Source organism: Mastacembelus armatus, chromosome 21 (assembly GCF_900324485.2).
Source record: "Mastacembelus armatus chromosome 21, fMasArm1.2, whole genome shotgun sequence".
NCBI lineage: Eukaryota > Metazoa > Chordata > Actinopteri > Synbranchiformes > Mastacembelidae > Mastacembelus > Mastacembelus armatus.
The window spans coordinates 16,160,860-16,282,755 of NC_046653.1; the positions used below are offsets into that span (position 1 = coordinate 16,160,860).

Below are 121,896 nucleotides of genomic sequence, written 5' to 3' on the forward strand. Positions count from 1 at the left end.
GAGAATTCCTGCCGGACCTGAGACTCGGACTTGCAATTTTCACTTCGGCTGAAAGGCTGTTGACCTACAGTAAACATTAGAAAAATACAGAAGTAATTAGTGTTAAGACCAGCTATGGCAACACACCATAACAAACAGCTGAGGCTGCTGAGAAAAGGATCCAAAAGAGGCAACTTCATACTGAGTGGGAATGCTGTCGGATCCACTGCAGGACAACACAGGTGTGAGGAGGCGGACAGGAAGTGCAGGAATGCGCGGACCATCCATCCATCCATCCATCCATCTTCTTCCGCTTATCCGGGGCCGGGCCGCGGGGGCAGTAGCCTAAGCAGGGATGCCCACACTTTCTTTTCCCTGGACATTTCCTCCAGCTCATCCTGGTACCGAGGCGTTTCTGGGTCAGCCGAGTGACATATTCCCTGGCGTGTCCTGGGTCTTCCCCGGGTTTCCTCCCGGTGGGACATGCCCGGAACACCTCCCCATAGAGGCGCCCAGGAGGCATCCGGTACAGATGCCCGAGCTACCTCAGCTGGCTCCTCTTGATGTGGAAGAGCAGTGGCTCTACTCCAAGCTCCTCACCCTATCTCTAAGGGAGAAAGAAGCTCATTTCAGCCGCCTGTATCTGAGATCTTGTCCTTTCGGCCATGACCCAAAGCTCATGACCATAGGTGAGAGTAGGAGCGTAGATCGACCAGTAAATAGAGAGCTCCGCCTTTTGTTTCAGCTCCTTCTTTACCACAGCGGACACAGCTTCCTGACGCTAGATGGCGCTGAGCTCACATTGGAAATGAACTGTCCCTTTTTTGTGTCAATTTCTCAGGCAGACAAACATGCTGACAAAGGATCCAGTCACACTAATTAGTTCAGCTTTTAGAAACAAGAGTTCAGAGGCCTTTAGCTTCACTCTCCTATATGTCCTGACTTATCTGTCTTATGCTCATGTCTCTTGTTATGTTTCCTGTTCATCAAACTGTGAGCACTTAACCTCTACCCAGAAACAGAGGGAGACAATGGTGCCTGCAGTGTCTGATAAACACAAGTTATGTATCATCAGCACCTCTCAGCCCTAAATGGTTGATTTAATTTGAGTGACTGGGTGTTGATTGAGTAGAATATTACAACAATAAAGGCTCTCAGTGGTGCAAAACCTGGAAATAGTTGATATTGAATTGTTTTTTTTAAATAGCACAACAGGGAACCGGGTTTTGTTCCTGCAAACAATTGCCTGAAAAATATTCCTGTAAATCTGCTATTTTTATAATGCTCCTCTACTCTGAAACAGAATACAGACAATTCAGTGATCTTTTCTCTTTTTATTATTGTTTTTGGTAATAGACACTTTGTTGGGTAATGCAGGGCAGTTTTGTAATTGGGGCATTGTGTTTAGTACAACATTGTTAAGTAATGTTGGACACAGTTTATTAAGTGGTGCAAAAGGCATAAGATTTCCAAATCTTATAAAGCATTTCCCAATTCAAGTTATCCAGAGTGCTCTCTGCTTATTGCCTTTGAGATTTCACAGATTTATTCTTGTCTGTCTCCCCATCTGTGTCTGTCATTCTGCTGTGCCCTCACTTAGCATAAAAAGCTCCATAGAGGAAAGACATTTGGTTACATGAGGAAACTGTGTTTTAACAAAATAGGTGTTATTGATTAAAGCAGGGTTGCCATTGTCTGTAGTTTTGACTTCGTGGTATTTGCTGTTCTAATATGTTTGTGGTGTCTTTAGATTGAGAATTATTCTTCTTTTTCTAATTGGTTTGCCATCACCCTCACCTTGGATACAGTCCACTAAAATGGTATGAATGTTCTTCACAGGAGTTATAGTTGTGAATTATAATGAGCAGGAGGCTGGGGTTTTAAAAAAGCTTCTCTGCAGCTCTCTGCTGAGTCTCAGCCCACAGAAAACCTCACTCAAATACCAAAATTGGCTAAACCCAATCTGAAATTTATGAGTTTTGCCCACATCTTGCTTTACTGCAGAAATTATGGAGTCACTGGTGGCATGGTTTACTGTGGTAGTCAGGCTGATATGATATATGCAGTTTTTAAGTAGGGTTGAGGCAGAAATGGGGCCTCAAGAGTCTCTGGGGAAGGTAGTTTTGAAAAAGAAAAAAAAAAAGACTTCTGGCTTAGACAGTCATTTTGTGGACCTCTGGCATAGCTGCAGGAGGCTTAATTTTTTAGGTCTGTCCATACAAATGTCTGTCATTGTATAGAAAATTTCTCATGGGAAAGAAGATCAAGAAGGGGTCACTGCAGCCCATTAGGTGACAGTTCTGATTTTAATTAAGATACTGTACTTAGAACAACATTCTGGGCAAAATGGAAATGTAAAAGTGGTGAAATTATTGATGCATTTGTGTTACGTCTAGGGGTCATTCTTTTTCCTACAGCTGATACCATGACACATGTTTTACCCTTACTGTAAACAGCTTTAACACCATGCCCATCATTTCACTTCACTCTAGGCTTCTGTTTACTGCAGGACCCTTTATTTTTGGTTTAGCAGAGGACCAGCACAGGAATGTGTCTTGCAATCATTTTCAGGATACTGTCAAGCTGTTCTCTATTGATCATTGAGGACATGTCCTTGGTTTAAATACACTCCAGAATCACTAGTACTGTACTAGCACTGTACTGTTGTACTCACATAGTTTCCTGATGACATTAAAATGTACAGTAAGAGAATAAGAAAGTTTCAAAGAAGACAGTGACTATGAATTATAAGCAAAACAAATATTCTCAAAATGCTTGTAATACTAATATTGTAATGTACTATCAAGTTTTTATAAATACATTATAGTATATATAAAAGAATGTAAGGTCTAATGCTGATTTGCAAGCCTTTAACTGTTAATTGAATTTGATATTTTGCCAATTTTATAACACCATCTAATCCTTTTTAATTTATATTGAGGCTAGTGTGGGTCCCTCCACTGACCCTAACCCTAATCCCTGCACCTCAAATTTAGAATTGCATTTTTAAAAAGAAGCAGGACAGTGGAGCTCGAGGACTGGAGTTAGAGACCCCTGTTCTATTAGATCACTGTATACCATTGTCTTGTTTCCTGTTGCCAACACTTTCCTCATCACTGTCAAAGAATTTCTTCTTACTTTTCTTCCCCGGTCTGTCCTCGCTGCATTCAGAACTCTTATGTCCTTTGTTCTTTAGAGTGGTCTTGGTTTTTTTCCCCATTTCACCATCATGCTGCACTCCTGTCCTCTTTTTCTGCCTCCTCTTCAATGCTCGCTCATAATCTGGGTCCAACTTTGGTTGTTTAGAGCTTTGTGTCATCTTTGTTTTGGCCACGCTTGTCTTCCTTGCTGTTCTGAAGAATGGCAAATGCTTTATGTTTTCAAGTCTCAAATGCTCATTGAAATTTAACTCTGCCTCAAAACATTTCTCTGCAGTTGAAGTTGAGTGGCATCAGTCTCTGCACATTAGATCGTTTGTCTTGCCCGAAGGATCTTCCAATCTACAATAAATCAAAAATGGTTTATGCATAGATTTGTACTACTTTTAAAAACTTTAATTATTTGGAGAAGCAAAATATCTTACAGAATTACACTGCTGTAAATCAGTGAAAAGGTTAGCAAGCCAAACTCCCTCCAGCAATACTGAAATGGATTCAGTACTGGCCCCTATTGCTGTTTGAAAATTGTAGTGTTGAGCCATTACAAGGGATCTGTGGTTGTGGTTGTACATGAAGCTGTACTCAGACTTTGACAGTGGAATTAGAGCATCACCAAATGATTCCTTGGTTTTATGCTCCCTGAAATACTTAATACTTTAGTCAATACACAGAAAAAATAAAAATGTACTTTTTAAATTTCAATTGGACCAGAGAAAGCTGAATTGAATTGAGAACATCAGCATTTTCACCTTCCAGAACTGTCCTCCTCAGCAGTGGCCACCTCCTCTATCGTCGTGTTCAGGATGATGCCCTTCTGATGCCCAGTTGTACATATTAGAAATCCAGAAAGGAAACCACAGAACCATTCAAGGTTCTCCTTCAATGGATCTTTCTTAAGGGTCACTGTACAATAAAAGGAAATTACTGCACAGTGATCTGCTGCCACTAATGGATTGTGTACGTCATCAGTATGTGCTTACAGAGAGCTCCTGGAATCTCCTCATTGTGCTGCAGGAATTTTGCAATGAAAGCAGATTTCACAAGCATGTCTGTAAGACAGTAGAAGAAAACTGTCAGCGCAAAATTACACATTGTATTAGGTACATCATGAATGTTCACCAAATCAACAGTCCCATTAACAAATTCAGTCTATTATGTAGAGAAGTCTGAGAACAACTGTCATAGTGGGTACATTGTAATTCCTGCACCACCTGTGTTCTTGTTGCTTTGAGGCTAACAAACACCAAGACCATGGGTTAAACACAAATCAAAAAAGTACAATAAAAGAACAATTAAACATGATCCATCAATAAACAATGCCTAGTGGATTTTTTTTTTAAATGCAGATGGTTTGTAAATCCTTCCTGCTGTTCTTTCCTAAGGTCCAAAGTGTAAATAAAGCTCCTTGCAGATGTTGACGTGGAACTTTAACCTCTGGCAGCTGTGCTTCAAGAAGAAACTTCAAAAAAAAGCTCACACATTTTCAATGCGAATCTGCTTCAGACTTGCTACCCATCTAGCAGGGAAATCACACCCACACATCACTATTGAGTTTGTACATGTCAATACAATTTAAGAAATATTTACGAAAAAAAAAAAAGACTTAGTCAAGAAGCTTGTCTCTTTTCTGCAAAAAGACAAACATCACAGGCACTTGGTTCTCCGTCATTGGCGCACGACTGACACACTTTTGGCATTTTCTGCCTTGTTCTTGCCAGGCCCAGTAATGTGCTGAAACCATGTGTTTAACACCTTCTCTGTAACAAAATTTATGTTTGTAAAGTAGGATGCTTTTAATAACTAATTCTGACCAAATAAATGTGAGTAAGAGCACCAATCTAGTTTATATAATAAATACAACCTTGTCACAGAATACATACCAAAGTGGGAGTGTATTTCTTTGGTCCAATTCTGACCTCATACTTTTCCTGTGTTGAAGCGATGGAGTTAGGTCAAAAGCTTTCAGTCTTTTCTTGAAGGCACAGACTTTAGGCATCAGGGTCTGACATTGCTGACACTTGTGCAGGACTTGTAGCTGACTTGGCCCAGGGACAGAGGAAGCACTTGATCTCGAGCTGTCTTCTGCTGTCTTCTCCTCCTCCTCGCAGTCCTCATCACTGCTACTGGTCAGTTGCTCCAGGTCTAATTTGCCTATCATTGCAGGCTTGGGACTGGAATATCTCAGCTGCTTCAGCGTTTCTAATTTTGCATTTTAATTTCTGCATAATGTTTTTGTAGTCATCTTTCCGGAATCACATCATGTCAAGACAATACACCAGTAAATGTATTTGTCATTCATTTCCTCAGTGAATGTTACCAGAGAAAGGTACTAACCTTGACTTGGACATGAACATTTTCCAGGTGTTTAAATACAGTCTTACGAACTTTAACTGGGGGCTGGGGTCCAACATTAAAATCATAACAACTTTTGGATTATCAAGTGCACATTTATGATCCATATTTTGTTACATTCCATGACAAAGACGGTCCAGAGGAATAATGAAGTAGTATATATAATAAAAACACCTAGACAGGCAGCGACGACATGCGGCTAAATATGTCATTGTTAGAACAACATAAGCTGAAACTGCCGAAAACAGGCAGGTGATGAGCCGTGGGCTTCTTCTTAGCAGGATGTTTCCGGAAGTAACAAGTTAAGTCTGGAAATAGCAAGAAGTTCTGGATAAAAAAGACGGTACTTGACTAGTACAGGAACATGTAAGGGGTTATGAGTTGTTGTTGTTCAGAGAATCGAGTTACTTTTTAGGTGTGTTAGACTAGAGCTAATCTCTGAACGAGCTGTACAGAAACACGTAGCACAACACGCTAGGAACCGGAAGTGAACTCGCTTACCCAATAAACAGAGTCAGCACCTGAGAAAAACCAAAACTTACCCTCCTGCCAGTGATGACTTATTCCTCCATCTCTTTTTGAAAGGGTGTGTTGAGGGACTGTCAAAATCAACCCTGGCCAGCCAGACCCACTCCCTTTCTTATCGAAATAATGTGGATCTGGACCCCTCTGGATTTAACAATCTTTTGAAGTGCATCATTTAGTCACTATGAATTAATAACCTGGTCAATCAATAACCACTTCCAATAAAGAACCCATTGAACCACAATGTGGTGAAAAGCAACCTCATACTACATTTGCTAATCTACAGGGGAAATGGTGTGTTGACTCCATATAGAAAAGATTTCCTCTGTGTGGGCTTCAAGTGCTTTTCAAGTCGTGTACATTTGCATTCAGCAGCATGTGAGCCGTAACCCTGGCCTGGGTGGGCATATGTGACTTTTAACCTCTGCAGTAGAAGGCAGGAAAAGCAATGGAAACAACTCTGCTTTTTGTGCAGTGTTTAATTATTAAGAACTTGGTACAATTCCAAACTTTTTTTTTTAATGTATTATCTTGATTGAAACCATCCTCCTGCTTCCCACCAGCAATTGACTCTAACCTCCTGAACAAACAGATAGCGTTAAACCAGCTTCTTGTGATGTCAGAAGGAGAGCGCAGAACATCTGTCCTTGTAGCCTCTCCCTTCCTGGCCTTTATGGTATCATGGTCGGGGTCCGCAAGTGTAAATGATTGCGCAGGAAACATATTTGTGTATCTTCAGTAGGGACGCTTTGAGAGGCAACTTCAATTGGGTGATTATTTGATGGTGAAATATGTGTGAAGATGGAGGAGTAGGATTAGAAGCACAGCACAGCAGGATTGTGTCTACATCCTGTAAATTTTATAAGCTGATGAAGAAGTGAGCCAGTCATGCAGGTATGTAAAGGAGGTGTAGAATTAAGTTAGAAATAAGTGGAACTAGGTCTCCTTCAATAAATCTCACAAACCTAAAATATAATTTTAGTTTTCAAATCTTATTTTGAAACTTTGTTCATTATAAGTTTTAGTGTTGACTGTAGAAAAGCTTTTTTATTATAATGATGCACACATTGTAACCCCTGGACCTGTAATCAACCACATGAATCTTTGGAATCAGGAAATCTGGATCTGTGGTCCTTGTTTGTGCTGCTTGACCTGTTTTGTTAGAAGCTGCAGGATATGAGAGATTTTTTTTTTAGTGTATGTTTTATATTATGTGTCACATAATTACCATCAATAAAATCAGAAAAGAGTGAAGTCTTTTATTTAACATGTTTATGTGGTTAGATGTTTTCTTTTCCCCCACATTAAATTAGTTTACATTATTCTGCGTATTCTTTGACTTGACCTCCACTTATATGTGTGTACGCTGACCACAGCACACTTCAGAGCAGTAGTGGTCAGTGTTTAATAGTAATTGCCCGTGAAACCCCCCTTTAGGGAGAAATAGATCCCATTCCCCAGTAATAAATTATTGTTTTATGGAGGACAAAGTGTTACTTCAAAGGGCCAGAAACAGGACCACATGGCTGGCATTTCAAAATGGCAGTATGGGATTATGAATGAATAAAAACAGATATTTTTCAGTGATTTAATACAGCAGCCTGCTCAGTAGGTTTCTTTGAGCAAACCATATCCCCTGACTTCATAAAAAAAATGTATCTACCTGATTTAATCTTTAATATTTGAAGATTGTGGATGCAATGAGACTGCTGGAAAAAAAAAACATAGCAGGGTTTAGTTTTTCTCACATGCACTTTTAAAATACAGAGCTTTGGTTTATTAAAATGGGAAATACAGTTCGGATTAAACTGTTTTCTCAGATCAAACAGAGAGATTTTACAATATATTATAAGTCATATTTGTTTATTCATTTTAAAAAATAAAAAACAAGTGTAATCCTCTGTCTGGTATGTTTTGCTTTGAGCTATGTTTTTTCATTGCTGTCTAAAATTCATGTACAACCTTAAGTAGTTTTTCATTTAAATACACATAAATATGACACACACACAGTATTATGTAATATCGTACAAAGCTAAAGCATCAAATCTGAAAGCAAGTAAGTATTTGTCTTGGCTAGATTAATATGCAGGTTGAACAGTAAACCTCTGTAATAGTAAGAATACAACATGAGCATCAACAGCTGAGCATTACTCAGCTTCCTTAATAAAACAGATTTGTATGAAACACTTTGGCACTGAAGGTCCACCTCCCTTGGAGAAAATAAATTTGTTGGGAAATTTGTTGTGAATAAAAGTGAGAGCTATTATGATCATGAACAGTGGGATCCAGACCCCATCTGGTGTTTTCAACAGCTGTTAGGCCCACTGTGGAGAGCGCTAAAGAGTCAAGGAGTATCAACATATTCTCCACAATCCTTGTTCTCAGTCAGTCAAGAGTCATTGCAGCACAGTGTGAGGCATGGAACTGGGATGCACACAGATGCAGTTTCATACATATAAGCTGAAACATATGAACTTGCTCACAAGTATGAACACATACATACACACACACACACACACACACACACACACAAAGGCTCCCTGACTTTCTCCCTTCCTGTCTTTGAGGTTGAGATATCTCCTGAGAGGATTTGACCAGGATAAGTCTCCAGGGCCAGTCAGCAAAGCACTTTGACAAACTGCAAACTGTTGCAGTTATTCAATGAATCTAAATACCAGTTTAATAGGCAAAGAATTAAAAAGTATAATAAACTATGAGAACAAAATCTGCCGAAGCTTCTGAGGAGTTAGTAACAAAATCACAGTTGTACAATACTGAGGGATTACCAGGGCCAAAGTGCCTAAAACTGATAAATATTAACTGTAAAAAAGAAAGGCAAAAGTGCAAGTTGTGAAGTTCTATCTATCTAATCTAGAAAATGAATTTTAAAAATGAACTGAACAACATATTTATGACAGCTGTCACTGTGAGATAGAATTACAGTTTCCGTTGCACCTTTTGGGTCTTCAACTCTTGGCAGTGAAACATAAAAAAACCCGTTATCAGGGGAAATTGGTTGCTCCACTAAATCAAGGCTTATGTGAGTTCCAAAGACTTGCATCCTGAGCAAAGTGGTATCCCACTGTCCAATTAACCTCACACAGAGAATGAGCGGAAATGTGAGCAAGAGTGTGGCAGGTTACAGTCCCCTGGAGACGCACAGTCCTTTAAGAGTACTTCACCAGCGTTCTTACTATCCAAGTGTTTTCATTTAGATTTTAGCTATCCTCTGAGGGGTTTCCTTTCTTTTATTCTGCTTTTCCTGCTGCAGATGGGCAGCATAAAATGCTAATATCGACTTTTGATGTGTTTTTGTTTGGCATGGGAATGCTTCAGACTTTGGCTGGTGCTGGCCTCTTTGAGTGGCTTACCAGAGGGGCCTGGCGTATAGCCCCAATGTATAGTGCCTAATAATGGGCTGTGCTACCCTGCTCTGCTCATCAGCTGAAAGGAGTAGGAGTGGAAAGAATGAGCTATATTGGAACAAGCAACTGCAATTTGGGTTAGCATATATAGGCAGCACTGCATTCAAATTATTTTGGAGTTATGGTGTTATCCAAAGTGTAATCCATGACAAAGAAAGTAAAAGAGTTTAATGGATTTCAGTGACTAATAAGGCATTTAACCTGGCCTCTGTTAGTTTCCTGAAGCCTGAATGAAGAGCACTGGAGAACAGCTCCATAGAGGAAGGGACTTGTCTTTTATCTTTTTTGTCAGGAAGCATCCCATGACAATGAGAGAGAAGAACAGAGTGGAAAAAATGTGGATCACAATTGAGGAGCAAGGATCAGTGGGATCTCTGCCAGTAGATCCTACATCAACAGCCTTGACAGCACGATACAGAGTTCCATAAATCCACAAAAGCTTTGACACATCTTTTTCCTTCTAATGCACAAACTGTCTGTGAGACAAATGGAAACCCTGGCAGTTTTAGAGGAGATCCACCCAGAAATGTTCAGCAATATAACAAATCAATGTTGTTTTTCAGGCTGTGACAGGGTGTTCCCTCATTGGGTTATGTAAGAATGAAAGCTGTTATTGGTACATCAGGGTGGATTGCCTTGAGTAAAACAACCAGTCCTGTGGGCAACTCATTTTATTACATGAAAAACATGAGTTACTTTAAGCTTCTATTTCCTTTTTGCATACTTCTAGTACAGTTGTTTTTGTAAGCAATGTTTAAATTGTGAGCTGCACAGAACCTCAAATAGATATGGATATAGAACTTCAAATTTGATGCTGTCATGTTATCCTTGTTTGAACTGAAATTAGAAATCTTAAGGGAGGACTTTTCATATCTAAAGAAATACTCATTTGTTTTTGGAAAAGTGCTTGTTTGCTGTCTTTGATGGATTAGATGGAATTAGATGAGAAGATTGATATCATTTTTATTGTATTTTGATGTTTCTATGTACGTCAACAAAATACAAGACCACACACATTCTGAGATTATTCCTTAAAAACTTGATTAGCTATTCTAAACCAACCACATACTTACAAATTGAGTCTTTATATAACAGCATGATAAAGATGAAAACAAACACAATGTGCTGATATATCTGCAGCTTTTCACTAACAAATAAGAACAAACAGTAACAACCACACTGTTGCTTGGGATGATCTGGGTTTATTTTGCTGCATATCTGTAGATGTCATGGCAGTCATGTAAATTTCACTGGTGCATTCCTGTGGTATTAAGACACTCATGGATCCCTGGCAGGAATTTCCCCTGGTCCGCTCTATGTTTTTTCTACTGTGTCCCTGCCCTACCTCTGGAGGTGAGGGAAAGTTCAACCTCACCAAATCTGGAATCTGGCATCTTTATTGTCCACGGTGTTGCACTGGACTTGCTCTGGGTAAAGATTTGGCAACACTTTGAGATTCAAAGCATCTCAATCTAAACTATTTTTCCATATTTTGGACAGGTTCCTGAATGCATGTTTGTCAGTGAGGGTTTGTTTCTCAGTGTGTGCTCACATCTGAATCCTTTGTGTAATACAAAGACAGAATATAATGTTGAGCAAAAACCATAAATACATCAAGGATTATGATAACTGTGGGTGATTATGATGGTGACCAGCGGGAGTATCTCTTTTCTTGCAGACAATGCACAAGTGAAACCTGTGAATAACTTCTTCAAATGATACAAAAACAAGGACTGATTCATGTCATTGCCCTGGCAATGTCTCCTTGTTCTGTGCTGGATTATTTTATTTTTTTTGTTCTAAGGAAAGAACAGATCACTGCCACCAGGGGCCAATTTTCATCATTCTGTCTCTAACTTCCGCATGTGATTTATGGCTAAATGTGGACTATAATCAATATCACATAACGTTGTGTGATTCTTATGTAAGGGCTTGACATGTTCGGTGATGGCAAAGCTCAGGAGAATGGAGGCATAGTTTGCAGGGGTGGACCTCTTGGTTTTCATTCTGTGTCATTCCTGTGAACTGGTGGTAGAGACCATGTCCAGATGTTTTTGCAGGTTATAGCTGATGCTGGGAGAGTTTCCCTAATGGCCTGCAGCTTTCCTGATCTCTTTGCTGGACAGGATTACACTACTTGGAAAAGACAAATGGGATCATTTGATAACGAAATGAAATGATTCTTCACTCTTTAAATCTGTAATAATTCTTTTAAAAATAACAAAGGTTCAAACTACTATGTGTAATGTGAGATTACTGCTGTTGTTTTACTACTAATAGTGTATTGTTTGGCTCTAAAAGGAGAGTGGGATTTGGACCTATTTTATCTGACTGAAGTCAGTGTTAATTCACTTGCTTTATACAGTATCTGCTAGATGTGTGTGTGCATATGTTTGCTAACAAGGTAAGAGATAATAATACAGAGCTTGAAGGTAAGTGAATATTGAACATGCTTTTATAATCTGATTAGAAACATGACTCTGAATGAATGCTAACTAAATAAGCGACTGGTTGCCAACATAAACACTAAAAAGACACACACCTAAATAAATATCAATGTTGTTTTTTAAGCTTGTTTCCACTTTAACCAACTTGCCAAATATTTCCTATTGTAGACTTACAGATCTCAAGCCAGCCAGGTTCTGCCAGACGTCACAAATCAACAGTTCCCATAAAAAAGAATCTGTGCAGCAGTGTTATAAATCCCTTTGGACTGATGTATTCTTACTTTGAAAGTTTTGACTTTATCTTGAGCCAGCGGCTGATGTGGATTATTTTCACAACTGCGCCTCTTTCTTTTTTTTTATAAGTCAGTATCGTGTCCCAGCGGAGCGACACCCTATCACCCCTCTGTGACACCACTTTCATCTCCACAGCGTTCGAGTTAAGACATTTAAAACATGGCTTGGTTCTGAGTCGTGCTAGAGGACAAGACAGACGCTAAATCACAAAACATAGTGTAACTGAAGAAAAGTTTACAGACCGCAAAGTGTGAGGTTTATGTGATTAGTCATTATTTGTAGAATCACAATACTCTGAATTCCTGATGAACTCTCTGCTCAGAGGAGGAGCTTTTCTTAAAGCAGAACAACATGGCAGTGATGTCAGGATCCTGCTGGCTTCCTGTAAGCAGTGAGGTAATGCTGAAGACCAATGTTACCACAGCAGTGCCTTATTTCCTGAACCCAAACTGTCAACCTCTTCATCTCACCTTCATCATGCTAACATTTCAACAGACATGCATTCAGATAAAAGAGCATACCCCCCGTCGATCATTTTACACCAAATGTGAGAGCATTGTACAAGCCCTGGAGGTGAGACAGAACAAGGTTGTAAAAAGCAATAATAATATGTGTAATAAGTTCAACTATTTCTCACACAATTGGTACATCTCCATGCTCCAGTTAACCAGACGCAGGTCATGAAATAGGATCAGGAAACAGGGACTTAACTGTACACCAAAGTACACCAAAGGTCCTATGACTGATGCTAATGGAAGAGCAGAGCTGATAATGTTACTCAGGACCTTGGTCTATGTCATGAACAGCTTCAACTTTGTTGGCTGGTACTGTTGAATGAAAGCTTAACTTTTGATTGATCTATTTGTTTAAACATTTCCAAGCCTACGTTAAGCTTCAACCTGCCTTTGTCAGAGAGTGTAAACTATGCAACCAAATGTTCTCAGGTGGCCTGACATGTGCACACATCTCAAGACTAGCTCACAGCGGTGTATACTGCACACTTAAAGCCACACACATGCAGAAAACAGAGCACACATGTGCTCAGACACATCTGCAAAGCACAAGTCCTGATTAATGTGTGTAGAATTTGAAAGAAAGGGACTGGGCCTTTGATATCTGGATATCCGTGTTGCTGTTGCAAGGCCACCTACTCAGCACTATTTATACGCCATCCTGCAAACATAATCCGCATAGCAGGAGAAGCAGGAGGTGGGGAACAATCTGGTGAGAACATGTTGAAAGTAGTGGAAAAATATATGAGGATTTAATTAAAAATGTGGATTAAAGAGTGAAAATAATTACAGTGTGTAGCTGTGGGATATTTTTAAAGCTTGGAGCAATGAAAAAGGGCACCTGTGTGTGTCTGTAGGTGTTTGTGCCTGTTCACCCCTAGAGATAGGTCTGTGCATGTCCAGCTTGTGGTCTAGTGTGGATCAGGTTCACTGCCTGTGTGTTCTAGCCATGGACCCCCTCTGGTGGGCTGAGGTGATGGATGATGCCTAGAAGCTCTGGTGCTGGAGTGTGTTTGTGAGACTGCTGTCAAGCAGCTAGAAATCAGTTATGGATGATGGATGCGTTTGAGTTTGTGTGTATATGTGGATAAGTTTAAATAAGTGTGAATGAGTGACAGCTTACTGATGGCTGCTGTATTTCAGGTGTTATTCTAGCATTATTGATTACATGGTGGCAGGAATGTGAATGAAAGCTATTTAATACTGTAGCAGAAAGCAGTGAAACACACACCTACACACACCTCCTCCCTCAAACTTGTGTTTGTTCAACTCCCCCCACTACTCATATAGAATTACAAACCATATACCAAGTGGAAGGGCAGAATGGAAACCCCAGTGTGGGCCGCAGCTTTTACTTCTGACATACTGACCTCAATGAAAATGTTCAGCCATCAATCCAAACCACAGCCAGTCATGAGTTTACAGAGCAGTCTTAAAACTCAGAAACTCTTCATCTGTTGAAATGCACGGAAAGTCAAAAGTGATCACTGGTAAAACCAGTATCTGTTCAGATTATTTCTGCATGAAGTAAAACAGCACGTTTATTGTTTTACACATCACATGCTATAGCATAGGCTACATCTTGTCTTCGTCATTGTTTTACTAAGATTCCTTTTCTACTGTGTAGTCCGCTTCATCTGAGCTTCTGTTTCTCCTGAAAACTATTGGATAACTCTTTACATTGCAAGTTGTTTTTTACTATTACGTTTTGGTTATGAGTTAAAGTATTAGACAAACTTTTTGGTGCCAATCAGTAAATTTATTCCAGTTTATCCTAACATTAACAAGAACATGTGTAGCAAATTTCACAAAAATTCATCCTAGAAGTTGTCACAAACATCAATCTCATTTTAGTGCTATTAGCAACTAGATCACCAAAATGCTTTCATTATTTTGGGAAACTATGAAGAAAATTTATTCCACCCAGTATTTCAGTCAAAACCAAAGTGGTCTACTGACCAACAGAACTTGTAATCACAGTAGCATGGCTAAGTAAATAGGTAAGGTGAAGTGTCTAACTTTGCAGCTTTATTTAAGTTTTAATGTGAGGTTCAGTTTGAAATCAAATCTTTATTCACATGTTTACATATCACACAAAGTCCACTGTGTCATGTGTCATGTCTGTGCAAAGCAAATCCAAAGACCTCAAAATGAAAGCCCACCAAAATACATTATGTTCCTCAATAATTTTCCTTCCTTTCATCTTTTTTCTTTTCTTCATTTTTTTTTTCAAAAGGGTTTTCATTTCCATTAAGGGAGTTTCCAGTCAAATTATAAAATCAAACACAAAAGCTGTACATTCCGTCTATTTCTCATTCCCTCCATCTTTCCTGTCACCATTCTGGCATTTTGTGCCTCGAAGCCCCAAATTTTGGTCCTTTGATGTTTCGTGTTACTATGGTAACTTAATTAGACAGTGCTACAAATGATCAAGGCCATACATTTTGATTCAATGAGATGAAATGTCACAAAAGAAACTCTGCCAGCAGCGTTGTTTCTTCATGTTGAATACATCTTTATCCAGTGTGGCATGTGTAATGTCAGAGATTTTCTCTTCTCCTTCAGCTAGAAAGAAAAAAAAAAAACTTAAATTTGTTGAACATTAGTTCAGGAACAAAGTGAAAATGAACACACACACTCCAATGAAAGTACCTTTCAAGGATTCAGCCTGGGATATAACGTCTCTGCCACATTTTAAATAAATAGCCATCTATAGCGTTACTAGGTGATGCTAATTGGCAACATTAGCTATGGTTCTATTACAGCTCTCTGTTTCAAAATCTTTGTTTTGGAACAATGAAATAGCTGCAGCTGTGACAACAATGAAGCAAATAAACCCAGTAATTGATACATGGGGGTGACTCAAAACCAGCACAAGGGTGACAAGGGGACAGAAAAAGGCAAAACCTGAGTTGAGCTGCTGAAAAATTTCTATTCATAACTCAAACCTAAAGGGGGAACATAATCCGTTACTTGTTTCCATGTGGTCAATTGTGAATGCTGAGATTTGGTGTCACACGCACAGACATTAGGCGTGTCAGCGCTCAGCTTCCCCACCCTAAACCACCCACAACCCCACCCGGAAACTATGACTTCCTCTCCCATTCATCTCGCTGTGATTTTGTTTTATTTCTCAGGAGCTGTTTTACAAACTCATTTGTCAAGCCACACAAAAGTTTACTGGGCCCTGTGAAAGCAAGCTTAGGAAAACAGTGACGAGGAAACGCTCTCTTTTTTTTATCCACATAGAAGGATTACAGAAACAGCAATCAACTTTAGAGGTTATTGTAACAAAGCCAACTGCAGCAAACCTCAGCCACAGTGAGACACGGAAGTTTCTGTTTCAGAATCAGAGTTGGGCTTTCTTGAAAAGAGTCAAATGTAGTTCATCCCGCTCATTTCGCAGCAGGGTGCATGGCATGCATCGCAGGTTGCTTGAGCTAGAATCAACCTGCACCCAAAACAACATAATGGATGGAGAATTGACTGAGTTCCAAAGACACAGTTGAAGTTTCACTCCTGTGGAGGGAGTAGCAACAAGCACAACGAGTACCTCTTTCTTCAGCCAAGACACTTCAAGGTGTTTGCTGAATGACATACCGACATTCATTCTCACCTCAGGGTGTGAATTGTGTGTGGGTGTGTGCGAGTGTGTGTCATTAACGGTGAGAGAAACTCCCTGTAAATGGATACCATGCTGAGTCTCTCTGTCCTGCTATCCAGAAAAAAGAAAGAGCAAAGAGAGGGAAAAACACAGAGATGTTTTTCTTTTACTTGCATGACAGACAGACATAAACACTGACACATCATCAGTGACAAGAATTGTTGAACTAACCCTCTGTATATACAATGGAGCATCTGTGATGAACAATGTGAATTGCTGATGGATAAAGATGAAGTAATGCAATATAACCACAAGTGCAGCATAAAATAGTTTATTAGTTTTCCGTGAAATGTGCTCATGAGATGTGATATCCACTCTTAGCAACTAAAGCATGATTCAGATTTTTATGGTTTCTGCATGTTTATGCAGCTTTTAATTAAGGTTAGGGGAAAATGAGAGAGACCAGGCTTTATATCTGATGTTTGCTCTCCCAGTGCTGAATATATGAAGAATGTACATTCTCACCACCATGAATCAGCAGGTAGACAGTAGATAATAAGCCAACACAGTCAAATTGCAATTATAAATTTATACCATCTCTTATTCTTTATTTGGATGACTTGGGAATATTGTTTTACAAAGAATATGTTGAAGAAATGATGTGTTATGATGACATTTAAAACTGAAATATGTTGAATTACATCTTTGGCAGCACACAGTTGTTTTGTGCTCTGTGGTACATGAGTGGGCAATGGCATGTGTTCAAATAGTGTTTCATTTTGGCTTAGAAATGTTAGAATGCAGAAAAACAGAATTGCTATTGTATGCACCACATTCATTTATGAAGGCAAAAACCTGGTATTTCTAGTTCTGGGGATTTCCAGGTTTTTATCTTTGTTGTAGAATTACAGTCTCCAGTGTTGCAGAAAAAAATGACATAGACCTTAGTGTTGTATACTCAAAGTCAGTATAACCTAATTAATATTAGTAAGACTCTGCTTTGTTCATGAAAAGAATAACATTTTGTAGAGATTTATGTTAAAAACAGCCATAAGTCTCACAAAGCCTATATTTTCAGGAAGAATTTAACGAACTAGGCATGGCTTCCAAATTAGAAAGTAAGTGGAGGCAAGTGCAAGTTTATGAAGCTTATTAAACTGGGTTCTGGCACAGTGATGTCATGTTGACTTAACTGAGACGCCCTGCTTTGTCTGAATAAACAGCCTTGTTTTTCCAGTGGAATGCCAGAATCTGACCCCAGACAGGAACCTAAGAAGGACATTTGTCTGTTCAAACATGATCACAGACAAAACAGTGCACGCAACCAAAAATTTGTATTTTTTATGTCACAGTAAATCCTGCTTTTTATTTTAGCTGTCAGTTAAAATAAGCTATAATCACCTGCAATGAGTCTTGCTGTGTTGAGGGTAGGCCATTCATTATCCATCAAGGAGAAGGGCGTAATTTAATGGAGTCAACTCTATGATAAACACAACACATAACCAGACTGTGCACACAAGCAAGATTTTTGAGCTTAGCATATTATAGATCCTTGAATGTAGGTTCTTTGTATTATTATGTCATGTCTTATAGTCAGTTTTCATTAGCTACACACTGGAAACATAAAACACTTAGAGAAGATATATTAGTTAAGTAAACAACGTGACACTTTCACACTTTCATGAACTTCCTTCTGACTCTGACACATTACTCTGTGCTCAAACATGCATAAAATAACTTAGGCAAATGGGGTGTATGGATTTGTGTGTATCCATAAGCTGTAAAGCAGCTGCTTTTTCCTCTCTGAGATGAGCCTGAAGTTTCATCATCGGCCGTGACACGAGCCTGCTGCTGAGCTGATGGAGTGGAGGGTGAACTTAAAGCTCCACATCAGGCAAAGCTCTTGAAACCAGTGGTTCGTTGGATGAATGAGGTGATGCCTGAACACTGACTGTGTAGCTTGAGCACAGAGTGCAGCATAAATCAACCCATCCCCCAAATATCAAGGCTTCACGGTCATATATGTATGCTGCCTATACAGTTACATTTGTGGACCTGGAAGAGATTTGCGCTTTCACATTAACAATAAGCCATGGGTTTAAGAGGGGGGTGAACACTGTCCGGCATGAGCTGGTAGGCAAAAGGAGATGATATCACAAGCCATTATTCAGGGTGTATATGAAGCTTATGTCTGTGTCTAAGCTATGTTTGAGCCATAAATAAGAGTAAGAGGTCCAGTCCAGGGCAATCAACTCAGACTCATATTTTAGCCAAGCAATCTGTCTATCTGGGCCTTTAGGAACCAGAGAGCTGTTCATTTTTGGTTTTTAGCTGATTCCTTTATGGAATCGCTGTTTAAAAGACATACTGCTCTTATCTGCAGCAATCAATATTCTATTGTATAAAAAATGTGTAATGTGTCAGGGGTCACACCGAGTTAGAGAATTATCATTCAACTCAAGCCAGGTCTATGGCTCCAGTGTTGAGTATTATTCAGCTGTTTTGGTTTTACAGCCTTCACCTTCACTGTTTTGATTCTCTCACACTAACATTAAGGCAAATTAAATTATAGCAGAGTAAATATTTCCCTTTCATTTATCAGGTGGGCCAGAGACATGTCTCCAAAGTACAGACTTCTCAAAATCTGGACAAATAAAAATCTAAGTGGGACAATATGGACTTTTAGAAATTTGGTTGAACCAACCCTTTAAAATAATACTGGATCCCTTTCGGAGCTCTCAGCTGCAGGAGTCCTCTGACTTACTTAATGTTCACACCAAAAACTCCCTTTCAGCACAAGAAACTGCTACTTTCTGCTTTGACCACATTAATATTCCAGCATCCTTTATTTCCTGTCCCTATTTGGAATTCCTGCCAGACAGAAAGAAGCAAACACAGACTTGATTTGAAATTGAACTGATTCTAAATGCTCAGCCAGAAATATTTTAAGCGAGACTTACAACAACAAAGGCATGTAGTTTCTGTGTGAATATCTCCTACTATGCAATATAAGCGTGCTCAGTATATTTGCAAAATGTTCTCCCCCAGAGAACATCTTAAAATATCTATTTGATCTAAGTTATTCTCCGAGTCTGCTCCTCCTCTCTGGTACATCATTCATTAATGTTATCTCTCCTCACCATAAGGTATAGACTTTATCGTGCTCTAAAGCAATGCTCCCTTAGCAGACCGCAGCTCTTGCCCATTACCTACTGTATTAAATCAAACCGTAACAGAATAGCCTTTAAGAATGTACTGTAACTCATGTATAAACCAGCCATTAAGACTTCAGGGGATTTCATTATCCTGTTATTGAACAGACTTTTTGGGATTGCACAAATTTAGATGTAAATCTCTCTTTTAAAGTAGGCTCTTTTTTTTTTTGCTCCGGTTAGTGTGTGTGTCTACTTGCGTGACTGTACATACTGTGGACCAGTTTGAGTAGTAGACCCAGGTAGTGAGGACATTTTGGGAAAGAGAGTACACTCGTTCTCACTTACTCATACACCTTCAAAGGCCCACTTGAGGGTTAAGACGTGGTTTTAGGGTTCAGGTTAGATTTAGATAGGGTTAGGGTAATGTTTGGAGTTAGGCATTTTTCTTGTCAAGGTCAAGATTATGTTAATGAGCTAATGAATGTATTATATCAATGAGTGAAAGACATATCAAAGACAGCTGTATAAATGTGAATTTTTGTGTGTGTATGTGACATTTCAGTAAAGACTTACTTGACAGCAAACCCAGAGGCAACTACGTAGATCAATATTGCTTTTTTAACACACAAAAATGCCTGGAGCACGAAGAGAAAAATTAAAGTAATGTTGTATATATGTTAAGGCTGAACTATAAATTGGGAAAAGCAAGCAGTGGCCTCGAGCACCTTAGACTCTTGGGGGCCACAAAGGTCCCAAGTTCACTAGGTGATGATTTGTTTTTGGCCATTTGATTCATTGGTTAATAGTTTAGTGGGTTAGTCAACACTTATTTACTGACCTGGGGAAAGCCATCACTAGGCCACAACATCACAAAGGTACTGACAGGATTCAGGTCAGATGAGTAGGTCTTATGGTCAAATCATTCATGCAAGAAAGGAGAGCACAAGATTAATGCAGGGTCACAGGGAGGAAGGAGGCTGGGAGGAGATCTTTAGCATTCACTTGGTTTGACCTTGAGATATCTCTGCACAGCTTCCACATCTGAGTAACCTACTTCACCCTGGCCTGCTTGCGTTGGTGGTTGAGGTGACCCTTGCTTTCATCTTGTAAGATTGTATTGTACTATCTCAAGGGCAAAACTGATAGGCATAAGAAAAGCTACAAACAGAGGAACAATGCATGTGTATAGCCAAAATTATTTTCCAATGTTAGATAAAAGTGGCATATAAATAAGAAAAAAATGAAGAATGTATTGGAGCCAGTCTGAGTTATTGTTGACAGTGATTCTACAGTAAAATATCTTTGTTCAGTTTCCTCAGGATAGGAGGGAAAACTGAAAGAGCTACATCAAAACTCCTCCAGCAAGAAAGATATTTGACCTTAGCAGGCAGCTCTCTCTTGGCAGCCCTGTCTCTTAAAAATTAGTTTATATACTACTGATTGGATTGGTCCTTGGCAAAAACAGCCATCCTGTTGGTAAACACTGTGGAAGATACTGAAGCACTCTCAAGTGGCAGCTGGTTGCAAGAAGGCAGGCTGGAGGTTTGTTCCGGACCCTGAGGATAACGTTGGCAGGGCATTGTCCCTCTCACATGATATTAGGTCAAGTACCGGGGTAAAAGGTTTAAAGACAGTGATGTATTATCCTCCCCATGTTGAAATTCTGCTAGAGCACGGTGGGGGAAGCAATGCCACACATATGTTCCCATGCACCTGCATATCCATCTCAGTAGTTGAGAGTAATTAATGCTGTTGATTACATTTCTAATCTAGTTGCATTTTTTTTTGCATCAAATCTCCTCTTACCTAACCCTGATGGTTAAAAAAAAAACATGAGACCATTTCTTTAAAGTAACACCTTCTTCTTTTGCTGTCTAATTAAAAAAGTCTAAAAAATTCAAATGTATTGCCATTTTAAATTTTCTTTAAATGTAACTGAGAGAAGTGCACAAATCAAACAGAAGTAATGCTGTTTATAGCAAATTCTTGATGGGTTTGTTTGCTGTGTATGAATTCAATGCCTCAGAACGCAGCAATAAAAGCTTTTCTAAAACTCATTCTATCCAAGCTTCGTACTCCATTAAGTATTTCAGGAATGCTAAGGCATGGAGAACATTAAGTTGTGTGATTATTTTGACAGGAACCAAAGAAATCACTGAGCCAAATGTTTTCTTGCATTTTAATCTATAACAAAACACATGTTACACATTACAACACCAAAGGAATGCCTCTGTTCTTGCTGACATATGTCTGTGTCACTAGTCTTCTGTAATCGCAACAAGAAATCTTTTCAGTGTAAAAGCACCCATGTGTAACCAATCACATGACACAATGTGCCGTATGTCATTTCTAAAGAATATGTTGTTTCCTACAACATACCGTACAGTGAGTAAACTGTATAGGTCAATGTTTATGACACACGTCATCTGTTGGTGTTGAGCTGTGGCACATGGATAAGCAAACACTATAGTAATGCAGTGTTGTTTTTGGTACTTGATCCCTAATAAACACTTTGTTTATTAGCACAGCTGCTGTTTACATTAGAGGAGTAAAGCTATTCATTCCTCTGATTTGGTCATAAAAGTTTTTGCCATCTGTGGCCTGTGTGCTAGAGCAGCAGGATGGAAAACAGACAACACTGTATATTAGATAATACTGAACATTTCAGAAGATATGGGAACTAGATGAATTTGCTCAGTGGTCGAGTTGGAAGAACCAACACAAAACTGCGAAGTTAATCATCTGCAGCGTGGGTGATGTAAATCATTTTGTTAAAAGAACAGTTTGACATTTTGGGAAATATACCTACTACTCTTAAATGAGAAGGTCAGTGGCACTGTCATCATTTCAACCTTAACACTCTTACAACTCAATTATCAGCAACAAAAAAGGACATCTTGCAGTCTCACTAACTTCTTGAGAACACAAGAGTACACCACTCCACCCAGCCAAGAATGACTTCCATAAAACCACAACTGTTTATATTTGCCTTTTTTGTACTAAGAAGAAGCACAAGATAAAAGACGTGAATCTGATGTGTTGGTAGATGGACTTTTTTCCATCCAAATCTTCATGCTAAGCTAAGATAACATGCTGCTGGCTGTAGCTTCATAATATTTTTATATAACAACGTGTACTTCCAAAAACTCTTAACAAAATGTGTTTTCTTTCAACACATTTACCGGCCTTAGTTTCATGAATCTGAATCAGCTGATGTGACATGAGGTTTTGATTAATGATGAAGCAGCAGGACAACAACACTGAGCTGGTCAGTGGCTCGACTAAAATGATGAGGCAGCATTGTATGAAGTGGAGCACTAAGCAGACATCAGTGCTTGAAGACTTTACAATCTGAAAGAGGCAGAAATGTAAAAAAAATAAAAAAAATAAAAAGTATATAAATACAACTTAATAAAAAAGGGCTTAACAATATTGCTCTGCTAATACTATAGATATTCAATGCCCGACAGATTATACACACCACACACAAACTCACACACATAATACAATCCTACATACACATTAAAGACGATGATTTACACATTTATGGTCACTATTTTGGTTTTAAAGATCAGTGACAATATTTACTGGATTTTAGTATCAGCTGTTAATAAAACTAAGTGCTTTTAATCAGTTCAGCAAAGTTGATTTTACTCTGTCTCCAGACTTTCCTACATCATTCCGCAAAGAAAGATGTTGGATTGACTTTTTCTTTCACTATCATCCATTGTCAAACATAATGCTAACAGTGAACAGCTATTTTAGCATAAGGTTTAAATGCATTATAGTCATTTGAATATAGAAACAGTGTTGAAGAAATGCTCATTGGGTTTTGTGGGTGTCAGATCTGTGGTGGATTGTCTATAGCTACAGCAGAGTACTCAGTCTCAGTCATGTTGGAAGTGTCAATGAGGCGCGCCAAGCCCGTCCTCGTGGAGTATTTAAAGATGAAGGCCTTCATGAGATCATAGCGGTAGTTTCTGTTGATGAAGTTGTAAAGGATGGGGTTGAAACAGCAGTGAAGCAAAGACAGACACTGCGTGAGGTGTAAGGCCACGTAGATTATGTTCTCCAGGCCACAGGTCAGAGGCACCAGACCCAGCTGTGACAAGGCATCAGCCAGGAGGACGCCATGGTAGGGCCCCCAGCAGCCCAAAAACACCACAATATAAGCCAGGATCACCCTGCGGCTCACACGACCCTCCTGCTCTACTGTGGAAGACAGTGAAGAAGAGGAGGAGCGGGTGAATGCTCTGGCTAGCAGGGCATAAAAAACTGCAATGACAGGGAAGGGGAGAACAAAACCCAGCAGGATGAAGCTTAGCTGCACTCCAACCATCCACTCCCTGGGGTTCTCCTCTGGGTACACAGGCCTGCACAGCATGGAGTCCCCATGTGTTGACTTCACAGCACGCAGGAAGTAGGTGTCCGGCAAGGAGGCCACCAGAGCCAGAAGCCACACTCCTACACATGCAGCACGGCGGATCAGCTTCCTGCGCCTGCCTCCCTCACTGTCCCCATGCAGTTTCACACTCAGGTAGCGGTCCACGCTCATGCAGGCCAGGAAGAAGATGCTGCTGAAGAGGTTGACGGAGAACAACAGGTGTGTAAGTTTACATGCCACCTCCCCAAAGGGCCAGTGGCCATGTTGGGCCAGCGAGCTCACCCACACGGGCAGAGTGGCACACACACACAGATCTGCAACTGCCAGATGGGCAATGTACATGTGCGTCTCATGGCGAGGGGTGGAGTCTCTTTGTGCACGGATGTTGACCCAGAGAACCAGAGCATTAGCAGCCAGACCGATGACAAAGATAAAAGTGTAGAGGACACACATGGAGTAGAGCAGAGCGTTGCGGTTAAATGCCGTGGCACAGACCACTGCATCCACACTCGATATGTTACTAAATGTTTCAGAGAAGTTAAATTCCCCGAAAGACTCCCACAGGTCCTCCAGCTCACTGGTGCTCAGACTCATTTTTCAGCGCCGTGAAAGATCCACAGACCACTGGGAGGTAACACACACCACCTCTGACTGCGACAAATCCTGTAAAAACAAGACATTCACTCATCATTTCTCTGAACGCACATTTAAGCGGATAAAGCTCCAGCACCTGAATGCTGCCACTGTTTTCAGTTAACCTTTCGGTGCCATATTTAAAAAGCAATTTTGTGTTGCATAAAGCATAGTTTATTTTAAAAATGTGGACTCCAACTACATGAGCTAATAAAAAGGCAGTTGTGGCATGCCACCAGATCCTGAAGAATTTTAATGTGGTTAACTTGTCAAAATACTGCTTTCATGAGATAGTGGCTGTCTGTGGTCCTATCACAAACTTAGGAGTTTTCTATGATTGATGTGTGGTCAGGGGGCAGTACAATAAATGTTTACATTAGCTCCACTAGTGCCGAGTGCAGATTAGACATAAGGAAGTGGGATCAAGAAATACAAACAGGGTGTATTTCCGGAGCGTTCCGGGCATTCCAAGATAAAGCTTTGGTCAGGGTGGGAAACCTGATGCCACTTTAAAGAATGTTTTTCCTTAACATGGTTGTTATAATAATAATAAAAAAATCCTATGCTTCTTTTATTCTCTTGAGACAAGCAAGGAGAGGGTGAGAGAGGAGCTGTCACCACCTAAATGATCAAAGAAGACTCTGCTCATAACTTCAGTTACGTCATTTTACAACATCTGAATCCAATAACACGTTTACACATGCGCAGAGTTTCAGATACAGGGCACATATACACTAAGACTGAGGTGGCTGGATCGATACACACAGATCACAGAGGCAGAGGTAGAGATGTTTGGCATGCCAGTTACCTTTTGTGTTTGGGGCTACTTAAATGTCCGGCCCTGCTTAGCCGGATGCAACTTGTCTTCACACTTTTTTGCTGTGATGTCTTTCTCAGCTCCTCTAACTACCAGCCTGCCACAGTGTGAGAGATCAGAGGTGAAAGGTGATAGATCAAAACCAGAACACGAGTGGCTTAACCCTGCTGCTGCCCCCGACTGACTTGTACGCCCACGGAGTGAAATGTGTGCAAAGATCAGCGGGAGGTTTGACACCTAAAAAATGCTCCAGCTATGATTAAAACAAGGGTCACCGACCACTGGGTGACACAACACGTCAGAAAGCAGTGAAATGTGACCGCAACAGACATCTGTCTGGGTGGGAGACTTGGGCTGTACACAAGATAATTGGCACAAAGCCACATTGGTTAAAGAAAGAAAAAAGCAAAGTGAGAATAAGTATAAGAACAGACAATTGGACCATATTAATATGTGCAGCTGTAAATTAGACAACTGCATTATGGTTACTACTTTGTAGATTTTAGTCATATGTATACAAAAAAAATATGATCAGCCAATGAAATATATAAAATTCTTAGAGTAAAACATTTGGATACAAATGAGTTAAAGTAAGCTCCACCTGACCAGGTGTTTACATGCATTAATCTAAAAAATAAGATTATATATACAGGCAGTTTTGCAACTCATTGAGCAAAGCAGCTTTATTGCGATCTGCTTATTTTTATGTGCTTTTTGCATCAGATTTGTCGTTACAGCCCATGCCTAACACGGACCAGTGAGGAATTTTACTTTACGTCCTAACACTGGGTTCTTACAAATACTGGATTAATTTTATATCTCTGGAATTACCACTTCCACCGCTGATAGATCCCAGATACCTCACATTCAATTTAACTATCAATAATTTTGTCACACCAGGGAATGCTATTCATTTTAATGGAAGGATTTTCTATGCTGAGATAATCCCTCACAATGGTCAACTGTCTTAATTCCTTTATATTATATGGAAAGTAACCGGTAGGTGCCAGGTAGCCCCACAGACTTCAGGCTAATTAACCTTTCAACACCTACACCATCAGATAACACAGACAGAACACGTAGCCCATCTCTCCCTCTGTATTTCTGTTCCGCATCTTTTCATCCGCAGTTGCAATTTAGCTGAAAACGTCTTTTCTTATAAGTATAAAATCGATTGAAGGAGAGTTTTATGTGCAAATGACAGGTATGAAAATAGTGCATATCTGTCATTAGTTTCGCCCGTCAATCGCTATGTACAGGCTTTGGTATGGAAAGCTGAGAATTTTAGAACAGCACATCATGTTTCCGCGTAATTACGCACAAGTACCGAATCCAGCTAAAGACCCCGGAGTGAACATACAATGTCATTGTTGTCTGTCGATTTAAATCAGGGTGGAAACAAATGTCTCTTATCAGATGTTGGTTTGATATACAGTAGCCTGATTGTGTTTGAATGGCGAGGTAAATAAACAGTGCACAGACACGCTGGGAAGATAGAGAGATACAGAAAAAAAGACCGCTACTGAAAAATTCTTGTTTGGTAAAATATCAGTGACTTTGTATTAGTAATGACAGGACCTATGTGTTAAAAATATGGGAGTAGGTAACCCGAGCAGTAGGCTCCGTCATGAAAACTGCAGGTACCAAGCATCTCTAGGTTGCTCAGTGTCGTTAGAAATGCGAAAAACTACACTTTTCATGCTCATTTAATTGGCTCACCTTTTTTAAGTCTTCCTCTCTCTCCGGAGTCCCTTTTTCTCTGTTGAAAAAAAAGAGATTTGTTTTTGTTTAGTTTTAAAAATGGATAACTTCGACTCCACTGCAGAAAACTTGTGCCTTGAATTCCCTACTCCGCCTCCTTATCTAAGCGTGTTCCTAGTTCTGCACTTGCTGATACTAAGAGCTACGCCCCCGAGGCTGGCCCTAACTGAGGTGCGTACTGCTTTGGCATTCTTTCAAGCATTGCCTAAACGGCAAGTACCCAAACGAGTTTCGACCAAGCAGGAAGCAAACAAAAATATAAACAAATGAAGCACCCAACCTACAACATCCTATTTCAAGAAAGATTTTTATGGCATGTAGGTCTATACCTGTCTATAGTGCACTGAAAGATATACTCTCTATTTTCATTTTAGGCTTATACAAAGTTTTAGAAAACGTGAGAAAAAGGCAATAACACTGTATAGGGAATGCAAATTTAAGCTGAAGGTGCACATTTTGAAACTACCTGCTTAAATTCAATCCTGCACAAAAGTAATTTTTTATGATTCACTAATTACTGTTTTTGACTGATAATACATAATACAACACTGTGCAACATTTAACTTTAAACTATATGTCACCATGCCCAGGTTTTTATATGGGCTGCAGGTGTATGTCAGTAATATATCATAACATAGTGCATCTATAGCATAATATGACTAATTATTACTATTGTATATAAATGTATATTATTATATGCAATTGTATATTTTACATGAAATAGTTTTTAACGTGGTGGTGCTATGATTGCTAAAAAATAATGTCAACCTGGATGTCACAACTCATGTTGACATCCATCATATTCATTCTGCAAGGGCACCTCCTTGTGCTCCCTTTGGGGCCCCACCCCAGTTATCTAAATATGAAACCAGAGCTACAGACATTCAGCAAACCACATATACTGTCTTCTGCTTCCACCCAAAACCAACATACTGGTTAAACCCAATGTCACGTTCCACAAAGGTAACTCTAAACACCCTCTGAATAACGAACACCACTGAAAACTTTGCCCTTGATTCAATCCAGCCCTTTTCTGTTATTTAGAATGTGTTTGACCACGCCAACAGAAACATAGCGGTTATTATTATTTTCTATTTTATTAATTCAGTTTTTGCCCTGGAACTACAAATAACGTCAGCTCCAGGAGCCTTGTAGTTCCATTGTTGTTTGAGAGTTATTCAGTCTCATTTCAGGCACATCGTTTGGAAGCAGCACAAAGCCATGTGGAAGGCTCATGTGTTTGCTAAAAGCTCACCTGCAACTCGGGTGGCCTCACAGCTGGGCCTACCAGGGCAATTAACCTCAAGTTCAATACAAAGACAGGATCACACAAAGAAATAGAACACAGGGGAATTTATCTGAGGAATGCACTTGATAAATAGTATTTGAGGTGTCAAATCATGCCAGTATAGAGGCTTCGCTAAATGTAATTCCCTGAATGTCGTGTTTAGTGATTGAAATGCTGTAGCCAGTGAGTGTGTCCAGCATGTTTGTTCAGATAAACAAGATCACTGACTGATACGGTTCACCTTTCTGAAGTTTATTATGACTGCACGCCCTGTATTCAGTGATGAAATACAACCAGCAGGCCACTCTGACCTCATTAAAAAGCAAAGTAGTGAAGTTTGGTTTCAATGAGGCTTTAAAGTTAGCTCCCAATGCACGCATACCCATTGTCTTCCATATCAGGAGCATCAGGGGGGATTTTATAAGCCTTTCTGATAAGCATCCGTAGCTCTGTAGACCGCTGCCAATCTCTGTTCTGCAGTCCGCATTCACAGAGACGCTGGGCTGGGAACAGCAGAGGTCTGCGTGAGTGTGTGTGCTTGTGTGGCCACCCAGCACCCATTTGTCTTTAGTTGAAAAAAAAAAAAAAAAAAAACCTCAAATAAAAGTATGTGAGAAAAGCATTTAATGCACTGGGCAAAATAAAACAAATTGAGAGTTGCAAAGCTGCTTGATATTTTTATTGGCGTCTACTCCAAACACGTTTATGCTTTGATGGGCATATGACTATGGTAGTGAAAGGCACAAAACATTCCGAGCTTTTCAGCATTGTTGTGCTCATTGTTTTGGTTTTCTGGCAGGCAGATTACTATTTTGATTTACTCTCACTTGCAAGCAGCTGTTTTCACTGAAAAAGCTCTGCTAAATCCACTGTACATATCATGGCCAAACATCAGACAAAGACAAAGCCAGCAACTGAACACGGTGGAACATTTAGCCACTAGAATTTCAGACAAATCCCTGTCTGGAGATGGAACACAAGCAAAAAACAGAGACTGAATGTTGCAATTACATTTGTCAAGGGTAAGAAACATTTATGGATGCTAAAGTTCCTCTATATATCGGATACAAAAATGCAACAGCCTCACCTGATAAATTTAAAAAATATACATCAACCCTGTGTTGACAGCTTGTTTATGCTAAGTGACCAAAACAAGTAGTTATTTCTACTAATGCTTTTTTAGCTCCAAACTTCTACTGCATGGTCTTGGAAGAGGAGTCCACCCTCTATTGTGTTTTCCTCTAAAATGAGGATTTAATGACTAAAATGTGTTCAAACACAATTTTGGAAAAGCACTGGGCTAAGCTCAGTTGTTCTTACAGTGTTTTAGACACACACAATCGCACAAACAGGATAAACAGAAAGATCAGCAGATAAGGAGATGAAAATGGCTAGGTGACTGCAAGAGGGGAAACAGGGTAGGGGGTGATGTAAAAAGAATGAGAAGGGAGAGAAAAGCTGAGGAGAACAGAGGAAGAACAACTGAGAGTTGTTTCTAATGTCTGCTGTTTCTGTTACAGTCTAGCCCTGTGTCATAGTGGGCGGTCTAACACATGCAGTCTATTTTCGTGCAAATCTCCATTCAGAGGGTCCCTCTCAAACGCCTTTCCAACCACATCTTTACCACCAACTGTCAGCCCCCATCCTCTCTGAGGCTCCCTCTTGCATTTCTCTACTCCCTCGCATTGCTCCTCTAACCTCACTCATCTTTCACCCAATTATTTTCAATTACAGTATAGGCACAGAAGGGCCTGTGTGAGTGAAACTGAAAGCAGGGTGCATATGGAGTGGACAGGTCTTGTGAAGGAGTGTGTGAACATTTATGAGTGAGAGCAGTGGGATATTAAAAAAATCAGCAACAACAAAAGAGTGGCAGCTATTTGCTAAAACTAGATTTGTCTTGGATTTTTCAGCCAGCTTTGTGTCACTGCTGATGTGCTTAATGCTCGTGATGAGGTGATCTGTCTCTCAGAAATCTGTTGATGCAGGTGTGTTTTTGGCAGAACGAATGCGTCCCTGTTGGGAAATGTAGCAATCAAGACATTCCTCATGTTGACAGAGCATCCCTTACATCAACCAATGAATGTGAGTGAAACCTGAGAACTGCTCAGCTGTCAAATATGCAGAAAACTGAGAATAGGCCTTATTAAGAGGCACTGAGCTACGTAACTGTGAAAAACATTATTCCTTAAAATTGCATTTTGGCCACTTGGGGACACCGGAAACAGGCTGTACTGACATATTACCATATTTAAAAATACAAACTTCCATGTGGTAAATGCAAATGTCAAATTTACTCTCCATTATGGTCTGGATTGTTTGCACTACAGCAATTGACAAATGACCCAGTGCTCTGTCTGTAATTTAGTGCTGAACAGGTAGCATATAATGGGCTTTTTAGAATTTTTTTGCATCCTGCTGCAGCTGGAAACAATGCTGACAGAGGTGAGAGTGACCCTAAATAGTAAAGTTATGTGCCATGCACTAAAACAGTAGCTGGAATCCACTAACAAACACAATAGAGCTGAGTGAAGCTGCACAGTTTGGCAATAATTGTGTGATCTGCATAGCAACTCCATTCATATACAGTCATTTGATAGATCTACAGCCATTCTAGTCTTTGTGAGGCTGTACTTGAGCTAAATGCTTACATCATTATGCTAACCTGTCAATCAAAATGCTAGCATGTTGATGTTAAGCAGGTATTAGTTTCCATGTATTTTAGTGTGTTAACCTGCTTGCTAACAATTGTTAATTAGCACTAAACACATTAGCTGAGGCTGATGGAAATGTCAGGAATTTTGCGAATTATAAAGTAATGTATTGGACAAAATAAAACCTTGATGATTTTAATGATTTACAGGATTCCCTATTTATAATTCATCTCTTAAGGACTATGAATGTGTATACCAAATTTTACTACTATATTCACTATCTCAGAATTTGTCTAGATATTTCAATAAACTTAAAGGTGCAATGTGTAAAATGTGAACAATTTAGCAGAATCTAGTGGTGAGATTGCAGAATACAACCTTCCAAGCACCCCTGACATCTCACCCCACACTTTTCCAGGGTGGGTAAAACAAGACATCCAGTTTAGAGCCAGTGTTTGGTTTGCCCATTCTGTGCTACTGTAGAAACAGGGAGGTACAACATGGCTGCCTCTGTGAAAGGAAACCCGCTTCCTACGTAGATGTTAAAGGCTCATTCTAAGATTCTAAGAAAATGCAATGGATGGTATTTTCTGGTGTTTACACACCAAGAATATATTTATGAATACTGTATTCGATTTATGCTAAAAGGTCACTCTAAATACTACACATTGTTCCTTTAAAAGTCAAAGGTCATGGTAGCACTGAAGGTATGAGCTATGCTACTAACAGGCATAAGATTATAACAGCTAAAAACATGACTTTTACATTGCTTTTCTCTTGCAGAGCTCTCTCTGCTTTTTTCATTCTCTGCATTTCTCTGACTTCATTAAATCTGTCATTACCTTCATGCTTTGCTGCTGACTATGAGGCGCTATAGCTCATACAGCCCATTGACTTTGTCCATCATCTCTGTGCGCAGTAGTAACTCAAACAAAGTGCAAATACTTCTTTCTTTCTGCAAGTCTTACAGTTCTCTGTTCAGTCCCATCCTTTCTGGAGTTTTGCACACAAACATGTAGCCTACACTTACCCCATATTGACTACTATGATAAGGGCCACTGGAATCATGCATAGAGCTGGGAATGAGTCTTGCTCCAGGGGACAGCGAGTGTCCAGTATACTCAGCTTACTGAATGACAGAATCTGTCCACAGGTTGCAGAAAAGGTGTTGTGATCCCTTGAGGCTGAAGCTCAAATCTAGTAATCCTATCCTGACAATCCCGATTTGTCTCTCCATACTCTAGGTTTCACAGAAAAGGTGGCTAATGTTTGCCCCTATTGTGCTGTCACGCTAAATGAAAAATGGACCGTCAGTGCGGTTGGAATGCACTGTGTTTTGCAGAAGCCTGCAGTAATAGTTTCACTAGCTACCGGCACTACCTGTAGGTGATGACTTGCCAGCCTATGACTGAAAGTCCTGATGCTGACGCACAATCACTCACTGGGATCAAGTTCATGGTTTAACTTGAGGTTAAAACTTTTAACTTGGATCAATAGTAAACAGGCTGATTTAACATAGACAAAGTGACGTTTCAATCGCAAACAAAAATAGCCAGGTTTGAATATGAACACAGAGAAAACCAAAATACTGCCGGCTTTATTGGATATAAACACTTCACGGCACTCAAACAAGATGATAGAATAAGTAATGTAGATAAACATCCCAGATGAATGAAGCCTGGCTCATTTTAATGGAAAAGATCTAAATGGCGATACAGTGTAAATATCATGTCCTTCAAAAAAGACCCTGTGGCATTAAATGTCTGATCAAAATCACCAGAGAAACATATGATGGAAAATTACCTCAAGCTGTTTTTCTCTGTCACAGGTGGTTCACATTCATGGTCTCCCGACCGATTGCATACACTCAAGTGAATGTGGCACTGCAGGGGGATTATGACCAGGATGTGGCAATGCAAGCAGCATCTGGAGTTGAGTGCTTTGCGCCTGGAGCTCCTAGGTCAGTAGTTCTAGCAATCCCATTCATCTAGTCCTTCTCCATAGTCTCATCTATTATCCTGAGCCTCTGGTTACATCTATTGGTCATACAAAAACGTGGATATTTTAGTGTTTCATTGTTTATACAGATGTATGACAGTGGGTGAAATATATGAATTAAGATGCATGAAACAAAAACCAGAAAAAAGATTGAATCAAAGATAGAAATGAAAGAGGAGTCAACATTGCAGCAAAGGATCAAACATGGTTTTCACCATGTGTCTGTTGGTCCCATCACTCTGCAAACTGTGGTGGAGATAGTAGAGATCTGCTTCTCATTACAGTATAGAAAAGTATTTAGAGAGGAGCGTAATGGCTCACTACAGTCTTAACCCTGTCACTGTGATGCCCTAAACCACGGAAAGCCTTTCCTGAACCTCCCAGTCACATTCAGCCTCTGCTTGTAAATACAAAACAGCTTTGCTGCCTCACATCAGGCTCCCACTACCAAGCACTCTATACATCAGAGCCTGAATGGAGGCCAATAGCCTGTTGTCCATCCATTCATCAAAACGATGATGGCAGACCTTCCGTGTAAGAGTTTCAAAGTTGCAAAGCGCAGGCATGCCTGGGCCCTATCACTGCCAGTCGAGCTGAGCGAAATGCCTGTCAGGAGCCTGATTTGTGAAAGCATTTGCTTATATGTGGTGAAATATAGTTGAATCCCGTGAGGAATACGCCTCTAGTGAGCATTCAAATCCCTAATGAGCAAAAGATGCGTGAAAAGTCCCATTGTGGTAAAAGTTTCCTGTGTATTTTCACACTGGTGAGAGGAGATGACTAACACAAAAGAAGGATGGAGATGGGGATGAAAAGAACGAGGCATGAAAGACACATCCTGCAGAAGTTCATGAAAAGAGGAAGAAGGCAGCAATTGCTATTATTTTCACCCATGTTTTTCTCTTTCTTTTTTGGTCCTCGTAAACAGCTCCTTGACTCTGTTATCGTTGTGTTCCTCCACAGCTGTCCAAGTCCAGCCTTTTTATCATTTTTCTAACCAGCCATTCAGGCTGTGATCGCAGCACATAAGGGTCCGTGAGATTTTACTTCCATGGACACACACATCCAAACGTGGACAGGCTATTCTTGCAAGTATGCTCACATAAAATGTTGTATGTTTGAGTTACTGGTGTGTGAAGAATTGTATTGTTGAACTATCAATCTTGTCATTTTTCTCTTTAAAAGTACTGTGGGAATCGACCTGTGTGCTGCAAGATTGATTTAAAAGGCTACTGTGATTGGTGTAGTGTGGGGGGGATGATTGTGCTCAGATGTCAAAGTGAATTCCTCAGTTTCATGATGACAGGGAACATACAATGGACTCTGTGATACAAAGGTACCAGCATCAGTTGTAAGTATAAAGCAAAACCCCAGTAGTTCTTCATTGCAAACCTTTCCGGCTGTCAGTCTTAATATAACAGCCCTGAACCGTGCCTCACAGATTTTCCTCGTGTATATGCCCACATGGACCTACTCTCTCTCTCTCTCTCTCTCTCTCACACACACACACACCCACACACACACACACACACATGTTCAACAAGCTGTGGTTTTTGCTGAGATATAATTGATTGAATTTTAATGTAGCCCCTGAAAGAGTGAGAGAATGAATAATGTAAATAATTTACCTAATTTCAGCAAACGTTTTTTTCTCTAGCACTTCACCAACTCTGTCGTTTCCTGTCTGTTTAGATCATAGTGTTTAATGGCTGCCCTGTTGTTAACCATGTGACATCTGGTGTAAACACAAGGAACCATTTATGGCCTAATCAAAACACCCAAAAGTCAACCAACAGCAACCAATTGCATCCAGCTCAGCAATGTTTTCTTACATGTTTTTAAAGGAATCAAGTCTACACAGTACTTATATTTGTTACATTTACATTTTAATCTTTGTTACAAAGCAATAATTTGATAATTTGGCAAACATGCTCACTGATTTTTGCCAAGAGTTAAATGTGAAGATCAATATTACCCTCCTGTCTATCCCTCCATTATCTATCGCTTTTCCTGGCACATCCTCCAGGACTGCAAGTGGGTTGGAGCCAGTCCCAGCTGAGATTGGGCAAGAGCCAGAGTAAACCCTGGACAGATCGCCAGTCTATCGCACGGCTGACACACACAGAAACAGACAAACACATACACACACACTCACATTTGCATCTATGGGCAATTCAAGGTCACCATTCAGTCTAACACTAAACTGCATGGCTTTGGACTGTGGGAGGAAGACAGAGCACCCAGAGAAAACACAGGGAAAACATTCAAAGCCAACACAGAAAATCCCCAGGTTTAAAGGTATTGAAACCTACAATTTTCTTGATGTGAGGCAACAGTGCTAACCACGGCGGCACAGTGCTGCTCTTCTCTGCTGCTAGCAGCTGGTTAGCTGCTGGACTCTGGTTGAAAAAGCTAGTTACCACTTCAGTAACTGATGTACTTATTTGCTCATTCAGTAAAACCCTAAAACGTAAACACATCAGCTTTGGGTTATAGAGGGGATTATGAGATTATGTATTTGCCTGGAGCAGTTCCCAGGGACCAAGCAGAGACTTCAGGAAGTGAGTACACCTGCACAAAGGATAGTCTCGCACATAGCACTGCTCCCCCATGACATTTCATTTTTTTTGTACTGAGTAAATAAAGAAGATATATTGTCATGTGGTAATTAGTGCGATTTTGTTACTCAAGAACAGCCAACCTAGTATTTTCTCACTTCCCGGTCTAATCTAAGCTAACCGGATGCTGGTGGTAGCTTAACACAAGCACAACATATGACAGTGGAATAAATCTTTTCTTTTTGGCTAGAAAGTGAAAAATTATACTGAAATGCCAAATTATTTATTTATTATAATCTGGGCTGTATGTTATTAAAAACTATTGTTTGAAGAACAGATGGGGTATGAGCAAAGTTTACATCACATTCAGGCTTCCTCTGCAAATTATATTGCTATTTTTTTATCAGAATAAATATGTGTATTTGAGCTATCAGCAAAACAGGAACGCTTTTCCGGAGACACTGTTCTGTGCCTGGTATATGACGGTGCCAACTTCCTCCCATTGAACCAGCCAAAAATGAACTTCCCTGCAGCCAGGGTGGGAGAACTGGGACAGACAATGTGAAGGCAGGATGGACATCAGATCATAGACTGTGGCATAATTTCTAGGACAATGACGCATATAGAAAAGGAATTTGTTTTCATTTCTGTGTAGCTCTACTGATTTAATCATATGAATGAAGCAAATTTATGCATAATTATAAAAACCTTTCAGTTGCTTCACATTTAACCACAGTGTCTGGCTTTTAACTGAGACACTTCCTGACTTAACTCCATATTGTATCACAAACATTAAATGGTGCGCAGAGATCACCAAAATCACCATTTTTTCTCAGCATGAAGAAAAACATTATCTAGAACAGGTGATTATCAAACTGGACCTCGCTCAACATAAACAAGCACACGGTGGTGACCTTGTGGAACCGCAGCTGTGAAAAATGCACACCGTCAAGTCCCTACACGTGACAGGCTGTAGCCTGGACATCACAGCACAAGGCCATTTCCTTAAGTGTGCACCCTGCAGCCCCACACTCCCCACACCCCTCCCCTGCCTCCATCTCATTTCCTCCATACCCAAACAAAAGCTGCTTCTCTGGGAAAAGTGCTTGGCCACTTATATTTCTGTATACAGCCAAAGCCTGCACGCAAGTAGACTATGTGGTCTTCAGTATGTTTTTATACAACGTAAGGACAACTAGACCTTGAGACTGATGTTTGATTTGTGCAAAACAACCTGTCCAAAACAAAGAGACTTAAACTCGCCTCACCCAAACATACAGGAATCAGCAAAATATAGATTTAATTACACAGACAGAACCAAAAGAGCAGAGTTTCATCAGTACTCTCCAGCTTTGATCGAGTGCTGAGTAGAGAATGATATAGCACATTTCTTTTGAACCCAGGCTTCAGTTAGAAACCTTCTCATTAAGGTAGTTAGAAGTAGAGGAGAGGACCATTTCTCCCCAGGGGCCCAGTAGATCACAGGGTCTGTTTATGACTCCAAAGATGGGACAAATACAACAAAATGTTATTTAAACCTGCATTAACTGAATATTTTTGTCACTTCAGGCTGCAGAAACGAGCTGTGACCACAGCATTGATATATGATCATTTAAAGTTGATATAGTTAAGCTAGCAAACATTTTTACACACCCTGCAAATACAGAGCAACATTTATTTGGAGTTGTGCTTCTGGGCAAATCCAGGTTCTGATAAACTGAGGGAAGGGAAGTATGTACATTTTTTGATGCCAAATACTGGCACTCTTTGTTTACTACATGGTTTTTTCTGCATGAAGTGGGCAAAATTAATGGTATGAAACAGTGACCAAAAAAAGTTGTAGGTTTGACAGCTAAATGAGGATTACACTCTGGACACAACAGCTTTCCCTTTTTTAAAAATAAAAACCTTATCTTTGAAAGACCTTAAGTATTGATATACAGAAGTGTCCAAACAATGAAGCTAAAATTCAACACAGCTAGTGTTGAAAGGCTGATCTCTTTGCCATGTGAAAAGACCAGAAGCTTGGGAAAGTTAGCCCCATTCTTGACAAAGCGCCCATAAATGCATTTGCTACAGCAGCTGCATTAATGCAAGATGTATTAGTCTTACCTTCTATTCAAATACTGTGCAAGTGCTGACCAAGTCCTTAACCTTAAAATTCCCTGGCTGTTATCACTTATGTAAACCCAGTCTGTACAGCACATGATTAACTACCAGAAAAAGTACCAAGAGTCAGAATTCTGTCAGGCATTTTATTTTCATCATACAGTTGAAGATATGCAAGACGCTGAAACACTGCTGTCTTCAGACTCCAGCTTTCATCTGATTGTTTGGTGGCAGTGGCTTTCCCAGGTGGATCCCCACAGTCAGTCCAAACTCTTTGGTGGCATGGTTCTCATGGACCTCAGGCTTCAGCTGGAAACCCTTTTCCAGGTCAAAGCAGTCCGAGGGAGTAAAGGAAAGCAGCTCTTCTCCCAGGAGGCCTTGCAGTCGTGCACGCCAAGACTCCAGCATGGTGCTGCGTGCCTCAGCGGGAACGTAAGCTGGAGCCCAGAAGATCTGAGGGGCCAGAACCTGGAAGCCACAATAGTGAAGGATGCCATTCTGCATAGATGGGAAGGAAAAAAGTTAACCACATTAAAAATATTTGAGTTAGTTTATTCATGCAAAGATTAATAAAAACACCTGCAGTGGCCATAGTGTGACATTCATGTCTCCATTGATGCCATTTGCACTAAACATGGACTCCTGAGATCCAGTGGTGAAGGACAACATGGCTTTCTTGTCCTGTGCAGAAAGCCAACACATTTATGGAGAAGGGGGGGACCCCACAAAATGAAGTACTGCAAACCCCTAGATATTTTACCTTGAAGACTCCATGGCTGTATCTCTTCTCCTGAGAATAGGCAAAGCCCATTGTGAGCACCCGATCAATCCAGCCCTTCATGATCGCAGGAACGGTAAACCAGTACATGGGAAACTAAACAAGTTAGTTTTAGCGTAGCTTGCTATGGATTTGACCCATTACTCCCTCTCAGACTCTACCTGAAAGATAATTAGGTCTGCCTCTGTGACTTTACGTTGTTCTTCTGTGATATCAGCAGACAGTTTCCCTTCCTCCCATGCCAGTTTGGTCTCCTCCAGATAACAGAAGTTGCCAGCATTTTTAACTTCACCTGTTGAAAATGAAACAGTTTTAAGGCACAAGGCCAGCCAAAGAACATACTGATACCAGTGGAATCTCTATATACCAGTGATGTCTTCAGCAGTAGCAGTGGCTTTAAACTTCATGACATACAGGTCAGACACATCCACTGTGCAGCCCTGAGCTGTTAAAACCTCAACAGCAGCATCTTTGGCTGCAGCATTAAATGAGCCAGAGCTTTGGTGAGCATAGACGATCAACACCTTCTTTGCTGTCAAGCCAACAATTAAAGAAAGTGCCCATTAGGTCAGCAACATCTAAATACTAAAAGAAAGACAAACTTTAAGATTAAGGCTGCAAAAATTGTCAGCAAAAACAAATAAAAATAACTCACCCATGTGAAAGCCAGCAAGCAACTATAAATGATGAAAAAAAAATAGCACAACAGAAAATGCAGTACATATCAAATCAAAGCTGAACATGCTGCTTTTATACACCAAGGCCTGTGGGTCATTTGCATGTTCACAGATGCTGTCAATCAGCAATCAAGCTCAGCAATCAGTCAGATGGCACTGTGGGATTGTGCCATCTGACTGATCATTTAAGTTGATATAGTTAACAAGCTAGCAAACATTTTTACACACTGCAAGTACAGAGCAACATTTGCAGTTATGCTCCCAGGCAAATTCAGGTTCAACCCCCCAGCAACTCCTGAGACAAGTATCTGACTTTTCAGATGTTAAACACTGTTTTAACCAAATAATCACCATTTTTTGTTTACACTGCATGAATTTGCCAAAATTGATGCTATGAAACACAGTAACAAAAAAAAAAACAAGTTATGAGCATCACAGCTCAATGAGGTGGTTACCTTTTGAAGTGCAACAGCATCAGTTTTAAATCTGAGCCCTGCAAGACCCTTTAAGGATTAATATGCAAAAGTGTCTGAACAATAAGCCATTAAAATCCAACAAAGCTAGTGTTGTATACAAACTGATCTGTCTGCCATGTGACCACAGCAGAAGCTTGGAAAATTGAGAACATTAGCCACATACTTGACAAAGAGCCCATAAAACATTTGCTGCAGCAGCTGCATTAATTCCAGACAGTCTTACCTTCTGTTCAAATACTGTGCAAGTGCTGACCAAGTCCTTAACCTTAAAATTCCCTGGCTGTTATCACTTATGTAAACCCAGTCTGTACAGCACATGATTAACTACCAGAAAAAGTACCAAGAGTCAGAATTCTGTCAGGCATTTTATTTTCATCATACAGTTGAAGATATGCAAGACGCTGAAACACTGCTGTCTTCAGACTCCAGCTTTCATCTGATTGTTTGGTGGCAGTGGCTTTCCCAGGTGGATCCCCACAGTCAGTCCAAACTCTTTGGTGGCATGGTTCTCATGGACCTCAGGCTTCAGCTGGAAACCCTTTTCCAGGTCAAAGCAGTCCGAGGGAGTGAAGGAAATCAGCTCTTCTTCCAGGAGGCCTTGCAGTCGTGCACGCCAAGACTCCAGCATGGTGCTGCGTGCCTCAGCGGGAACGTAAGCTGGAGCCCAGAAGATCTGAGGGGCCAGAACCTGGAAGCCACAATAGTGAAGGATGCCATTCTGCATAGATGGGAAGGAAAAAAGTTAACCACATTAAAAATATTTGAGTTAGTTTATTCATGCAAAGATTAATAAAAACACCTGCAGTGGCCATAGTGTGACATTCATGTCTCCATTGATGCCATTTGCACTAAACATGGACTCCTGAGATCCAGTGGTGAAGGACAACATGGCTTTCTTGTCCTGTGCAGAAAGCCAACACATTTATGGAGAAGGGGGGACCCCACAAAATGAAGTACTGCAAACCCCTAGATATTTTACCTTGAAGACTCCATGGCTGTATCTCTTCTCCTGAGAATAGGCAAAGCCCATTGTGAGCACCCGATCAATCCAGCCCTTCATGATCGCAGGAACGGTAAACCAGTACATGGGAAACTAAACAATTTCAAGTTAGTTTTAGCGTAGCTTGCTATGGATTTGACCCATTACTCCCTCTCAGACTCTACCTGAAAGATAATTAGGTCTGCCTCTGTGACTTTACGTTGTTCTTCTGTGATATCAGCAGACAGTTTCCCTTCCTCCCATGCCAGTTTGGTCTCCTCCAGATAACAGAAGTTGCCAGCATTTTTAACTTCACCTGTTGAAAATGAAACAGTTTTAAGGCACAAGGCCAGCCAAAGAACATACTGATACTAGTGGAATCTCTATATACCAGTGATGTCTTCAGCAGTAGCAGTGGCTTTAAACTTCATGACATACAGGTCAGACACATCCACTGTGCAGCCCTGAGCTGTTAAAACCTCAACAGCAGCATCTTTGGCTGCAGCATTAAATGAGCCAGAGCTTTGGTGAGCATAGACGATCAACACCTTCTTTGCTGTCAAGCCAAGAATTAAAGAAAGTGCCTATTAGGTCAGCAACAATTAAGTACCAAATAAAAACACAGCAACAGTTAAGATAATTTCAGTTAAAAAAAAAACAAAAAAAAAAAAGCAAAAAATAACTTACCCATGTGAAAGCTAAGAAAAAACTGTAAATGATGAACACAATAACACAACAGAAAATGCATATCAGACCAAACCTGAACATGCTGCTTTTATACACCAAGGCCTGTGGGTCATTTGCACTCTCACAGATGCTGTCAATCAGCAGTCAAGTTCATCAATCAGTCAGTCAGATGGCACTGTGGGATCGTTTCTCAGTCCTCTCATCCACATATCACCGAAACTGGAAAGCACTTTAAAACATGGAGTGAAACTGATATACCACTAAAAGCCAAGAATGTATAGGGTTTATCAGTAAAAATAACTGTATATCTAAACATATGATCTACTCCAATGGTGTCTGTGTTTTATTCCAGCCTACCTATAAAAAGCTGTATGTTTGTTTGTGTCTCTCTTTTTGTGTCTTTAGTACAGCAACCTTGTGGACATTTGAGAGCATGCATGTCTGTCTTTGTCTATGCGTGTATAACATGTTTAAATACTCTTGTGCCACTCCTGATGTTTTCAAACCACATGAAGCAGATGTGGTTGAGTCATCTTCACTCTGCTGTTACTGCTCTCCAGCTCTTTTTTACTTTACAATACTTTTGGTTTTAAAGGCAAACGTGAGCTGGCACACATATGGGATCAAAATCAGACCTAAGTAGCATCTATGCAGCCACTGTGAGGAGGAGGGGGTAATGAACAACTGGTACATATTAGCACATGGGCACACATGCATGCATGCATGTGAGGATACCACATGAGTGAGACATATGAATGCGCTTTTCCAACTCCTAATATTTCTCATTTTTCTATCTTGTTGCAGTTGATTTGAGTTTTAAAGCTTTGTATCTATTTGAAAAACCCCCCATGGATAGTTCATATTTAAAATTATGAGGCATGTTTATAAGGAGGCTCTTCTCTCTTTTTTATGCCATCACTGAACTAGTATGTTAGTGTTCATCGTGCTTCATTTTGAGCTGCTGGTTGCATTCCCTCTGTTGCGACGTGAAGGGATCGAGTGTTATGCTGCGAGCTATGTTTTTGTGGTTTGTGATAGATTGGGCTACATGATCCCAGACTGTTGTGTTGCAGGGCTGTATGTTGTGCTCACAAGTATGTCTCATACTTCCTTCTACATGTGTCAGGTATGTGGTATGTGCTGCTCAAGGCGTTTCATCATGGCATCGTAACATACATAAAAGGAACATCTGCAGCACACATTTTGGAGCACTTTAACATATAACCATGAAAATGGTAAGCATAGCAGAATAAAAAATTTGCACCTACAATTACAGATAATTTCAGAAAATGAGACCTAATAGAAAATGCTGGATAATGCTGTCAAAATGTAGACCACAGTGCCACCATGTGTTCAATGAGTGAACAATTGCAATTTTGTCCTTATATATATGACCACAATTTAAATAAAATCCCACGTTTGTTCCAGTAAACACTTATATTATATGTTTATTTTCCTCACTGCAGGAATCTGCCTTGTTAAAATATTAATATGACAGATTTCCTTTGATGATTTTGTATAACACATATAATTAAATATTTAAGGCGTGAGTGTGGGATTTGTGAATGGAAACTTGGGCAAATGATTCAGACATAAGCTCTTCTTATATTTCTTATAAAAAAGGTAAGACTGCATGGCTTGTGTTTGGAGTGCATTTATTGCATAGGGTCTCATTCTCTTATAACACACTCTCATCAAACCGTACAGAAAATGACTTCCTACTTTTTACCACTAGATGGTGTCAAGGGATTGATTTGATGCAGTTTATGGCTCAACAGCAGTGTGTGAATATCTGCCAGGGCACTGGAAGGTTAAGTCCAAAGTGAATAACAGCCATCCAGATGGCTAGTCATGAATTATAGTTATATATTGGCAGAGCGAGAAATATTTCAACTCATGTAAACTACAACCTTTGGCGCTTTAATGTCACTGATCTAATCATTGCAATGACCAGAAGTAAACAGAGCTAGGATTTACTATATTTCTTGATACTTTTGGCACTGCTTCCTGGCAGAGATACAAAGGTAATTCAAGTCATAGCAGCTGCAGAAAGTTTAGGCTTTACAGAGGCCTCTATCTAAACCTTGAGTATCTTTGCTTAACGTGCCTGTTCCTCTTGTTTCAGTATCATAAAGTGATGAAATGCACAAGGATTTTCCAATTAACGGAGCAAGACCATAAATGACAAAAGCTACTTTTTACTGACACATTATCACCATTTGCTAGTACATGTATTATTAGTACTGGACTAGCTAAATTATGTGCTACTGGAATGAAGTTATAGAAAAATGTTTTTGTACCTACAGGTCTACCAGAGAGCAGCTTACACCAGTAATAAGACACATTGCATCACTTGCAGCAGGGAAATCACCGTTTGTCATGACTTTGACTTGGTGCCAGCTGCGGCAATGTTGGATATTCATATAAAGTTTGTAGTTGGAGGAAGTAATAAAAGTTTGTATTTGGTTAAACATTGCATTCATGTCAGGCAAGAGCTCACTTTTCTAAAGTTATATCAAACAGTTGCTACTGTGGTTTCCTCTCTTAATCCAACAGCTGTTTTTTATCATTTTCTAATGAGAAAGAAATGCCAAAGTGAGGTACAGCTGGTGTATCCCTGCAAACCAGGGACAGGTGTTGAGGGAGTTTTGACAGTGCTATATCATTATATGATTCCTCAGATATGTAGCATGTGCATATATTACTCCCACCTGGAAATGTTCATAATGAGCAATCCTTTTTGGTGCCTTTATATGGCACGTATGTACATTTTGGTGTGACTTGTGAAAAATCTGTTTCATTTCAAATTCATAAACTGTCTACAGTTTAATTACAAAGTACATTGACATATAAGAGTCAATATATGAGTCTGCTGTGACTGTTGTTCCTGGTAATGGTATGATATATGTAATGATATATAAGCCTTTTTGAGAAAAAAAGGAGCAGAATCTATATTTTGCTTGATCTAGGCTATTTGAAACACTTTGTTATTTTGATTTGTTTGTCTCCTTGACCCCGTCATCTTTTCATCTTTAGTCTTTTAATTTAAATCTTGTTTTAAAAGCTCCCAGCCAATGTACTGGAATTTATACTGGAATATAAACTTCAAATGCTGTACTTATTATGCTATGTATGATGATCTCCCCTCCTTCCATTATTTTCTTCATTTCTGTCATTATTATTAGGGAACCAAGTCCCTTATTATGTGTTTGGCAGCCAAGTAGGGTCATATGAGCCAAAGCCCCTGAAGGCAACGCAGTGAAGTGATGTTCAGCAAACTGCAACGGCACATACCCGTAAAACTACGAATTAAATTATTAATAGAGGGAAGGACAGACAAACCTTGTGCATGTTTATTTCATGTTACAACACAGACATATGATTTCTGCTGTTTCCATAGTAAACTCTGTGACTGAAGAGAAAGTCTCTTCTTTTATCTCTCTGTCTCACATTAACATCTTATTTCTCTCCACTGTCCATTAACTGTCCCTGAGCAGTTAGAGACAGGTGTCCTCTGTCATGTCTGTCTTGCTGAACCAGTTGAAGAGAAATCCTATTTAAGTTGTCAGAATAAGACACAAATTGAAGTTGCTGCTTTTAGGTTTAAGGGAGATAACTCTTGAATTTTAACTCACACAAAATATCCCACAGGCATTTCCCAGTGTTATTCTCAGGTGTGTAACAAATCCATCTGCTCTGCTTTTTTCTTTAAGCTTTCTATATCAATTTAGGTTTGTTAAGGGTCTATCTACTGTCTCATCCTCTCCCTCAGAGTTCTTCTTTCAGTTTCATACATTTGGGAATTATATGTACAGGCCTAACAGCAAAGCTGAATCAAATGCCAGAAAACTGCATAAAAACTTGTTAGCAGGGCTGGATGGGTTGTTTGTTTTGCAGTGAATAAACAGATGGCAAAGGGACAACTCCACTGAATTAAATCATAGCATTGCCTCTCATTTTATTTGTTTTTTTTTCCCTATGGGCCTGTGTGTTCTAAAAAGTTTACTTCTAATTTTAAAAGTTAAAATTAAAAGTTTTGGGAAAAGGAACAGGCACTTCAGTAATATTCAAAAAGAAAAGTCGGACACTAATTGTGTTGAGATTAAATGCTGAATTTTTGAATCATAATTTAGAACCTGTTGATTTATTTTTGGAAAACTTTTCTCCTATATATTCATGTCTGCAGACAAATTACAAGTTTCTATACATTTATTGTAACTGACCTGCTGTACATTGATCCCAAGTTATACTGGCAGGAAAAACAGAATTGGAAGCATGAAGTCCATTGCAGTTTTTATGTTTATTTGTTTGTTTGTTTGTGTGCAGTTTGTCACAATCAGGCCTCCACAGTTTGCACTGTACAGTAGCAAGAAACAGTGACTGGACAAAACAAGCAAGTGAAGACATTGTATTGATCTCTGAGGACTCTTGATTTGCATTTTCCATAACCTACAGTATTTTGTTTTTATTGTTGAAAATAATCAACAACAGTTATAGCTATTGTTAGCAGCTATAGCTTTTAAAAAAAAAAAGGATTCTTACTCTGCTTTGGCAATTCATGGCACACACCTTTAAAAATGCAGCAGAACTGCTGCTTTGCCTCGATATCTCATCTCTGTACTCCTCCGTTACTTCCCTCTTCCTCCTCCCTGCCATAACCATGGTGACAAAGCTGATCGATTAGATGTCATCTGATACTGAATTTGTTGAAACAAAATATGACAGCAGATGGTAACCAGACAACTGAGGGAGTGAGGGGAAAAATTAGGGGGATGAAATTAAAATTATGCTATTTCAACTCATTTAAATTTATACTATGTGATTGAAATTGGTAAACTTGGGAGAGAATAAATAGGCAGTAATATATTGGTCAGTCCAAACTTTGCAATATTGATGTACAAATAAAGGAAATAACTTAACGTTTTTTTTTAATGAGGAAATCTACTGTAAATACATTGGTTTTATTGTGAATCTGTTCAAATATACACATGCACACATGAACAGATGAGGAGGAGTAGGAGATGAACATGTGAGGTTTGTGGCTCTGGCCTTTAAACAGATGGTGTCCTGACTGAGACAGGCGAGCAGTTAAACCCCGGAGAATTGGCGTAGGAAAGAGGGAGGAGAGGACACCAGAGAGACTAGGTGGAGTGTAGCAAAGGCCAGTTCTTCACTGGGGGGGGGCACTTTTGTACAGTTAAACCACAGGGCTCTTTTCAAATGTGACACACATTTATTGAAAAATATGAGTGTCGTTTGGATCATTTTGGCACAGCTTCCAGCTCAGTTAATCAGTTAATTCAGATGTCATAATACTTGTAGTATAGGGACAGATAAAATCACCTCTGACACAGATAGAAAATGAGATCATTGCTTTGAACTGTAATAGTGCAAACTGTTCTGTCATAATCTCATTGTCTTTTTCCAATCTTGCTTTTGCTTTAGATTATTTTTCAGGGTGTTTCAGGGTGTCTGCTCTGTAATTACTGCCTGACAACTGGGTTAAAGCAAAATATGAACACCCATTAAAGAACCTGTCAAGGCCCCGCTCCAACCTTTTATTTTGACAAACTGGCTCTGGATCACATAGCAAAACAGTGACTCTTGTCTGAGTATATAGTGTGTATAGAGTGTATATACAATTTGGTACTTTTTGCTAACTAAAGTACAATACATCTGAGTACTGTAGTTTAAGAGTATCTGTGACTTGAGTGGAAATGAAATTAAGTGAAATTATTTAAGTCTTTGAGGCAATTTACATTCTCCACTACACGTCCAACCCAATATCACAGCTACATAAAGTCAAAATAGAAAGTGCAGCAAATACAGTGCATCTCTTGTCCTGATTAGAGACAATAGTTTGTGTACACAAATATTAATGTTTACTAAAACAGCAATTCTGGGAAATCATCTGCAGCACGTGACAAATCTTTCTTCCTGTGATGAGCAGCGAATCCAGGTCATTTCCCAGTCGACATGAGAGAAATGTTCACGTAGTGGTTTGGAGAGAATGATAATGATGTTAGCCATATGCCACGGCCTTCTCAATAACCACACATGATCCCAGCAGAGCGTTTATGGTGCCGTTTCTGACAATGTTTGAGGAAACATTTTCGACTACAGGCACAGAGGGGGTGGCCCTTTGGTGATTGACTCACAGTGATTATGTTAGTAATGATCAGTACTGACATGTCCCTATACGAGATGAGCCAAGACAAATGCCAGAACCACAGCCTACCCCTTTTACCACATTTCAGCATAAACAATAGGCTACAAAAACACAAGGTAATTCACAATATCAGGCTTTGCAGTATGTCAGATTTTAAATATCTTGGATGGGAATAATAGGTGGTGTTGATTTTCTTATTTTCATGCTTGGATAAATTAATTCAGCTCTCTATTAATTTTCCTTAAAGTGCAAAAGGAAGAGCATGTGTTCTGGTGAAGTTTTACAGTTTAAGACCAAACCAAATGTAATGCCCAGCTCTCTATACTTCCATTTAATGAAAGGCTGTAACGAGCTGCTTCTGGTTTGTTTGTCTTTCTCTAAGCTTTAACCGACAGCAGGTGTTTGTTTATGAAAGAGGCAATTTTTGTTTAGGCGATACGATTATGTGACACATTTTCCTCGATTTTCTTTCTATTTAGACACAGGTGCCGACGTCAAGTGAAATATAATCATTTTACGTTCATCGACAACAAGGCTGCTAACAAGTTCACTGGTCCTATATCATTCAGAAACGCTCGCACCACCAAATCGGACCTAAAGCTCTGCACGCATGTCAGTCTGCGGGGAATAGAAGTGGAGAAGAGAGACAATAAAGGCTCCCTCGTTGTCCTGATGTGTGGCTCGTCACGTCGCTCCTGTTCTGTGGTGACAGGGGGAGTCTTCTCTTGCGCACAGCCAGGGAAGGTTTGACGGAAGAACAAGAGAAACAAGCCTGACAGTTTGTCACGGAAGGAAGTGATGCTCTGCGGACACCATGACGGGCCGGTCTGCGGGATCGTATCAACTTCAGCCGGAGTCGAACCAGTTCCCACGTCCTGCCTTTAGCTCTTTGGCTCAGCTGATCCAAGCCAGCATGGAGGCTGATGGGGGAGTTAACTTTACCTACCTGCACTGACTGATGCAGCTTTATTATGTGACATTTTCGATCAGTTGGATCCGGCTCTTTGAATGTGCAAGGTAAGTTCAGCTGTAATGCTGTTTATTTTTCCCTGAGAGGTGTCAAAGGTTTGGACACTCAGCTGATCGCAAACTAAAGATTATCCAAGGCGTCAAAAACAGGTTCAACTCGAAACAAAAGTAAAAAACAAGAACAAAACTTGGATCATTTTTATTAGGAGCTCACCTGGTCAACAATAAGTACAGCAAAGGCAATAAATACATTTTTAATATTCGTTATTTCACTAAATGACCTGATACGTTTCATTTGTTTTTGTAGGGATTATTTTCTTTCAGCACCCCGGACAGCAACAGTCTGGCTGGGCAGCAACTACAAAGTTCTGCCACAGGGGGGCAGCACGAGTCCCTCATATTATCAAGGCTTTTTGTCCCATAAATGAAGCGAACAATTAACACAAACCTGCCCATTTAAAGCGCAGCCAGAGATGCAACAACGAAGAGAATTGTTTGGAGAATAGTTGGAGGACCGGAGCACGATGCTCAGTCCTGAGCAGCCTGAGCCTGAGCTGCCCTGGGCGCAGACTAACTCCTTCCTGGACACCCTGAATGTGCAGTGTGGTTCCGCTCCGGGCGAGCCAGTGGATGAACAGGGCAAAGCGCGCTCCGTGCACGCGCCCGTCCTCAGCAGGGAGGAGAAGAGGCGGAGGAGGCGCGCGACAGCTAAATATCGGTCCGCGCACGCCAGCAGGGAGCGGATACGTGTCGTGGCCTTCAACGTGGCCTTCGCAGAACTGAGAAAACTGCTCCCGACGCTCCCACCAGACAAAAAGTTGTCCAAGATTGAGATTCTACGACTCGCGATTTGTTATATCTCTTACTTGAACCACGTGCTGGATGTTTAGGCTGCGCACAGCTGGAGTTTGCACTGAGGCCAGTGTGTAACCAGACACAACAGCTGGAAGCAACGACATGGGATAGAGATACCACACGATTTCTGGAATTCCCTGTGTGTTTGGGGTTAAATCAAACTAATGGAGCACACAGCACAGACAGTGTAGCCTGTTGTGCACCACATGATCCTTATGGGAACATCAGCAACTGCAGGACTGTCATCAAAGTGCTTAGAAAAAGCTGAAATATTTTTGTGAGCTTCTATGATAAATGTGTTCCCACCCTCTAAAACATTGCCCAACCTGACATGCCTTCTGTTTAGCTTGTAGCAGCTGTGATTCCTGTTTGCACCAATTTGTAAAAATATTTATTTCCATTATACAAATAACAGTGGACTGGTTTGTTGTGTACTTTCCCAATGTGGGATTACAGCTGCGACTAAAACTGCATTTCAAATCCATATGTTCAAAAATAAAGACAGCTATAAAATGTTCAAGAACTCTCTGTTACTGTTCTGAGCCCAGTTATCTTACAGTGTCTCTGAAGCCAGATGTTTTTTTGCAAAGATAAAAGCCTTTTGCAAGTAGTTGAATTTTTGTTTTGTTTTTGTTTTTTTAGCTCTGGTATAATTTCAACTAGGCCGACAGTGCTCGAGGGGACTTAAGCCTCAAAAGCTGTTCCTCCAGCACATGGCTCAGATATTTGTTGGGGTTTTTCTCCCTCTGGATGAGGCAGGTGTTTCTCCAGAAAAACCACAGCAACTGAATGATGGTCATCCATCTGGCTTTTCTCTGGGGACACACGGACGAATGCACATCCATACAAATAAGACAATAATATGAAAGCATACAAGAAGCAACCAAAAACGCTCGCAGAACCTCTCACATCGCTATAGGTCTTTGTTTGACAGTCTGCAGCCAATAGCAGGACTTTACATTTTTAAAGAACACAGAAGTTATAGTCACATCTCAAGTTCTGGTTTGGTGTTTGTGGACTGAGATCCAAATGTTTTGTTTATTATTTAGGTAAATAGTTTTGAAAGTTCATCCCACACTACCCAAATCCAAATGTAAACAAAACAGCCCTACCACACTTTGTAATGGACCCTGCTATCATAGCTTCTGCTTAATTGTTTACCATCAATTATATTTTTTGACTGGTGTTAAATGGATTCATGTGTATTTTATCATCACACACATAAATCATTGAATGTTTCAGGTTTTTGCTCAGTTTTCTACTGCCCTGGCTTTCCACATTACCAAATGAAGTCTTCTATATCCCATTAGATCAGTCTCTGGATGTGAACTCCTGCTTGTCCCTTTGCCTTTTCTCTCCATTAGTCAGAGAGCTGCCTGCGCTCCTTCTCTCATCTTTTTATGTGAGTCTCTGTGGTATAATGTGGCCCAGGGGGCTTGGTGTATTGTTCATGTCCACTTCAGCAGCAGGAGTGACAGTCTTTTGTCTCCACACTGCACACTACACACACTACACACTGGGTACAATAAGTGTGTTCGGTAATAGCGGAGGGGGGAGGCCAAGCATAACATCAGATTAAAAGATAAATAGGGCAGGAGAAGTTATAAAACCCATATATAGATGACTATTAATATTCTATATAGTTTTAGCCAATGTGGGTCAAATACTAAAACTAGGCTAGAACTGTGGGCTATTTCAATCTACAGTGTACAACTCTGTCATGTCTCACACTGTCTGAAAATTAGACTTGAATTTTTTTTTTCTTTTAGTTAAATTTACTTTCAGGTGTAAACAGGTTTGGAGCAGTTGTTTAATGTTTTTCTGGACATCATACTTGCTGTATGCATGTTCTTCACTTTGGTACAGACTTGTCTGTGTTTTTAAGGACTAACACTGCCCTCTGATGGAGTTTCACAGAAGGAACCTGCTATCACATTACATCTTGTTCTTTTGTGTATCTTTGGCTTATATTTTAAAAGGAATTTTGCTTGTATGGGCATGTATATCTTTGTTGTGACAGCATGCTCTGTGGCTTTTTTTTTTGGCACAGTCTGCTCATAACTTTCTAAGTCAAATGCAAGTTCTGGGAGAAGGGTGGTTATTGCCGTTCGGGTAACATTTAGGGATACACCTTCATGGTGTGAGTCAGTGAACACACCGCTTTATCATTAGCTGAACTGTCACTGAATTGAAGATGTTCACATTTAGAAACATTAGAACAGCTGCTACATGAACCTTGAGGTGAAACTGGTTTGTCAAATGCTTCTGTGCAACTAGTCAAGACTTTGAAACACAGCACTTCTATATGGTGAATTACTCATACACAGTAATTATCTTTACTGTTTTTGTCATTGCTCTTGATGATGACCGATAATAAAATATGGCAAACATTTCTTTAACTTTTCTTTTTTTCTTATTGTAACCTTATACCACTATGCTGTTTTCTTGGCCTTTCTTCCTGGGTGTAAATGTGACCTTTTTCATAATACACGTGGCCCTTTCTCATCTGGCTGATGATGGAGTGTCCAGTTAATCCAGTAAGGCAGAAGCCATTGGAGGCAGATCCAGACCCTCCCACCCAGTATCTTTCTCCAAAGATCAGAGATGTGACGTCAGAACCATGAAGGTGTCTGTGTGGTTTATTCTCTCACAGTAGTTCCAAAGCTTCCACATGTCATAGAAACTACATTTCTGGGATTACACTAATCACTAAATCAGGAAGTATAGGTGCTCATTACTGTTTGGCCCCTATTAACTCCACATTTCCCAGACACTTAATGCAAACATTTTTAGATCACATAAACAGTTCCCATAGATATTTCTGTGACCTCACTATCCTAGAAAAACCCACAAGCTTACAGAGCCCTTAAGCCTTATAATATGAATATGTAAAGTATCTCAGTATCATTTCAGCAGTTTAAATGCTGCGCACAAAATAACTGAATTTCACTAGAACAATCCATTCTCACTGTGTACTGTAGATCTTAGCTTTCTACACCACTATAGTTTATATATATATATATATAAATATAAATATATATATATATATATATACTAGTTGTGATGACTCAAAATGATCAGATTAATGTTCTCCTTCAACAGATTAATGTGTCAGACTCCACGCGATGAAAGTCAAACATGCAAGTGAAACAACAAAAACCAAAACCATAATATTCACCTGGCAGTTTTCCCAGTACCTGGCTATAGCAGTCCAAAAACAACTGTAAAGGACGACCTCTTGTGGGCTACAGCTGAATAATAACGACTTTAGCGCACTTGCAGGGTGTTGTACCTCCATGCTGCCTTCCCTCACTCTCCCGTCTCTGCTCCTGCTAACTACAATGGCCAGGCTCGACTGAGGGAGCTGCCTGTCAGTACAGTACAGACGCACCTCACAGCGGCAGCAGCGGCGAGTCGGCGGCAGAGTCATACCAAGACGCAAGTGAAGGAATATGACTTGCATCTGAGGAAAAAGGTTGGTTTAGCGGATTATTAATCGCGATGCTCTGTTCACACCAGGGTATATCCCTGCCAAAAGCCGGAGACCCAACCCCACATAGGAATTACTGATGAACTTCAATGATCTTGTCGTGGGAATAATGGTTTCCTCAATATCAGACAGATGTAATCCTTGGTCGTGGTTCTCCTTTCCGTTTGATTTACTTGTAAAATAAGCATGTACTTATATTTTAATGTAAACACTGCTTTACTCTTACCTCTTACCTGTAAATACATATATGAAATAACAGGGTGCATGCTTTGTCTGAGGTGATAGGAGCTTGTAGAGTCTGCTGCGTTAATGTGGTGCAGCATGAGGCTGAAACGAGATCTATTGTAATAGAACCTGCAGCTGTGTGATGGAGAAGCAACATCGCATCCTTTGCTCTACCTAGTATCTGAGCAAATGAATGGCTGCAGGGCGAATATGTGTCGCCACCATTTGCAGCTGTGCGGAGAGCACACCGCGCACAGCTGGATGAGGCGTTACTGAAGCCACTTCACGTGTATCCTCTGCTGTCTTCCACGGGAAATCAGTGTCGTGATGCTGTGGCACCTACAGCCATGCATTATTGAAGAGTGCTGATAGGTCCTGTGCAGAGGGGTTGAAGGGCACTGTGATGTATGGGAACCCCTTGAATAATATAGTCATCCCCTGGTAGCTGTTCCTGCCACGAATGATCAAAAGAAGGTGGTGTGGGCAGTGCTTGTGCTATTGTTCTCTTATAAAGCTTTTTTTTTTTTTTTCTGGCTGGCAGGGCAATGTGTCAGAAGTGTAATGAGAAATGGAACTACTCTTCAGCTACCTTTAGGCTACAGAAGAGCATTAGGCCCCTGCAAAGTTTAGATAGTACAGTGTAAAGCATGATGCATTGTCGAGTAATGCACCTTAGTACATTCAACGGCAACAGGCTCTTAAAGTGGGAATGTACCTAGGTATCTCTTTCAGAACACTCCCACCGGGCTCCATCCCTCCCCACTCTGCCTCCACTGTACTTTAATTTAGTTCCACACGAGCGGATCAGAGGGGACTGGCTTTGCATTCCAGAGAACTGTGTCAGGTCTTAACTTTCTCCTTTTACTCTGTGGGTGTGTGTGTGAGCAGGGCGGGACCCTACCCAGTCACTCAAAGGTCACCGGTTTGCTCCCTGCATATACCTGGCAAATGTGTTTGTGTCAAGAATCATGTGTCAGAGTGTCAGAAAAAACAATGGAAGGAAAATGCACAGAAAACAAGTTCCTAATAATATCAAAGTTTAATGGTTCTGCCTGTTTGGCTCAGTTTGTGTGGTTTTAATCACTCGGCAGTGCTGTAATATGTTAATCAGCAGCTGTTGCTCTGGATTATCTGAACTCTGTGGAGAGATTGGAGTTTATCACTATAAATAACACTGGCACACACTGTGTCACCTTTTTGTTAGATTTCAGAAAGGTCCTATCCAGCTTAGTGGAGCTGGTCTACTCGTAGGTTTGTGGCCACTTATTATTTTGTACTGTTTTCTGACATTTTCCAATAGAGACCAAGTGGTTAATTATCTAACTGTCATATCAGAGGTTTGTGTGAATAATGAAAATAGTAATTAGTAGACCAAAAATACAGTTTATTTTATATTTTGTTGATTAGATGGGAGTTTTATAGTTTGTAGATTGCTTTTAAATTGTGAAACAATTGTGAAAGGAAATAACACAGCACACAGCCAGCTGCTGCATCTGGCAGATTATGGCATAATGCCACGAGGGCAGGGCGCACATGAAGGAAGGAAGGTGCAAGGGCTAACGGGTGTGAGGGAGAGCAGAGATGCCATGGTAACCAGGCCTCAGCATGAGCTCTAGATGAGCTATGAGAGTGATCTGTGCCATTTGGGGTGCCAACACTGCATTACATTTTAATGGAATCTCAAATTCCACACCTCTCTCTGTCTCTCTCTCACTCTCTCTCTGCCCAGTTTGGATCCAAATGTCTTTCCAGCCAAGGACACTGGGTTAAAATCCACCGTTCTCAGTTTTATTATTCACTGATGAGCTGAACCAGCATAGAAAAATTCTGCAAAGTACCTGATCAAAAGTTGCAGTTCCACCCATGTTGACATATATATATAATATTTGTTTTAATAGTGTAATTTATTTCTGCCCTGTCTTTGGAATAAATCTAAAAAAATGAGTGCATAAGACCACATGAGCTTGCACTGCTGAGTTTGACCATGCGAAATTTCAGTAGCCCCCACTGTGCAACAGCCTGAATCCACTAAACAAACACATTAATGAGTGTTTGTTTTACATTAGTGTCACTTTCTGCCCTTGTGAATCTCTTGGTGCAGCCAACCAGAACGATTTACTGCGATGGAACTATGATTCACCAGAGACTATATCTTCCACCCAGACTCCCGCACAGAGGACTACTGAATTTTTTTGGATCGACTCAGAGTAAATAGGCAGCCGTGCATCTCTGACACACATTGTTATTTCTGCATGCTTTATTCATAGTTATCCATTGGTTTGTAACTGATAGTTTTTCTTACCCCGTGGCTACGATTTTCCACATGGCCTGGTTCACTATGCCTCTTCATACTAGTCTCATGGATGAATGAGAATGATCTTCTTGGCCTACATACTACTACCACGTGTTCAGAGATCAGCACTCAGGGGGTTATCAGCTTTTATTCAAATCCCTGGGTCATTCGTTTAACCATACGGATGCTGTGTGAGAAGAGAAACCATTGTTTGCTCTTTGTGCCCTCTTACTGTGCCATCCCCTCACCCTCTCTCTCGCTCAGACACAGAGAAGTGTAGCACACAAATTTACTCTCAGCAGGGTTGATTGATTATTGCTGTTAGATGTGGCCTCCTGCTTCCAGTGTTGCCAGGACAACAGCAGACGCTCCACATGTGAGGTACAGACAAGGCATACGACTAAAACTCTGGTTTAAAATTTGATGCTGGAACATCAGCTTTGATCAGTATGTTCTAGTTGCTCAAGTGCATTATTTATTGAAATCCTGTGTATACACAGCTCTGCCTTGTTCCACATCATGTTCTGCTTTTAATAACACAAGCGACCGAGCCCTACATTAGCTACATTATATGCATTGTTTTACTATAATTAATGAGAAATGTGTGGTTTTTTCATATGCACCAGGCAGATTACTGATGGTGGGTAATGAAGGAAAAATGTTCAACCCCATCTGTGTCATTTCAATGGAAATCAGCTACACTATAATGTCATCTTCTAACTGTCATTTAAAGAGCACATTCTCCATGCCGCTGTGTGGATTCACACATACGCTAATATGCTGAATGAGCAATTGTAGTGTTTATATGCATCACTGGCTACAGAGATAAGAAATAGCCTGTAAACGACTGGATGGAGAATAATCCTATTTAGTAAAATAAGACTGGGCTGGGGCTGGTGATTGGCAGGTGGCTGACAGGACAACAACTAGGAGACAGACAGGGTGTAGAATGAGGTCTGAAAAAAAGGGCCATGCCTGGTGAACCGCCACATAAGGCTGGTTGATTCTGTTCAACCACATAATGAAGTCACACAAACATGAGGGTTCATTTGGTCTTAAATGGGCTACTGCAATCATTTCCTTGACTATTTCATTTGATTATTTTTTGTGAATCATCTGGGTTTAGCATCCTGGAGAGAAATTTATGTTTTGCAATAAAAACTTCATGCATGCTGGGTATATTATAAATGGGTTAAGTCCAGTATTGTTAGACTAGTATGTTTAATTTTATCTCCTTTTGCTCAAAATGTAAGAAATGAATCCCTTAACATTTATTGAATCAATAGTACTATATTCCTTACAGTGTGGATAAAGCATCTTGATATTTATGGTGTACTTTATTCATCCCCAGTGCTGCAGTTAAAAGTATATGCAAAAGAGCACTTAAGACCAGCTCAGTGAGTATTAGCACATTTCTGTATGAATGATGTCTGGCCTTCTCTTAGGTCAATGTGGCTACTGAAGCACCTCTCTGGGGTAGTTGTCAGTTGTCGTGGATTCCTGAGGCTTGTCTCTATAGCAACCCATTCTGCCTCCTGAGCACTGCTGCCAACTTACCCTTTCTGCCACACGACGAGTTTTTCTTCATCCTCCTGGCCAATCACCGGCTCTGAACTGCGTTGGAATGGACACAGAGTCGACCCACTCAGGCTACTCCTACCACTCCAACCGCTCTGGGAGATCAAACCGACATGGGTATGTTTCCTGTCTGTGTGCCCTTCCATCTGACTCTCTGCTGCTCCATTGTCTGTGTCTATCTCACCCTTCCCATGACGAAAATTTGTTTTTGCTGGATCACATGCTTAATCTCTCCCCCTGGTTCTTGCTTTGCTATTTGAACTGCAATGGTTTTGGAGCATATTGAGTTTGTGGTGTTTGTCTTTAGTTTGAGGGGGTCACATGTTGGTTGAAGCCAAATAAATGAGATGAGAGACTAAGGCAGAGAAAGATCAAGACGTGGAAACAGGCAGAGCTTATGGACAATGATCATCACAGCTTAGAGGCTTTAACTTTTCTTGGATAAAACAGGAAATTTGAACTTCCCACTTCAATCTGGGCTCAACACAACAACAATTAATCAGTAACATCTAACTCAATACCTTATCTTATTTTTATGTGTTTATATTTCTTAAATGCATTCCTTTATGTTCACTCTGTCTGTTAATGTGCTTGTTTTCCAGGGATCGAAGCCGTGAGCGGCACAAGGCCAGCAGCAGTAAAGACAGCAGTCGCTCTGAGAGGTCTGTTGTCATCAACCCCCCTGACACACCATCCCAGGACTCCCCTGTTCACAATGGCGAGCCACTGCCTGGAGAACCCACGCCGGCAGCAGATCATGGAGATGAAGCACAGGTATTGATGAAGCAAATTGGTACCAATCCAGTGAAACTAATTCTGCTGAGCTCTGCAAATAAAGTAGTAGGATGGATTAAAGGTGCAGTCAGATATTGTAATCATTGTTTAAAGAAATAGTTTAACACTTTTGACAGTAGTTACTGTCTTGGCAAGAGGTAGTTGAGAAGACTGAAACCACTTTGATCATCTGTCTGTTGCCAGCAATCAGTTAGTTTTGTTTGGCACAGAGCTAGCCTGGCTCTGCTTGAAGATAATCATAATTCCACTTATGGCACCTGCACAGTTCTTAGATTGATATCTTGATTGTTTAATCAAAAACTGGTTATGTGCCAGATTATTTGGGGTGTGCAAGCTGTGACAGTCTGGAGTCTTGTCAGTGTAATGGTTTTGGACATCACACTTGTGTACTGTTGGTTTGTGTGGAAAAGAGAGAGGGACAAGGTGATGTGTTGTATGTGAATTAGCTGAGTACAAGTTTAAAAAGGTGTACCTCCTCACACTGATTATTTAATGTGATGCTTTTATTTAATGTGATTAGGATTTGGAAATGTCTTCTGCCACACTACCTAACAATCTTTGAAAGCTTGGACCTATTTTGCCGTCTCTGCTTAGCATCTCCTACTGGCTGGGCAGCCACATTCCACACTGTCATGTGATTGTCATCTAGTAGCTTACATCCATTGTTGGCAATGTAAGCTAATCTGCCATTGTATTACATAAGCCCTCCAGACAAATGTGTCCAAATGGTGCATCACCAGCACCACCATTACCATCACCACAATCACCAGTGTCAACTCCAGTCAGTGTTTGTTTGGAGCAGCTTTGTTTGCAGAAAGGCAAGTCTCGCAGACTGAGATTAGCCGTAGCATCCAGCCAAACACCACTTTGGGGAAAGCTGATATGAATAATCCTCCATGTTTTCACGCATGCCTATGACATAAGGATACAATTTTGGACTACAATCTGTGTGTGTGTGTGTGCGTGTGTGTGTGTGTGTGAGTGAGAGAGAGAGAGAGAGAGAGACAGTGAGACAGAGTGAGTCATAGAGTGCAAAATCTGTTACTAAGACTGCCCATGCTGCTTTGTGAGACTTTCGGAGGCTGTGACTTTGTGCCAGAAGGCAACAGCTCCAATTTCTTCACAATGTTAGCTCTAGAAGCACCAAAGCATATGGTGAGAAGCACATCCTACTATTGTTTTAGCATTTCTCACTTTGCTTCTCTAACCTTTCTAGTGAATAGAAGGTCACAGACCTACTCACAGCTACCACACCAACAGTCTTTAATTTGTTGTAAAAATAGCTCCTTTAAATAAATTAATAGAGCAAATTGACAGAAAACTGTATTTTCTAAATGTTTTAGTCTCACAGGTATGCTGAGACCTTTAACAACACAAGCACAAACAAATCAAGGCACAAAAATAATTTTATCCTCCACCTGTGAAGCTTTGCCACTGTGTGCTGTAGCTGACAGACTGGTTGCTGTGTGCATGCATGAGTCTAGTGGTGCTAATAAGTAGGTTGTTGTGTTATTGTGCTTTGTGATGGTGGAACAAGCAAAATCTACATTCACCCTCTGCCAGATAAAAAGACTGCCAAGCACACAGCCCTCATGCTGATCTCAGTCTCCTGTAACCCTTCTCTATTTCATTCACTCTTAGTTACTCACTCTGTCCCTGTGTACTGTATGTAGAGATCAGCCCTGAGTGGTGTAGCATTAATCTTCAGGATTAATCCACTGAGCCTTAATGGCTGGTTTTAACAGTGTATTAGCTCAGCCAATGATACACTGTTTTCTCCCTAAATGAGACATTAGCATTAAACCTTGGCTGTAAAAACACCTTGGCAGAGAGATTGTTTGGAAGAATGAAGTGTTCAGATGGTGCATCCTAATTATTAGGGTATATATGTTTAAGGGAACACACAGATAGGAAATACATGAATAATCTGCCAACAATCTGCCACCATGATACACTCCTAAGCAATAGGAAAATAAAATACTCATCTTTTTCATAGCCAACATCTGGTTGAGACATGGGCAGTCTGTTTTCTGTGGTTACTAGTTGAACATGTGATGTGTCCTCTCCTGCTCTCTGTGATCATGGTGTGTTTTAAAGGAAAAATTCAACATTTTTGGAAATATTGTTAATTGTTTCCATATTTGATAAACTCCAAAATTTGTTTTCTTGTGGAGAGTTAACGGTGAAGAATTTTCTATTGTGTCTCTACATTTTCAGTGTGAAGCTACAACCAGAGGGTGGTTAATTTTGTTTAGTTTAGTTGCCAGGCAACCAACAGGGATCCCAGGGAGTCAATGCACCCAAACAAGAAAAGGTCCCACACAAACCCTATTGTAAAAACACAAGTAGTTATCTGCACACATTCCACTAGGTCTGGACTTCGAAGGGTTAAATAATAAGCCCAATGGGTGCCAAGTTTTTTCCCCTGTTCTCCAGTCTTGCAAAGCTAAGCTAACAGCCTGCAGACTTGTATCATTCATATAGACATCTATATCTTCCCAATAAAGTGAAGAAATCAATTTCTCAAATTGAACTGTTCAAATCAATTTAATTGTGCTCATTTGCATCTGCTTTTGTAGTCAGAAAAATGAACAAGCACACATCATGGCTCATAAATCCTACTGTACCTGTTTGTCAACCAAACAATAAGTCAGATTTCAGTCCAATTACATTTGATTACAAAGTCATCATCATCAAGTAAATATACTGTTTAAAATGAGTTCTCATGGAGGGACAAAGGGGCGACAGAAATTAGTTCTATTCATTTCACTGACTGTCTTCCTTTACAATTCAATTTATCACATCTGATCAAAAAACAAGGTGAGAATTTCAGATTTATTCAGTTTCTGAGTACGAAAGATCATCCTTAGAGTGTACGTACCAGACTTCTGGCCTCACAGACATGCTCTGCCACCCCCCTCTCTCACTTCCCCTCCTTTTCATGCTCATTCGTCTTCTGGATCCTGTTGGCATCCATTCCTCCAACGTGGCGGAGCTAATTGGCTGTGAACAATAAGAGAGGGCAGAATTAATATTGATGATTTTTTTTCTAATTGGAAATATGCAAACGCAATGTTGCTTTCATATTTTATGAAACACAAATATAGAGTTCAGTGTAAAAGTTTATATTTAGTTCTAAACAGATTAAACACATACTTTTAGACAGGTGAGAATTAACGTGATGGTCCTTTCTCTGTCTTATTTACTCACAGCCTGTGTGCACATGTGTGTGAAGTCATTAAGGCTTCTCTGTTCAGCTTGTCATTTTTCTGTCTCCCATTCCTCTCACTGCAGCTGCCGCTCCTGTGATCAGTTGGAGATATATACAATGCAGAAACACTCTGGGGGACAATGAATGGATAATTACGTGAATTAATGACAAGCACACACAAAAATGCCTCTTTAGAATAGACTTATCATTCATTTATTCTCCCTGTGTCTTTGTTCAAAAGATTTATGCTTAAAATGACCCTGCCAGCAAGGGAAAAAATGTGACCCTAATTTGTAATGATGGTGGGACTACAACGCTTTTTTTTGTGCGTTTGTGTGTGTGTGTGTGTGTGTGTGTGTGTGTGTGTGTGTTTTGTTTTTTGTTTTTTGTGATTCTGTATAATGTATATATATATATATATATATATATATACATTATACTAGGTATAATGGTATTCATCTGTCAGCATTTGCAGTGTCCTGCCAGAGTGAATGATACTGCACATCCCTTTCAGTCATCCAATATGACTTTAATTGGATTTTGAAGGGTTGTCATATTAAGGTAAAACTCCAAGAAAATAAAACATCTCTAAATAGCATGATGGGTTTCATGTGTGCATATGGCATAAAATCTGTGTTTTTTTTGTGCAAAGAAGGAAAAAAACAATAGAACAATGGAAACCCTGTAAACAGGTGAATCGAATTTTGTTTAGGGAGCATTTTAAAAAAGACATTTAAACTTGCACTAAGCAATATGGTTATACCAACAACTGACCAAAAGTCAATAGCTCAACCAGCTCTATGGTGCAATGTAGTATTGCTAAGCTCATTGTTTTGGACTACAAATTCCCCTGTGATTAATCTTGTCTTCAGCAAACGCAACTAGTTGTTTTCAGCAGAAAAGTTTTGGTTTATTTTTTTGATTTGGATATACAGACAGTTTAAATGACAACATAAACAATCCAGGCTACTGAGAAGTACAGTACATCCATAGCTGTAACACATCTTTCCACTTCCCCGCTCAGGATGATAACTGGGGAGAAACCACCACTGCGGTGACAGGCACGTCAGAGCTGAGTGTTTCCCAGGAGGAAGTGGTTGGCCTGGGGAAGGGAATACAGGACCGGACCCAAGGTTTCCATCGCTATCTTCCCCTGGCTGTGGGCTCATGTGTGGGACTACTGGTGGTGGCCACACCCCTGGTCTTTTTGCTCCTTCCGACGGTAATCTGGCCGGACAGGTTGCAGGCTTGTGGTGCAGCCTGTGAGGGTCTTTTTCTCTCCATCTCCTTCAAGCTCCTTATCCTCCTGGTGGCCATCTGGGCCTTGTTTCTCCGACCAGGTCGCGCCAGTCTGCCCAGGGTGTGTGTGTACCGTGCCTTCCTCACCACACTCACACTCCTGCTCACTATGTCTTACTGGCTTTTCTATGGTGTACGAATCCTTGATGCTCAGGTGGGTTTTAAAGTGTGCTGGGCGAGGTATTTTCATGGCTTCAAAGAAAAAAAAGCACTCATTTTTGTGTTAAATAAAATTGATGAATAGGCTTTTATCCAACATTGGTGAATGTTTTTATTGTACATGTGCTATGATCCGAGCAGGATGAGGACTACCATGGTATCGTGCAGTTTGCAGTGTCCCTCGTAGACTCTCAGCTATTTGTCCACTACCTGGCTGTGGTGCTGCTGGAGCTCCGCCAGCTCCAGCCCTGCTACAGCATGTGTGTCATCCGCTCTACAGACGGAGAGACACGTCACTACAACATAGGACAGCTCAGGTATGGATGTCCAGTCATTATAGTTGCCTTGTCTACATGCATTATGATTACTGTTTGCAGCTCCTTATCAAACACAAAATGGACAAAGATTTAAATAGGTCTCTACAGTTTAATATAAGAATCTGGCCTTTCTGTATTGTACACACTGAGATACACATAGTCCCACTTGGTCACAATTATACTGCAACTTGAAATATGTGTAATTGGAGGCCCATGTCTACAGTGGAGACACTAACTGAGTTACTCATCAGTCTCCTCATCTCACTGCTCAAGGTGGACTGTTCTAAGAGTCTCAGGGAGGGATGAGGAAGTGCTGGAGTGCTCTGGACAAACATATGACTATGACAGGACAAGGAGCCACAGGGGAAATTAGATAAGATTTGTATAACAGGGCTAAAAACGTAATGGGTTTATAATTGACAATGTTTTTAATGTGATTTTGATCTGACTTGCACAGGATGCAGAATGAAACAGCATCAATTTTACTCACAGGTCTTGGGGTGTATGACTGCATGTATAAGAAAACATCCATTCTTTATCTCTATTTGAGGTTAGAAACATGAGGCTACAGCAAAGTCTACTAGCATAACTTATCTAAACCTTCAGCCAAATCGTTGCCAGTTTAGGTGTATTGTGGGTAATAGGCACCAGATTTTGACAAGGAGGAAAGATTCATGGAATTAAAAAGACAATATCTTTTAATGTTTGAAAACTCACTGCTCAGTGGACTGAAGGGTCTTATTCAGTGTCTTATATAAGTCAGCCATAATCATATCTCTGCTATCTGAGTGTTCACATACTGTCTCTTCCTCATCTTACACAGCATTCAGAGGGCGGCGCTGTCCATTTTGGAGTATTACTACAGAGATTTTCCACTCCATAACCCAGCCCTGGTCTCTGCCTCAAAGCACCGTGCTGCCAAACACCTGGCTGGTTTAAAGGTCTACAATGTAGATGGTTAGTCACCTCATCTGCCCCTATTATTTCCTCCCTTATTATTTAACATTTCACTTGAGGTAGCTTTCACTGGTTTCCAGTGGTGATTTCTTTAGGGTGATCTGTAGCATTAGGCTATGTTCATCTTGCTTTTAGATTAGTCTAGTGCAGGTTACATATAAGACTGTTTTATTTTTAGGCCTTAACAATTAAGTCAACTTGTATCCAGCCTAATTCAGAACTAAGAATCCTGTTCAGTGACACCTGCATCTCAGGTTTAGCTCTGCCACAGATCTTTTTGACCTGTAACACAGTTCACTGAATTTTCCCAGAAAAAGGTCCTTATAACTGTGAAGTGAAAAGAGCTGGTTTGTTTGTGTTTTTTTTTTGTTTACATATCTTGTGGACAGTAAGGACAGGTAAAAGTCCTCAACGTCATTCTACACAGCACTTTATTACAGGACGCTGCTAATTTCATAGTTCAGTTCATTCCATCTTTACTGCACTCTAAAGCCTCCATTCCTCACTTAACGTATACGTTGGCAGGGAGTGCTCCTGCTACACACACAGACACACACAAACTCCGTCTGTTGCGTTACAGTGCTCTTGATGTATTCACGTCCACACGTCCTGTAATGCCACATATTGCCCCCACAAACACAGCACTGTGGACCTAATGATCTATCTACGGTGTCCTCGTAGCACCTTCCATCCACCCCACCCCCTTCCCTATCAAAGTGCAGTGGAAAGGCCTCTAGGGGGGCTGTGGAATTCCAAGCCTTAAATAATTCATCAGAGCAACGCTCATTCCTCACATACTCCCACACTTCTCCTTCTACATCTCAGCCTGTCTCCATCTCAGTTCGCTCGCGCCCCCCCCCCCCCCCCCCCCCTTCCCCAATCTTCATTTCATTTTGCCTCATTTCAGCACCCAGTCACCCCGTCTTTATTCACAGTTATTCAGTCACTCTTCTCATAGCATGATTATTTAGGCCAGGAAGTTAGAGGCTGGTGTTTAGACATGCTTTCAGTGGAAAATATTTATAATGCTTCCTGTGCAAAATATCTGGTGACATTCTTTCCACAGTGTACACAAGAATGTTTTTTTCACCCATGTTTTATTATCACACTCAGTTTCTCATTCTCACCTGCTCACACACACACACACACACACACACACACACACATACATTTAAACACACATATGGAGATCAGCTTACTAATGATTTATAGCCTTATCTCACCTGCAGGGTTTACTCTCTATAACCTCCCCCAAGCTGTGATTATCTTCATGAATATGGACCCGATCTTACTCCCCTACATTGAAACCCCAGGAACTCTGATATAGTGCTATACAAGCTCCATTAACTTTATTAGTTTGTCACGCAAATCAGTAAATTTGTGCAAGAACTATAGCTTTTGAAGTGTAAAATGATGAATACTTAATTTGCCCCTCTCTACCATCATCCCCCTCAATGGAAAGGTTTCTCCATCAGACTGTGTGTGGAGAAATGTGTTTCTCTGATGAATTAATGTGGAAGCTTCCTTTGGAAATTGCCTCTTTCTCAGTGCCATAATTAACATTTTCTGTGACTGAGACACATGCTCTGGCAGGATGCCCCAGATAAGTTACAAAGATTAACATACAGAGTCCTCAAATCTTTCTTAAAGGTGTGTGGAGTATAAAATGGGCACAGTACTGAGCTACTAGGTTGATTTATAGCTTTTCCCCTGCCAGCGATGTCAAATCTGAGCTCTCCTCCAGTGTGACCTCATCTTCTATGATTCAGATTGAGATCTAGCCCATTAATCAGAGTCTGGTGGGGTCAGAGACCACTTGCTCCAGCTCAGACTGATTTAACCAGTTTGCCTCTGCCCTTTCCTTTCAATGCAGCCCCTGGGAGCACAGCAGGGGCTCAGCCCGGTAATGGGAATCAGTCACGGGCAATGGCCACAGCTGCCGCCAAACGCAAAGACAATGCCCACAATGAGCTGTACTACGAAGAGGCAGACTATGAGAGAAGAGTCCGCAAACGTAGGGCCAGGTGAGTCATGGTCAAAAAGTGATAAGGAGAGCAATGATCCAAAGCCTCGCTGAAAGATTCGCTTCTGTACATAAATGTTATGGCAAATTGGCACATCAGTCCCACATCTGAGTAAATGTAGAAGTCACGTGTACTCCTATAGTCCATGTTCATAAATAAAGTACTTCCTATCTCTTTTAATACAACACAAATCAACAGCTCTATATAAAAGGTTACAGTACATATGAGTGAGCCAGTGTAGGTGCAGTAGATTTATCACTCAATCATTATTTCCTATGCACGAAGGAAATTAAATCAGTTCACACAAAAGAGGGTGAAGGAAAATGCAACATTAATAAAACCTGCAGTCTTTTTGTTATACTGGTTGTCAATCACAAAGCCTCCATCAGTGAGTCTGGGAAAACATTGTGCAAACAATAGTCCTGTTTTAAAATGTTTGTTCAATCATCCTTGTTTGCCATTATGAAACAGCAGAATTTGGTATCCACTAAACATTCATTTCATGTCATTTCTTGTAAGGTGTAAAGAGCATTTATATAGAAGACACATAAGGCAAAAAGCCATCACTGTAATAGGCAAAATAAAGCCAGTAGTCTGAAAATGAGAATTGCACTAGGATCTTAATAGTCTTGCTTATTTATTGGTATGTATTCATTTTAGGTTAGAGAGCTGGAAATTGGCTCCATGTAACTGCTGTCTATGTTGTGTCACTGTCAGGCTGGTGGTGGCTGTAGAGGAGGCCTTCACTCATGTCCGGCGGATGAAGAAAGAGGATGAGCGTGCGACTCCCTCCGACATTATGGATGTGCGTGAAGCAGCTCTTGCCATATTTCCTTCTATGGCACGGGCCTTGCAGAAGTATCTCCGCACCACAAGGAGGCAGCACTGCCACAGCATGGAGAGCATCCAGAAGCATCTCGCATTCTGCCTTGTCAATAACATGAGCCCTAAAGTGAGTCTTGCTTTAAAACCTTGAACTGGACAACAGAAATTGTTGTATGAATGGATGCTTTGCTAAGATTTCAAGGAAAAAAGTCATTTATTAAGGACTGGATCAATTATTCCAGTTCATTACATTTTTAATTTATTTTCATAGTTTTACTACCCACCATGTCTGTCGGTTATGGTAGCCAGTTTTCTTTGACCTCAACAATGAATCATAGAATCAATGGCTATTTCTCTGTGTCCAGGCCTTCCTTGAGGCCTACCTCTCCCCTGGTCCGACCCTGCAGTATGGCCCCGAGCGCTGGATGGCTGATCAGTGGACTTTGGTCAGTGAGGCTTCTGTCACCAGCGGCATAAAGGAGGGGACAGAGTTCCTGCTGAAGTGTCTTGATTTTAGCTTGGCTGTCACTGTCAAAAGCACCCCTTACATCCGACTGACTGAAGAGTACATCGATCCCAAGTCTCATAAGTTTTTACTGCTCCTCCAGTCTGAAACCTCAGTTTAACAGACCCAGTGTGCTGCTGCTGCTGATCTAAACTTGCAGGACTGTTACAAATACCTGAGTGAGTTTTTAAAATAAATAGCTTTTTGTACTGGTTTTTGTATGTTTATGTAATTTTCTCACATAAAGTATCTTTGGGTCATTGTCACTCTACTGGGAGACATGAAAGGTGATAAAAGACAGAAAACCAGAGGAAATATGCTTGGATTTTCTGTCCTGACATTTGCAGAACACAGTTCAGGTATACCTCTATGCACTTCAGATGACCATCACAAATCTTCATCCTTTATTTGCATGTGCCAGTGTGTGCCTGCATTGGAGAGCGCGTGATTTAGGAGGAATGTGTGATTTAGGATGCAAAATTGTGTGTATCTACTGTAGTATAACCACTGTCTGTCTCAACCCATATCCCCTTTATCTTTAGCATTACTTTAGTAACCAGGACATTTATTATAAACTGAACCCTTTTTCAGTCCTAGTAATGCTTATTTAACTGTCTTGTACTACAGATATATGTACAGTATTTATATGTGAAGATACTTTATTCCAGCCACGCTTTTATATCAAAACTGTGCTTTGTTTAAACGTTTGTTTGTTTGTTTTTTTACCGTGTGAGTCTGCTCTGTATTTTTGGAAAGAACTGGACTCCAAACGGCTGAAGACGTGTTCGTAAATATCAGACAAATCACTGGAGTCTCTTAAACTAAATGCCAGCCACAGTCTGGGGTCTGGCCAACACATTGTGAAAAAACACATGTGGCTGCTCATTTTGGTTGCATTTGTACAGGTGCAGTAAGTGTGTGCAGTGATCTTTTCGTAGACCAGCACAGAGATTTAATATTTGGATTGAGACGAGGTTCATGTAGTCGTCTTTTTTTTTTTTTAATATCTCATGTTAAAACGTTCAGATTTGTGCTGTTTAAATTCAGAACTATGTCCCAGATTTGATCTCAGTTCAACATGAAAGGAGTAGAGAAATGTATTATTGCAGCACCTACCTGCATACCATTAATCTTGGCGGCTGTGAGTGAATTACAGCAGACTGAGTTGTGAGGTTCTCAGCTTGCATAAAACACATCAGTATCTAAAGGGGTGTTTTTAAAAAAATTGACTTTCTCTGACGTAAAATATTTCTCTAACATTAATGGGAACGTGCTGGCTAGAGATTAAACAAGTAAACTAAACCAGATTAGATTATATCAACCCAGTATCAGTATTTTGGATGTTTATGGACATCTGAGTGTCTGGGTGTCACACTACTGCCACCTATCTACCACTACTGGATTCGCAACACTGCCCTGAGCACCAATCTGTTAATTTGTATGAATATTTTATAAGTATTTTTAAATCCTCTATGTGTGTATGTTGTGAATGTATATTTATACACGTGTTACTGTGGTCACTGACAGTGTAGTTTAGGATTTTAGAGTGTCATGGTTGTAAAAACTTCTTGACTACACATGTGCCTCAGTTATACATATTTAGGATCAGCTCAGCGTATATGTGATGCCTTCAGGCGTTTGCTTCTGTGCGTGAGAGGGCATGAGGAAAAGAGAAAAAAAGGGAATATAATGAAGAAAATGGACTGCTTTCCCAAGTGTCCAAATGTTGTGAGTCCTAAGTTGTCCCCATTTTCTTTTATACAACAGAACATGTAAAATCATAGCATTTGTGTCAAAGTCACGTTTGTAAAAAATGAACAAATAAATATTTGTACTGACATTTTCAAGGTTGAATTGTTCAGTTAAGTTAATTTGGTGTATTTTTTATCCAACAGACCTGCAGTCGGTAAAGTGGAATTTACAGTCCAGTCTATAAGCACACCTTAACACATTCGATGTTCTTCGGCCTTTCAGTTTGAATTACAATGATGGACACAACATCAAAGTAATAGTATTAATTTGAGTAGGTTTACATCAACAGGAAGAATAGTTTTTATTAAAATGCCATTGATTATATGATCATGGGTGTTTCCACTAACCCATGGGAAGGGGGTGGGGTGGATGGAAGGTGCTACGAGGACACCGTAGATAGATCATCAGGTCCACAGTGCTGTGTTTGTGGGGGCAATATGTGACAACAAAAATACTGATTTGATTATAGAGAATTTTTTTTTTTTTTTGTTTTTTTAAATGTACCTGGTGTAACTTCTGGTTGAGGACGTTTCTGCTGCTTTTAACTTCCCAGAATGAACTGCGATTCCTTGTCTGCCACCCACCCACAGATCAAGAAACCTCCCTTGTCATTGCAGATTACGATTTCTTTCATTGTGCACGCACAGTTGAAGAATGAACACCAACAACGCAACAAAGCACAGTAAAAAGCACCAAAATGCTGAGAGGAAGAAAAACATGATGAATTGGCATTTGAATGCTTTCTTGTGTCAATCCAATAGTGTGATGACAATAGTACCTCCCTGTGCAGCTGCTGTTGGGATACAGTAATGCAGCATTAGATCAAAGAATTTTGCAGAGAAGTACAGAATAATTCAATAATAACCATTCTAATAATAATAAAGGTGCTATTAAGTAGTCTTACTGTTTGTATGGATTGTGGTTTTCCCAACATGCTTAGTTAATTAAGGTGAAGACATGATTCAACAGCCCTTTATTATGAACAGCCATTTCTAGATGTATAAATGAATGTCATGTAATGTAATAAAGGTATCCAGTCCAGAGATTTAAACATAAATATAGTTTAAATCCACAAACCCATTCCAGATTTATTTACATGGTCGAAAATGAAAGTTTTGAATATTAAATAAAATTATAATTATTATTAGCAGGCACTAATTTGGGGTTGTTTTTTTAGCAAAAAGTTGTCCATGTTCAACTCAACATTCCATGATCAACAAGATGTTCTCATATATTAATCGTCATCATCATCATCATCATCATCATCGTCATCGTCATCATCATCATCATCATCATCGTCGTCGTCGTCATCATCATCATCATCATCATCATCATCCTCGGTGTTGATTTTGCCGGACAACACGTCTTCAATCCAGTCCTCCAGCTCCTGAGCGCTGGGAAGATCCTCCTCATCGTCCATCTCCAGCCACACACTGTCGGCCTGCTCACAATCACAGACAGGGAGGTCAAACAATGTCAGGAGAAACTCTTCACTACATCATCAGGTTGCCATGGACTTACATCTGTAACATTGACCACACCAATCTGTGGTCTGAACAGGTCCACCTTGAAGGTCTTCTCCCAGTAGGGGATCAACTGAAGGCAAGCAAAGCTCACATTAGACCTGTAGCATCTGAGATAAATATGATCTAGGCATTTTCCTTCTTGTCTGGCCTGAAGGTGTCACAGCTCACCAGGGGAAAGTCATCAGGATCAATCCAGACAATGCTGAGGTCAGGTAGGTGAGTGTTGTCTCTGGCCACTTCCTTCAAGATTTCCAAGAATTCATAGCCATCTGTAAGAAAGCAATATCATACAACATCATCAAAACCCCTGCAAACCTTTTTTGCATTTCAAAGACATGTCTAAAAGGAATAAAGCTCTTTAATGTTTTGCTGTTTATTTGTATAGTCTTGTACCAACTGCCAAACGCCATTGCTAAAATTTTCCAACATGTTCTCACCAGGATCCTCCTCTTCTGCAAACGCCACAATATGAATGCCCTCAATGTCATCCTCCTAAGGATATGAAAGACAAAAATAATTGTCAAGCTACTGCAAGTGTAGAAATGTAGTTTTAAAATTGTTGGTGTTATGCGTGCACTAACCCAGGTCTCATACATATCTTCTGCACGCAGCTTTCTCAGAGTGGGTCTGATGGAACAGAAACATTTAATATCACAGTTCATGTTTCTAGCCTTTTTTTTTTTTCTGGAGTATTTATTTCAGGATTGCTCTTTGTTTACCGTCTGTGCTCATTTACAAATTCCACCAGATCCTCCTCAGAGTGAGGCTTCCCTGGAATGGTGACAGGTTCTTCCATGAAAGGCTCATAGAAATCCACCTCATTCAACTTCAGAGTCAGTTCCTTGGCCACCTGAAGCAGCGAGGACAGATCAGACATGAATAATGATGTGTCCGTTGAATTGTTTGTCTTTTGGTTACTTACAGATTTGTCAAATGTGGCAAAGAACTTAATGTAGGGCTGAAACTGCTCTGCAGCTTCTTTAAATGCTTCATAGTCTGAGAATAAAAGAGAACAGTGAGAAAAAGGGAGTTAAAGTGGAGTACACAGTGTTCTTATGCTGTGTCATTTCACGAGAAACAGAATTTTGTTTTCCTGTTTTCTTGAACACACATCTGTTTGTGCTTTCTTTGGCTGGTGTATACATGACATTTACACATCCCGGAATGGAAATAGCTGAACTTTGACCTCTATTTAATGCTCCCACAGTTGGTCTGATGGGATGTAGCAGCAGCACCACAAGTAAACTACTCTATACTCAGTCCTTCCAAAACATGTGGCAGCTGTGTGTGCAGCCGTGATAAAAATGGATCTGTAAATCCATGGAGATGAGGAGGTTAAAATACATTTACAACAATGGGCATGTACCTCAGAAAAGCCATCACAGAGACATCTAACATGGTAGAGAGCTGGGTTCACACAGCAACACATACCTTTTACAAACATTTCATTCAGACTGACAACGCTGCACACTCACGTTCAGAGTCTTCGCTTTTAAAGTAACCAATGAGTCGGATGTCTTCCTCCATCCTATCAAAGGCCCTCAGCTCCAGAGCGTTTCCTATCACCTCCACTGGCTCCTCCAGCAGCTGAAGCCAGACAGAAAGAGGAAATAGAACTACTGGAGTTAGAATGATGATGATCAAAACAGGTGCTGGGAATCTGTCCTTGAACCAGTATACTCACATCCAATAAAAACTCCACCAGGGTGTTAGCAGAGAGCAAGCCATCAAACTCGATCACCCGATCTGCTTTAAAAACGTATACACTGCCTACCTCTTCCACACCTGGGATTGAAGGAAATTCCAAGTTAAAACACATATTTAGAGTTCCTAAACTTATTTGACCCTCGATTCATAACTGTGATTATGGGAAATCCTCTTTCAGTACTTGCAAGTAACAATCAGTTATGTATATTCATATACTCACCCAGCTTCTTTGCCACTTTTGCATCTTTGTGGAAGTCGACCATTCCAAAGCCAATGTCTTTCTCTTCCATAACCTGAGCTGCAAGCTGCAGCATAAAAGCAAAGGCTCATGGTAAGAAAAGGACTGAACGCAAAAGATGCAAAGAATCAGAGTTAAAATATTAACTGAGGCTGCTTTATTTCAGAAAATAAGGCAGTTTTGTTTAAGGTATTAGCGGGAAAAAATAATTCCAAAGTAGGCAAGCTGTCAGAGGTGGCCAAGCTGTTAATGGCTGTGAGACAAAGTTACATAATCAGTCTGCCTTGTTCTATATATAACCAAAGCAAGAGTCTATATAATCATTTTGGCAATTGTTCTATGAAGTACAGTAGGTAAGCTGATTCAGATTCGGAATCTCCTGCCACAAATGGAACAAGCTTCTTTAGTGTCTGATGAATGTGGTTTCTCTAGCACACAGGGCAAAGCTCTGGGCCAAGTGGAAAACACCCAGTGGAGAAGTGGAGTTACTGACCACTAATGATGCTATGCAGCAGTGTTCATGTTGTTTGTAGCATGGAACACACACACACATGTGAGCATGCAGGTGGCACAATTCATACACTGCCCTTAATTTAAGTGGTGGTAACACACCAACATGGATGTGGAGTGCATGGGTTAAATTCTGTTATATGTAAGTTGTTTTTTTTTATATAACAACCTCAAACCAAATGCTAAAACCACCTACAAGTTGCACATATTTAGAAAAAAGTACCTTATCTGCTCACTCAAGTAATCACAGTTAACTGTGTTCTGGTACTAGTTACTGGACATGGCTACCTGACCATTGCAGGGCCCACCTGTGTGGTGTAAAATAAGAGAAGCATGACTGGGCTCATGTTACTTTCAACAGATGAAAGAGCAACTCTCGGCCATGTGTAACATGAGACTTAGCATACTTTTTCCTTCTCCATAAGCTTCAAACAGAGGCATTTATTTTTAAAATAAATTACAAGAGTATCTAGCTACTTAACTGAGTCTTAATGCAAAATACCTTGAAGTTCATTTACAGCTCCAGAATTAGCCTTATTATTTATATGTGTTCATATAGAAAATCTAATTCAAACTTTTTGTGTTCCTGCTTCTCCCTGCACCTTTTCTCTACCTACTTCCTACTTTCCTTTCCACTTCTTAATACTTTACCTCCAGCACCAGCTCGGTCATCTGGTGTTGTTTTTGCAGCTCCTTGCTGTCTGGGATGGGCTCATGATAGAGCAGGCAGAGCATGCTGTATTTCTTCAAGGCTTTCTTGTAGTTCTTATCATTGATATCTATGACACGGTCTTTCCCATCATACTGTGGGAACTCCAGGCCTTTCTTCGCTGGGGCCAGAGGCACAAGGCTCAGGCAAGGGAGCAGGAACAACCACAGGGAAAGCATGATCAAGACTTACAGATAGCCACAGTCTGGTTTAGTTTCAAATTGTAAAACTGCACCACCAGAAAGGTCACCTAAGCCCTGTGGAAGGAAAGGTAAATGTAGAAGTGGTCCGTGACTTGCAGTTCTCAAGCTTTCCAAGCTGTCCACATAAGTCCAATTTCTAAAGCATCTCCAGAACCCAGCAACTGTTCCTCCCAGTGTGATCGCCCCTTCACGCCTCCTCTCAGCTAGCACAAAGGCGAAAGAGGAGTACTTTTGGGCTTGTGAGGTACTGGGGGGGAGGTGGATACCATACATAGCAACACTTGTCTCCCCCTACCCATGAAGAACAGGCCCATTTTTAGGAGACCAGTTGTTTGAAAGCTAAAAATAAAATGGTAAGTAAGAAAGAGAGATAGTAGAGGACGACGGTTGGGGAGGTTTAATAGTGAGTTACAATACTTGCTCTCTATCTAAGGACAACAGGAAGGTGTAAAAGGAGTTAGTTGGGGTTCATTTATTTTAAGGGGTTTCATTTTATTTTACAATCTGCCAACAGGTGTATAGGGTTCAAGTTAAATAAGAATTTGTAATAATTTGTTTGTAATGATGGTTCTTTAGATGTTATCCCATGCCTTTGGCAGGTGCAATGGGCTACCAAGCCGTGGGCTGTAGGTATGTATGCATATATACAGGTAGCAACTTTGGCTTCAGCTGGGTGATGACAAAGCAACAGCAGCTGTGCCTCTATTTTTGCCTTTCTGTTTAATCTTCATCTCTGTTCTTGTCTTCAGTACAACAGTTCTCCAGCCAGCTTGGGATAGAGCCTTTGCTGCCCTCTACAGAGCAAACCATGTATGAACTGCTGTAAGTGAACAATACACATAATTAAGGGTTGACAATAGAGCTAAACCAAGAGTTAGATATATGGCCATTAGACTTTATTATTAATCAGCATTAGCAACATTCACAGAAAATGCAAACTATTTGTTGCCCTTGTTGCATGTTTTGATGTGCTGGGATTTGAGTCTACGTATTTGTAGCATCAAGCAACAAAGTTAGTGTTTATGTCACTCTGCTGTATCTGAGCAGTCCAGTCTTCTTTGATGTATTGGTGGTAGGGGTCATTGGAGTGCTCCCTCCTCTTAGATTTGACTGTGCTCACCAGGATGGCCACAACTATGAAGGCAAATATGCCAATCATCACCACCAGATACCAGATGACATCCTTGAAGTTCTCCTCAGCCAGCGTCTTGTCTATAGCGTCGGCTGCAGATGTCACGTTACGCCTCCAGTTGTCAAGATAATGACCCAAAGCATTGGTCAGCGACCTCTCCAGGTGAAGGGTCAGATTGGACCAATCGGATGCACTCATCTGGTTAGAGGGAACACAAAGGACAATTTTCTGCTATTTTGAAAATTTAAGACTAACTGTACTTGTCTAGATTTGACCAAATTGCTTAATAGTTCATCCAAATAATATGGGTAAAAAATATGTAAATATTTTACTAGATAAACATTTTAAAGCACATGAAAACTTGGGTTCATGGTGTATGTCATAACTAAATAAACAAAGAAAAAACATTTAAAGAAAAAAAAGCAAGCCTAAATTACAGAATGTGCAATTCAAACCAGTCAGAAAAGAACAGAAAGAAAAAGACAAGTGGGGCCTTTTACTGACCACAGCACATTCTTTTAAAAGTTCAAATGTAGATTGGAAACATTTTTCAGCTAATAAAAGAGGTCTGATAATCAGAACTGCATCATTTTATGTTTTTAAAGTTGCATGCAACAAATACAACCACAAAAGGGCAGAATAACATCATTTTCACCAATTATCCTTTATCTATTTAGCCTTAATTTGCTTTATTCTAGCACAATTCTACAGCCATATGAAGAACAAGAAAAAACAGTTTAGCAGCCTAAAATCATTATACGATCTCAGACAACTTAGACAATCATTATGGTACCATCTCAGCTTTTCTGAGCTCACACCAACCTTTTGCCAGGTTTTTGAAGGTCACAGCATACACCTGGAGATCAAAAAACCTTGGGATGAGAGCAGAGCACAACAAAAACGAAGCGATAAAGAGCACTGCTGTTTAGAGTGAGCAGCAAACTCATTAACGTGCTACTTCACAAGAACACAGTCAGGCACTGCTCATATTTTATTTACTTTTTTAAGGTCTTTACTTCTTGGCCAAACAGTCGGTTTTCAGTCATGTGTGCATGGGTGGGAGGGGCAGATACTGCAGTATGACCTTGGAAATGTTAAGCACACAAAACACTGATATTTCCGTCAGTAGATAAAGAAATTGGAGCAGGGGAAATCATTATCCACCACACACACACACACACACACGAACATACACACTAATATCCAAATAAAAGTGATAAAGAACAGAAATTAGTTGGTTAAAGATCGACCTGGTAATTTAGAGAGTGGCATTTATTCACCTGTAATTCCTAATCTGCCTACACTAAGGGATTATAATACAAGTGAACATTTATTTAAAGTCTATAGTAACACTGTTTACTGTAGCTCCCCCTAGATGGCAGTGTAACGCTACACAATTTAGGTCATAGTCACATGAACTTACAATATTTTCAGTGATGTACATGATTGCTTCATTATCAGTAATCAATAATTTAATATTCTTTGTCTTTTAGGTAAAGTAAGAAAATGAATTGAGGTCTTGGTTGTAGTGTAAAGTATCACTTTTATCACACTGGGCATTTGCTGAGGAATGTTTAAAGCTGGATTCTGTGTTTGAAGGGGTAGTGTTTCTCCCCCTCAGAGCGACACTGCTGGAGCAGATGACTCCCACAATCTCTGATCATTCCCAGATCATTTATGTTTTGCTATGCCGTGCCAGCGGGTAGACGCTATGCTGACTTTCTTCTCTGTAAAATGAAACAAAAGAAGATAGGAGCAGTGTGCACAGACAGTACAAAGAGACAGATGCACACGTGCACACACTGATATTAAAGTGGAACTGATGATAAGCCTGAGACTTGTAAAATTCCACAGCCGAAGGAGAGAGTCAGAAAGGACAAAGATAGAAAAAAGAAAACTTGCAAATAGATTAGACTGTTCTATGCAAAAAAAAAAAGTTATTGTGAAATAAAAAGGTAATATAATCTACACTGAACAGGCCAAATGCAGGGTTCTTATCGTGCAAAACCTACAAGGTGGTCAAAATGGTATTTGCATGTTCAAAAATGGCAATAGGAGATTTTGCATAGTTAAAAATTCAAAGTGTATCAACCTCCTCCAATGACCTTGGAATCGTTACTCTGTTTTTTTTTTCAGTCTCTGTTTCACAACTTAATATATTTTTAAACATCAGGAATTTCTCTGTTGGCTCAGTTTGATGAAAGCATGTTGCAGCACAATGTGTCCGACAGCAGGGGACCAGAACATCTGATGTTTGATGAGTCCCAACAGCATTGTCATCTTTCCCACATTATTCATTAAGTAAAAGCGCTCACAGCAGCAAAGATATAGCAGACTATTCACAAATAAACATTCTCAATGTCGATTCTCAGTTAATCTGAGCACTAATGACGATTCTGCTGACAGTGATAATCCCTAAAACACCTAAATGAGCATTAACTTGTAGCTAAATCAACAATATAAATATCACATGAGAAGTTAGATGCGGTGGCTGAGCCAGCTGTAGCATAAAAGGCATAACATAAATGTAGTCAGCAGAACAGCAGTAAGTGTCAGATTATAATGTATTCAGTTTACTTTGTATTCTGCCTCAACTGGAAGCTATGGTTCAAATGATGCTAATATTGTAATATTAATAAATTAAAAAATTCAAAGTTCATCTAAAATGTTCTTAAGTATAGGTTCCACTGAGTGGAAACAAGTTAAGGATGACTGAACTAACCAGAGGCCATCTGACATCATCACAAGCCTGGCTGGATTAAACATCAGGGGTCAGAGTTGGACTGGAACAGCAACAGAAACCCATCCAACCATCCATTTTCTATACCCACTTATTTCTTAACCAAGGTCATGGGGATCTGCTGGAGCCTATCCCAGCTCTCTTTCAGGTGGAAGGCAGGGGTACACCCTGGACAGGTCACCAGTCCATCACAGGGCCACATAGAGACACATAGAGACAAACAACCTCACACACTCACACTCACTCCTATGGACAATTTAGAGTCACCAATCAACCTGACATACATGTTTTTGGACTGTGGGAGGAAACCAGAGTCGCAACGGAAACCTCAAGGCAAAAGTGATATATGCAAAAGAGAAGGCAGTGCCACAGGAGCCAATGAACCATAAACACCCTTAGGCTTAAACATTATATAATGTCTGAAACGTAGATTGACACACTCACACACACCATATTTTTGCACATTCCTACAAAGCCTCTTCTGTTACCTCACATGCTACTGTCAATGTGTGCATGTGTGTGGTTTGGAGGCATTGAGGTTAAGGCATGCATAAAGCATTAAATAATCATGTAAGCAGTGTACTGTAACTCATGGGAATGAGCATATGTCATTACATAAACACATACAAACACAATGTTCAGAAGTTTTCAGTTGATTGGCCTAAATTGACATTCTCCTGGCCCAAAATCCAGATTTACATGCAATGATACCTGCCTTTCAGGGACTGCCACCTTTCAGTAATAACTTTTGATCAAAACAATTAGCTTAGTTTTGAATTCAATAGCAATACGTCATACTTGTTTGTGATGATAGTTATCCTGCATATCTCTTTTCTGTTTTGGTTGGCCTTAAGTGACAGTGCAGCAGTACTTTTCCACTCATGGACCAGCTTCTGGCTTCCACTACCACTCCCTCTTTTAGGTGATGATCATTTATGTTACCTCAAATGAACCGCTGTACATTTACCTGAGCTCTGGCCTAATAAATGCACTGATTAAAATTAATTTTATGTATTAGGTTTGACACAGTTTCAGAATGGAAGAGATAGACATCCAATGATTCTGTTACAGTTACATGTTACATGTCTTCATTAAGACAGTCATAGTCAAAGTTGCAGTACTGTTGCATGGCAATACAGCTTTAAGGGAAGGCATGTCTGTCTGGCATTAGCAAAGTGTAAAGGCAATAAAGACCACTCATTGTGACACTATGAATTTTCTTTTTTGAGAGCCCATATTGTTATTGGCCACAGCAACACAGCTGAATCCAAGCTCACTTTAGTTTTAGACTACAACCAGTCACCGACTACAACTTGGCTCAAAGCAAAAACCACTTCTTGGCAGTTATAGGACCCATTGTTTTTTATTTTAGCTGGCTTATTTACAGTTAGCATTGACATTTTTTCCCATGCTCCACCTCTGCCCATCCCACTACACATGCTTAAAGGAAAAACACAGGACAAGTGCATGATTTCTGAGTAAACAGAGAACAGAAATATTTTATCAAAACTACTAATTGGAGAAGGACAGAAATAACTGCAGGATCAGGACCTTAGTTTTTAAGCATCCAAATCAATATTATAAACAGTACCACAAATATAGGTCACATTATGCTGAACTGCCAAGAGTTTGTTATTAAACCATATAGTAAATAGTAATGCAGTAGACTGCTAAATTGCAAAACCACTTTCTTGATTCCAGGCATTTTATTTATTTCAGCTAGACACTGAATTTGTGTGTAGTGTGTTGACATTTTGTCTAACCTAAGGTATCAACCTTCAACTGGACTTCATTAGTACAACATATGTTCAATTCAATTCAATTCAATTCAGTTCAATTGAAACGGGCCAATTCACAATACAATCATCTTAAGGCACTTTACAAAAACCCAGTAAATCCATTATGAGCAGCACTTGGTGACAATGAAGAGGAAAAAATCCCTTCACTGGAAGAAACCTCTAGCAGAACCAGGCTCAGTTAGGGTGTCCATCTGGGATGGGTGGATAGAGAAGAGAGAAAAGAACAACAAGAAATAACAAATAAACACTGTGAAGGTTGATGGGGCCAGTAACTGCACATCAACAATATACAGGACCAGGGACACCTGCAGAAGGTACAGAGAGAGAGAGAGCACAAACTTCAGGAGAGAGAGAGTAGAGAGGAGAGCCATCCTCAGGCAGTCATTTACTAACAGAGATTTAGACAGAAGTTGACCACTCTGTTTATCTGTTCAGTAAGAGTAGTCCTAATTATTTCTATTGGGTTTTTATGAATAACTCTTCTTGTGTTAACTTCTGATTTATATAATTAAGATGTTCTTGGAGTAGAAACAGTCTCTATGGGGTTTGGAGAGGGATGACAGCTCTAAGGAAACTGCAGGCTGAGTCTCTGCATTCCCAGTCCCCACTCTGTGTGTAAACACGTAATATCACCATATCACTTATGTTGATGCAGACTGTCTTCAGTTTAACATTATGTTTAGTCTGTCCATTCATTCAGTTCAGTACAAAACCAGTTTCTACAGGCACCATTTGTAACTTGACAGAGTTACACATTATCTGACTGTTTTTTAATATTTGTTGTAACAACAAATGAGTGTGCCGTCTATAACAGCTGGTCACTGCGGTCGGCATGTTAAAATCATTTGTGTATCTTACAGCTCACTGTCCTTTTTCTGAGGAATAAAAAAGGAGAATTAAATTCCTCTAGGTGTTACCCAAAAGCACAAGAAGGCTTGAAAACTTTCCACGTTCAACTTGGCCTTTTGCTATCTCCTTCAATACTGTCTTAAATATTTCTACACCCTCACCTATTTTCTAGAAGCAGTGGCAGAGTTCATAGTCCTATGCTGTTAGAGAAGCATGTGAGAAAAATGATAAGAATTGTTTTTCTCTACATATTTTATGACTTACAACAGTGCGAGCTGTTGATAAGGTTTGCTTCATTACATATAAACTAATCAGATTTTTTTTTTTTTTTTTGCATTATAGCAACTGCAACTGCCTGCTTACAAATCAGCAGACTCTTTATCAGCAGCTGACACTTCATTGATTCACATTTATTTTGTCGCAGACTCTAGACACTATTCTTCCTGCTGTTTTTACTAAAGGAGGTAAATATTTCCTTTGCCATTGAAATCCTATTCCATGGATTAATGCCAGAATCCCAGGGATGTTGCCATAGCTGTGCATGGAGAATGATAGGAATGCATTGACTCTGTGTTTCCAGTATATTTAAAAGGTCACCTCACATTCCCTACATGGCTGCTTTTGTTGTCACCCCAATAAAAACAGTGATGCATCTAAAGTTTAGCAAAATAGGTGGAAAATCAGCAAGTTTTTGGTTGGAGTCCGAAATGTACTTAGCTACATTTGAAAAAAAAAAAAAGCGCATATAAACAGATTTGATGTGCATCTAACAAACAGCTTAGCTCATAAGGGGAAATCAGCTCCATCACTTGTACTTAAGTTGCTGGATGGTTTTAATAACCATAACACACCACTTAAATTTGCAATAATTTATAGTTCATAGGTAACAAAACATACAATACCATTTGCAGTACATCTTAGTACTACTCAGTCATGTTATATATTCACTAACTGCTCTGATTTCTAAGGGTTTACCCAAATACAAAGTGCAATGATCCTTTAAAGTCTTGACTGCATCCTCTGCACTTTCTGTGCAGGGCGGGGAAGGGCATGAGAATGCAAATATGCATACCATCTGATTACCTGTTAGAATTTTTAAGAAAATGCAGTCGGTTTACTTTTCTTGGAACATGGTTATGCATCACAGTTTAAGAAAACACTGACAATGAATCATTTGCTGCATATCTGTCAACAGAGAAGCACACCTTATGGCAGACCACACCCATTAAAAATGACATGCAATTTCAGTCAATGGAGTGTAGTGGGTTCAAACGTGTCCTCTATTGTATTAAGTTGCCACTTACTGGAACCAGTTAACCCCAGAGGGCAAACTGCATAGTCTGTTCCTTTCAACACCTTTAACTATTAACTCTTCAGTCCTAATTGAATTTCTAAACTTTGTGGTGTTCATGTTCACCTTCACACAGTAGCTTGTGCTACATTTCATTGTAATGTGTCTATGTCCTTGGTCCCTACACTGTTTGTCCAGCTGGTTGAGATGACCAGGGGTCTCTTCTTCATTAGCGGTATCAGCTGAATGTCATTAATCCTGGTGTAAGTTATAATCAGTTACTTACTTGGCAATATGTGCCCACTTACCAGCAGCTGCTGCCAAAATTAACAAGACTGTGATGACTGTTACTATTCTGTGTTTCAGTTGTTTTGTTGTTGTTTGCCTATTGCTGTTTGTTTGGACTATATGTGCTCAGGAGTGATTTGTCTTAATGGAAAATTTTCATCTCTGTGAGTCACAATGCTCCATCAACTATGTAGTTGCCACTTGTGTCTGTGTGTTGCAACATGTACCTTGGTCGCTGCATGTCTGTTGTCAGAAATATTTGGAGTTAAGACTTTCTGACACGTGCCGTAAAAACCCACCATCCACTCCCAAGTTCACCAGGATTCAATGTGAAGACAACTGGATGGGAAACTGATGGATTTTAAGAAACAGGGGAAACGGTTCAACATTTTTTGCTTTATTGAGCTGGGAGGTGATTCGCCTCTGGAAATTATTGTGTTTGGATATAATTTGCTAAGAATTAGCTCAAAGTAATAATGTTTGAATTTCTGTTCATACTGTGACATGTCAAAATGTCACCAGTGAAAAAGACATGGTTCACGAGCTAACTGGCTAAGACAATCCGAGAATTAGGGAAGTTATGAGTGACATTACATACTGTCACCTGAGGGAAGTTATAACAGTTTGGTTTAAGGGGTGTTATTTTACCTTGGCACTGCTAGTTTTTCTAGATTTTGTGGTATTGTTTTCAATCATGTTCAAAGCAGAGTGGAGTTGAAACTTTCAGTCCGTCCTAAATCAGATCAGTTTTTTTTTTTTTTAGAGCCCTAAGCTTTAACTTAACCATCGATCTAACCTGAACACTGATAAGTAGAGTGTCTCGGAGGCACAGCATGTCAGGGAGTGCTACCAATAACTGTTGCTTTGTTTTCCATCCCCTATAACTGTAGCATATTTAATAACATTCATATAAAATGACAATTGTGATTTTTTAATACGTTACATATTGAGGGGTTGTAATGCGTTCGGTCTAACACATCCAGTGTGATAATATCATCAATCCACTGCTGTAAAGCCATTTAGAGCATTTGTTTCAGACTATTGTTGGTGTTTTCACTGTCCAGAATAGACAATGAACAAAGCATGGCCGGGATGCCAGTAGTTTTCCACGAGGACAATATCATTAGTTTCCTCTAGGGAAAAGTGGGAGGGGATGAGGCAAGTGGGGATTGGTTAAGCAGTAAGCATGATGTATAAGAGAATGGGAATGATAGATGATAAAGGGAATTCAAAGTACTTTGAATTATGCCACTGTCACACTCATAGTGTGTGTCATGTTACTGGCAATGTTGTAAAATAACAAGGACAGCAGAAATTCTGGCCTGCAGCCTTAATATAATTGCAAGGGGTAAGCAAATACACCTTGTTTTCTCACAGATAGATTATCCGTTGGATAAGTGCTATTAAATGACAGAAATCCATCGTAAATAAACAGTGGTGGCTGTAATTGCAGCACCGCATTATGACATACTTCATTTCCAGTCACAAAAACAAAGAAAGAGTATTTCTAACTAACTGTTTGTAAAGTCAAAAAGTAAAAGTTACAAGGAAATCTCCAACCTAACTGTTCAAAAGCTTGGCCTAGGAATCAAAATATAGCTCACCCTGTTATTAGCATCATATTAGCTATTAGCATCAGATCTCCCTCTGCTCTCCAGCAAACTGATTACTAACCTAGTTGTAGATCAGGCTCTTAGAATTTCTGAAGCTCAGAAATTTTTTTTGCTGTAACCTTCTTCTCTTACAAACTCAATATGCATCTTTGATTATAGTTTAATCAGTCAAATATTGGTATTTTCTTCTTAGACTTTGGCTAAAAATAAAACTGGATTAAATGGACAGACTTTGTAATTATGTTATAGCTTTAGTGATATTAAGCAGTGGTCTGTAAGTTACTAATCTTCAGTTATTTATGCATTTGACATATTCCTGCAGGGTGTAATGGTGGAGGCAAGAGGTGGATTAAGGTCACACTCTCACATGATGAAACATTCATAGTCATTCCCACTTGTGGTTAAGTGAGTGATGCATTAATAATATTCACATCTTCCTGCACAAGTTAACATCACACCATTGTGTGCGAAATGTGCTCCTCCTTGGATCAACGAGAAAGTGAAGATCAGGTTTTCAGGAGACACAGAAAGAAATGTTTAGTGAATTACTAATGAATGTACTTCCCTACATACATGCTAAAAACCAGTCAGGAAAGGTGAGCAATTGTCTCAGTTTATTTCCAAGTGCTGCCCACGTGCTCCCTTTTGGTATGTGCCTGCTACATTTTAACTTGTTGTTATGGAGAGTCAGGACATCACTGTTATGAGTCACTGATCAAATAGGAATACAGATCATGGCCTCTAAGTGCCACTCTGACCTAAAGAGATTAGTTCAGCTGTGTTGATTCTGTCACTCTTACAGGGACGGTGTATTACACACATTACCTAACCATATGAAATATTATGATGCTGCCTAGTTTTGTGTTTTGCAGCATTACTGGTATGTGGAGTGTTGAAAGTGTATTTTAATGAGGCAAATTTTACATACTGTTACACAGTAATAGAAAGTTACAGAGGTGCAGCATTTGGTAAACGGAGGATAAATGGATGTATGGAGTTAAACTGATTAGAAGTGAAGATTTGTTAGCTATAAATCATCGCCTTTTTGATTGGTTGAATGTTGTGTAAAGAAGTCTGGAATCACCCAGTCCTTCCTTTGTTCTGAGAAGATTAATATGGCATCGCTGGCATTTATGTAATCCTGGTCAGCCATAACGGAAAGTCCCAAAATATATAGAAAACACTGAATGAGGGATTAATTTTGTTACTATCCAAGCCCAGCATGCATGCCTTCATGCTTGCAGAGTTTTGAAAACAACACATCAGTCACTACATACAGAAACAAGTTGCAAAATGTCACTGACAATGCAGTGATTCAGAAGATGTAAATTTAGTGTCAACAACATTACCACACGAGATAAATTGCAAAGTTGAGTCCACAATTAATCTGGTCTGAATTAAAATCATTCAGCAACTAAAAAAAACAGATGCTCAGACTTCTTAAAACTTGGCTCAGGCTGATAATCACATGAGTAATAAAAAATGTTTTTAGTGTAGTGTTGCAATATCCAACAAATCACCTTAAAAGAAACAAACAACACTTTACAATGAAACTATTGTAGATGTAGATGAATACCAATTTTAAGCATAACTGACTTTATGTTAGCCAGGTAGCCAGGCAAACATGTATATTCTCCCACTGCCCACTGAGTATTTCCTGCAACAGGTTAAAAAATGAGTACACACACGTTCCTTTTTATCTCCACAGAAACTTTATTTCCAGCCTCTAAAAATAAAATCCATAAAAATAACAATGTATATTCTTTCAGAAAGAAAGAAAGTATTTTTAAAGCTCTTTCCCATACAACAATCATCACTTTTAAATACACCACAGTATGCATCATTTATGCCTGACACTGATAAGGATTGGCCTATCACATTTTGACAAATACCTTCCGGACTGAAGTCATTCCAACACATTTCCCAAACAACATAATAACATTTTTTAAAAAAAACACCCGGTAATGTCTTACACCATGGAAAAAATGACCACGGCCCAGAAGGTCAGAAATGTTATTCACCTGGTTGAATTACCCTTGATAATGTCATGAGTAAACCCAGTGTTGTGCTAATCCTGCAACAAATGTCAGAAATTTCATTTCTGCTTTGCATTATTATTCTCTGCTGATATACAACTAACTGCAAACGAACTACTTAGCAAAGCTGATTTATCACATTGTTTTAAACAAATGTGGTATTCGCTGCACATTTTTAGGATATTCATTACGTACTGTTTTTCTGTTTTATGTTTTTATCGTTTTGATGTTACACACTAAGACACATTTGGTCGGAGGTTTATAAAAGATGCACTTGAAACAAGACTAAATGACATTTCAGCACTGCAGTGCACTGAAGGTACATTGAGACACAGTAGATACACAAGAGATAGCTTATTATAGAAGAAATGTGTATTGTGGGTGATTCAAGGAGAATTCCGTTCTTCACAATACTAACATAACACAAGAGACTCAACACACTTTTCAACGATGTGAGAAATAAAATGAGATATGCATAAAATCTCAGTTAAAACCAAATCATTAGCATTGTTGTTTTTCTGCCATGATACAATAGTAGTGGAAAAATGGTGTGTGTCGGTGTTGAAATGTAACAGAAAAAAAAAATGAAGTGCAATCTACCAGTGCCATACAATATAAAGATATGCTTTTTTTTTTTTTTACCCTTGCAGAAAAACATTTTCTAACCTTTTCCACCCTCCATTTTCTGCACTGCAGAATACTGTATACAACGTATTAACTGCAAGTTTCACAAATAAACCTTCACTAAACCATATAAAACCAGTAATTCTAAAAAAAAAAAAATCAGTGATCACCTTAAATGTATTGGTCATATGTAAGAAACAAGAGAGAGAGACAAGATGGTGCCAGTGCAGAAGGCTCGACTCCTTGCGTATGATCGATCTGCCTTACTTAAGTCACAAATCTTGGTGTTTGGCTAGACTGATCAAAATGTTGATTATAATAACACTATGACTAAAACAACATATCTTATTTAAAGTGGCCAGACTTCATGAGACTTTTAGAAACTCATTCATGCTTTCATTACTACAAGAATTGGTTACTACAATGATTTACTAGCAGGCCTTTGAAAAACTATTAAACAACTTTAATTAGTGCAAATTGCCACTGCAAAAGTCTTACCAAAAACTAAGGGAGCTGAGTTAAACACATTACCCCAATTCCTAAAACCTTACATTGGCTACCTGTGGCTTAGAATTGATTACCGTTTAATTTATGACACTGAAAAATTTAGATCTTCATAAATAAAATACCTTTTAGCAAAATATGCACCAAATAAATCCTTCGGATCTCAGGTTTGTTATCACCTGGTAATTCCCAGAATTAGATCTAAATAAGGTGAAGCTGATTTTTAGTTATTATAGAATCAGCTTCTAGTTGAGCTAAAGTTTGGCCACTTTTACAAGAAATTTGAAAACAGTGTTTGGGCAAGCTTCTCTTTTCAATTGTATTGTAAGTATTTGGAGCTGGTTTAGATTTTATTTTATTACTAAACTGTTTTCCAATTTGATTATTAAGCATCTTGAGGTGTTTTAAATTCTTGTTTTCCTTCAGCACCTTGAACTGTCTTTGGCATGATATAAGTGCTATGTAATTAAAGTTGAGTTGTGTAATACCAACAAAGAAGTAATGCTTCTCAGCACTTGAAATCAACTCTTGTTTTTCACACTTTCTAAAGATCCCGTTATAAAAGACAAGCTTTATATCACACTCAACCAAAGAAACAATAAAATTATTAGGCAATTTGCTAACATTAAAAGCAACCTTACAGGGCACAATAAAATTGACCAATAATCACATACTTTATCAATATAATTGTAGCAATGACCATAGTACTCAGCAGCAGAAACTGTCATGGTCTATGACATAAAATCGTTGTTGTTACAGACATATGTATGCTACACCAGCAACTAAACCTACAGTCACAACAAGAGTTAAAAAAAAAAAAAAAGATAAATCACAAACACATTTGATTTTCACCATACAAAAAAAAAAAACACATACAAGTGCATATCTCAAATAAGGCAAATATTAAATTCACTTAGAATACTACACTTCTAAAAATCCCAGTAGATATTCTGAAGGAAGGAGTAACAGGTGCTATACAAAATGGACACACCGGTGCCAAATAAGCTTCATAGTCATAAAAGGGTACAGTTTTTCATGTGGAGAAGCTTTAATCATTTCAAAACAATGATTAGAATAAGCTTAGATCCCTGTTAAAGAGCTACAAAAGACAACTGTAAATATTACAGACAGAGCTTCTCAAATATCTGGATATTCAACTGTAGTCCTCAAACCCCACATAACGTCTGCCTTCAGCAAAGCCCCCACACGAGTCCCCATTAGTTCAGTGCAGGGTTCAACTACAGTGAGAAATAAACAAACATGAAGATGCCCACAGAGCAGACGCATAACAAGCCCAAGTTGAGGAGAATTTTAACTCTAGGTGGCTCGTACAGCAGCTCTGAAATGACTCTTGCGTCCTCTTGCACATTTTGCTGAGTGCTCTTTGCTCCTCCCTTGTATCCACAAAACCAGTCCAGTAAACGCATGCACCTGCTAGTCTCCCCAGTCCCATGGCAGCCTTCCTCTGCTCTGATCATGGCCATCCTTCCATTACCAAATCGTTCAGCAGGGGTGGTGGCAGGGGATGTTTCTGTACTTGGAGTTGCTGGGTCATGATCAGTGGATGGTACCAGGAGTTTGATATCTGCTCCATCCAAACACCTCTCTTTTTTGACATCTGGGGGCATTTCTTTGTGGAGGCTTCCATTGCCGTTACAATGACTCTTGTCAGTCAGTTTGTACATTTCGTCTCTGTCCTTTGTGGGAACCTTTTGAAGGTTGCGTAGCCCCCAGACTGTGGTGGTGCAAACCTGCTCTTCATCTGGAGGAGAGGTGCAAAGACTGACCACGACTGCCACCAGCCCTGACATCCAGAACAGCCCAGCTGCAAAATACATGTAGTGAACATGAACGATAAAGGCAGGCCTATCATCTAACTGGTCACATGGAGGTTGGCGATAGATAAAAGCTAAGATCAGTCGTATGGTACCTAGTGTAAAACCTGTCATGCCTCCCCAAAATGCACCTTTCTCATTACACCGTTTCCAGAACACACCTAACAAGAAGAGAGCAGCGACTGGTGGAGTGAGATATCCAGCAACTTCCTGGATGTAGAGGTATGTCTGTCCACCTTGCATTTCAATAATAACAGGGACCCAGGCGATGCTGATTACCACCATGAGTACAACAAACATGCGGCCTACAATCAACAGCTCACGCTGAGATGCCGTCTTCCGAACAGTTTGGTAGATGTCCAGGGTGAAGATGGTGCTTGCACTGTTGAAGATCGAGTCAAGGTCACTCATCAGGGCAGCAATCATCACTGCCATCATCAAACCCCTGAGTCCCACAGGCATCACTGCCATGACCAGACGTGGGTATGCAATGTTTGAGCAGCCGGCCTGAGAACCACATACAGCCATGCAGTGCTCTGGTCCAATGCAGGCAATCTCATCTGTAAACAAGATGCGGGAGATCATTCCTGGAATGACTATGACAAACATGGGGAGGAGCTTGAGAAATCCAGCCATGAGTGTTGAGCCCTTAGCATGAGCAATGTTCTTTGCTGCTAGCACTCTCTGAACAATGACCTGATCTGCACACCAGTACCAAATAGATGCAGGGGTCTGGCCAAGAATGAAGCCTGGCCAGGGTATGTCTTCATCCAGAGGTCCTCGAAGGATCCGCAGAGAGTTTGGTTTCGGCTCAATCCGACAGGAAGGAGAATAGGTGAAATTTCCAGTGGCGATTATAGCAGAAACATTGGGAACTGCCTGCATGTACTTAGTTCTGACGCCTTCAAGCCCACCAACTTTCAGTAGGCTGATGATGGTTAAGGTTAGGGCTCCACTAATCATCAACACTGCCTGAAGGGCATCAGTGTACAGTACTGCCACCAGTCCACCAGTGACAGTGAGAAGTGCAGTCAGACTGATGAGCAAAACAATTGACAGATATAGGTTCCACCCTAGGGACTCCTGGATAAAAAGAGCTCCAGCATACAAGTCCACAGACAGCTTGGTAAAAATGTAAAGTAACACAGATAAGAAAGCAAAATAAACCTTTAGCCTGTTTCCACCATAGCGTTTTGACAAGTACTCAGGCATGGTGTAGACTCCCGAGTGGATATACACAGGGATAAACACCCAGCCAAGCAGCTGCAGAAGTAGAAGTGCATTAAATTCCCATGCTCCAACAGCAAAGCCACTTGCTGCACCTGAGCCAGCGAGGCCTATGAAATGTTCACTGCCAATGTTACTGACAAAGAGTGATGCACCTACCACTATCCAAGTCATTGAGCGTCCAGCCAGGAAGTAGCCGCTCACAGTGCTGCGATTGGCTTTCCACATGGCAAAAAACCCAATGACTAGCACCAGGACAAAATAAAGCACTACCACAGATATGTCTGCTGCTTCCATTTGATGACCCATTTCTACCAACTACCTTAAGGAGTCTTTCTTCAAAGTAAAGCTCACAACTATGGGAATCTTTCCAAAAATGGGACATAAATAGATTTAACTAATAAATATGGAGCATGGGAAATGCTCTGCTTTAGTTTGCTGTCTGGATGAAAGCCGCAGTATCCACCATCCGGTCAGATTGACTAGGTGTGCTTTCATTCCTGCAAGAGAGCAAAGAAAAAAAAACATCTCATTAGAGTCTTGTCTCAGAGGACATAACAGTGACCACAAATGGTTGAACATCAAACAGCAGACACAAAGTGATGTTAAAAAAAAAAAAATCACTGGAGTCAAACCAAACATGAAAATCCATAAAAAAAAAAATTTATCAAATTCACTCCAAAGGAAATAAGATATGGAATATCACTGATTGTTGATTTTAATTAGTTGGGTTTTGCAGCAGCAGTAATTTTCCAGCAGAGGTTGTTGGGTTCAGCCTATTACTTTTCACCTAGATCTTTTTAAACACAAAGGTCTCAAGCTGTGCCACTGTAAAAACTACATAGAAAGCTTAAGAAGATTATGTAATAAAACAAGAAGAGTCAAGAAGCACCAAGAACCTGTAGCCAAAGACTAAAAACTTTCTACATTGCCTAATATGTGGCCTGACCTTCTTCATTTAGAAAATATTACAAAATTAAAGACCTGCCTGGTACAAAACTGTCATTCAATTTTAGCATTTATGTCGTGAATAAATAAAACATAGCCAAGGCAAGTCAAAGTCATACAAAATGAGGACCAATGACAAACAGAAATTTAAAAAAAATTACACTACCACACCATTAATCCATAAACAAAAGTATTTCTGTTATGCTGTCATTAAACCAAACCCTGAGCCTAGAGGTGGAAAAAAACAAGTTACCCAACTTTGGACATAAAAAAGTTATATTTAGTCATGTGCTATATACTATACTAAATTCAAATAATGAGACAGGTCAAACTTAATCCCAATGTGATCAAATAATACTATGCATAGTGATGTGTGAGCACATCTGTTTTGTGTCAGTCTCACACACATAAAATACACACACACATATTTGGATGTCTGACCTCTCTTGAGGTTTCAAAAAAATTACCCCACATCTTCATCTTCATAATGCATTATGCATAAATATCCTCCTCTATAAAAGAACTCTTTGTTTTCACTTAACCATCATCAAGTGCAACACTCCCTTTGTGTTCACCATAAACTGGCCAAGAGACCCTGGCTCTGAAAAACAGCAATGTCATTCAAAAGATTAATAGAATTTTGATTTTTAAGTTATATAATGTAGGATTACCTAGAGAGCCCTCAAGCAGCCCACTGCCAAAACAATAAAAAATATTATGTTGTCAGTGCAACCGGGACACTAAGTTTAGCCCAGGCTGATTGGTATAATTGGGTTAAACAAAACAACAACACGTCTGGTAGTTAGGTTCCCCCAGTGGCGATGAAACTGGAGAAAGTGCAACTATGAGAAAGTTTAACATGATAGTCTGCGCCAGGTTGAGGTTTGCATTCAGAATGACAACCTTGGCAATCAGTCAACTAAGCAAACCCTGAGGTACATCAAATACACTTAAAGCCCAACTTCTGAATACTGGTTTATTCTCTAAAAGGAAAGAGACTGCAGTTGAACGGTGCTCCTCTTGCACAGGTCACCACCTCCTAAAGGGCAGACACTAAATGCTCTGTTTGTTTGCCATTATAATACCGAAATGAAAATAATACTAAAACCAGGTTGCAGGTAACATTAAGGTCGGCGGACCCCATGACGGAGCAGGAGAATAATGGCTAGTTGGTGCGCAGAACAATGGCCCTTTAATTCGTGTCCAGATGTGGCCGAGAGCCTGACGCTGCCTCAGTGGAGGAGCGACAGCAGTCCGCGGCCGGTCATGCAGTGTGCAGATGCACCTATCGGGCGGCAGGAAATTTCTAGAACAGTCATCTCATTCATCCGTCTGCAAAAGCTGCGCATCTTCAAGACGCTCGTATGTGTCACGCACCGCGGGGTTCATATGTGGATTTTCACCTCTGCAGACAGGACTGACGCACTCAGGTGTTTGAAGCATTTCTTCATGACAGCCGTCAACATAAAATACAGGCCAGTAAGTGACAGCTTGAGATGTCTGATAGAGGAAATCAACGACAGACCGTCAGCACCGAAAACACATCTTCACGGACCTAAGCCTGGCGTTTACCCACATACTTTAAAAAAAGTCACTGGGGTACTCAGGTAGTCGAGTACTCACCGGCTCCACTGTTAAATATATGAAATACCTCGTTTGTAGTATTAGCGGATGTGCTGCAACGACGCTCCACGCGTCAGAAGGCAACTTGTGTGACTCCCTGCTCAAGACCCGTCCCCCCTGAGGGTCGGTACTTCCTCCTATCCCACGGTGCTCCTTATCAATAAGGTGGTGAGGCGTTTGCAGACCAATATTATCTGCGGGTCTTCAGTTTAAAAGGAAGTTGCGATGCCCGTCAGAAAACACAGCCTCTCCCCCTTATAAGCTGCAGCTCAACTCTCCGCCCCACACGTGTAGTACACCCGTGACGCGTTTAAGTGCAAAACGCCAACTGGAAATTGCTCCATCTATTAATCCAGGTCTCTTCAACCTGTATTTTTATACACACGAAATTAAAGGATAAGGACACCTGTGTTTTAGGTATGTCTTTAAAAAAAAAAAAAACACACACACACACACACACGCACTTTCAATGTTTTGCTTTAATCTCAGAAGCTCTTTGTTTTCGAGACGTCTAACGAAATAAATAATGCACAGTATCTAAACATTTTAAATACTTTCTAATACTACAATGCATTAATGAAATGTACATGGCATTTGTATATAGGTTTGTGTGTATATTAGTGCAGAGGCTTGTCTAAATTCTTAATAATCCACAATCGCTTCTTACAATACAGCAAAAAACCTCACAGCTCTACTACACCTCATCATCAGCATCTCTAACCTGCAACTGTAAATAGATATCAAGGTGGCAGACCAGCCAGAAATATCACAGGTATGTGTCTAAGCTGTTACAAATAGTAGAAACTACTAGAAATCCCACAGATTAACAGTCTCACCCTACATGTAATCAGATTTCAAGGTGAAGTTTATAATCTGGAACCATCTAGAAACAACTCATTCAAACACAATCATTGAACAACAGTGAAGCATTTTTCAAGTTTCTATTTTGACTTTTTCACTACTTTTAAGTTTTCTGCAGCCTCACTTGAATGGAATTTCACCCCTGTATGCCAATAACAATGATTGTAAGCGATACAAAGTTAGGCATTCTTAAATTTTGCAACAACACATGTTTTCGTTTTACAAGTGATCTGGCACACATGAAGCTATTCACTGGGGATCAAGAGGAAATGTTTGTCATTTTAAAGCAGTGGGGGGAAACCCACCATCACTATTACACACCCCATAATATACAGTAGGTATTTTGTCAGGATCGCTTGAGGTTGCAAAATAATACCGTCTGAGTTATGCCATATTAAATCCACTCTATTAGAGTGAGTTATATTATTCTATGTCATATAGGGGAAAATATGGTGTGGAAGTGCATATCTTCACATTTAGACCCCAAATTAAAAATTTTTGTTTACAACCATGTGCACACACGGTTGCACAATTTTCTATTGCTTTACACTGATTGCACACTCACTAACAGTTGTTTGACACTGGAAAATCAATCACTATAACTTCTCCCACAAATAATATGAATAATACAAATAATAGTAATGCTAAAACACATAATAATAATTATAATGCATATATATCATATTGCATAACATTCAGCAGTAGCATGGTTGACTTCCAACAAAACATCCTGCAAGGCAGCCACAGTTCTGCATATTACAGGGGGAGGGAAACAGAGTAAATTTCCATTCCACTCTTCTCAATCTCTTGGAAATTTCCATTTGATGATAAACTACATTTCCCAGTAAACCTTGGTGTTTGTCTGGCGTTTTTGTTATGCGACATCCCGTAGCACATACATGTTGTTCGTTCAGGGAGAAAAAAAGGCAGCGTGAGGTTCAGAGTCCCGGAAGTATGAATGAATTCAGTGTTTTATCTTATCGCGTTGTACTTTTTTTTTATTTGGGAAAACTCGCTTGATTGTATTTTCACCTGACTATGGATGATCATGTCATCACATGCTCGTTTCTCACCAATAGAGTTATGTTAATGTGATAATGACGTAATTACGTTGTAGGGAATAAATGTATTCACTGTATCTTATACGCACAGAAGACGTCATTTTATCGGGATATATTGAGTTAAGGTAAGAAACTGGAAGATGTGTTCATATGCACTGGGATAACCTGTCCACAAGGCCACCACTTTAGAGCAGTTGTGTTAAAAAAGCAACAGTAAATACCGAGAATACAATTGACAACCATTTTAAATTTCTCATGTGTAGACTATATAACCTCTGCATTTTATGGCCTCGACTTTTCACAGCCTATATTTTTGAAAATACTTCAAAAGATGGGATGAGATTTAGGTAGATAGATACACAACACTGTAACCAAAGCAAAAGATATACTGTACAGACGTACAGCTTTTGCACCCATTTTTCTCAGTGAGTGTTTTTTTTTTTCTTCTAAAATATATATCTTGAGTTCTTGGGCATATCATATAGATAACATAAATTAATATAACCCAAGTAAAATAACATTGTTGATTTTATATCTGAACCAGTGAACCAGTTCACCTGACAGTAAAAACTACAGTGACTTTAAAACTGAGAGATACTATCACTATGATTCATCTAACTGTTACGCATTGTTATTGATCATGTGAAGATCCAAGCTCATTTTCAAAGAGCCTCTATTAAGGTGAAAATAGTTCAGCATAAATTTAATGTTACTTAGACTGTAATTAATTTACTTAATTACAGTCTAAGTAACATTAAGCTGTTAGTGTTATGATGTTTCTTTGCTTTTGTGTTTGTTTGTCGTGTTGTCATCAGATTGATGACAATATCAGTGTTAAACGACCATCTTTGTTTTCTCATAGCATAGTAGGAATTTGACAACATGGTCATGTGGTTTTAGGGCAGTCACATTCTCAAACTGCCTTTGGCCCTACCATTCTGCGAGTGCCTGATCCCATCTGATCTTGGAAGCTAAGCAGGGCTGAGCCTGGTTGGTACTTGGATGGGAGACCGCCTTTGAATACCAGGGGCCGTTAGACTCTGAGGTTGCACAGTGTGGTCTTATTGTCGGTCCCAAGCTCGAGTAAATGATAGGGTTGCATCAGAAAGGGCATTCAGCGTAACACTTGTGCCAAATCAATCATGAGGATTATATTGATCGGTTGTGTCGACCCCTAACGGGAGCAAGCCGAGAGGATTTTCCAACTGTCAAGAAAGCACGGGGTTTGCCTGGTAGGCTGTAGGTGAAATCATATATGATCCACAGATGAACAAAATGCATGTAATGAGGAGAACCCTATTTGACCCAATAGGTGTCTGTTCAACATGGTCAATGGAAATACATAACCACAATTAGAAATTCCAATTCCAGCCGGCAGAAATGCATCAGCAGAGGTTATGGTGATCTATCTCAGTAAAAATGCACTGGTCTGCCACTTTCTGTCTTAGCACCTTAGTCCAAAAAGGCAGCAAAGAAGACTAGGGCACGCTGAACAGGATCTGTCTCTAATGTCATTATCATCTGACTTTTTCCTCTGCTCCATTAACTTGTCAGTGCTCAGTACTGTGGTTGTTACGTCTGAGACATTAACTATATGGCAGAATGTAATATCATTACACTCATTACATTAATATCCCTGAATATCTCTCATTCCTGCAATGTGCATATATAATATTCAACATTAAACTAGAAACAACTATAAAAACTCTTAAAACGTGATGTTTTTTTTTGCCAATACAGTTTAAATAAGAAATATACAATGCATACAGTAGTAAGAGTTTTAACATTCTGTTTAATTCCTCTTGGACACCAGAGTTATTGCTGAAACTTGGATCTAATGCTCACATATTAAAAAAAAAAGCTGTTAAAAGCTGTTGGTTTGAATTCTAATCAAACATAACCAGGGCTGACTGCATTAAGTAGCAGATTGGTGCAGTGAAGATTGTTGTCCCAGCCTTTAAGAGCAAATAGCCACACAATCACAACAACAAGCCTTGGCATGAAGTTTCCTGGCAAATACATTTAAATAGTAAGTAAACATACAAGCTTGCCTGGGAATAAGGCTCCTTGGACACAAGCACGGCCATGCTTGCCATTCTTAAACTCGCACATCAGATTTACAGTACAGCAGCCAGACCGAGTATTTTAGTAAATAGTATTTTTTAGCCAGTGTTTACGTATGAGCATGAACAGCATTATTAGTGTTCAAAGTATTAACATAAATTTTAATGGAAATAAAGGCGTCAATAGGGCAGCATAAGGGTGTGTGGGTTTTCTCCAGGTACTCCAGTTTCCTCCCACAGTCCAAAAACATGTATGTCAGGTTGATTGGTGACTCTAAATTGCCCATAGGAGTGAGTGTGAGTGTGTGAGGTTGTGTGTCTCTATGTACCCCTGCCTTTCACCTAAAGAGAGCTGGGAATCAAGACCCTAAATAGGAATAAGCAGGTATAAATAATGGATGGATGGATAAAGGAGTCAATCAGATTTTTTTTTTACTTGTTGAATAGGCGTGAATTCCTAAACAGTGAGTGTCAACTCCTCCAAAAATAAATGCTACCAAACTGGCTTGTCTTACTGAAATTTATCAAAAACATCACCAAAAACATTTTTCATTCAGCCCAAACTATTTAGAAACACAAGGGAAGAGTGAAAATGAGATGCAGAATAACTTTAAGATCATGTTATGTGTCTTAACATATTCTCCAGTTAGCTTGGGGTTTGAGTACCATTGCTAAACACACGCAATATTAAGTATTGCCTTTGGTAAATACTGAGGGGAATTAGAGGTGACTACAGCATGAATTCCCTTAAAGCTATTTAGGGCCGCACCTTAGAATAATGGTGGCTTATTTGTTTTGAGGAATGTAGGATCACCAACTCTGTTGTTACTTTCAATATTACATATGTAAGGGACTTGATTAATGTGAAACACTCATAGAGACATAGTTAAATCTGCAGATCAGTTTTTCCTTCCTTTGTTCTACATCAGCTGATTTACACTAACTCAGTTTCCCCTCTGGTTGAGGAAGGCCTTTGTCATTGTATAATAAGTTATTGTACTTTTTAAGTCTGTTCTTCCTGAACACAGATTATCATGACATGATTAAAACACCACTGGGCAGCAACATAGTCTAAAGAACTTTTCAATAAATGTATGTTGTCAAGTTATTAATAAAATCCAAAAAGCACTTAGAATGTATATGTCTCCAAAAGCTGCACAGAGCTCTAAATTTATAGGCTAATTTCATTTTCATACAAATACAGTTGATGAATAATTGTGCCATTTTGTAAGCAATATGCAAAATCTCACAAGTTTGACCTCTTAACGTTTTTCATGTTGCCGTAGAGCCACCTACAGGCAAAAGCACAAACTTTCACATAGACACTTTGAATGCCAGATGTGGTTAAATTTAATTCAGTTAAAACTGCACAGAATATATAAGAACATTGGGAGTAAATGCCAAGTAGGCAACACTTATAAGAATTTAGTAGTTTGCCATAATAATGTAGAATATCAGTAAACAAATACAGAAGTTGATTTAGCGTTTTTTCCCAAAAAGCGTCTCATTTTTTCAGCAGAATCTACTGAAATCAGCCCAGTAGTTTCTGAGATATCTATTTAACAGAGAAAACAAACAGACAAGTGGGAGAAAACAATCGACTTGGCAGAGGTAACAATAAACCTATTGTTTCCCAATGTCTGTGGTCCATGTTGTGCAGTGTCCTGTTACATAGCATTCTTGTGTACAGTGTACACACATGACCAGAGCTCCTGTTTTAAGTCACACAATACATTAGTCATCACTGAGTTACAGTAGCTGACTGAAGAACCACGGTCCTTGGTTAACCTGAATTACAGGTCTGACAGGGATAGTCATCCAGAATTTGTTACGTTTTGATTATGTTAGAAATTTTTTCCAAACCGGAAATTAGCTTGTTTAAGGGGAGGGGTATTTTTGACTGTCAGATTAGGTGTAGTACAAATAGTATATATTTATCAGATAACTGTCAAACACCCAGAGACCATGTATAGATGCAAACTCCAGCAAAAATGTTGAAATGCATCCACTTACATATTAACAGTGAATGATCTTTTTGGGAATACTAAATGTTCTGTGAGCGTTAGAGCTTTGTAGCATGATGAACATTTTAACTTGAATCAGACATTTAACCACTGAGCTTTGGCCAATGAAAATGTTCATATTCACATTCCTGAACTATTGTAACTGTTGCCAAAATTCCTCATATTGTATTTGCAGAATCGCTATGATTTGATGTGTTGCGAAATATATTCAAATGTTGAAAAAAAATCAAAATTATGAAAATTTCATGGAATCTGTGTTGAAAAGATTGTTTTGCAAAAATTAAAAAAAGATATATAAAAGAAACTGTATTTTGAGTCTGTTTGGGAAGAAAGAAGAAGATAATCTTAAGTGCTCAAGGGAAAAATCTGAATTCTGTGTCTCTGTGTTTGAGAAATATTATCAAATTGGAATAGTGGAATACCCTTCATAAATGCTCACAGTCACTTATATGCTATTCTTAGGCCCATGTCCCAGCCTTCCTAAGTTTTACAGAAATCATTAAAATGATTTTTGTAACTTCTTCTTCTTTTCCTTTGGGCTGCTCCCTTCAGGCTACAGCGAATCATCTGCCTCCATTTAACCCTATCCTCTGTATCCTCCTCACCCACACCAACTATCCTCATGCCCTCCTTCACTACATCCAAGAACCTCCTCTTTGGTCTTCCTCTAGGCCTCCTTCCTGGCAGCACTAACCTCAGCATCCTTTTACCAATGTATTCACTGTCCCTCCTCTGAACATGTCCAAACCATCTCAATCTGGCTTCTCTGGCTTTTTCTCCAAAACATCTAACATGAGCTGTCCCTCTGATGTCCTCATTCCTGATCCTATCCATAAAATGATTTTTGTAACATTGTCTAAAATACAAATAAGGTTAAATTAAATAAAATACAGGTGAATGAAAGAAAAATAAATAAGCATGAGCATATATATATATGAGCATATATAAAGCTAGATAATAACTAGTAGTGGATATACACTTTAGGTCTCAAACCAGAAATAGAAAACAGTGAGCAGGTTCTTTCCAAGACTTTCTCACCCAGTCTATATCAAGCATTTCTATATTTAGACATACTTTCCATTAGTAAATACTGTATTATCTCACTGAGTCTATAAAAAGATTCACTCCTCTAGTTCTGCATTGATGGCATGTGAAAGCCAAATTGATCTAATCCCATAGGCTTTACAACAATTATCAACATAGTTGATACAGTAAATTAAATTTTGTTAGTTATAATTTGGTCAGTTAGGTGCTTACTTACTGCTGACATCCATATTGGATCACAAACCTATAAATGCATTTGTTAATAGGTTATCAGAAAAATGAAGTTATGCACTTGCAGGGTGACATAGTTGTCCTTATTCAATAGTAGCTTCTTTAGTACTTGTTTAGTACTTGTAATATACACTCTTTAACCTTACCAAGAAAAAAGATCTCACACCAACCTTTATTACCCAGTTAAATTCTAGATACATATAATATTATATTTACATAGAGAACCCTCAAGAACTTTTTCAAATGGTCTAGCACCATTAATGATATTGGAAAAAAACTTTGAAAGTTAAAGCAACTTCGAGGCCAAGCATAAATAGCAAATGCTGTTTACCATTAACCACTTTACATGTTCTTTCATAGAATAGGACCGCAAGGGGAGAATGTGTGGGTGAACAGCACGAACTTAACTGATGACCTCTGTTTGACTTCTATCCTGACTCACAATGTTGGTGTATTCCATGAACTGTCCGTCACAAGAGACTAATAAGCAATATTTGTGTTATCATCTGGTAAGAGCTAGAAAATTTCCATCCCTTTGTCCCAGGAAAACCCTTTCCTGGCCAAGTAGAGTGTTGTTAAAAATACCTTTTTGGCAAAGGTGACCACAAGCACACTGAAACAATGAAAAACCATGTTAAACATTAACTTTTTTACTACCTCAAAAGTATGTCTCGGGCACTTGCTTCTTGAGGAATCCTATTGCACCAAAATGTCTCGAAAGCAAGTCAAAATCACAATGTGTGAAATCCAATTTTCTAAAATTACGTATAAAATCACATTGTGTGCTTTGAGGAGAAAATTCTTATTAATCTCAACTTATTCTCATCCAGAAACCTTTTCTTCTCATGCATTAAGACTGTTGCAGGTTTTGCTTGAACACCTGAACCTGTTGTGCTCCTCTGTGTCCAGCTCTGTTACATGTCCCATAATGTAAGATCTGCATATAAGGTATGCTATGTCAGGACATCAGTATCTAAAATTATTCATTTGTGTTGATGCGTTTAACATAAAACATGTCATTGGCCATAATATCAGAATGGAAGTTGAAGGATAGGAAGGTTTTTGCAAACACGGGAGCTCCATCTACAGACATAATCTGGCATGTGCCAGTACTTGTGTGCACATACATGCAGTTTGGGTAGTGCAGGACTTAATGTAGAGAAAATGTGCAGACAGCCCTTAACCCCATTCTGTTTCTGTAAGCAAAAGCAATGTAAAAGGCATTTTAATGTGCCGTCGCAGAGAAAACAGGTGTGGTAGTCAGTAGTTCGAAGCTGGTGACTTTCTATGTGGAGTTTGCATGCTCTACCCATGCCTGTGTGGGTTTGTCTGAATTTTGCCTTGGACCTCTTCTCAGTGTATGGCGACAATGCAATAATAATGAGGCCTTTAAAATATTTTGAGTTAAACATAAAAGATATTTACCTTAAATGTACACATTATATAATATTAGACTATTATTAGGAACTCAATATTTTCCACAGAAAAATAGGACATTATGAAAATAAAATAATGTCTGTGTGTAATTAACTAAAAGGCTAAGATTATTAAGTGACAAGCCAGTTTTAGCAATTTCAAAACCACCTAACCTGTAAAATGATGGTTGAAACTACAAAGAAGGCAACTAAGAGAGCAGTTTTTAAATTTAGGTTAATTATTATTGTCTGAACAGATTATTCAAAATTTAGGGCTTTTAATCCACATTTTCACAGTTTTAACTGAGATTTACTCCTCCAAAGTAGATAAATTATTAAATTGTTAGTATTTGGCATCTGTGGAGTAATAAATATAGACTAATGGGAATGATGGGTTTGTTAATGAGGGAAGGAGGGAACAGTGGCTGTCAGTTTTAAAACAAAATGAGATTCCCAGTCTAGAGCCAGTGTTTGTTTTGTCCATTCTGGGCTACTGTAGAAACAGGTCTCCACTGCCTCAGTGAAAGGAGACCTGCTCCGTATGTCGATTTAAAAGACCCATTCTAAGGTGAAAAAAATGTAATAATATTTTCTACTAATTACACACTAATGGAAACATATTTATGAATACTGTATTGAATTTCTGCTAATAGGTCACTCTAAATTGTATTAAATTCTAAATAAATTCTGAATTTCCCCCATGGGGGATGAATAAAGAATCTATCTAAATATTACACATTGTACCTTTAAATGTTTTGATGGTACCTATGTACAGTACTGCAGAAAATATAACCACTTTATTTCACAATAGAAACTGGATGACACAAGAGCTTTACAAGTCTGTTTACGCAGCAAATCATTTAGAAAGTTGTATTTTAACTCTCTATCCTGAGGCTGCAGTGCAGAAATATCTGACAGAGAGGTGAGAGGATTGTAAACACTGCACATCCTGGACTGTACCAAAGCCGCAGGGCAGTGAGTTCAAAGTAACTTTTTTGGTGCCGCTTTCAGGCTGCACGAAGAGGAACAGGTTTCTTTTTGCTCCGAGTGAGAATTAGAAAGAAGGTTTTGTGTACTGACTGTTTTATTAATGTGAAGGCAAAGCGCCTGCTTTGCTGTTTGATGTTTCCCAGCCCCACCCCTCTTCTGTGAGGAAGTGAACCTTTCCGTCCGCACTCTGCTCGGTGTCAGCTGAGTGTGGGGAGCCCGCCTCGGTGTGACTGTCGCCCCTGCTGCTCTCGGGGATGTTTGGACCTCTTCCACAGTCTCCAGACCAACAAGCTATTTTTTTTCTGCCTCTTTCGTTAACATGAAAACACCCCATGTGGATCGGACTGTCTCTTGTTCCAGTCGGACTGCTTTGAAACGACGGTGCTCCAGCGCATCCTGGGCTTGTTGGTGAGTCATTGATGCACCTGGTAGCAAGCTAATTTTATAAAAGGCATCAAGTTTGCTTTCTTCCTTTAACCAGGCCACGTTATTATTTCCTCTGACACAGTAAAAATGAATCTTTTCAATATTTTTAAAGTTACGTTTTTTGTTAGCTAGCTAGCTTCATCACCGAATAGCCCGTAGTTTAATTGTCGTAAGTTATCGACAGAAGGTGCAAAAGCTAGCTGTAATGTTACAAAAATATATTTTATTATTCTGTTGCACCCTACGTGTTTTCCAGTCTTTTGTCTTTTGGAGATGTCATCATCCAGTTTGTGGCGTGAGGTCGTGCAGTTACATAATACACTGGTTAACAGGCTCCACTGATGCTACAGGACATCCACGGGCCAGAAACCGCTGCAGCCAGATGTTGTTTATGTTGCAATGTCTGTTCTCTTCAGCCCTCTCACATTAAAGCCTGTTGCAGAGGTGCTGCCAGTCAGGTGACAAAGTCCATAGCGGGACTTGCTGGGTGTCCACCCTGAAAGCACACAGTCCTCAGCCTAAAGACTACCTGCAGGAATGCTTGGTTTTATCGCACTTGCTGGTTTGCTGACACATGCAATGAGGAAGAATGTGCACTTAGTTCTGCCTGGTCTTCACAATCTCATGATCAAGCTGTCACTTGTGATGGTGTTTGAGTCTTGCACGCACATTAGTTGTCCTTTTGCACAAAGACGTGTGGTAAGATTAGAAAGAATTGTGCTGGATAGGACAACGTAATCAAGGAGGAGTTGCCATTTAGGCCTATTAGGCCTATCATCTTCTGACAGTGTCTAATGCTCAGGATGTGGGAAGGAAATGCATAACGCCTCGTCACTTGGGAATTTAATTGTTCACTATTAAATGTTATATTCTCAATTTTCCTACTTACTGGCTGCATGACTGTACACTCATGAAACTTAAACATCAGATGGAGGAAATCAGCAAATCCTCATAATTTCAACTGTTGACTAGTTGTATTTTGCAAGTGGTCCACAAGAGTAATCAATTGTTACTGATTATTTTCCCGTCAGTGCTCCAGCACTGATGCCCTGCTATCCTGAGCACGTGTGTTGTTGGGCTTGTCCATGAGGCTAAAGCTCAACCACAGGGAGTCCAGATGTCTCGGCTCCTCTAATCCTGCCTTCCTACTCCCCCACCCATCTCTGTGTTTAGCTATATACAAATACACCACCGCCTTTGTCATGTGAATCTAAGCAAGAAAGCTGTTTTTCATACAATATATTTAGTAGTTATTTCTAATTTTAATTTAAGGATTTTGCATATGTAGGCTAAAGTTAAATCCTTTCCGTTTCACTTCCTCCTCAGAACCTTTTTAAAGCTGCACCTGTCAATATTGTTACATAAACAAAGAGTTAAATAACTACATTTAATGTGATATTGGTTACTTATAGTGATTAATATACTAAATTGTCATCACATTCTTATCATGTTCAGAGCTTTTTTTAGCATATTTTAGGTAATTTGTTGCGTTTACTGTATCAAGCTCTGTATTCATCATTGTCATTTCCTGCTGCAACAGGCCCCTGTTTTCAACAAAAAAGCTCTAATAAAACCACTGAAGCCTGTATGCACAGTACCAAATGACTAACAGAAACTTCTAGCAACTGAAGAGCCATATATTTCTGTCAAGTGTTAGAGGAGAGCAAAAACAAAGGAGTGTTAGAGGAACAAAGGTTAAAAGAAGATTTGGAATTTGACTTTATTGGCTGTGAAGACAACTACAACCCCAAAATGATGTTGCTCTGTCTGCTGGTGTGTAGGAAGGCCACTAATCGCTGACATAGCCATAACTTAGCCATAACTCCTTTATAAGGTGATTCTGCACACAAGAGGCCAAAAAAAAATTTGGCTTTCAGTTTTGCTTCGTGGATAATAGATTAACAAACCTATGTTTGTATGTTTGTTCCCAGTCTGTAACTTGTTTTTCTCTGGAAGTGCATGCAGAACCACACTCCTCCCTTCTCAAACTGAGAGACAGGTCAATCAGACTGACCAGTCATGAATGAGGACATTTGCTGCTGTCTTGCCTCGGTGCTTGTGTATGTCAGTGAACAGGGCTAATTGGCTAATTTTATTTGCAATGAACAAGCCTCAGAGGCAGAGGGATATCCAACAGGTTTCAGACAAACACATACTATTGCAGAACTGATTGTTTTTGAGAGCTTGATGAACTTGTTTCTTGTTTCTTTTTCTTTTTTTTTTAAACATGTCACTAGTTTTACCTGTTTTCCAGACATATTGTGCTGAACATGCTGGGATCAGACTGATATATCATGGATCCTGAGGAGTTAGAGCTACAGAATGACTACCGTTACCGTAGCTATGCGGCCGTCATTGAGAAAGCGCTGCGCAACTTTGAGTCTTCGAGTGAGTGGGCAGATCTTATCTCTTCTCTGGGAAAGCTCAATAAGGTACAGTATGGTCCACAGACAGCCTGGTGCTGCTCATGACTGTCTCATTATCATTAATCATTGACGTGTGTTGTTGCGTTTAGCCTGAATTAGCCTGTACAGTTTTTTGCTCTTCTTCTGTGATGTCGATACTTTGCGGGTGTCAGTTTGACAGCTGCTGTCTGTGTTTCAGTTCTCTGTAGTTATGAGGAAGTTCTTGTTTCTCACTGGCAAGCTCTTCGTGTTATACAACCAAATTACTCAAGTCTTCAGGCTATTTATTTTGGGGAAGAACGTGTTACTTTTTTCGACTTCCAGAGCAGGTGTTTGCTTTGGAAAGTTTGTGTGTTAGTCCTTAGCTCTCAAAAAGAGCAGCTAAAACCTGGAATAATCTTCCTGATGATGTTAGACAAGCCTCATCTCTGGCAATGTTCAAGTCCAAGCTAAAACTTTTCTTTTTAACATGGCATATAACATATCATCCAAAGTGATTTATCTGCATCCAGTTTCCTTTCATTTTAATTTCACCATTTGCTGTTTCTTATTTTGATTCTTGCCTATGTACATTTAACTTGTCTTTTATTTCTGTGAAGCACTTTGAATTACTCTGTCTACAAATTGTGCTATATAAATAAACTTGCCTTGCCTTAAGCTACACAGACAATGCGAAAGACTGGAAAGTTTATTCTAATAAACAGTAGTTCAACAATAATTCCAAAATCCCATTACTCCAATGTATTTCTCTGGGCTCATATGTTTTATTTGTTTTATGGCTTTGCAAAATTGTTTGTTAACTTTGGTAAATGGCCAATGTAGCATCTTCTCCTTTGCTCTATTTTTATCAGGCCCTGCAGAGTAACCTGCGCTACTCACTCCTCCCCAAGAGGCTGATCATAGGCAAGCGTCTCGCTCAGTGCCTACACCCAGCCCTGCCCAGCGGAGTGCACCTCAAGGCTTTAGAGACCTATGAGGTCATCTTCAAAATCATTGGAACAAAATGGCTAGCCAAAGATCTGTTCATTTACAGGTGAAGAAACTGATCTGAGTCTTTTTTTTACTATTTAAATGAAAGTAGTGGCCTGATTATGAGTGTGTTTTATAACGTGTATGTTTCTGTCTGTCTGCTTTTTAGCTCAGGGTTGTTCCCATTGTTGGGCCATGCGGCTATGGCAGTGAAGCCTGTGCTGCTGACACTATACGAGCGGTACTATCTCCCTCTGCAAAGGGCTTTGCTGCCCAGTCTTCAGGCCTTTATAACAGGACTCCTGCCAGGCCTAGAGGAGGGACTGGAGGTCTACGACAGGTACACAGCACAGAGTGTTTTTTTGTTTTTTCAGGGCAAAGAACAGATTAAACTCAAACTATTATTACGTTCTTGTATTTAAATTCAAAGGATAAGTATGGTATTGTCTTTTGGTTATTGTTTGCAGACCCCATGAAAAGACCAAAAACCATATGCCATAAAACTCCATCATTGTTAAAAAACTATTAAAAACACACCAGTAAGCCACACTGCTTCCATCTACATGCACCTCTTATATTGAACATGTGCAGTGTAGAGTTTAATCCCATTGTTGTCCGAACTGTAAATATTGTCCAGAGCACTGAAATATTCCACAGAAAATGTTAACTTATGTAAAAAAGAAATTAATAGTTCAAGTTATTGTAGGAATTTACTGAACATATTTTTAAAGTACTTTATTAGACAGTGCTAACCCACTGACTGAGGTATGTTCATATTGTATGAAAAAGCAGAGCATGAGATTCTTTTAGATTCAACTGACCAGCTTATGGTGCTGGGTGCTTATGTGGTCATGTGTCATGGCTTTTTTTGTGTTATTTTTGAGTCAAATGACCTCTTAGGACTGTGGGCTGCCCAGCGAATTGGTCTGTACCTAAATAGTGGGATATTTTTGTCTGAATTGATTGGTATGGCGTAATTAACCACAAGGCTAGTCTGCCATTCAGAAATATGGATTTATTTGTGTATGTACTGTTGAACACATCAGTGAGTTCTCTTCTTTTTGTCTTCTCTCTTTCTAGGACTGATGCCCTGCTGGTCAAGTTGTCACTGCTGGTGGGTCAGCAGGTCTTCTATGGTGCCCTGTGGGGCAGCATGCTGGTCAGCCCCTTAGTGCGACTGCCAGCCTCAGTCTTTATAGTCACGCATTTTGACCGCATAGTGTCCCTGCACCAGCAAACACACATGCTAGGCTACGACCACCGGCTAGTGGTGAGTTTCTTCTTACAACACGTGTGCTGTGGACCACATCTAACCATGAAGATGTTTATGTATAAGCATCTTTTTTTTTTTTTTTCCACAGTGGATATACTTCAGTCATGTTTCTGTTCTATGTGATGCTTCATCGCCAAGTTTTGTCTGCATATCTCTGTTTCTGTCTGTCTCCAGGTGAAGTCAGTGTGTCTTTCTCTGCAAGATTCAAATGTCCTGGTCCAGAGGAACATGCTTGAAATCCTGCTATACTTTTTCCCCTTTGCCACATGCCTGGTAGGTGCACACACAGAAACACTGCTTTGCTTTTTCTTCCAAATAATTAAGCTGAGATTATTTGGTAAAAGTGGGGATTTCTGATCTAGCAATGTAGCAATGTCACATTGTCAGTGTGGTGTTTTAAATGTTATTGTGATAACATGACAGAAAATTCCAAATGTTACATTCAGACTATTTTGGGAAAAAAAACAGGAACTACCAGTCAGCCGTCATATTTACCTGAGTCTTAGTTTGGTCACTTTTGTAAAATATGAACTTTATGAAAATATTGCATATTACTCTTAGAAGCTGTCTCTTATACAATTTCTTATGTCTTTTCTTTTGAACATGGCAGGTGTTGTATCATTTCTCAGCCTTTCTTTCCTGTTGCTCCTAAACTGTGTATTGTTGGTCTAGGACCCAGTCGAGGCTTGTATTACTATGAGTGGTGAAGATCTGATCACAGTGGTGTCTGCAGCTTCACTTACAATACTTCGCAGAGACATGTCTCTTAACCGAAGACTCTATGCCTGGCTCCTAGGTACTGATTATTAAAAAAAAAAAAAAAAAAACACCACAGAGTTTGGTCAATTACTGGTCCTTGCAGTTTACTTGGTATTGTTTGTCTTCATGTCTACATGTTTTCAGGCACAGACATAAAAGGAGAAATGGTGGCACCACACCCCACCCACTCCGCCACCACCGAGGAACATACATTGTTCTACTTCAACACCTACTCCAGAGATTTCCTTGTACAGGTAAATCCTTTGTGTATTATCACACAGACACACAACAAATGCTGTGGGAAATATGCTTATTTACTTTTTTAGAGTTAAATAAGAGGATTACTGTTGTGTGAACAGTAATTATGAAGCTATGGGCTGCTGCAAAGGTCTGTCCTAAGATAATAATATCCATCTACATGCAACTCTGAAGTTAAACGACTCTTTATATGTCTTGTTTATTCAATCTGTAAAAAAAAAAAAAAAAAGCATGAAAAGAAAATGTTATTGTTTTTTGGGGGATTATGTGCAGGACTGTTTCTTGGTCAGGAATTCACTGTGTCTGACCATGAAATACTCACGCACGTAGCTTATATCTAAATCTTGGCAAGAATGCAAGCATGCATATTTCCCAAAAGAGCACTAACTAAACAAAATGTCCAAGCTATACTGTTTATATGTCTCCATTTGAACTGTGCGCTAATATATTTGTAACCTGTTTCTGTTACTCTCATTTGGTTGCTCCTGTGACTTCAGGCTCTCATTAACATCCTCAAACAGAAGGATGTGAAGAGTGACACAGAAAATGTCATTGGATACCTCAGGCCCTTTCGCATTATAATCAGCCTGCTGGATAAACCAGAGATAGGTAGACATCACTACTAGACCGTGCAGTGCAAAAATACATCAAAATGCTTGAGTACATGCTCCATCAGTTGTAGTTTTAAGCCTGTTCTTGTGTGATAATCAAAATGGGTCTGCTCAGGTCCACCTGTCTTGAGCAGCGTGTTGCTAGAGGTGGTCCGAGCTTTCTACACTTACTGTCGAGAGATGCTGGGGGAGGAAACCATAACCAGCTCAGGACTCTCAGGCAACCAACTAGCTAGGTAGGAGTAATGGGAATTAACACAGAACTGAAAAGATACACTGAAGATGTGTGAAAATGGAAACTGGTAAAAATGAATCCAAGAACTGATGGTGTTTTTGTTATGTTTTCTTCAACAGTAAGATAAAAGAGAATAAAAATGCATCAGAGATCATAAAGACAATGAACATGCTTGTGAGCTCCATGAACAGTGAATACCTGTGGGATTACATGACACGACGCTTCTGCACTTCTCTCAGGTATGGTGGGGATAAGTTGACAAAGTTCTTGAATCTAATGGGAAAATAAGCATGTTAAATGCTAAAATTCTGTTTTATCCGACATTAGCTGCAGTAAATAGTGACAACAGCAAAAATTCATAATTATGGGAAAAGGACAGCTTTGATGAAGCATCATTTATCTTCATATCTGAACTCATAGGTTAAAAGAAAGTACCATTTTCTTTCTTACTCTGTAGTGGCAAAGATGACCCACCATCGCCTCCTCAGCAGGATCGTAGTCATTCTGCTCCATCTGTACCAGAGATGTCCAATCTCATCATTTTCCTGCTTGATGTTATTCCTTTGGTAAACACACACACAGAATTCACTTCTTTGTGAAACAAAATTAGTGCAGTGAAGGTGATGCTAGAAAAAGGCAGCAGGACATGTGTTTTAGACCCAGACCAAACAGATAATTATTGGGCAGATGTGGCTCTCAAAGTAGCGTGAGTCTTGGGATGATAACAAAAAATGTCTGTTACACTTTAAACAAACATTGACAATAATTCATCAGCATTTGACCCCAAATCTTAGCCATATACACACAATCCTGAAAGCTCTTTCATACACAAAGAGTATGTTCTTTTATCAACAGGAGCTCCATGCTGACATCCAGTCTCAGTTACTCCCCGAGATGCTGGGCACCATGCTGCGGACCCTACGCAATAACTTGGACTCTGTTGGCCTGGAAGATGTCACACATTCCCTGCGCGCCTGTTTCAAGGTCCTGAGTAAGATTCAAATGCCTGTGGCTTTTATGGACACTGAGGCAGGGGCACACACAGAGGAGATGGAGTTGCAGAAACAGGAGGACACAGGCAGTAAAACTGAGGTTAGGTATTTTTACAGTGTGCCATTATGGATTCTTTTTCTGTTTTTTCAGTGTTTGACTGTGCCTCATAAAAGTGATGCTTTATCTAGGATATCGAAAAGGAAGCAGGAAATGATGGCAGTGATGGACAGGTCAATGGACAACATGGAGGTGAAGAGCAAAACAGAGATGGACAAGATGAGGCAGAGCCTGAAAATGGTGTTTATCCAGCACTCAGGTCTGAAGATAGTGGACTGGGAATCAGCGCCTCACCTTCAGAGCAACACCTCCCATCTGGGATAGGGATGGGGTCTGAGGAACATGAAATTTCTAAAGAAGGTGAGGGCATGTGGAGGAGAGGAGGCAGTGTGGACACTATGACCCAGTGTTTGCAGGACATCCTGGCCTTTATAACCACAAGGTAAGTTACTGAGCCCTAGTTAAATTCATTAACTACAATGGCCCCTTTTGTTAGTTTTGATTGCTAAATAGTTTCAGTCCTGGTGTGTTTCAGATACTTGCTGGTACAGGTAGTGGATGTCACAGAACTGCAGGAAGGACTCCAACCTAATCTATCAGTTGGCTCTGAGGATCAGAAGACAGTGTTGACAAGCATAGGGGGACGTGAAATTAAAGAAAAGCTGACCGAACTGTTCACGCCAAGCAAACTTAAAACCCACCCTACACCTGAAACCCAGCTTTTGGTAGCCACCACAGAGAAGAAAAAGGAGAGTGGGCATTTAGGATGTGTGGAGTGGGCAGCGGGATACATGCCACGAGGCAGGGCAGAGATCTCTGAGGCATGTCGACAAGCTTTCACCGCTACTTGCCATCTCCTACTGGAATGCACCACCTTCCCTATTTATCTGAGTGAAGAGGAAGCTCTGGCTCTTCATGCAGACATGTTTGGTCACACAGGTCAGCACACAGATGGATTGTATTCATGTAGTTAAATTCAGATTACTGTTAGCTACATGCTTTAATCCATAAATATGTATTTTAAACATTTTTGTGTTCCTTAGGGAGTGAAGTGGACAGTCTGCCACTATGGTTGAGGTCCTTGATGACACTGTGCTGCCTGTCCAGGGACTACAACATCCAGCACACTGCAGTGGCCTCCCTTTTGGAACTTATCAACCACTCCCAGTCCTTAGCACTGGTCATCCAGGACAAGCAAAGACGCTACCAGAAATCCGACTATAACCCCCTGAGTGGGCGGCTGCAGATGGTCACTGTGCCACCTATCTACCCTGCCCTGCTTCAGACCATAGAGGAGAGCACAGATTTCTATCAGGTTAGGTTATAAACAGAAAATGGTGTAACTTACAGCTGAAGTGAAATGCGGTATTTCAAGGCTTTTACATTTTCTACTATGAACCAGAGGGTGTCCCAGGTGCTGTGGAGCCAGCTGGACATGGAGCGGAGAGAGCAGCACATTTCCTGTGTGGAACTCTTTTACAGGCTTCACTGTTTGGCTCCATCTGTGTCCATCTGTGAAGACATTATCTGCCAAGCGCTATTACACAAAGATAAAGTGGGTATCCCTCCACACTCACACATTTTAAAATCCACCAGCTTCTAGATATGTCAGTTTAGTTGGGACAAACACACAAACCTTCTAAGAAAAGTCCCTTGTGTTTGTCTGCGATAGGCTGTTAGGTTGGAAGCTCTACATCGCTTCACAGTGCTGTGGCACCTGACCCGGGAGATCCAGACCAGCAGGATCATGTCTCTAAATCGCTCCTTTGACCGGTTAGTTCATAGTTGAGTGGTTGTATGCTGTCAAGGTAATTCAAGGGAATTGTCTGTTAATGTAGATCATGTTTTTTGTACAGTACTCTTCTTACGTACTTTGAATCTGCAACATATGAGTCACTACTGATCTGATGGACCTTCTACACACAGAAACATTAATGTCAGGTCCAAAGACACAAACTGGGAACCCTTTTAAGTTGAAAGAAGTACAAGGACGAGCTGTGCAAATGTCTTACAATGTGAGGAGTGAAAACCTTAGACAAAGAAATAGCACTTGTGTTGATTCCCACAGAGAACAAATATGCAACTGCTAGGAACTGCCCAAAATGCCTGATGTGAAAAAGTAAACAACACAATAAACTTAGACATACAGCTTACCTCTTTTTATTCACATAGACTGTTATACAGGCCAGTAAAGAGGAGGGAAAACAGTCAGTTCACAGGGGAATATTACTCACTCCCCAAGGCAAGCACTTAAAGTCAACCCAGAATATTGCTAGGTTCTTTGCTAGTCAGGAAAAAGATCAAAATTTTCTCTTACCTCACCTGTTCACTCATTTACAAACTGACAAAACAGAAAAAGACACTGCCTTAATCACACCTGACTTTTCAAATGCATGTCTTTCAGGTCTCTGTGTGTTGTGGTGGACAGTCTCAGCTGTACTGATGGCTTAATAAGTGCAGCGGCCCAGTGTTGGCTTGTCAGGGCTCTGTCCCTCAATGATGTGATTCGAATCCTGGAACCTATTCTGTTGTTGCTGCTTTATCCCTCTACTCAGTGCTGCTCCATTCAGAGCATCAAACAGAATCTGACTGCTGGTAAGTGCATTTGTCAGAGAGGTTTGCTCCTGTTTTAGTGAATTTAATTTGGTTTTGTAAGAATTCATTAGTTGTAATCTTTGTGATTGTAATCTTTTTGTTTTTTAAGGGAGCCTGAAAGTTTTAAACAGCAGAAGTCGAAGTTCCACCAAAACTTCTGGGATATCAGCAGGTGCTGTGGCAAAAGAGGTCACCATTTTAAATCTCATTGTGGACCGAGAATCCCTGTGGGCAGAGTTAGACAATGGTCCAGAACTGGCCAAACCGCCGGACACTTTAGTGGCGTCAAGGAGTGAGAGTGAAGAGACAGAGGAGGAGGACGATAAAGCAGAAGAAGAGGAAGAGGAGGTGGAGAGTGAACACACAGAGTCAGCTGACACCAGTGGTGCCCAGGTATCCACAGAGAATTCCAGCTCTGGCTCCACCCCCTACGCCTGCATTGAGGCAGGAGGCATAGTTAACGGCTTGCGCAGGGCAGAGTCTGAGCACACACAGGCATCTGATTCCTTGACAAGTGAGGATGAGGAGGATTTAGAGCTGGAGGCCATGGCCAGGTCTCGCCTCTTAAAACAGGAGCGTGAAAAGAGAGAGGCCATTGACTCTCTGTTCAGACATGTGCTATTGTATCCTGTGGCCGGCGGCTGGCGCCATCTGCTCCAAGGTCTGGGACTGCTAGACAGTCTGCTGAGACATAGTGCTGAGTGCCCTCTGGTGGAAGCACTCTCCTCCACCTCTTTGGACACAAGCTCTGCTGCACATTTAAACCTTGTCTCTAACCTTTTGCAGCGCCACCAACAGGCTCAGGATGGCAACAGCTTCTATGGTTCCCTGCTTTCCCCCTCCTCCTCCCCCTCTGTTCCCCCATCCCTGCTCATTGAACTGCTTGTCTCCTTGTGTCTGCGATTCCTGCGCTCTCATTACCCTTCCTACCTGAGTCTGAGTCCTGTTGATCTGCAGGGCAATAGGGACGTTCAGGTGAAGAGTGTGGAGGTGCTGACCCGGATAATGAACCAGCTTGGCTGCATGGCACGGGGACAAGAGGGCAGTGACATCAGACTGGAGCCCATCAACAGATTTCTCTCAGGATGTAAAGTGCAGCAGTATGCCCTGCTTACACTTTCAGCATCCATGTATATTAGCCAGAGGGGAACAGACAAAGGGCCACCCAAAAGTGTGGAGCTGCTGGATGAACAGGGAAGCCTGTCAGAGGAAAGCCTGGTGAACCTTGGACCAGGAGGGGGACAGGAACAATACCCTTTACAAAGGGAATTACTGAAACTTCTTCAGGCTCTCATAGCCCTGGAGTACCATGTGTGTCCTGGCGGAGCTGCCTCTTCAACAGGGTCAGCTGCAGCAGCTGCCCAGCCTGGAGAGCCTCGTGAATCTACAACTGCTGGCACCCCCCTCACTCGTGAGTGGCAAACCGCAGTACTTTTCCAGCAGTCCATTAAGGCAGCCCAGTATGTCCAAAGTCAGCCCATCACAACTCAAGGAATGTTTGTTTCTGCCGCTGCCAGAGCTCTGCAGCCACAGTACGGTTATGCCATGCACCCCCACTGGGTGTCTCTGCTCTGCTCCTCTCTGCCATACTTGGGACGTTCATTAGGCATCATAGTGGCTCCACTCATCAGCCAGATCTGCAGGAACTTGGATGAGCTTGTCAAACTTTATGAGCATGATGGTGGAAAGACAAATCAGAGGTAGAGTGAACACTAAATGCAGATACAGAATCACATCAACATACTTTTGCAAACAATTACATTTATAGTAATATCAAATCTTCATACACAGTATTGGTTATTGTTTTTTGGTTACTACTGTTATATTTTAACATTTCAACAGGCAGCTCCGATTTTGACTGTGACAACATTAGTATGTTTTGATTGCAATATGTGTTTGTCTTCTGCTCAGCCTGAGTGGTAGGAGGGAGAACATCGCCCCTGATTACCCTCTGACTCTGCTGGAAGGCCTGACCACTATTGCACACTACTGTCTCCTGGACAACAAGAGGGTAAGGAGTGAGTACACAGACACAGATATGTACCTCTTACATCCATGATAAAGTAAATGCTCATTCTCTCTCTCTCTCTCTCTCTGTCAGTCTTCGGTTGCGTGTGATCCTGTGGATATACGTAATGCACGTAATGCTGTAATCGATGCCCTACCGCACATACTCAGTACTATGGCATTGTTATGGGGCGTAGTCTTGAGGGAAGAGCATCAGAAGCGGGGATATGACTCTGGCCAGAGCGGCAGACATACTTCGACCTCTGTCTATTTTAAAAGCACCAAGGTATGATTTCCAAACCTGCATGTTTAGAATATTCCTTGATGCCTAAAGTAACTGTTGTCATGTTGTATTTGTTTGGCTTACAGATTTCCTCCTAGTAAGTCATGTATTGTTATTATTGTGTTATTGTATGTATTCACGTTGTGCATATGTGTTTTTAGATCCTACGGCAGCGAATACTGGAGTTTCTAGTCCCTTTAACTTGTCATTATGGAGTCCAGCTAATGGCTTCACTGGGAGTAGTGTGGAGTAGCAGGAAGTCTAAAAGGAGACATAAAAACAAAGTAAGAACTTCAGTGTGTCTAAGCCACAGTCACCTCTAATTGTACATGTTAGCGTTGTTGGCGTCTTTACACTCTTTTCTTCTTAGGTTTTACCTGTGGCCAGTGATTCTCGTCTGACCATTGTGGATCTGGTGAAGTCACTGAATACGTTGCATACAGAAACCATCCTACAGCTGATCAAAGAGGTGGTGAAAAAGCCACATCAGATCAAAGGGGAACAGGTATGCATAATTAAAAATACATATGCTTGTATAACACATGTATATATGTATATATGTATATATATATATATATATAATTTTTTTTTTTTTTTTTTTTTTTTACATTTTCAATATTTTTTTCTCTATCAGAAGTCAGCCCTGGTAGATATCCCAATACTGCAGTTCAGTTACGCCTATATCCAAAGGTATGTGGAAAAATGCAAGTACAAAGGTTTGATACAGACAGTCTGGAAATATTGACATTAGTAATAATCTCTCTTTGTGTGTGTAGCATTTCAGCCCAGGTTCTGCAAGAAAACATTGCTCCTCTCCTGAGTCTGTTGCGAGAGTCTGTTCAGCTCAACCTGGCCCCACCTGGGCACTTTTTACTGCTGGGGTGAGTTTTTACTCATTTAGAACTTACTCTGCACATGACATTTATAGGACTATACATTTTGTGTACATTTATTTTCATTGGGAAAATGCGCAACCTTCAGTTACAGTTTCTGTCTTGCAGAATCCTGAATGACTTTGTTAACAGGCTTTCCAACCTGGACAATAAGAAGGACACTCGAGATCTGCAGGTAAGATGCTTGTTTAATTCCTAATCACAGTCAACAAGCGCTTGATTGATATATTTCAGATACTTTTGTGATGTTAATGATGAAATAATTGCGCAGGAGGTGACTCAGCGGATCCTCGAGGCAGTAGGTGGAATTGCAGGGTCATCTCTGGAGCAGACCAGTTGGCTCAGTCGTAGCCTTGAGGTCAAAGTTCAGCCACAGGTGTGCCCTGAAGCAAATGAAGCTGATGACGTGGAAGTGGATGGTGAACATAACGGTAACTTTAAATGCAAGCGAGCGTGCGTGACCTCAGCTGCAATTAGTCACGAAACTGGTTGAGAACATTCAATACAGCCCTCTGTCAGATTGGACAAAGTAGAACTTACAAACTCTGCGCTTTCTATAGTACACCTGAGCTTAGTAGTCCATGCATGGGCACAAGGTCTTTACTTTCCAAATGTGACTGTAAAACCATGCGGTTCTGTAGTAGCCCCAGGTACCATCCAACTAATGATAACACTTCTAGAGGAAAGTGGATTCAAGTTCATTTTAAATTTGTGTATTAACAGTGACAGGTGATAAAGGAAAAACCTAAGAAAAATGAAAGGATAAACAGCAAATGAACATAGTTAAACTCAGACATACAGGTATCATGTGATGCATCATTGATTATTAATAGATGGCCACAAGTGAACTTCTTTCGCTTCTTGTGACCCGGACAGAGTCCATGCCTCAAACTAGCACAATGGTTTCCTCCTCGGCTCCCTCAGTTTACAGCGTGCAAGCTCTGGTTCTCCTGGCTGAGGTAGGGCTTTGTGATTTTGTTCATGAGTTGAAGCAGTGAGTGAACCTTGGTGTGTGTATTATCTAACACACTTTATTACTCTGTAGGTCTTGGCACCGCTTCTGGACATGGTGTACCGCAGTGATGAGAAGGAGAAAGCTGTTCCACTCATTTCTCGGCTCATGTACTATGTATTTCCCTATCTGAAGAACCACAGGTAACTACTGATGCAAGTGTCAGGAGTTATTTTGAGGTTAACACCTTTGGTCCCTGTGGTCTTCTAATATCACTCTCTGCTCTAGTGCCTACAACATGCCCAGCTTTGAAGCAGGTTCTCAGCTGCTGAGCAGTCTGAGTGGGTATGCCTATACCAAAAGGGCCTGGAAGAAGGAGGTCTTTGATCTCTTCATGGACCCCCTCTTCTTCACTATGGATGCCTCCTGTGCATCCAGGTTGGTTTGTTTTTAACATGACAGTTAGTTATACTGATATACAGAGTGAACAATGTGTACAACATATTTTGCTGTCTCTTTAGAAAGGAAATGAATTGATTTTGTTTTGCAAAGGTTCTTGAAGGATCACTAGTGTCTAATATGTTCTGCCTTAATGTTCTGCCTCTGTTCTCTGTAGTTGGAAATCCATTATCGACCACCTGCTGACTCATGAGAAGACCATGTTTAAAGACCTCATGAGTAAGTGCTGCTTCAAGGAAACATTTGTTTTTGTAATAAAGCTGAGAATTAGGCTCACTGTCTCGACACAAGGATAAATTGTTACTTTGAAGAAAATTGCTATATGTTGAGAAAGGGACATACACTGATGGAAAGAGAACATAAAGGTTAAATGAATCCATTCGTACAAAAGGGAATCAGACTTCAGTCTTCTCAAGGATTCAGTAGAGTTCAGTTGTTCTGTTGTCACATTTAATTCACAGGGACATTTTGAATTGTTTGCAGTTCCAAACAGTTATTTTGTGTTCTGTAGGCATGCAGAGTGGCTCCCTGAAACTCTTTGCTAATGTAGACCAGAAACCCATGCTGCTGAAGCGTCAGGCATTTGCCATGTTCAGTGGAGAACCTGACCAGTATCATCTCTATCTACCCCTCATTCAAGGTGTTGTACTGTTACTGGATGTTTATGTTGATTTTTATCATTTTGTGTAATATAGTATTAAAAACAAACATTACAGCCATGTGCCCGCCTTCTTTCAGAGCGCCTCACAGAGGCTTTACGTATGAACCCTAGCCCTGCAGTCTCAGCCCAGATGTTCTTGATGTTCCGTGTCCTGCTCTTGCGGATTTCATCCCAGCACCTGACATCTCTTTGGCCAATCATGGTCACAGAACTTGTAAGATCCCATCTTCGGAGAGTCTGGGCCACAACAACGGGGCAAATACTGCTGAAGTGTTTGTGCTGATCATTGTAATAATTTTTAACTTGTTTTTTCAGATTCGCATATTTGCACGTCTAGAGAAAGCTCTGCAGGCAGACAAAGACGTCTCAAAGTAAGTTCATTCTTTTACTGAAAAATTACTGTTTCCTTGAGATTGGGTTGAAACTTAGGCCTTATCCTGCATTCTTGTTTACCACCTAGGCTGACTAAAGTGGTGCGAGGAGCCCTGGAAAGAAACGGACCAGTGAATTTCTCTCAGGCAGACTTGGACATGTACCTGTCAGCTTGCAAGTTTCTGGACACATGCCTGGCTTTTCCTCCAGAAAGGATGCCAGTGTTTCAGATGTGAGAACCTGATTTCAGACACAATAATTTAAAAATATGCTTACATATATTTCAGTATGTAAGTTGTTTTTTCAGGGTATTACTTTCTGTCTTATCTGTGTTACTGTTCACATACAGGTATCGCTGGGCATTTGTTCCTGAGGTGGATGTGAACCGCTACAATGGCCCAGAGACTGCACTGATAGAGGATGAGCAGGAATGCACGCCCCATGTTGTCAGAGTACTGGAAGCAATACAGCAACGATACGGGGTAAATTTAGCTGTTGAATAAAACGGTCAACTTCAAATGTAGAGTCGTTTCCATTAATGTGCACCCCATGTCTGAAAAAGGCTTTTTATTTGTACACACTGAGCCCATTTACAACTGGATAAGAAAATAGCCATGTTAGTACAGGGTGTAACTGCATGCAGTGATCAGAATGTGGCCAACCCACATTCGGAGATTATCAAGCCACTGACGCCACTGAAAACAATTCAGCAGTTTTATTGTTTGATAAAAAGGAGTGGCTTCTACTTAGACATTACTTGCATTTTCACACTGTGTGTAGTCCCCAACCTCCCCTGTCGTCAGAGTTGAGTACAGGCCAGATGCTGACTGGCTTTGGTGAACTCATATTGCTACCAGAAATGGAAATTACTTCAGTAATATCAGTGTTTCAATGTGATGTAACCTTCCCCCTTTCTCTCCCCAGTGAAAAAGAGGTGATGCTGATTGACCATGGATCACTTTTATGTATTCTAATGTTGCGTCCTGTTTTTTCAGACACTGAATGGACTGAATGAGGAATTTTCCACAGATCTTTTGGAGTTCCCTCTCCTCACTCAACACTCCCTGTCCTCCATCACCCAGTTGCTGCCATTTCTACGCACCCTTTGCTGCTCCTTCCACGGTCCTCCTCCTCAGTTCCCAGCAGCAGACTATCCTGCCGCCAGTTCGGACTCAGTCCTGAGGAGGCTGGAGCACATAACTGAGAAAGAGTTCCTGGACTCCATGGAGAGTTAAAACTCAAGCATGAAGCTTTCATGAATAAGTCCTCTTCTCATGCTTTTAAACCTGAAGCCATATGCGTGGAATATCTAAAATAGTCACAGCCTGTGGGAATGTTGTATCGTAAACTACAAAAGAAAGGAAGTGTTTTGGAAATCTTTTTTTTTTTTTAAGGTTTTAACTTATCTGATTTCCTCATGAATAAACATACCTCTGAGGTTCTCCCATTGAATATGTACTGGAAAAACAAAGAGACTTTGTTATTGTAATTTCAGTGGGCTTTTTGGTTATTGAAAAAAAAACAAACAAAACTACAAGTGTCAATTACAGATGTGTACGGGATGCTTCCCCCTCAACAATGAATATGATCTCAGTTGCAATCGTATTGTCTAGTCTCTGTTATTATAGACTACAACATTTAAAATAGCAAACTTGTAAACTTCAGTTTATTATCCTTGATTATTTTAAGGCATGCAATTTATGACAGCCATTGCTCCAGTAATGTTTTTTAGTTTCACACCAAATAACAAATTCACTATGAAGAACCTCAGTATTGAGGTATAGTTATTGTTTTGTTTTTTTTTCTTGTTCATAACTCTGCTTAACCACACTCTAGTACAAGTGTAGATGCTGTATGTCAGACCCTGAGAATGTAAAGACTCTGTGTCTTCAGGACATTGTTGTAGACGTACTTTCTCTTTAATTGTTACTGACGTCATCATGGGATCTTATGGGTCCTTGGTAAATGTGTTAAGAATTTTGTGAATAAATTACTGAATGTGAATTTTGTACACCAAAGTGATTAGGTGTGCATTACTAAAACACGTTTGCCAGTTTTGATGTTCAAGGGAAAACATTTGATTGAAATTGTTCATTCATAGCTTTACAGCTGCTTGTCTGTTTTTCCACCTACTTGAGTAATTTATTTTAGATGTTTAAAGGATGTTAAGTTCCAAATTAACAAAGAAGACTCCTTCAATTAAATGTTATGATTAAACATCATGTTGTGTCTTTAGAGATTTAATTCCTTGTTTTGCTCCTTTTTGCTGTGGGACTTAGAACAATCTGATCCTCATCTCCACAGGTTGAAGTGTCCTTGGAGAAAATGCTGAGCCTTCCTGCCTTGAATGGTTGGTCACTGTGGAAACCAAGTGTGTGTGATTGAGTCAATGACTGATTGAGGTAAAAGCATTATACCATTTAAAAACAGTTAAGCAGTGTATACACATTCACACAATATTCACTGTCACATGACTAATGTGAAGTTATTCTCTATACTACAAAACTTCAGAAGGAGCTGGTTTGGTTTAGGATCCAGGGGCATGCTCCCCCGGAAGAAAGTTTGGAAAATTAACCCCTTAAATGTTGATTTATGGGGAAATTTGTGGAAAGTTCTTAATAAACTAAGACTCAAAATATACTATCTTTGTTTCTTTTCTCTCAGTATCCTTTCCACAATGCCTAAAGTTTAGCCTCATCGTTTCACTTTTGGACTCTAAAAGCCTAATGACTCTCAGGACAGGTCCAGAGTCTTTAATTAGACCCTCTTCTTCTTTAGCCTTTTAGACAGGTTCAGTTTTGTACCTTAGCGACTCCTCCTCCCCCGTCAGGAGAATTATATTAACATTAGTCGTGTTGCAGCAGGAGGCACAGTCTGTGCATCAATGCCCCCACCTGTCCATCTGTGGCGCTGCCTGGGCGGACTATAAAGGAGCTTCTCTCTCCCTTTCTGCCTCTTGGATTTCCGGGTTGCTTTGTGTGTTGGAGCCCTGTCGCTGTGCGTCATTGCACCTTATCGCGCTCTATCGTCTCCTGATTCTCTGTATCAGGTGTAGACTGCAGCCCGCTTCTTTCTTAAATCTCGGTACTATCAGAGGTTTGTTTCTAGTGCAGCTGTGGACTCCAGCACAAAGCTACGTGGCTGGTCAGGGCTGTTCTTCGCTGCGCATTGCTGTGAGCGCACCTTAAGGCGCAGATGTGCGACACTGGCAGGGAACCTGCTGCTTTGTTTTGCCTCTGTTGCTCCATAAACAGCTGGACTGATCCTCCTGCCTGAGTTTACGGGAGAAGCTGTTGGTCTGCTTCTGTAACCCTCTTGCTTTAGTTGTCCAGAGACTTCAGCACTTTAACTGGACGGAAGACGCTCTGGTGTTGCGGGAAAGGCTCTGGGTCAATTTTAAGAACCTTTATCTTGGTTTTATCAGAATGGATGAATGAAAGAACGTGTATGTGACGTTTGAATGTGAAGTGTTGTGTATGTGAAGTGTTGGTCTATTGTTGGACCTTGGTGTATGTGTTGTCGGTATAATGAGACAAATGTGTTGCCTTAAAATTGTGAAAATAATGTTGTGATAAATGGAACCTCGATACCTGAGCCTCGTTGAACGAACTTGTGCGTCTTCATGTTTGCTCACTGTTACTTTGCGCTCTCCAGGTGAAATTCCTGGGGTGACGTCGTTGGACTTTTCCTGGTTTTAAGTTAAGCACCAAATTAATATCTGCCCTCGTTTGCCACAGTTGATATGTGAAATGTGCAATAAAGGAACGAATCCGGAGGCTGCTGAGATTATTTTCTTCACGTAAAGAGATGTACCAGCGCTCAGTTATCTTGACGCAGTACGATGTATTTACGGCAGCCAAATAAAGTTATTTTAGCTCATTATTTTACTTCTGTTATATGTGCCTTGGAAAAAATACCGAGATC

At 40.1% G+C, this 121,896-nt stretch overlaps 9 protein-coding genes and 3 long non-coding RNA genes across 17 annotated transcripts; 4 read left to right on the forward strand and 8 right to left on the reverse strand.

The window, feature by feature from the left end:
• Positions 1 to 3,892: 3,892 nt before the first annotated feature.
• LOC113123815 (uncharacterized) lies at positions 3,893 to 5,246 on the reverse strand. Its single transcript, XR_003294982.1, has 3 exons — positions 5,018 to 5,246; positions 4,118 to 4,186; positions 3,893 to 4,040 (listed from the first exon to the last, which is right to left on the reverse strand). It is a non-coding gene; the product is annotated as an uncharacterized LOC113123815 (long non-coding RNA).
• A 4,846-nt stretch (positions 5,247 to 10,092) lies between these two features.
• On the reverse strand, positions 10,093 to 14,302 carry LOC113123074 (uncharacterized). Of its 3 annotated transcripts, none has more exons than XR_003294930.1 (3): positions 14,063 to 14,302; positions 12,423 to 12,562; positions 10,093 to 11,575 (listed from the first exon to the last, which is right to left on the reverse strand). It is a non-coding gene; the product is annotated as an uncharacterized LOC113123074 (long non-coding RNA). The 3 variants fall into 3 exon arrangements; XR_003294931.1 differs by lacking the exon at positions 14,063 to 14,302 and adding an exon at positions 12,651 to 12,705; XR_003294929.1 differs by lacking the exon at positions 12,423 to 12,562.
• A 7,314-nt stretch (positions 14,303 to 21,616) lies between these two features.
• Positions 21,617 to 27,160, reverse strand: ackr3a (atypical chemokine receptor 3a). Its single transcript, XM_026294839.1, has 2 exons — positions 27,005 to 27,160; positions 21,617 to 24,498 (listed from the first exon to the last, which is right to left on the reverse strand). Exon 2 carries the CDS (start codon positions 24,427 to 24,429, stop codon positions 23,293 to 23,295), a length of 1,137 nt encoding a protein of 378 aa, XP_026150624.1. The 5' UTR covers positions 24,430 to 24,498; positions 27,005 to 27,160; the 3' UTR covers positions 21,617 to 23,292.
• Positions 27,161 to 37,851: 10,691 nt separating this feature from the next.
• On the reverse strand, positions 37,852 to 38,982 carry LOC113123624 (NAD(P)H dehydrogenase [quinone] 1-like; the record flags this gene model as incomplete). The annotated part of the gene is made up of 5 exons (XM_026295821.1): positions 37,852 to 38,151; positions 38,233 to 38,334; positions 38,414 to 38,527; positions 38,593 to 38,723; positions 38,799 to 38,982. Coding segments are annotated over 5 exons (831 nt in total), but the record flags the coding sequence as incomplete, so codon positions are not given.
• Positions 38,983 to 40,002: 1,020 nt separating this feature from the next.
• On the reverse strand, positions 40,003 to 45,912 carry LOC113122990 (NAD(P)H dehydrogenase [quinone] 1-like). The gene is made up of 6 exons (XM_026294701.1): positions 45,820 to 45,912; positions 40,955 to 41,147; positions 40,749 to 40,879; positions 40,564 to 40,677; positions 40,384 to 40,485; positions 40,003 to 40,302 (listed from the first exon to the last, which is right to left on the reverse strand). The coding sequence occupies exons 1-6, from the start codon at positions 45,910 to 45,912 to the stop codon at positions 40,003 to 40,005; spliced, it is 933 nt and encodes a 310-aa protein (XP_026150486.1).
• A 3,000-nt stretch (positions 45,913 to 48,912) lies between these two features.
• Positions 48,913 to 49,278, forward strand: LOC113123813 (helix-loop-helix protein 2-like). Its single transcript, XM_026296118.1, has one exon. It carries the CDS (start codon positions 48,913 to 48,915, stop codon positions 49,276 to 49,278), a length of 366 nt encoding a protein of 121 aa, XP_026151903.1.
• A 3,303-nt stretch (positions 49,279 to 52,581) lies between these two features.
• On the forward strand, positions 52,582 to 67,110 carry LOC113123581 (vang-like protein 1). The gene is made up of 9 exons (XM_026295770.1): positions 52,582 to 52,718; positions 56,697 to 56,946; positions 57,432 to 57,603; positions 61,860 to 62,288; positions 62,435 to 62,610; positions 63,434 to 63,567; positions 65,441 to 65,591; positions 66,309 to 66,543; positions 66,782 to 67,110. The coding sequence occupies exons 2-9, from the start codon at positions 56,876 to 56,878 to the stop codon at positions 67,040 to 67,042; spliced, it is 1,629 nt and encodes a 542-aa protein (XP_026151555.1). The 5' UTR covers positions 52,582 to 52,718; positions 56,697 to 56,875; the 3' UTR covers positions 67,043 to 67,110.
• Positions 67,111 to 69,629: 2,519 nt separating this feature from the next.
• On the reverse strand, positions 69,630 to 73,774 carry casq2 (calsequestrin 2). The gene is made up of 11 exons (XM_026296402.2): positions 73,306 to 73,774; positions 72,127 to 72,211; positions 71,884 to 71,984; positions 71,675 to 71,786; positions 71,122 to 71,195; positions 70,919 to 71,049; positions 70,781 to 70,826; positions 70,637 to 70,691; positions 70,368 to 70,468; positions 70,195 to 70,269; positions 69,630 to 70,114 (listed from the first exon to the last, which is right to left on the reverse strand). The coding sequence occupies exons 1-11, from the start codon at positions 73,540 to 73,542 to the stop codon at positions 69,908 to 69,910; spliced, it is 1,224 nt and encodes a 407-aa protein (XP_026152187.1). The 5' UTR covers positions 73,543 to 73,774; the 3' UTR covers positions 69,630 to 69,907.
• A 281-nt stretch (positions 73,775 to 74,055) lies between these two features.
• LOC113123984 (uncharacterized) lies at positions 74,056 to 75,276 on the forward strand. Of its 2 annotated transcripts, none has more exons than XR_003294992.2 (3): positions 74,056 to 74,196; positions 74,316 to 74,388; positions 74,671 to 75,276. It is a non-coding gene; the product is annotated as an uncharacterized LOC113123984 (long non-coding RNA). The 2 variants fall into 2 exon arrangements; XR_003294991.2 differs by having other exon boundaries at positions 74,690 to 75,276.
• On the reverse strand, positions 74,170 to 75,727 carry LOC113123983 (potassium voltage-gated channel subfamily E member 2-like). Its single transcript, XM_026296403.2, has 2 exons — positions 75,521 to 75,727; positions 74,170 to 74,896 (listed from the first exon to the last, which is right to left on the reverse strand). Exon 2 carries the CDS (start codon positions 74,894 to 74,896, stop codon positions 74,567 to 74,569), a length of 330 nt encoding a protein of 109 aa, XP_026152188.1. The 5' UTR covers positions 75,521 to 75,727; the 3' UTR covers positions 74,170 to 74,566.
• A 10,182-nt stretch (positions 75,728 to 85,909) lies between these two features.
• On the reverse strand, positions 85,910 to 92,337 carry slc5a3b (solute carrier family 5 member 3b). Its single transcript, XM_026295350.2, has 2 exons — positions 92,104 to 92,337; positions 85,910 to 90,004 (listed from the first exon to the last, which is right to left on the reverse strand). Exon 2 carries the CDS (start codon positions 89,811 to 89,813, stop codon positions 87,681 to 87,683), a length of 2,133 nt encoding a protein of 710 aa, XP_026151135.1. The 5' UTR covers positions 89,814 to 90,004; positions 92,104 to 92,337; the 3' UTR covers positions 85,910 to 87,680.
• Positions 92,338 to 92,391: 54 nt separating this feature from the next.
• On the forward strand, positions 92,392 to 120,189 carry dop1b (DOP1 leucine zipper like protein B). 3 transcript variants are annotated; one of them, XM_033324991.1, is made up of 40 exons: positions 92,392 to 92,492; positions 92,750 to 92,847; positions 102,125 to 102,172; positions 104,445 to 104,622; positions 105,447 to 105,628; positions 105,734 to 105,904; positions 106,645 to 106,834; positions 107,012 to 107,110; positions 107,510 to 107,633; positions 107,741 to 107,850; positions 108,352 to 108,463; positions 108,581 to 108,701; positions 108,820 to 108,939; positions 109,158 to 109,266; positions 109,556 to 109,792; positions 109,882 to 110,192; positions 110,286 to 110,689; positions 110,794 to 111,065; positions 111,153 to 111,305; positions 111,423 to 111,523; positions 112,155 to 112,345; positions 112,455 to 114,045; positions 114,257 to 114,356; positions 114,447 to 114,638; positions 114,797 to 114,919; positions 115,006 to 115,140; positions 115,270 to 115,325; positions 115,412 to 115,516; positions 115,637 to 115,703; positions 115,800 to 115,959; positions 116,405 to 116,487; positions 116,574 to 116,683; positions 116,769 to 116,918; positions 117,097 to 117,158; positions 117,451 to 117,579; positions 117,678 to 117,814; positions 117,916 to 117,971; positions 118,061 to 118,204; positions 118,322 to 118,454; positions 118,968 to 119,207. In XM_033324991.1, the coding sequence occupies exons 4-40, from the start codon at positions 104,485 to 104,487 to the stop codon at positions 119,205 to 119,207; spliced, it is 6,918 nt and encodes a 2,305-aa protein (XP_033180882.1). In that variant the 5' UTR covers positions 92,392 to 92,492; positions 92,750 to 92,847; positions 102,125 to 102,172; positions 104,445 to 104,484. The 3 variants fall into 3 exon arrangements, with proteins under 3 accessions (XP_033180882.1, XP_026151142.1, XP_026151143.1); XM_026295357.1 differs by lacking the exons at positions 92,392 to 92,492; positions 92,750 to 92,847 and having other exon boundaries at positions 101,604 to 102,172; positions 118,968 to 120,189; XM_026295358.1 differs by lacking the exons at positions 92,392 to 92,492; positions 92,750 to 92,847 and having other exon boundaries at positions 101,604 to 102,172; positions 115,273 to 115,325; positions 118,968 to 120,189.
• The last annotated feature ends 1,707 nt before the right edge of the window (positions 120,190 to 121,896 follow it).

Bases quoted from the DNA above. Each gene is read 5' to 3' on its own strand.
- ackr3a (XM_026294839.1), bottom strand. From the start codon at position 24,429: ATGAGTCTGAGCACCAGTGAGCTGGAGGACCTGTGGGAGTCTTTCGGG.
- LOC113122990 (XM_026294701.1), bottom strand. From the start codon at position 45,912: ATGGTTATGGCAGGGAGGAGGAAGAGGGAAGTAACGGAGGAGTACAGA. The intron at 40,880-40,954 runs GTATATAGAGAT...CATTTTCAACAG, and splicing joins TACTGCTGAAGACATCACTG to GTGAAGTTAAAAATGCTGGC. The intron at 40,678-40,748 runs GTAGAGTCTGAG...GAAATTGTTTAG, and splicing joins CAGACCTAATTATCTTTCAG to TTTCCCATGTACTGGTTTAC.
- LOC113123813 (XM_026296118.1), top strand. From the start codon at position 48,913: ATGCTCAGTCCTGAGCAGCCTGAGCCTGAGCTGCCCTGGGCGCAGACT.
- LOC113123581 (XM_026295770.1), top strand. From the start codon at position 56,876: ATGGACACAGAGTCGACCCACTCAGGCTACTCCTACCACTCCAACCGC. The intron at 56,947-57,431 runs GTATGTTTCCTG...CTTGTTTTCCAG, and splicing joins GGGAGATCAAACCGACATGG to GGATCGAAGCCGTGAGCGGC. The intron at 62,611-63,433 runs GTATGGATGTCC...CATCTTACACAG, and splicing joins TACAACATAGGACAGCTCAG to CATTCAGAGGGCGGCGCTGT.
- casq2 (XM_026296402.2), bottom strand. From the start codon at position 73,542: ATGCTTTCCCTGTGGTTGTTCCTGCTCCCTTGCCTGAGCCTTGTGCCT. The intron at 72,212-73,305 runs GTAAAGTATTAA...TTTATGCTGCAG, and splicing joins TGACCGAGCTGGTGCTGGAG to CTTGCAGCTCAGGTTATGGA. The intron at 70,270-70,367 runs GTGAGCTGTGAC...GCTTGCCTTCAG, and splicing joins ATCCTGATGACTTTCCCCTG to TTGATCCCCTACTGGGAGAA.
- LOC113123983 (XM_026296403.2), bottom strand. From the start codon at position 74,896: ATGAGTGCATCCGATTGGTCCAATCTGACCCTTCACCTGGAGAGGTCG.
- slc5a3b (XM_026295350.2), bottom strand. From the start codon at position 89,813: ATGGGTCATCAAATGGAAGCAGCAGACATATCTGTGGTAGTGCTTTAT.
- dop1b (XM_033324991.1), top strand. From the start codon at position 104,485: ATGGATCCTGAGGAGTTAGAGCTACAGAATGACTACCGTTACCGTAGC. The intron at 107,111-107,509 runs GTAGGTGCACAC...TTGTTGGTCTAG, and splicing joins TCCCCTTTGCCACATGCCTG to GACCCAGTCGAGGCTTGTAT. The intron at 109,267-109,555 runs GTAAACACACAC...TTTTATCAACAG, and splicing joins TGCTTGATGTTATTCCTTTG to GAGCTCCATGCTGACATCCA.